Below are 134,604 nucleotides of genomic sequence, written 5' to 3'. Positions count from 1 at the left end.
ATGATCTCAGTATATATACACCTGGCCCCAGAGTCTGCAACACCACCAAGCAAGCGGCACCATGAAGATGAAGGAGCCCGCCAAACAGGTCAGAGACAATGCTGTGGAGAAGAACAGATCAGGGTTGGGTTATAAAACAATATCCGAAACTTTGAACATCCCACGGAGCACCATTAAATCCATTATTAGAAAATGGAAAGAACATGGCACCGCAACAAACCTGCCAAGAGAGGGCCACCCACCAAAACTCACGGACCAGGCAAGGAGGGCATTAATCAAAGATGCAACAAAGAGACCAAAGATAACCCTGAAGGAGCTGCAAAGCTCCACAGTGGAGATTGGAGTATCTGTCCATAGGACATCTTTAAGCTGTACCCTCCACAGAGCTGGGCACTAAGAGAGTGGCCAGAAAAAAGCCATTGCTTAAAGTAAAAATAAGCAAACACGTTTGCTGTTCAACAAAAGGCATGTGGGAGACTCCCCAAACATATGGAAGAAGGTACTCTGGTGATCTTTTTGGCCATGAAGGAAAATGCTATGTCTGGCGCAAACCCAACACCTCTCATCCCCACAGTGAAGCATGGTGGTGTTCGCATAATGCTGTGGGAATGTTTTTCATCGGCAGGGACTGGGAAACTGGTCAGAATTTAAGGAATGATGGATGGCACTAAATACAGGGAAATCTGTTTGTCTTCCAGAGATCTGAGACTGGGACGGAGGTTTACCTTCCAGCAGGACAATGACCCTAAGCATACTGCTAAAGCAACACTGCAGTGGTTTAAGGGGAAACATTTAAATGTCTTGGAATGGCCTAGTCAAATTGAAAATCTGTGGTATGACTTGAAGATTGCTGTACACCTGTGGAACCCATCCAACTTGAAGGAGCTGGAGCAGTTTTGCCTTGAAGAATGGACAAAAATCCCAGTGGCTAGATGCACCAAGCTTATAGAGATGTACCCCAAGAGACTTGCAGCTGTAATTGCTGCAAAAGGTGGCTCTACAAAGTATTGACTTTGGGGGGGGTGAACAGTTATGCATGCTCAAGTTTTATTTTCTTTTTTCTTCTTGTTTCACAATAAAAAATATTTTGCATCTTCAAAGTGGTAGGCATGTTGTGTAAATCAAATGATACAAACCCCCAAAAAAATCAATTTTAATTTCAATTTTAAGGCAACAAAATAGGAAAAATGCCAAGGGGGTGAATATTTTCGCAAGGCACTGTAAGCTGGCCAATGGCACTAATGGCCCTTAAAGTATTTATAATGACTTAAAAATAACTTCTGGAGCACCTGCAAGAACAGAATTTGAGATGCCATTGCTAGGTATAGATAGACATGCATGTTCCGTGATGAATGCTGGATGCATGCCATGCCTCCTGTAGGTATTTTGTACACTTCCTCTACAAGTTATGTTTTTACTTGGGTCACTTGATCTCATGGTCAGGTGGCCCCTATCTCTGTATTCCACATAAGAGTATCTTTTGTTGCCTCTTTAGCACATGGTGGAGGTATAACTTTCACTTTGTGGGAAACCGCTTTTTTTTTTTTTTTTTTTTCTTCAGCCAATATCCTTGTGCCTTCCCTTGCCTTTGTCACGCAAACAATGGCTTCTTTAGAAGGCTTTGTGTATTGTTCACGTCATCATAAAGGAGGATTAAACCTATTATGTTATTGAACACCCTCTTTCGCAACACTTGGGGGGATACCCCTTTAATTAAATGACACACTTGCTTCCTGATCACTTTTTTCAAGGCCCAATTGGCACTGATACAGCTGAAGATATAAGCACTGATACTCTGGTTTAAATTAGTTCATTCACTGCAACATCTTCACTAGGATGAAAACACTTAGAATGGCTTTTTGCCCTTTTGCAATAAACAAATGAATCACTTGCAGATAGTCAATACTTATGTCTCCAGTCTTATAAAATCCTTTCCCATTCAATTTGGGATTGGGTGAAAGGCAAAATTATTTTGGCAATGATATAGGCAGAGAAAGTGCATGTTGTTGGAAGATCACTCGGACTGCTTCTTCCTTGATTTTGGATTCTTTGGGGTTTTACCTAGCAGGCCGTGTTCATTGTGCTGCAAAACGTAGCCTTTCATGAGCGCTGATTGCTTGAATGCAGGGATATCTGTAGCCATAAAGGAAACACCTGCTTCTGCAAACAGACTTAGCACCTTCTCTAATACCTCCTCTCATTGGCCACTCCATTGTCCAATCAGACACAGACACTGTCCAGATCAGTTGTCGCAGTCATTTTCCATTCACAAAAGATTTACCACACAAAAAAGGAAAGAAAAAAGCGACCATCCTCCATCTGTTCCTAGTCATGAATTCTATTTTAACACCTATTCTTTCTGAGATATTTATAACATATTCTGCAAACTGGAACCAATTACATGAGTAGTACTGATCCTTTCTAAAAGAGCCTTCATTCAAGTCTGTGTTCAAATGTACTATAATTATAAACAGCTGTAATTTTGTTAACCTCTAATCTAGCAATGTATCATAGTCTGGATTTATTTAAAACCCTTTTGTTAATAACAAGGGCCACAGAGGGGGTAATTGCTATCTTATCTCTGTTATGTTGTTGTTTTTTTATTATATATATATATATATATATATATATATATATATATATATATATATATATATATATATATATATGCTTCCTGAATGCGTTGCAGGAGGAGTTCAGCTGTTTAACGGTAAAATGTGTTTTAATGGGGATGCTTGTTTCAGCAAGGAAGACTGACATTAATGATGTCATATATAGTAGTGATTTAGGCTTCTGCTATGGAATTCAACATAAAACAAATAATAAGAGAGAGTCAGGGTTAATGCAACAGGTTTATTATAATAAGATACATTTAATATATATATATATATATATATATATTAGATGTTTTTCAGGTCAAGAGTGGGCCTTTTATCTTTATGTTTGGAAATATAGCCTATATAATATACAGTACATACAGTTAGGTCCATAAATATTTGGACAGTGACACAATTGTCATAATTTTGGCTCTGTACGCTATCACAATGGATCTGAAAGGACACAATCAAGATGTGCCCAAGAACAAGCAGGAACTAAAGACAGCTGCAGTGCAGGCCTGGCAGAGCATCACCAGGGAAGAAACCCAGCATCTGGTGATGTCTATGGGTTCCAGACTTCAGACAGTCATTGACTGCAAAGGATTTGCAACCAAGTATTGAAACCTAAAATTGGGGGGACCACATATAAAAATGATGACAATTGTGTCACTGTCCAAGTATTTATGGACCTTACTGTATATACATAAATACAGGCACACGTATCTATATATTTACGAGTATTATATGAGTATATATGTATCTCCGTATTTATACATTGCACGTTTGGAATAACAAAGAATTTAAAAAAGGATCCAAGAACATACAAAGATGTGTGTCATCCCTGAAAGAGACAAGGAGCCGGATTAAATCAAAACTTTCACCCACCCGATAATAGCAAACTACAAACCTATACATCATAGCAGTTACATTCATGATTAGAAGAAAGTGGCATCTTACTAAAAATGAAGCCGCAACTGAGTACAGTTCTGTAGTTTTCTATTTGTGGTGGGTCAAAGTTTAGATTTAATCCAGCCCAAGATATTGAAATGGCAATGGGCCCGACACATCACCAGAGGAACAGATCAGAAATGGACGAAGAAGACCACAAAGAAGATGAGGGAATGAGATCAGCAATGATGCTGGATTGCAGAAGCTGTATATCAAGCTATGGGGATCTTGGGGAGGTCGTCATCAAATAGTGGATTGACAAACCCACTATTTATATATATATATATATATACACTCACCTAAAGGATTATTAGGAACACCTGTTCAATTTCTCATTAATGCAATTATCTAACCAACCAATCACATGGCAGTTGCTTCAATGCATTTAGGGGTGTGGTCCTGGTCAAGACAATCTCCTGAACTCCAAACTGAATGTCTGAATGGGAAAGAAAGGTGATTTAAGCAATTTTGAGCGTGGCATGGTTGTTGGTGCCAGACGGGCCGGTCTGAGTATTTCACAATCTGCTCAGTTACTGGGATTTTCACGCACAACCATTTCTAGGGTTTACAAAGAATGGTGTGAAAAGGGAAAAACATCCAGTATGCGGCAGTCCTGTGGGCCAAAATGCCTTGTTGATGCTAGAGGTCAGAGGAGAATGGGCCGACTGATTCAAGCTGATAGAAGAGCAACTTTGACTGAAATAACCACTCGTTACAACAGAGGTATGCAGCAAAGCATTTGTGAAGCCACAACACGTACAACCTTGAGGCGGATGGGCTACAACAGCAGAAGACCCCACCGGGTACCACTCATCTCCACTACAAATAGGAAAAAGAGGCTACAATTTGCACAAGCTCACCAAAATTGGACAGTTGAAGACTGGAAAAATGTTGCCTGGTCTGATGAGTCTCGATTTCTGTTGAGACATTCAGATGGTAGAGTCAGAATTTGGCGTAAACAGAATGAGAACATGGATCCATCATGCCTTGTTACCACTGTGCAGGCTGGTGGTGGTGGTGTAATGGTGTGGGGGATGTTTTCTTGGCACACTTTAGGCCCCTTAGTGCCAATTGGGCATCGTTTAAATGCCACGGCCTACCTGAGCATTGTTTCTGACCATGTCCATCCCTTTATGACCACCATGTACCCATCCTCTGATGGCTACTTCCAGCAGGATAATGCACCATGTCACAAAGGTCGAATCATTTCAAATTGGTTTCTTGAACATGACAATGAGTTCACTGTACTAAACTGGCCCCCACAGTCACCAGATCTCAACCCAATAGAGCATCTTTGGGATGTGGTGGAACGGGAGCTTCGTGCCCTGGATGTGCATCCCACAAATCTCCATCAACTGCAAGATGCTATCCTATCAATATGGGCCAACATTTCTAAAGAATGCTTTCAGCACCTTGTTGAATCAATGCCACGTAGAATTAAGGCAGTTCTGAAGGCGAAAGGGGGTCTAACACAGTATTAGTATGGTGTTCCTAATAATCCTTTAGGTGAGTGTATATAGGGAGAGAGAGAAATATTTAAAATAATATAACTATGTATATATGTAGATGTATGTGTGTGCATATAGTATAAGGTACACTAAACAATGTAGAAGCCTGGCTGCTTGATTCACAATCTACATTTAATTTGGCACCCAGCCAGGTCCCAAAGTACATCCAAGAGCTTAGAATGAATGGCCCCTGGTTATCTGAGAGTGAGCAACTCAATTGACCTGCTTCATAACGTAACGCCATTACCTTAGCCTGCCTCGCATTCAATAGCATGTCAGGTTCATTAAGATAGCATTGTGCCTGGCTGAATGGCTTTTGTAAATGCCATCTGGGGAGTTCCGTGCAGAAACAGATGAGATGCTATCATATGGGGAGTCTGGGTGGCTGTGCCACTGATTTCATAAACTGTCATTTGTGCCGCTGCTGAACAAAAACTCCCCACCTTACGAATTTGGCAACAGTTTGTAGCGGAATCTACAAACTGATTGGAATATATTTCCATAAAGAATGCATACTATTGTTTTGGGGATTTGGGGTCCCAGTTTGGTCTGCTATGCCTCCATCGTCACCTTCACAACGTCTAATGATTTTGGTCATTAGGCATTTTGTGTATGTAGTCTGCAGTCGTACTCAGATGATCAATCTCCTGCCACCACTGGAGTCTGTTGAAGGTGCCTTTGTTTGGATAACTGGTGATATTTTTAAACCTTGTTCAATGCCATTAACCCCTTGGGTTTGTGCATGGCATTATTCAGTACAGATAAAGCACAGTTCTCCATTTCCTTTGCAGACTTATTAACATTTGCAGGACTTCGGCATCAGTATCTTCAGAATCTCTCTGACACCTGTGTGATAGTTTTACCCATAAATCACTTTCCTCAGCTTGAGAATAATATGAGGATATGTGACACAGGGTAGCACAACAACACACTTTCTTTTTCCACTCGAGACTTATCGCCTTTAAATGAAGCAACAATGTACTAAAGTCTTACATTCTCAAAGACCAGACACCTGGAGGAAAACAGGTTTTGAAGGAGCAGCTGTTTATTCTGGAGCGATGTGCAGTTCTGGGAAACTCTGTGTAGGGTTTGTCCTTTGTGTTTTACCCCCATTGAATAATTATGGGCTACCCTACTAAAGTCTCCCAGTGTCCCAGAAATGTCTCCAAAAACCTGTGAAAGCATGATACCACCTACTGGCTCCTCAGAGTATATTCACCATAAACATACTTCCCAGTCCTGTGTTTGATTTTGGAGATAAATATGACTACTAGTAGTAGTAGCAGTAGTTAAAAATATGATCATTAGTAAAAGCAAAAATAACTTCAGGATAACCACATGGAGCTCACTGAAAAGTGATTAGCAGCATGTATAATTACCAGGGTAATATGCTTTTACAGAGGCGGGGAATCGGAATAATAATAAAGGGTAATACGCCTGGCTTTGTTGCAAATGTGACTGTGGTGAGTTACAATTACCCTCCCAGGCACAAGCACTGTCAATCCAGTTATCAGCAGGTTCCTTTATGGGAAGGGCAGTATGGGTCACTGTGCTTGTGTGAGACACAGGCTGTGTCTGAGAACAAGGCAGGTGTTACCTGTGGGAAGAAGCGGCTCAGAGAAGGTTATCCTGTCCTGAGGGCTGAGTTCAGTAAGTGTGTCCTTGAGCTTAATCCAGATTTTCCCCTATCAGCAAAATGCTCCTAAACCTATAAGCAGTGCCAGGCTGCTAATTGAGCTTCTGTAGTTTATACGGTCATCAGTGCACTGTTCTCTGTGGTCAGTGGTTATACAGTTAACTGTCTGAGATGAATGGATTGATCTTAGTGTGCTATAAATCTGCTTGATGTGCTTCCCCCCCTAAACCTCATGGCTTAAGTTATTTATTATGTATGGCCTATATACTCAAATGTATTTGCCATCTCCACACTGTCACCGGCATCTCTACTGCAGTGCATTGTGGTAACCTTAATGGTTGAATGGACCTGTTGACCTCAAACAAGAAACAAACAAACTAAAACACTCCACTTTGCACTAACTGAGCTGAAACCCCAGAAAAAGAGTCCAGCATCAATTCAATAACAAGAAAGAGGTCACTTTGGACGCAAGAGTGGCATCCACTAGCTTTCTCCAGGATAAGAGCTAACTGAGTGTCAGAGGGGCACGACTATGTTAGTAGAATACAGTCTAAGAGTTAAGCACACAAGCTAGGCTCAATCAAATGTCAGACAGGGAGAGGAGAAAATGAAACCATAATACACACAAGTGATTATTGTGAGAAAGAGATACACCGAATAAACAGCTAGTACACATTTGTGAAAAGCTTTTCCCAAGTGAATCCCCTACTGCAGAACAGTCCAGAATTCAGACTTGTGGGTTTCAGACAGTCTAATTTGAACGGAAGTAGGCCTAGCATTTACAACATGGTGTCTCTGAAGTCTGTTTGAAAAGTGGCTCCCGTTTTATTTTAAGGGCCACAGTTTTACACATATGCACACAATGAGGAAATAATTAAATTTGTTTTTGTGGATGCAGGGCAAAGCGAGAGAGGTGAAATATGTATACTGGGGGGTGTATGTAGGCTATGGGAAGCCGTGTGTGTGTGCGTGTGCGTGTGCGTGTGTGCGTGTGCTTGTGTGTGTATTCGAGTGTGGGGCTGTACAGAGCAGGAGTACAGAGCTGATTGTTACCAGACGTGGATATGTTATGTGTCTGCCTGGCGCCTAAGCCAGACCTTATATATGGAAACTGTTAAGTTTGTTACGTCAGTACCATGTTCCACACTTTTCCAAGGGCTGGAGCGAGTGACTAACTCTGCCTCAAAACTAAACAGGATTTCTTGCCTTTTTTCCATTAAGTCCCAATGTCCTTACATAACCCTGGCCCCATGCCTCAGCCCCACTTCCCCCACCACTGGGAAACACAGGGAAAGGTACCGAGCCAGGTGGCCTGTATGTGAGGTTTGTGGAAGCTGTAGCTTTTACAGCAGCACTAGTACTGAGCAAACGCTGTTAACCCTTTAACTGCTGGTCCTCTAGCAAGTCAGGAAACAGGAATAAACCACTTAGGGCGTGTTGGGAAGTGTATTGAGAGCCCAGCCCAGAGTGTGTACCTTGCCAGACATTAGTGGTGCATAGTATTAAAGGATAGCTACAGTGGCTACAGCTTACAATTCACTGAGGTGTGAGTAGGACTGTTGTATTTTGTATTTCTGGTTAATTGCTGATGAGTGTTGGTGGTACATACATGTGCAGTGTGTGTGTTCTGCTCCTAGGTCTGAAACTGGTGCTTATTTCATTGCCTTGGAGGTAATAGGGTTGTTGTTTTTTTAAATATTGTGTTGAAAAGGAAGATTTAGATTTTTTTTGTGTTGCACAGAAATCACTTCAATTATGAACAGTTCATTATTAAGCAATGCCAGTGTAGCACAAAGTGAATGAAGGATGACATAAGTGGATTTACAATATATTCCCAGTCTGCAATGTGGGGTTTTCCTCTATAAAATTATGTTGGAAGGGTGATGTAGTTGATAAATGATGCATACTATACTTAAAAGCATAATTCGTCAAATACTATTGCTACTTAGTGCCATTCAAATAACTATGGCAGCAAATACAATGACTACTATTGTTACTTATAGCTACCCCTCGTTCTGCTGCTGCAACACATCGACACGACTGTTGGAATACACGCAAATTGACTTCACTGCCATGTACCCTTGCAAGAACTTCATTCCTAACCTCAAACTGTGGAAACAAAGTAAAGTAAATGAATGCTGCCACCTACTGCTAACCTTCAGAACTGTCACTAAAATTAAACCTATTAGTACAGGTGCACACCACTTATAATGTGCAACAAGGTACCACAGAAATCAGAATCATAGAAACCAAGTACTTTGTAATTATCATAATAATGAAAACCCAGCCAACATAATTACTTAAAACATAATAAAACCAGGAAGCTTAACTGCCACACAACAGCCTACATGCCATTATTTTGGTTAAATTCATAAGGTACAGTATACATCAAAAACACAGTAAAGTTTTTTCACATATATATATTAATTTAATATTTTGCTCAATGCTGAGCGCTTTTCGGTTTTGATGTCATTCCTGTACTACAGTAGACTAATTGGCGGCTCTGATGACTTCACTGGCGCCAAACACCCGCACTCTTGATTGATTGATTAATTTATTTACTGTCCCAGATGCATGTTTTATCCAGAACATATTAAAACAATATACAGCACACTATAAACAAGTCTGTTTCAGTTATTCTCCATTGAAATCCATGATATTTAGTGATATTTACTTTTCTAACAGGATGAGCTGTTATAAATGTAATGCACCTCTGTGCCTCCAGATTATTCTCTCTACAGCTATAGACCAGTGGCAATGCTGTGTTTTTTATTTTCTTATAATCTACTATTACATTGAACAAGAAGGTTGCAAATTGCTTTAATCCAAAGAAAAAGTTATTAAAAAACAACAACAACACGTTGTGGTCTTCATCGGGCAAATGAGAAGAAGAAAAAACAGAAACAGCAGGAAGGACAAAATGCTGACAAGCGCGGTGACTTGCTGACGCCTGGTTCACTAACATCAGACTGTTGACCAGACGCGCAGATTGCATGACCTCAGTGAGATGTCTATTAGTCCATATCCAATAACCTCCCATCTGCAAGATCCGGTGCAGTAATGGCACATTTCGAGTAAAGCCAGAGTCGACTGCAATTGCGTAATGTCCCCCATGACCTCTGGGGTCCTTTCTCCTTTTTCTGCATATTGGCAGTGAGCCATCTTCAGGTAAAACTGCACACGTATAATGTTCACTGCACCTTCACAGTCAGTGCCTCACAGTGGCGGACAGCATGGACAGTGAGGCACTGACTGTGAATGTGCAGTGAACATTATACATGTGCAGTACTGCCCACACCTTGCTCCAGGTGGTCTTACAGCATCCCATGGAGAAATGAAGTGAAGAGCAACTTCAGGCCTTAAAACCTGAAGAGATTCAAATTGATCAGTCTTAATTGATTGAGTCTTAAAAAACGAAGGGATTGTGAATACTGAAAGGGCAATAATTGACCTGCAGGTGTTTGTTTTCGCAGAGAAGGCCATCACCCTTTGCGTTAAATTATATTTTAAAACCTCAGATCTCATCTTGAACCCCATACATTATGTAAATGACAATGTTGTAGTCAACAAGCAAACAGTAGGCTTACCAACATCACAAAAATGGAACATAAAATAAAAAAGCATTCCAAAGAACTCTTCACTGGGTAAATGCACTATTACTTCAGCCTGCACACTGGAGATCACGTTGCTTTCATCCGTAACTTGCCTTTGTTTGTGGTAAATGTTTTGAGATTATTTTGGAAGCATGACATTTGAATTCATTGTCTTATTTGTAACAGTGTTGGCCGCCAGGGAGGGGAAAACATCAAACAAGTTTTCATCATAGTTATGTCTTTTTCATGTATTATTCATGCATGAGTAATGAGAGACGTCTCCATGTTAATGTCTTCTAATGGTTTTATGAATAACAACCCATTCGGATATGAATAAATGATGTGAGTTATGCTTAGACTTATTCGTCATACTATCTACCTCCGCTGCCATGAGCTGTAGATGTGCAGGTGCAGGAGGGAGCAGTTTACTGGAGCACACAGCAAAGAGTGCATTGATGCTCTGCAGAAGATGCAGGCCCAGACCTTTGACTGATATTCACTTGATGGAGAGTTCTGGAAAGACAAAGGCTGCTTCATAGTTGAGAAAATTGTGGTATTCAGTAGGATTGGGGATGAACTGTGAGATACTATCCCTCTGTTGGCTTATCAAAAAGCAACTAAATCTGTAATAAAATCAGAGTTGGGGACCAGTATTGTGAATGGGTCCAGAACTCTGTGGAAACCGAGCCCCTCAGACCTGAGCTCATCCATTCAATTTAGCCAAGCTGCCTCAGAGTGCTGCAGTTGCGGATGTGCCGCTATCGATTGGAGGTTGTGTATCAATAGCCAGGCCGGGTTTCAGGAAACGACCTTGTCTGGTCCAGTTAAAAATCCGCGTCAATGGTGTGTTAGGCCCGCTGTCTCTGCGGTCGTCGCGGAGGCACCAGTGCTCCTGTTTGAATTGATCCTCACAGGAACACTATAAAAAGCTTACTTCTATCATTCTCTTTTATTTGCTTTTATTTATTTATTTATGTATGTATTTCTTTCATTTGATATTGAGTGGAGGACATTTCATTGTGGCATGAACGCAACACAAGCAAGACCAGCAACAGAGAATGGTTGCATGATACAAATCAAATCGATTTCTGAAGTTAAGATGGTGAATCCAACATTGGAGCTCACCCACTTCACTGAATTTGTTCAGTTACAGAAAATGTCCTCTATGTCCTCTAGACTTTCCTGATATATACGACAGATCCCTGGTGTAATGATGCTTTATGTATGCATCATGTTCAGATTCTTATTTAATTTAAAACATATGAAGACAAACAAAACTGAAATAAACAAACAGAAACATCCTCATTGTTGAAAGATTTTCCTTTTTCTGAGTAGTTCACATGAACTGATGTGTAAATCCCTGCCTGCATAATGCTCAGTAATCAAAACGATTAATACAACCTCTGAGAACAGCTTGACATGGTATGTGACATCATGTACAGTATCCCTAAATGAGAATCATACTTTGAAGATGTCAGTGAGAAGCAGTTGTATCCAACAATAGGAAGCATATGTGACTTTCCGGTGGTCTCCTGGACTAACCAGAAGCATTCTCACAAGCTGCGTTTCAAATTAAGTAACAACATCTGTATGGTATTGATCCAATATGTGTCAGAAACCACACAGCGCTGAGGAAGTGTGATGATTCATCTCCTTCTGTGTTTGAGGGAACATGGATTGGGTTCATAAAAAGTGTTAATTGCGCCTCACAAATCAGTTCCCTTGTACTATTTGGTGTTCCACTCTGTGATCTTTGAAGATTCCTTCTAATTAATTAAGCAGCAACAACACAGGACTTAATAATAATGGACATTATGCAAATCATCTAATATGCTGTCATACTAGTATTTATGTATTGTATTTTTTATTTTCAGAAATTGTCCTTGAGCAACAGGTGTTAGACAATGGGAAAGATGAACTAACTCAGTTAACAATTGGGGAAAACGTTTCCCAACCTTTGGGCTACAGCTACATCTAGTGGAATAGAAGGTGAATGGGAGGTTTTATATGCAGTGTTCTTTGGTTAATTGCTGGAATTAATAAAAGCTTCACCCACCTGCCATCACCTCCCTTGCTGTTTGTAATGTATAACCTTAGGAATCATGTTTCAATGATTATATCCACCCTTGGGAATTAGTGTTCATGACTATTGACTTTAAAGGGGAGTTGTTATTTTGTATTACTAATTTAAATAAAACTTTGTATCTATCTATCTATCTATCTATCTAATTAGTCTTTCTATCTAATTAAGCCTGGGGTTACAGAGAGCTGTCCATTCTGTTCCCTGAGAGAATCAGTTTTTCATTGCTTTCTGTACTGTACAAGACTGAGGCCACTGTTTGCTTTGATGATAACTCTGATTGAGGGTCTGGAGTAATAAGGCCAGTTTTATTTTTGGTTTTAAACACAGAAAGATGAAGTGAAATACTATTCAGCTGACCAATTTTATTTTTGGACAGACCAAGCTTGCAATAAAAAAAAAAAAAAAAAACAGGAGGAATAAGATCAATGGTTTTGTGACTCACGATCTTGTGCAGATTTTTACAATGCTAGAATATACCTTAAATTCTGCAGAGGAATGCAAGATATGCAGGTTTGAGCTCATGTGGTGTTTTAATTATATATTGTGTGAGTAGAGAGGTGTGAATTAGTGATGTTTACATGATGTATCTATGATGTATGTTCCTTTTTTAATTTTCTTTGTAAATAGTATGCAGCATGTGGTTGAAATGTTTAATTGTTAGCATTTATTATTTTAAACCCTAAACCTATCTATCTATCTATCTATCTATCTATCTATCTATCTAATGTAATAATATGTACCTGAAAACAGCACCATGGTTAAAATACATTTCTCCATTAGACCACAAGATGGCAGACATGTATCATGCATCATTTGGAAGTCGACAACCCTGGAAACTTTTTGTTGTCCTTGTTCCTGTCCATCCTTTTTAACATTTTGAACACCTGGCTGCAAACTCATCTGTGTCCTTCCAGGATAATATAATTCACTTCTTAAACTATCTCTATACAGCACAGCATGTTTCATGGTGGCTCTTCTCAGTGATCAGACCAGAACATACTTTTCTAGGCAGAGTTTTGGGAACCGTCTTTATAAAGGTGCTCATACATTATCTATATTGTGTTCTTCTTGATGAGGAAATGAAAATTGTATATTTGACTTAGGCGTATAAAGTTTGTTTTTGCTTTGACCAAAAGTAGATTACTGAAAAAGGGGGGGTAACTTTAATTTAGTCAACTAAATTTGAACTGACAGCACATTTTGCCATGTAAGGAATTAATGACCAATTTAACAGCAGTTTACCAATGAAAACTGATTAAGACATGTAAGAAGATTTAGTGGTAAAAGCTTAAATGTGTAAGCTGTAGTGGGAGTAGGACAGACTTGGTAATCCTGTATTCGTTATGCTCCTTTGTATGCGTTCAGACACTATTCCTGCCGCATTCATTGAATGACTGCTGACATAGAGACGCACAGAGCTTGGAACTCTGCTGCCAGCTGTGGATGTTTGGCAGGCAGATGTTTTCAGCACAAAAGCAGAAATGGACCCTCGGTGGGAAATTCCTTTATTTTTCGAAACAAGTAAGAAACATTCTGTCATTCAATGAAATGTGCAATGTGCAGCAGGAATAGTGTCAGAATGCTGCAAAGCACATTGAACCGAAGGGGCTCTTACAGTTCTTCTCATTGAAAGCTGCCCCCTTGCCCAGCTGATTGCATGGTAGGCTCGTAGTTCAGTCTGCAAGAGAAATGAGGAGCTCTGAGATACTTACAACGTCTGTCCCTGACTTTCTCTCTGTGTTGGAGTGTTATTTATAGACGGTGCTGGGAGGGTAGCACACCACTAATACTGCGGTTTCAGTCACTCCCTTTCAGAAAGACTTTCTTCTTAGATGAGACTGGAAAGGAGAAAAACTGAGCGTCCTTTTTAAAAGTGTCATGTTCAACAACGAACTAAGTATTCGGCTGTCCGAAATCCGAATTCAAGGTAGAAAAAGAACCAAGACACACTGAAACGCTCAGATGCTATTTGAAACTATTTCAGCTAAGTCTACAACCCAAGATTTAAAGAAATATCTAAGGCAGTATCCAAACTCCAACACCCTAAGACATTTCACTGAATTACAGTGGAACAGAGTAGATGCATTTGGTGACTGACAGCACCTAAGTCTGTGATATGTGTAGCTAAAACTGCATACCAGGAAACATCCTGTATTTATAGGGCCCATACAGTTGTGCCACATATAGCTCAAAGTGAGACTGACCATTGCAATTGAGTCTCTCCTCTGTAGTGTGTTTGACAATGTGGCATAATGCAAATTAATGGTTGTAATAAAAAATGGTTATCAATCAACTTGCAAATTAGGCACAGTGCCACGTCACAGTTTTCCCTTTGAAATACAACTGCCATAAACAGAAATAGCCTATTATATAAATATCACCCATAAGCCAGTCAATATCCCTGGAAGCTTTGCAGGTGGAGAATGATGGAACACAATGGAGGGAGGGAAGGGGGTCTGCAGCTTCTGTATTGCTTTTATACCCCATACACTTAATAATTCTTAAATTCAAAGAATAAAACATATATATTTATAGTTCATACATGTGAAAACTGAAATTCACTACTCAGATACAGGGAAGGTGTTTGAGTTTCTGTTTGCAGTGTTTGTAATTTGTAGTCTGTTTTTGCTTATTATTACTTGAAAACCACAGAATGCAGTATACTGATCAGCCATAACATTATGACCACCTGCCTAATATTGTGTAGGTCCCAAAACAGCCCTGACCTGTCGAGGCATGGACTCCACTAGACCTCTGAAGGTGTGCTGTGGTATCTGGCACCAAGACGTTAGCAGCAGATCCTTTAAGTCCTGTAAGTTGTGAGGTGGGGCTCCATGGATCGGACTTGTTTGTCCAGCACATCCCACAGATGCTCGATTGGATTGAGTTCTGGGGAATTTGGAGGCCAAGTCAACACCCTGAACTCATGATTCATCAGACCAGGCCACCTTCTTCCATTGCTCTGTGGTCCAGTTCTGATGCTCACGTGCCCATCGTAGGCACTTTCGGCAGTGGACAGGGGTCAGCATGGGCACCCTGACTGGTCTGCGGCTACGCAGCCCCATACGCAACAAACTGCGATGCACTGTGTGTTCTGACACCTTTCTATCAGAACCAGCATTAACTTTTTCAACACAGTAACTCGTCTGTTGGATCGGACCACACGGGCCAGCCTTCACTCCCCACGTGCATCAATGAGCCTTGGCCGCCCATGACCCTGTTGCTGGTTCACCGCTTTTCCTTCCTTGGACCACTTTTGATAGGTACTGACCACTGCAGACCGGGAACACCCCACAAGAGCTGCAGTTTTGGAGATGCTCTGACCCAGTCATCTATCGATCACAGTTTGGCCCTTGTCAGAGTCGCTCAGATCCTTACGCTTGCCCATTTTTCCTGCTTCTAACACATCAACTTTGAGGACAAAATGTTCACTTGCTGCCTAATATATCCCACCCACTGACAGGTGCCATGATAACGAGATGATCAGTGTTATTCACTTAATGTCATAATGTTCTGGCTGATTGGTGTATAGAGTGCTTTTATTTTAATTCAATTCAGTAAGAGGAGACAAAGGTACTGTTTTCATTTAGGGCTAACTTAGTTTAAGCAGCTGGTTAATAATAATAATAATAATAATAATAATAATAATAATAATAATAATATAGGCCCAGTTAAAAAAAATAGAAATATACCTTTAGGATGTGATGTGGTGGAATTGCACTGAAATATTTAAAATATATTTAACAATATTACATTCATTGTCATGTAAGCTATTCCAAACCAGAGGAGACTTCTATGAGCCATTGCTTGGCAAGAATGAACATCTCAACTAGCCCGTTCTCATCAAGACTACAATTCCCACGATGCCTTGCGCCGCAGATCGTCTTTACTCCGGACGGAAGACATCCCGGGCGACGAGGGAGGGGAGGTGGAGGTGGATCTGTGTTTACTTCCGGATTTCCTGTATGTGGCAGAAGCCTGATCGCAACAGCGGCAGCAGGAGAGGAAGATCCGAGCCCAGGGGTTCATGACCGAGGACAGATTAGGGGTACCCCAGGACCCGAACCCGTTAGTCCCGCAAGCTGCAGAAAGGGACCCAGCTGTCCTGCACAGCAAGACCACTACGGGGATAATTGAGGCACTTACTGGCTCTCCACCGTCCTCACCTCCAAAGTCAATGCGGAGCTGCTGTCGCCGGTCCCGCTGTCACGATTCATGCCCTTGTTAATATCTGCGGAGCCCAGCTTCGGACCCGGGAGCCCCAGGAGCAGCTGACGGTGCCCGAGAGAGAAGAGGAGGCAGTGAGATACTCAAGGGGGTTGGGTTGGGGGGGGGGGACCCGTATAACGCAGGGGGCGCCTCCAGCTTTCAGTGGATTTATTCTTCCAACCGTCATGGATTGGTTAATGGGGTAAGTGCAGCGTTTGCTTGCGGGTGCACACCTGACAGAGTTGATTTTGTTTTTTGTGTTTGTTAAAATGGTCAAGAAACCGAGCCTGCAACCCGGATCGATGATACTAGTGCTGAGTCTCAGGAGCTCCTGAGAGTCAGTTTGCACTTGCTCTCTCTCTCTCCCCCCAATCCAAATCCCACGTTATTTTTTTTTGTATTTTTTAAAATAATCGCTAATGTATGTGACCATACTCTGGCCTGTTGCATGTACACGGGCTCTTGTCCGAATGAATACACTTGCATTTGGACACTATAAATGTATTGAAATGATTGGCGTTGGGTGTCGCGCACTTTCCCTGCGCTCCGAGCTGCTGTTCGCGCGGCCCGGGCCCGCCGCCGTGCTGCCCCACAAGGATCGATGAATGCGTTCAAACATGGACGTGACGGGGCTGATGTAAGAGGATTTCGCCTGCCTCGCACAGTGTAATAATGCACACAATGAAGTGACAACAATGAGAGCATGAACCCTGATCGCAGGGCTGGTCTCTGTAATGATGTGCAGCTTGGGAGTGTGACAGTGTGACGACTTTATTTCTGGTCTTGCTCGTCTTATTATGGCGCTATACTGAAATAGAATTGGACAGTCGCCGGACGCAGACTGCTTAGCTGGATATCTATCTGTATCACTTCACCGGGCTGGTGTGTATTTGGACTTAAATCTATCGGCACCTGTGTGTGCACCTGCTTTATGCATGTTTGATGCATAAATGTACAGCACTACCTGGGACTGGTGATCACCACTGGCACAGGCATCCTCAGATATTGTCAACTCCCTTGTTTGCTTTTATATTGCACTGCTCTGCTCTGTCCTACTTAGGGAACAGTTGATAAATAGACCTGTTTTGAACTGGTTTTCGATTTGTCCAGGTTTATAAAAAGTGACATTACATGAAGCCACTTGGAGAGTACTACAGAACAAAGTGTATTATACTTAGGCCCTATATCTGTCCTATTAATACCACTGCTACATATCTGATCATTGTTGTGAGTACAAGTTATGCCACTGTATATATATATATATATATATATATATATATATATATATATATATAATATAAATATAAAATCAGGCACCTGAAATTACAGTTTAAGAGGCTCATGATGATGCCAGAAATTATGCAATACAAGCTTATCTGGGTCAATTTGAGATTTTGCCTTTTTGGAAATGTCAGTCTGTACTAACTTGTGTTTCCTTAACAAATGTTTTATATGATGCAGGTCATCATGTAGAATTTCACACAAGATAAGATTAAAAAACAAAACAATGTATGAACGCAGTTGATAAGATCATTGTCGATAAGCGTTTACTCAGCTGCTATGAAATACAAAAACGTATTTATTTTGCACAATGACCTCATGCCTGTCAAACAAAACCAATTGTCAGTGTGCAGTATGGGTGTGAGCATGTTCAAAAGTATTTCTTCAATACCTGACACAGCTAATACAAAATCTGAAGTAAATTTCTCTCTTGTATTCATAAAACTACAATACAGTGACTGTCAAGGAGTTGTTGGCAGAGACTTTAGTTGGTTGTTGGTTGAGAGATTAAAGGAATACCTCATAGCAGCTGCCCTCTCTTGTTTTTTTCTATCTAGTTTTTCTTTCTTCTAAATTGTAATTCCCAAAACTAACTACTGAAAAGACATGCACAAGTGTATGGGTGTAGTGTGGGACTCAAGATAATCAAGCGAAGCAGGGTGGCACCACATTTAGGGTTGCACCAATTCAAAACTACCCACGAATCGCAAAGTACAAATCTATTGTGGTCTGATAGATTCCTAGAAGCAATGTTATACTAATTATAAATCAAAACACGATCGGGTACGACTTAGTAATTTGTGATTCACGTGTAGGTTAAAGTTTTAGATTTGGTCTAGCCCTTAGTGCCCAGTAGGCAGTTAGGTTATACTGCATTTCTGCCTATTTAACAACCCTATTAAATGTTTTCCTTGTGACCTGAGAGGCTGTAGCTGTGAAGATCCCGTTTTCCTCTCCAGGCAAGACACTCTGAGTGACTATCCTAATATTGTCTTTAAGTAATACACTGGCCTCTCACCTGCACTTGAACCATAGTTGCTGCACATCTAAGCTCGTCTTTGGGTGGTCCTCATTGTTTGTAATCTAATATAAAGACCACAAGTGAACTTCTTCAGTTGTCCTCACTAGACCTTTTCATGTTACCTTTGTTGACAGTACGCCGAGAACAACATTTTTTCAGAAACTCTTTTGAGTAAATATTTACTTAGCCTATCAGAGTCTGGTGCTTGAATGTAGGAGACTAAGCAGAAACCATAACAGAAAATCACTTGGAAAAGAATATGGCACATAAAGTAGTACGTAAGGCATGAACTGGTTGGCAACTGTAGCTCTTGAATTTGGTACCAACATTAAAGGAAGAAGCCTATTTAAGGGCAATTGAGGGGGCCTGAATGGCAGACCTACCTCTTACAGTGGTACTTTTTGGTTGTCTCTAAGACATTAAAAGCCTGTTTCCTGTAGACCTCAGTTGAAAGACTCAACTTTTCCTTGTTCATCTATTTGTAGTTTGTTCTTTACTTTCAGGCGTGCTGTTGACCTTTGTGAGTGTATACTGAATAATATGAATCCATAGGCATTTCCTGAAGACTTCCTATATTCACAAAAATGTCATTCTTCCTTCCATATAGCAACTGCACAGCAGCCAGCAGATTTTGTCTATAAGATTAATTAATAACCACTCAAAAAACTTCACATTGTTATGTAACATCCATGCAGAGGAGGTGAGGGTAGCATCTTATTTGGACATCAAATTTTGTCAGCTTGCATTAATCCTAAATTTCTATATGGCGTTTCCTGAAAATTGACTTTTGGAAAATTCTGAACCATTGGTAACATGACTTTTGATATTGGATTTATGCTAGCCTAATTGTTTTCTGCACATGACCAGAATTTTCGTGCTCAGGTAAACACATTGGCTTAGACAGAACAGAAGTGACATCATCAAGATGGATCTCCTAAAAGAGTTGGAAAAAGTTCTTGGTACAAATGGAGAAGCTTTAAAGTAAATAGGTCAACTTTTTTTTACAGTACTCAATCTAAGTTTTCAGATAACTTAGACAATATATAAACATTAAATTGGAGGAGTCTATAAGCTGCATGTTTTGGTAAGCATGATTTTAAGTAATGATAAGCTCTCTACATGATTTGCAGTAAACATCGGGGAGCAGGATTTGGATGTACCTCCTTTGAGCATGAAGTTGAAATTGAATCGTTTAGATGCAGTAGCAGATGGAAACATAGCACTAAATGTCTTGTAAATTGAATTCAAATATCTATCGCTCTGCAGAATCCTTCCCATTTGCATGGACTGCAGAGTCATTGCCTTCCCTTGACTGTAATTGAACTGGGTCCTAGCTGTGGTTGGGCCAGTCTCAAGTCTCAAATATAAGTCAAAGGTTGTTGCTCTCTGATCTCGTCGGTGCAGGATGTGAATTGTGTGATACTGCTTTTCACATGGACATTCCTTTATATGTTCTACAAGCTATAAAGGTTTGAAGACTGATATTAGAGTTGTGCCTGTCCTTGGTTTAAATCAGAAGGTTCAGTAGGTGTACACTTCCAAAGAAACTCGGTTGGAAACAAAAAAGGTATATTATCTAGGTTATAGTTTATGTTAATTGATGAAAAGACTCTCTTTAGTGACAGTACGCATGTCTCATTAAATCATTTGAAAGTATGTCGTGATCATCAAGGGATGTGTTTTTGTGTTTTGTTTTTAGAAGGGTGGTATCGCCAAAACTAAATCTGTGTTTTCTGAGGACACCCTTCGAGGGCCTCGGCGCTCTCTGATGCCTGGTTTTAGAGTCGGCACCGTCACATACTGTTAATTTGAGAGGTAGAGAGAGAGAGAGATGGAGCGAGAGGAGAGGAGAGGAGAGGAGAGGAACGGAACAGTGCTCTGTCCGTAGCTCGCCGTGATTGGAGTGGTTTGAAAGAACATGTTATATTTATTCCTGCAGTATTTTGGTCTTGTTTACAATGTAAAGTATCGTCTCGCACGGCTGCGTTTTATACTGTTACAGACTGTGTCATATTATGTGCTTTATTTTTATTTTGGTGTGCATACAGATATAAGCATGCAACCCTGTATTCCTCATATTTATATACTTATATTTTTATATGCTATTTATCGCACGGACGCCTCGCTCCCGTGGCAGCCCCAGATCTCTACCTCTTAAATTTAAAAATAAATATTTTTCCCCACTCACAGCACTGTACTTCAGCATATGTTTCCCATGAGTTTAGTTTAATGTGTTTGCTTCCAAGAGATGACCACAACTTTAAAATGGCTTGATTCCCACAGTTGCCAAAAGAGACGTATGGCTACCTGCTGGAACAATGACCGAAACTGGTGATTGCATCACTGATGGCATACATTAGTCCAAATTTGTCTTTTTCATCTGTTGAAAGCGAAACAGGCTTTTGTGACAGATGCTTAATCCCCACCGCTGAACGATGGATCAGGCACGTTTAAAAAATAATAATATGCGGATTGGCCTCTGCATTTCAATAAGCATTCCAGTGACTGTGTTCTCAAGTTAATGGGGCAAATACCCCAATGAGACAAGGATCACTGTGTGTTTTACAGAGAACCTAATTAGAACTCCCATTGTGTAACTCTTTCACCCACTTTTCCTCTTTTGTTCCACCATTTTTAAGATGAACGCATGCTCCTATGTAAGCCAACCCAGGTGTGGGATATTTTAAGCTTGCTACATGTGTTTCCATACATTTGCAGGGGTGTGTTTGGAGTTACAATTATGTTCAGTTTGTAATAAACAATGTCATGTTCGTACAGGCTTCTCCGTTTTGTGACACAACTTTACATTTATTGAGGTGTTATGTGCACTGACTTGCCTAACTCTCATCTCCTGACCTTTCACGTTCTGCCCCAAGCTTTGAGGTGTCTGTTCATTTAGAATTTAATTGGATTTCAACATCCTTGTGCTTTATGGGTGGATGTGAAGTGAATAAATTATGCAAACTTTCAGGAAGTGTTTGAAGGAGATACTCAGGACTGAATGGTTGTACAGTTTGCCCTTTTTTCTGTCAAATTTTCAAGTCTGCATTAATTAGAAAAATGGATGGAATATAAGCAAGCTAGAATGTAAACAAACCCTGTCTTTTAAAGAGAATGATGAGACCGGAAACGCCAAACCCCCAGTAGGGTGAAACATCAGGAATGAAAAGGTATGTCATATAAGGACAAAAACAACACAGAAAATGGACAGGAATCACTCCAGCCAGTGAATAGGATACATTTTGGGGGAAATTTGTTTGAGGTATTCAAAGTACTGAAATATATTTGCAATGACAACCCAAACAAGTGCTTCAAAGTAAACACATCAGACAGGACAGGGGATGCAAATAAATTGTAAGCATATGGATGAGTGAGGACAGGAGGCACTTTATTTTACAAGAGCTGTGTGTGTATAGACTCTTTCTGTCACATCATTCAGGGAATGTCTTGAGGAGGTCCTTGGGTCAGTATGAGCTACTGCAAGAGGCTGACTTGAATGGAGTCCTTTCATTTGCTACCAATCTTAGGGATATAGGATTTATCTTTTATAAAACCATTTGACAGGGGCAAGTGAGTTATTTGTATTAGGGTAAATCAATTCTCTTAATGAATACATTTAAATGAGAGCGTGAGATATCCTGAATCGATTACATAACAAAAATTACAATATTACAGTTTATATTGATTCATATTGCAATATTTTGTATATTATTAGTATTTTATTTTTCTCTCTAATTATGTCCCTTATTATCTGCTCATTTGTAATTTTATGTCAGTACATTTTTCCTGTAAATGCACTGCTGATCACCAAAACCCCAAAGTAAGATTGCTACTGATCAACCAGCAATGGAAATGAAAAAATACCATTCAGATTGTTATTGCTGAGAATAGCAAAATGTATTTTCCTTGCCCCGAATTATGAAACAAGTGTATGAAGCTATAAATGTATAGATGTATAAATGCAGTATGCATCTATAAAGTAATCTTAATTCAGTAATCACTATATTGCACAGTTAATATTCAACCTGGCAGTAGTTGTTTCTCAAGTTATGGGAATTGCAAGAAGGTGGGAAAACAGAAGTCTCAATCAGAGTTTACATTGCGTTAAACCCTATCACACAAACCACGCAAAAGCTTAAACTGCCCTACCCTGCCAGTATTGAGCATGCATCAAGTTGAAATTGACTCTAATCTGCATTTAGTTTAAGTACTTAAACACCTTCCTGCCAGACTTTCTTTAGAGCAGAATTGTCCTATTTTCTCTAAAGACGATAGTGCCAGTTTCAGATGTCTAGATGAACACACCGATAGCATTGGCCATTGGGAACTTTATAAGTCTGATGTTGGCATTTGATGCAGCATGCCTATGATCAGGAACGGGTTATATTATATCAGCTTCCAGATCCTACATGTCGGAGGTGCCAGTTCGACCCTCCTGAAGGGGAAAGGATGCCCAGATTTGAAGTCAATGTTTCTGCATATCTCGCAGGCTTGACACCAAGCAGAATGGATTTTATTACCCCTCTGAAACACCATCTGCACATTTACAGTCGACGAGGCAGTGGCTTCATTTGTGCATGCCAGTATGAGATTACATTCAAACCCAGGAGGCATTTCAGGTTGATGTTTTTATTTATTTATAGTCTTTTTTTTAAAGTGTAATGTTAAATACATTATGAATAGAACTTAAGAGATGGGTAGGCTTACACGATTTCCACATTTTAACCACTGTACGGGAAGCAAATGTTCATTTACAGGAAGTGGTCTGTAGTCCAGTCAGTGTTTGTTTTAGTTGAGCCACTGTCCCTCCTCAAGTCCACAGACATGCCACCTTTCTTCAGATGGAGAACCTAATTTGATCTGAACATACAATAATAACTTGAAGTGCTTTTAGTTGACCTAACTAAGTTTACTGAAACATCATCCTTGGACATAATCCAGGCTACAATGTCTGAGCAGTTTGAAAGACCAGACAGCAAAAATTACTCCCTTAGACCCACACAATAAGATGTATACAACTCAACAACTTTTTCATAGTCTTGTAAAATGCGATTCATATCGAGCAAAAGCAGTCAGCGTTCTCCAGCCTTGGTTGTAGAGAGCCCTATACCTGGAGAGACCGTGGAGATCCAGGGACAAGACCGTTTCTGAGGTATTTAGTAGTAGTTAGCCAATGACCTGTGGGGGCCTTTGCAGTTTCTACTTTGAGAAAGAAAAGAAAATATCTTGCCTTACCAAAATTGTTTGTTTTCACAACATTATTGGGTGTTATTTGTTTATTATTATTATTATTTGTTAGCACCTCAAGGGTCATGTTTTCCACCTTGGTATGCTGTAGCATGGAGGTATTGTTTTTTGTTTTTGATTTTTTTTTTGGTTGGCTTATGTTGTTGTGTTGTTATTGTTTCCTCCAAAGCCAACAACTGCCATCTGCATTGAAACAATTATCGACCCTAGCAATGTGCATGTCTCCTCTGAGCTCAGACCTTGACAAACCAACATCAAATGCATAGTTTCCTGCCAGCACCCATATTATAGTAATTCATTGTTTGATACAAAACTTTGGGCTTCCCGTTTATTGCAGAGGGGTTGCTTTGTATGACATCCAGAGAGAGAGAGAGCTGCTCTTTGAACAGGGTCAGAAAAGGTCACCGTTCTCTCACCAATGGCTGGCTAACCATGGTGTTTCTCTTGCGGCAGATTAATGTTTTTGACAAGTGGACCTGCCTGTGGTTTAAGAAAAAAAAAAAAAAAAGCTACTTGTTACATATGGAAGAATCTGTGTGCGTGTGTGTTTTTGTTTCTTGGGGGGGGCGTTGTTTAGTTTACACACACATTGAAGCCCACATTCCATAAAGCATGTACCAGTGTGATTTGTGTCACACATTTAAGCCTTTGTAAATCCCCAGCTGTGTCTCTCTTCCCATGTATTTATTTTACTCCACAGGGAAAGACAAATATCTGTAGAAACCAGACCCGAGCACTGCAAAGAACACTGAAGAGGATGTGGGGGAAATGAGAGGAAATAAACGGGGAACAAGATGGTTATAAACTGATCCTTTAAGGTTTTAAAGTGTATGCTTTTGAAAGAGTTTTGGTAGTAATTGACAAATGCATTGTTAAATACATGGCTGAGATTTATTGTACTTCAGCACAGATTGTGGTTCTCCTGAACTTTATTTCAAGGGACAGTCGCAAGACATCCGCTTGTGGGAACAATGGTCAAATGTCTTAAACCTGTTCGGGGTAGTTACATCTTAAAAGCAGATGGTAATTATATAGCAGTTGTGGAGCCTTAAGAGGGATTAAAGGAGCTGGCCAGCAGATCTCGAATGCCAGTGGTTAGTGAACGATGGAACGTACACCACAGCATTAACTGTTCAATAAAATTTTCAAAGGTGGAAGTTAAATGGTTCTGCGTGGAAAATATTATATTTTAGTGGATAACACATTGTGGGTCTTTTTACTTTAAACAAAAGAATAAGAAAAAGAAAAGAAAAAAATATTTGTACTCTTATGTGGTACTGTATGGTAGGAGAAGAAAAAATCCTAACTGACAACTTATTTCAGTTTTTTAAATAAAATGTTTTTTTAAAAGTTATGCTGTATTCTGCATTATGTATTTTCTTAGTTATAATCTAGGCTAACTATTTTGTAAGCTCTGAAATAATTTTCTGTCTAGCTTTGAATTGTGGGGAAACTCCTTTAAACAACAATGAATGTATCTTGGGATGTACCTTTTCCCTTATAAGCAAATAATACCACTAGAGTGCTATACTTTCTGTGTCTTTCTTGTCATTTTGTTATTTCTTTCCACGGAAACAACCCCTGTTAGAATGGGAGATGACATGAAGGTGGCTCATTGTACTTTATTAAGACCAGGCTGTAATGGAGGCCTTATATTTTGGGAGTGCTTTGTCTTTCTGGGGGCAGGCACTGTCTCGTTGTGAGCTATTAGTGGTTCTTTGATCAGTGCTTATAGCAGACCTGCCAAACCCCTTCTTTAAGAGACAGAGCTCAAAACAGACCACAAAAATACAGGAGTTAAACCAGGGGGACAGAAGACTTGCTTTCTGAATTTGAAAGAAGCCCAGGTATGTAACGCTGACTAAGTGCGCAGTTGAATGACTCTAAGGCTCAGAATGGAAGTACAATAATAACCTGCTTATACTCTCCAGCTGGTAAGCACACATTTTTGTCTTCTTCTCCCCCCCCACCATGCTAATAAAAGGCAGTAGATGTGTGGGTGCAAAGTCTCCTGCTTAGGCACCGGTTTTAATTTAGCCTTGCCTTTGCTTAATTTTAGTCATAGTCTTTTTCAAGTTCATAAGGGCCTTGTGGTATTTTGAGCCGCCTCCAAGTCTGTGCATCTAATGGAGTCATTCTCACCAAACAGTCATCCGAAATGGTCAGACGTTGAAGTCCGGGATCAGTCTGAGGAAATGGTTTTGGCTATGGTTTTAGTTTTAGGACTAGGCCAGATCGAAACTTTGCCCCACCCGCGAATCACAAAATACAAACCAGTAAGATGTTGTGGTTTCATTTATCTTCAGAACCCAGTTTTTTACTACTTATAATTTGAAAAGAAAGTAGTACTATTAATAGAGTTTGTAATTTGTGAATTCCGGGCTAATCCAAGGTTTGGCTTGGTCTAGGCCTTCTTTTAGTTGCCTGAGAATTTTGTCTCCTGTCATTTTCTTGATGTTGTTGACATAGGTGTTATCATTAACAAAGACAGAAGCAACATTTTGATCAACATGTTTAATTAACATCGCTTGCCACAAACCCACTTTAGGTAAGGTCTGTGCTCAACCCGTAAGGCCCATATCGTCTCTTCACAACTTGCTGTTTCAAAACAGACCATTATACATTTGAACCCAAGCCCTGTAGTTTTCTTCTGCTAGAGATTTTTTAAATACCCAGAATCCCTCAGCACCCCATCATGTTGTCAATGCCTTTAAGCCAGTTCACCATTCAAAGTTGGATTGATGAGTTATGACAAAAGGCCGAATGAATTGTCACCTGAATAGATAAATAACTGAAAATAACAAGCAAAAACAAAAGCAACAGCCACAGGGCTAAGCTTAGAATAAACACAACCCCCAAATGACTCAGTTGAAACAAGGTTACTGGACTGGACTGAAGTACATTTGTGTCTGTGCAAAATTGGAAGGAACCTGGAAAATGGAAAAAGTAAAGGGACATTTCTTTCAAATACATTGTTATTTAAATACATGAATTACACATAGTTTTGGAATGATTTTGAATATACTGTAGATCCATCTCTAGGCTGTGCCAGTGTTGTATGCTCTTTATTTTGAATTGATTGAATCTTGGGAGACCGAGAGTGACCAAGGCAGCCTGAGAGACAGATCAGTTTGGCTGTTTCACATATAACTACCAGTTCAATTTAAAACTAGAAAGAATAAAATACTGGGAACAGGAATACTGCTGACGGATTCTGGGTATGGAAAAATGCTCCAGCAATAGAAAACCATGGGGCCTGGTTCAAATCCATAATGGTCTCTTTTGAGGTGACTAGTTGTAAAGAGAGGATAGTACCCCAGAGACAAATACTGGGGTGTTTTATGTTTTGATGTGGATATTATTTATGTTTTTCTTTATTTTAGAAAACAATGCAGTTTAGAATATGACTGACTGGTTGGAGTTGAAGAGATTAAAAACTAGATCCATTTATCACCAGAAGATTTTCAGAAAGATTGAAACATGTTGGTGGTGTAGTAGGCATGTATTTAATAAATACAAACTGTTCTTTAAAGTAATGTATGTTCTCTGCATTTTTTCATTGTCATAGGAATGGTAGTCTGTATTCCTAAAAAACTAAAAAAAAAAAAAGTTATATGAACTGTAGACCAAAAACATGCCAACTCTACTCAAATGATAAGGTCATTTCCAACATCTCTAACCAGTTAGGCCAGATTATTACTCTTACAAAACAACTGGAGCTGCAGAATCAGTTTCTGCTCTTTGCATGTGGATCATTAAATAGATAAATCTAGTCACCATCATAAAGGTTTTTAGCCCTTCTCCATTTTCTTTTCTAAAAAATGATTGTATTATGTTGCCCTTCTGTTACACAGACACAGCTTTCTGAAGAGCTCCATTGTAGTTATTTTATCTTCCATGAAGCTCAGGTGAATAAAGTATGTATGTGGATATAATTCCCTTAGAAAAGATTGACTGACCTCTCCCAGGCTAATGTCAAATTGAATTGCCCCATTGCTACAGTAGTTTTCAAAGCGTTAACACAAGTCTGAAAGGGAAACAATATCAACTGGCTGTCTCTTTTAATTATGATTCATTGACCAGTAACTGTATGTATCTGTTTCAACGAATTGTTAACAGACATTGCATTTTTATCAGTTCTTGAAAACATGTCCTCTTTTTATGTTGAAGGAACCTGTCCACTTCTCCTTCTGCTTTCCACAAAGAAAAACACGATGTGTGACAGTGAGCCACACCTGGTCCACATGGCTTGGAGTCATATTGGATTTCTTGACCATCTGATTAAAATAATAATAAAACCAAGAGAGGGTGGAATTGGTAACATTCTCCTAAATAAGTGACCTGTGACAAGTGTAAACCCTCTCAGATATTGTGTTCTGATCTTTTCCTCTCCCTTTCTGCTTATAGCAGACTGGATCTCTAATTTTCCCATTTAGCTCTAAGCAAATGTCATTATACACTCACCTAAAGGATTATTAGGAACACCTGTTCAATTTCTCATTAATGCAATTATCTAATCAACCAATCACATGGCAGTTGCTTCAATGCATTTAGGGGTGTGGTCCTGGTCAAGACAATCTCCTGAACTCCAAACTGAATGTCTGAATGGGAAAGAAAGGTGATTTAAGCAATTTTGAGCGTGGCATGGTTGTTGGTGCCAGACGGGCCGGTCTGAGTATTTCACAATCTGCTCAGTTACTGGGATTTTCACACACAACCATTTCTAGGGTTTACAAAGAATGGTGTGAAAAGGGAAAAACATCCAGTAGGCTGCAAAGGATTTGTTCGTCTGTGTGTGAGGAAAACTGTGCTCTGGACGAGATGTCTTTGCGGTAAAGTTTGCCTGTTCTCTTAACTCAAGCCGGGAGGCCCACTGACTGCCCAAGACTTGACTTAGCCAGCACCGTTTATCTTTGCCTTTTCACTGCTTCAGAATGCCTTCAAAATGTGTAGCTTCCCCGGAGGCTGAACCGTTGATGGGAATTACTCATAGCGTACCTCCTGTCTACAAAGACAAAAAACACGATCTGCTTTTTTGTTTTCTCCACATTTTGTAAAACATGGTAGAAGCAAAGACCTGGGCTCTCAGTGGGTCTCCTGAGCAGTGAAACCCTTGTTCTGAAAGGAGAATGCTGGCCGTTTTCCAGAATGCCCAGTTCAATTCCATACATGTGGTTTTGTTTTGAATTATCTTGGAAGCCCTGCTTTCCTCGCATAAAAACAAAACAAAAAAAGTGCACTCTGGAAATGTAAAAGCCTTACTGGAGAATTATTTATTTGTTTATTTCTCTAACTCAGGCTATACTTCATCCATTGCTTCTTCACCAAGGTTATTTCAGCTGAAATGTTTACACTGAGAATCTGTCTTGCAGTATGTAGTGAAATCTATTCAGGTAGCGAACCAGGTCACTTAAGCATTCTGCAACTTAGTCTTCATCATTTATGTTTGCGTACCGAGCCGGAAAACAAGTCTTCTATACAGTGCACTTTGAAGGCACAGATTCGGAACACTTTTGCCAGTCCAGATGTTTAGTGCAGTTAATGTTTAGTTAGTAAATAAAATATAGACATTTCACATACACAATCAGGATAAAATTAAAAACAATTTTTGACAATTAAGATAAGCACAGTTCTTAGAATAGGACTCAGATAGTGAATTTATTAAAAAGTGTGGCTCACTATTCAGGAGAAAGATCTTGTGGTGAACTATTGGTAACAAAGCATACAGACATGCCCAAAAGAGAAATAAATAAGAAATACAAGGCAAATTCTTATTTAATAAAAATAATAAAACAAACAATCAATATTAAATAAAGACTGCAGTGTCCCCAGTGGCATTTGTGGTAAAAGCCTCTTTTCTTTCCTATAGTCACAGGCTGCTGATTTGAGCCAAGCTTGTGGCCACTATCTTCCAGACGTCAGCCCACAAATGGCCAAGTGCTGCTGGGATTTGTCAGAGAGCAGTAAGCCTTCGGGATCTCTTGTCTTGTCACACATCACTTGTCATGTGTTTTTGGCTTTGAGTTAAGGATTGTGTGAGACCCCTATTCTCAAACATGATTGTGTCCGGTGTGGCATGTGCTCTCAGCACTGCAAGCAGTGAATATGGTGTGCAGTGTGTAAAAACCTTGAAGCAGGGCCTCCTGAGTGGCTCAGTCGGTATAAGCGCAGACTGAGCCCCATGAGCTGAGGTTTGCCGGTTTAAATCTAACTCGTGTCATTAGCTGATTGTGACCGGGAGAGTTCAGTGCACAGTTGGCTCAGCGCCACCTGTGTTGGGTTGTGTGAAATCAGCAGGGTTTTCTCTCGGCTTGTTGTGAGTGTCTCTTGACGGTTTCCTGGGTGCATGCAGGCTTGCAGTACCTATCCTCAAATCGACACTGATCCCTCCCGTGCGGTTGTGAGGCCTGCAAGGTGAGAAGAGACGGACAGCTTGAGGACGGGCAGGATTGGAGGAGCCTGGTTGCTCTTCCTTACCCTCCACTATGTGACGGTGGTGGGATTCATAGTGACAAGCCCAGATGCATTAGCACATATTGGCGTTTCCTAAAATTAGGGGGAGAAAACTAAAAATTAATGGCGATTCCAAAATAAAAATAAAAAATAAATCCTCAAAGTACACTTCTGTTCAAAACAAATGTAATGAGGAGGGGGTGAGGGCAGTATAATGGCTTTGGCTACTCCAAGTATAATGTGTATGTGGGTGGACAAGATCAGAGACTCTTGCAATCTGAAAGATTAACTAGTAGGGTTGGGCCAGGAGGGAAGTTTCGGGAGCTGCACTGGTCAAGGCCTGAAGTACAGGGAATTAATGCCTATGCAGATGGGAGTGTCAGATACTATCATAAGTTGAAGAAGAAGGGAAAATAAATTGGATTCTTTAAATATACATATGTTAGTCCAAAGCAGGTTTGGCAGTTTCTGGTTGTGTTGTAATCAGTTGCCTATAGACTGATGTTTGCAATGATACAAACCAGGTTGTCTACAAATGGGGCAGCCAGCCTCCAGGTACCCTGAGGGCTCTGTTAAACACAGTGCAAATGCAGCAGTGTGTAATACATGGGCTACACAGTGAGGGCTTTCATGACATTTATTTATATAATAATTATTATTGTTATGATTTTATATTTTTATTTTTTTGTAGATTCATAGTGAATATAGAGTTGTTTTGCTCCAATTGCATGGACCAGATATGACACTGAATAAATAAGGGGAGTCTGATGTAAAATCCAGGCAAATCATGTAATATAATGGCATCATTTAAACTGTGGTTAAAGAAAACTACACATTGTTATAATTGTCATCATGGTGTTTCCAGATGTAATGCGCTTGGTGTCAAAAAGTGTAGGAACCCAGAACTCCTCCTGTTTAGTTTTGTACACCATCTCAAAGCATGTTACGAACGAGTCAAATTACAATTTGGCTGTCCCACAATTGCATTAGGTGGGTAACAATGAGTACATGTACATGGCTCGACTATTCAGAATATTCTATCTTCAGAATAGAAGACATTGGAATATATTCGACAGGCTCTGCTTACATTAATTGGAATTCTCTATTCCCTGTTTACATGCCAAGAGGAATATTAATTTCCTGTGAGCAGTGAAAGTATGTTTAAAGTTTACTTGTTAATTTGTTGACAGCTAGTGTTCTTGTAGCGTAATATTTCAGAATAGATTGACTTATTTTGTTTTGTTAGATATGGAATTGTATTTTGAGGTATTTGTAGGTCTTAATTCAGTGCAATGCATTGAACAGTTCAATACAGCTGTGTTTCAAAATTCATTGAAAATTCAGCACACAACGAAAAGTACCTGCTTTTTTTTCTGTTTTTGTGGGTTCATCCTGATTTTTGGAATATGCTGTTTCTTATTCTGAATATGCTGTTTAAATGGTGGAATATATAGGCTAATATTTGGAATATTCAGTATTTCCAATACTAGTGAAATATTAGTGGCCATGAAAACACAGTGAATAAAGAACTCTCCTGTACAGTCATGTTACATTACAGAGGAGAAATATCTAAGTGGTCGACACATTTCAAAACCACATTACATGAAACTGTCATTTCTCTTTTATCTTTCAAAGTACTTTCATTTTAAACATTAACAGGAACAAGATGATCACTTCCAAGCAGTTGTTTTTTCAGCAATTTTACAACAACAACAAAAGCTCAAAACTGAGGGCTTGCTAAGTCAAGAAATCTGCCCTAATTTCAAAGAAGTAGTTCTGTCACAAAAATCAGACTATGTGTTTTACAGTGATTTGATAAGCTCCACACAGTGCTTTTATGTTCCTGATTCATGTGTGCAGGCATATTGGTTCCAGATACAGTCTACACTAACCGATTCTGTTGCTTAACAAAATTTGTATTGAAGCCTGTGTATGATCTAGCCTGTGCAGTTTACAATGCAGGTTTGCAAGCTGCTGGAGAGAGACTGTAAGAAACTGAATTTGTCTGCTTTTGTTCCTTGTTCTGTCATGGAAAACAAAGTTATGTTATAGGTGCTCAGTTTAGAGCCTGATTCACAGCCTAGAATGACAGAGAATTCTCAGACAGCAAGGTGACATTTTTAAAACGTTGTCTTCTATTTCTAGTAGGCATGACATTAACTCCATAAGGACCTTTAAAGCAGCTATAAAATAAAGGATCGAATGACAGTAGCCCTCGGAAGATAGTGGAATACCCATGGTAAAGGTGAGCGAAGAAAAAACAATGCCAAAGCCTTTAAAACAAACTTATGAATCCCAGTGGACAAAGAAATCTATATTTTCCATTCAGGGAATACAGTAAATGCACTGTATCCAAGACGTTGGTAATTGTTCCATCCCACGATTGCTTATTGCATGTTGAATGTGGCTGGGTTGATCAGCAGTGCGCTGCAGTGTGAGTTCGGGAGAAGTAACCGAGAAGCTTGGTGTGTGAAGGGGGAAGGATGGGTAGGAACACTGCAACTTAACACCAGGGTCTGGATGGCATACAGCAGCGTGCCTCCCACATTCGATAACGGAAGGTCAGCCCCTGTGGCTCGGAGCTTCAGGATCCAGCGGTGTAACTGGCCACTTCTTGCAACTTGACATTAATTAGGCCTCATGCCCCTACCCCCCTCACAGGGATGGAAACCGACAGCTGGAGCAGAACCTGCAGGGACAGAGAGTTGAGTACTTGCTCAGGATGCCTCATTCAGCAAAAACGGCCCCAGTGCAGTCTGAACCCAACACACTTCTGCTTCAGCTGTAAGAGTTAAGGGTAATTGTGACTTTGCTGGGAAAGAGTTGAAAGCCATTCATGGGACGTGTAGCAGTTAATGCAAATGGCTCCTGAGCTTCAGTTTCCTTGTGGACAGCTCTGACCTTGACCTTGGTGAATACCTTGGGTGGCTACGAGAGAATTTCAGCCATAATTGCGCCTCATGCTGCCTGAGTCACTGAAAAACCAGCAGGGGAAATAGCCAGGAGAATGTGACCTGCTTCTGTAATCGGGCTGCCGAGGGCTTTAGAGAAAAATGTTTATGACAGCAGTAAAAGCAACGATAATCTTGTTCATTCCCCGTTTCCCACTTCACTTTATTATTTTCTTATGATCGCTGTGTCATTGGTTTAGTTTCTGCAGGTTTTGTTTCTCCTCTTTGATCTGGATAGGTTGACACTGGAGAGTAAGCATTTCATGTTCAGTCTCACCCCCCAGCTCAAGCAGTGCCAGTCCCCCAACTCTGCAGTCAGTTCCCCTGGTGTATGTTTTGTGTTTGTGTGTTAGCTGTCGTGTGTACTGTACTGCGCTCCATACAGCTTCCTTTCCAATTAACGGCTGTTGAAAGGCATGCCAAATCCCTTTCTCCATGGTACAAGAAAACCCCATGTTGAGTTCCAGTGGGTTTAAACAACCCCCCTAGATGCCTGTTATGGTTTTATCAGGGTCGACACACAGAGCCATTTGACATAACAAACCAGATTTAATATATAGGCCTATCGTTTAAGGTATCTTGTGGCAGATACTGTTTACCAGGAAGTGTCCGAGGCAACGCATTAACATTGCATCTCATGTTAACGAGCATGTTTCCTCAATTGGCTGTTAAATATTTACACAATTGTTTTTATTTTTTTTTTCCCCTTGGATCAATTTTTATTTTCTTTGACACCATCTGGCACAAATCAACACTGATGGTGTGAGAGAGAGTGTATATATTTATAACCTGCTGCATTCATTTAATCGATTTTATGCATTCTGGTCTTTGGCTAATGGAAATCTGCTGCTTTTTTGGAAAAAGAAATGTGTAATTATATAATTGTTAAAGAGTTAGTATTGCCCCCTCCTACTGACAGATTCCTTCTATCTGAACCCCAGTACTGTATTTGCAGTAAATTAATGGGCTGTGTACTACATCTCCTATGTATCTTTGAATTATCAACAATTATCTCTCTTGCAGGATATGCAGACTCCCAGTGCACTGCAGGCTTTAGGTTTTACAAGCTATGGTACAGACTGTCTTGAAGAAGCAGAAAAAACAATATCTCTAACTCCACTTATATGTGTATGCAACTCTACTCTGAAATACCCGGCATCTGGTTTTGGGTTGTATAAGAGCTTGATCCATGGATTGGATCAAACTTCTCTGCCATGGGAGTTATTTTTTCCTCCTGCTATCTGGCCATTGTAGCTTCTGTAAATACATAATTTTATGAAGGTAAAATATAAAGTTACCAGATGAATTCTGTTCCCTTTTTACTGTCCTAATTTTAACACCCAACAATGTTTTGTTCCTCAGGCAGCACTGTAGCTGTAATGTCTGAGTCAGCTGTTGTCCGTGACATACACAGGACTGTTTAACTGGCTACAGGCAGGGTAGATGTTGTTTCCGTGCTGTACCCGGTGTTTATCGTGGTATAATGCAGTTGGAATGTGCAAACCCTGCCTGCGCAGCTCTCCTGGATGCATGTTGTTACATAGCTGCATGCTGTATATGTGTTTGAATACTGCGGTCAAGAAAGCGCAGATTACAAGACTGTAGATGCAAGGTTTTTTTTATTTCTAATGACAGCAATGTGCTTGAGAAGTGTCACATAACTCTTTTCACCTGCCAATGTAAGAGTCTTTCTTGGCAATGTGGTTTCTTTTTGAGATGGCAGTATGATCCAGAATCTATTTATTTTTTTCCTTCATTCAAGACCATTGGACTTTACGAGTATGGCTCTCTGTCTTGTTTTCAATTCAAGAAAAAAGAAGACCTTTTTCATGTTGTCATTTTATTTAACAAGCAACAAAAGTCTTCAATATTATGATTTGCTGTAAAACTCATTTCCAGCCAGGTTTGGCCTTTGAAGCTTTATAGAGCGATACATTTACCTTCACATCATCAAACTGGCAAGGTCATTGACTCAGAATATGTATTTGTGCTCGTCATTAGTTGTGTATCCCCATACAGCTCCAGTAGCTGTAAGGTGTGTGCTGTTGAGTGGCCTGAGCCCAGGAGAAAGACTGCTTGAGGGACAGAGCAGGAGTGAGCAGGGCCCCTGTGTTTCAGAAGCCTGCTGTGTGGCTGTGGCAGTGCGTTTGCCCCTGTAGGGAGAAGGATGGCTCTTTAATTGGATTACCTTGCGTTATATCAGGCTGGGTATGCAGGCTTCCCTAAATCGCTACAATCAGGGCAGAGCCGTAATGTACATTCCAGCGATGTCTTGCAAACAAGGGGCCTAGTCTTCTGAAGCTGGCCCTCCAACCCCCATCGGCACAGGGCAGCCCTAGCTGCTGCCCACGGTCGTTTGTCTGCATTGTACAATGCCTTGTACTTCTCTGTATTTTTGCACTTATGTTGTAAGTCGCCCTGGATAAGGGCGTCTGCCAAGAAATAAAAATAATAATAATAATTGTACACCACCCACCGCCAGCCGCTGCTGCCCCGACTCTCCCGCGGCCTGTTGTCTTCTCGAAGGCAGCTTTAAAAAAGATTATTGTCCCTCTGCATGCCCCTGCTGTGAGGGAGCTGCAGGGAGGAGAAGGGGGGGAGGGTGACCTGTAAAACCACTATGCGGAGATCCTAGTTCACACTGTCTGCCTGGCTGGTGTGGCTTCCTGTGTGACAGGAAGTGCAGGTGTAGTGGGGATGGGCCACCTTACTTTTCGGTAAAGCTGCACAGTGACTACAACTCTCTCCCGCACTCTCTTAACCTCTCAAGGTCGTCGCTTTTCTTTTCATCAACTCTTCAAGGTGAGCCCAGAAAGGGGACCTGACTGCAATGCTAGACAATTGCCCAGTAGCCTAGTTAGTGGCCCACCTTGCTAAAATACAATGTTAAAGACACTGAGGAGGAATAAAGATTAGGTGAATTGAATGGTGTTTCAAAAAGCTTCAACGCGTTATTCCACACGAGTGAAATCCAAAACAGGAGGGCTACAGTAATCATGTAACCTTGAGTGCTTGATTGACAGCTTGTCTTTATTTCATGGGATGAAACTCTGTGAAGTTGCCTACAGATTCAGTCCATAAGAGGAGCAGAGCCTTTGCCTGTGTTTGCATCCAAATTGAATGTTAATCAGTTGCTCTCTGGTCTGTCAAGGTTGGCTCAAGAGTCAAAAGTCTGAATTCCATAATAAAATCTTAAAATGGACAATATGAACATAAGAGCTTTTAAAATGGATATCTGTTTAATTTAAGCAGCTTTTTATTCTTCAGTACACCAGAACTCAGCTCATAAATAATGAGCAGCAACAACCCTCGTCTTGTTTCAAAGATTGTGGCACGCTTTCCGCCTCTGCCCTCCAGTTTGAATTTTCTCGTGGCTCTGTTCCGCTCTCTCTCTCTCTCTCTCCCTGCTAGTAAACTGCTCTCTGACGCACTTGCATTCAATTAACTTCCCATCTCGTCGGGTCTGGTCACACTTGTTTGCTTTGAACAGATGTCTGCAACAATAAGATTTAATGATCTGCACACCACAGCTCCGCGGTAAACAGGTGGGTGTGCCAATCTGACCTGATCCAATTTCACCTTTGACATGCTAAAACTCACCATCCCTCCCTGCGTTGTGGCGACTACTGCTATTGCTGTTCTTAGGGGAGCAGTATTTTTAGAGGAAATCACTGGTGCTGAATAATGCATTGGAGCTTTATTTGGCCAAAGTACCCGCTAACTGGCAGCATGACGCAAAGCCCGTATACAGCAGCATGAAAAATGCATGACTTATCAATGCAGTGTCATTTAGCATCGTTGGAGGCAGCTGGGACCCATTTGTGAGTTTGAGGGCCGTTTGTTTTTTGTAGCTCTTGGGTTCAATTTTGACTGCATGGTCAATTGTCTCTTGCCTTTTCAAGTGGTTAATGTCAAGGTTATTGTTGAAAGTGGAAGAAACAAGAAGATGCGCAGGAGAAGGAGAGTGAGGATCCCAGTGAAAATTACTACACCCCCTTCCTGTCCGTTGAATGAATCTCTAATGCAGTCCTGTGTGTGGTAAAAGATGCACTTGTCATCACTCTGTACACTAAACATCTGTGGGCAACTAAGGGCATGTTTTAGGTGAAAATAATAACTACAAACATACAAAAAGTGCAGTCTAGCACTGACAATCCTGTTATTGAATGAAGCATTTCATGTCTTGCGGTTTTTCTATGCAATGCTTTCCCCATTCTCCCAGGTGTGCTCAGTTTGGGAATACAGTGGAAACTGAAAGCATAAAAGACACATTCCAGAGGAAGCTCTTTTTCAGCCCCTTGTTGATTTTTGTTTCTTGCCAGGGAATGCACTTGCCATATATTATTGGCCTTTTACAGGATCAATGCAACATGGGTATAAGATTATAGAAAGAGTAATTAAACCTCAAATATCAAACTCCGTATATCTCCAGCAATTACTGCATTACAATCCGCTGTCACCAATATAATGCCTAGTAAAGCTCTGTACAAGAGCGTTGAATCAGGATATATGTAATGTTGTTTTGAAGGCCCCCGTGAAAAGTCTGTTTCACACGGTTATGTCATCAGCTGACAGATTTTTCATTTCACCCTTAAATGGGTTTTTCCTTGAACCCAGATCATAGTGTTGAAATCCAGACAACTAGGAGAGGTGTCTGCAGATGTCTGTGACATAAGAAAGGACAACATGGGAACAGGGCCGGAAACGTGTCGTTTGCTCAATTCAATGCGCGCTGTATGAGAAAGTGTTAACGGCTTGGTTTTTACAGCTGTGGGATTTGTGTCTATTTCGTGTTGCAAAAGGGTGCAATCACAGTTTCGGCTAACTCGTTGTCCAGATGATTATGATCTGTGAACAGGCACCCTGGGTTTGTGTCGAAATGAGGTCCACAAACGGCAGTCATAACTTTTGGAAATGAATGAATGGCTGAAATAATGCAATCTGAAGAAACTTCTACAACTGCCTTTTCTAGTAGCCAACGTGCGTGTCTGCGAAGTCCTGGGCTTCAATCCCAGTCTGCACTGGAAATCCCTGGAGCTGGTGGGTGTCCAAAGACCGCCTCGTTATCGTTCCCTCAGTGCGGAGATAAACATGGGAATGTGGAGGAGAGCGTTGAAGTTGAATGAGGAGGTGAAAGCTCTGGGTGCGATTCTCCTAATTTGTGACTTGCTTTTGTGAATTCAGATGCAGTATTGTGCTTGTCACCCCTCTCAATCAGGATGTTCGGACGACTATACTTAGAAGCAGTTGGTAAAGACATGCTTGAGGTCATTTGAAAGATGGACCAATTTATAGAGCGCGTGTTCTTTCTATTCTTAGATCGTAGTTACAGACTTTGATAGCATTCTCGGAACTGTGAGGGGCAGTGCCGATTGGAGGGCTCAGGTTTGAGCACATCCTTTCCTATAGTCACTGAATAGTCAATTGTCCTTGCAAGTGTTCACATTTCACTGCCATTTCTATTGGTGACATTTGTAAAGCAGTAATGCTGGCTATGAGCTCAATTAACATAAGTTTACATATGATCCACTGAAAGGCTTAACTTAACTCCAGGCCATTTTCTTATTTATTTCATTAAATTTGCCATGTGCATTTTTGTCTCCCAGACCGGTCAAACTTCCCAGACATGCAGTGGGTCAGACTTTGTCTCTAGAGGGACCCTCAAATATCGTGACCATTTTTTCCTGTGACGTGCCTCTGAAATAACTTGGCTCCCAGCATCTTTCCCACACTTTTAATCCAATTGAGAGATTCTGTGGGGAGCGTATTGTCGTTTAATTTCCTGGGGTCGGTTTAATGTATTTTCTTCAAACTTGGACGGTTTGCTTTTCACGAGACGTCCCCCAAAGGCAGAATTCCCCATTGTTGAGCGAGTCATCCTGGCTGCTCAATAAGTCTCCATAGAGAGAGCTTGGCTTCCCATTTGCCCACAAAGTGTTGTTTAAAAATAAAAAAAGGGATTTACAAAGATTCTCTGTTGCACATTCAGTGTCTTCCCCTGAACCCCTTTGCTCTGGGATCTTTCTGCCTTTTGCTGACTGCTGCTCCCAGAATCCCTGGTTATACAAAACCCAGCAAAACTGGACTTTGCATAATTGAATAACTGAAGGTCTTTACTGGACACTTGGTTTTAGGGATAAGGGTAGTATCTACGTGGACTAGTTTGGTGCTGAATTGTGATTGGGAAAATCCATGTGAAGGAGGAACCAGTAATAGGCTACCTCCATAATCTCCTCCACTTGAACCTCCTTCACACATCTCTTTCTGTATTGACTCTGGTGCTACCTTACTGTGATGTTTTATTGAAGAAAGCTGACAACTTTGAGTCAGTTAACTATTTGTAAACCAATTGTGTACTCACAGGCACACTTTGAAAGACATAAACGGATCATCTAAATCTATAGGAATCTGCAGCAGTTATGCAACTGCTGTTAGCAATTTTTCATTTCAGATTGAGAGGCAGGTCAGTCAGAGAACTCAGAAGAGAAATACTGTGACTGCAAAGAAAGGATTGGTCTAAGCATGTTGTTTCCTCATTTGCTCAATTGGAAACCTGTATTAAGATTTTGCAACTTACAAGTAGTCCCTGGAACACAATGTTGTAAGCATATTCCAAACAACTGCACAATGTTTCTTTGGCACTGTTATTCCTTATTAGCAATAAAACCGGATTAAAGTAGCGAGTAATCACTTTGGTTTTGTTGACACTGCACAAACCTCAATGTTTGAATTCCTTTTCTTGGAGTGTATAAAGGAAGAAGAAAATGGAAGGTACATTTAACAATTAGAACCACAGTGTTGTTATGGATAAGATAAGAGCAATGAGATTTCCTACTTTAGTATAGTATTAATAATCAGCATTTTCATTTAACCTAATTACGCTTGAAGTGTCAGGAGTGGGGCTGTTTTTCCTGCGCCTTTATTCATGTGTGTCGGCCTGTCACATGGCCACAGCTGATGTGCTCACATCTCGTAACAACATTTTCTGAATGTTTACAGACTGTGTTGTAGGTTTTTGTTCTTTGTGTTTTGGCAGTGTGTTAGAGCAGTTTGTGACTGATTATGGAGAGCAAGGGACAGAGAACTTGCTTTTTTAGGACTGAGGCCCCCCTCCCCAAAAGAAAACAAAAGAAAGTCGGCCTTGTTTACATTCCTGTACTGTTAGCATGGGGACGCAGGCTCGGAACTGACAGACTTGTACAGAGAGCTCACGCGCTCGCTGTGGCACACACATTACAGCCCCATTACATAATCCCATGACCTCGGGGAGGAGGTGACCTTTCTGGTTTCAGTGCACTTGCATTTAAATAAATAAAGGCAGCGCAAAGGCTGGGGAAAGGAGCATGTCTGCCTCATCTCCATTATGGACTAGAGGCTTCTGGGAACAACTGATAATTCCAACACTGCGGCATTGATCTGAGACTAAATGGCCTGATCCCTTTCTAAACTTCAGCCAGGATGTCTGACTCCGACCACAAGATGATATGGGGATTGTCTGTGATCTAGAAATGATGAGGGGCATTTACATTTAAATACAGAAGCGACCCTGTACAGCTTGATCCCCTGTCTCCCTTATTCTTTCTTCCCTTCTTTTTCAATTTCTACAAGGGGATGAGCTGACAACCTGTCCGTCCGTAAAATTGGTCAGATGACATAGTCTGTATTTCTTTCTTCAAGGAATAGTGTGTCAGCCCTAGATGATTGTGGGATAGCAGAGGAAAAACAAACTGTGTCTTTTTCTTAAGCTGGTCAACGCCTGTGTGTTGTAAATATAACATTTCCTTATCCATCTCAGTTCAGGACTATTGACTTTTATTGACATGGATCTGGATTGCTGCAGATCATCCCGTTTGGTGAAAGGGTTAAGGAGGCACAATTTCCCTCATGGAGAACAAAAGCCCCTAATTGCCCTGCAGATCAGTTAGATTAACCAGCGTGAATCAAATTTGACGTGTCTGCCGCCTGTCACCTGTCCCCCTCAGGTGTAGAGACAGGAAAAAGCGGGCTGTCATAAATAATCGAAGCGCAGCAAGCTGCCTTTGTGTGGCGATCAAGGCATCGCGGCTGGGGAGAGCTGGCGGGGCGCCGGCAGTGAGGAGCGTGCCGGGATGTGCTGCTGCAGAGCTTCCTTTTCCTGACTTTGCAGAGTCATCCAGTCTGGAGCAAAACAATAAGGTATCGCAAACTTCTGCCCCCCCACCTCCTCTACTCCAACATTACATTTACTCTTCCTTATCCTCTGGAAGCTCTTCTATCAGGGCCCTGGGTTTGGACTGGTGAAGACAGGGGTCAAAGCATTTGTGATCCCTTACCACAGCACTTTCATCTATTTGGGTTGTTTTACGAGCTACGGGCTCTTCTACACCTTGGACTTGCAAAAACAAGGCATGTCAGTGTGTCCATGTGTTATTTTAACTCCATTCGTCTGCTTCTGCAACTGTTTTCATTTGTAAGCTAACAAACAAGAAATATCCAGGTGTTTGTACTCCTGGTGTTGGAAGCCTGTAGTGGCTTCAACTCCTATGCAGACTTGTTCTAGGTCTTGCATAAGACACGCTGATGCACAAATCATGTTCTGGGAGTCTGGAGTGTCTGGTGCATAGACGAGAGAACACATTTACTATGTATGTATAGGGGAAATCCTTTATAGGATTATTATTATTTTTTATGCCTTTTGTTCTGGTGCCTGTAGTTTTCACATTACCAAGGTTACAGAGGCCTATGAAGGCAATATGGACAAATGCCCATGACTGAAGACCTGTCTGCACTGTGAATGTAATCCCTAACTGCAGATTTCCCAAAACACAGGGGTCTTAACCTCAGTGCCAAAACCAAACCCAAAATGCCCATTCTTCAATCCAGCCTATAGGCTATAAAGCACCCATATCTGATTCCTCTCAGTGCTGTGGCCACATAGGAAGCCTCAATTCATCCTGCCTTGTCAGAGGCCACTTCACCCACTGCCCGTGTTTCAAATGTAGGCATCTCTAGCCCTTTCTGGCTTCTGTTCACTGAAGGCTGCGTCCACCTGTGTTTTTGTTTTCCTCAGGTAAACTCCCCAGCATGTACAGGCTTGTTGAATATGAGTTTGTGTGGCATCAAAGCTTAGGGAAGCTTTAGTTTTATTTTGCCTCCAACAAGGCATGCTACTGTTGGAAATGCTTTTTATTATTTAGATGCCTTAAAAGCTGTCAGGGGCTGAAATATCATATAGTGAAGTCTGTTTTTTTTTTTTTATATCTGAGATACTTACTGCAGTCTCTCACGAGCCTGTCGGTTAAGTGTGTGTTTAAGTTTATTTCCTCTCTGGGCCGGACTCTGCAAATGCCCTTATAAGTTTATTAATAACTTTTTGTGACTTTACGATTTCAAGTATTGCCGATTGTCCTGGTATTGCTCCTGTGCTTTTACATTAATCTCTTACACTTTCTTTCATGTTAATTATTGGTAATAAGCAAAAACTGATCACTTTCACTCCTTAGATGAACCAAAGATGTATACTACAGCTGTATACAATTTTGCTTTCAACTGAAACTGCCAAGTGCTTTTTGAGTGTAACTTGAAGGGACTGCAGATCTTTCTGGTCTGATAGTGGACTAGAATAACAGGAATTTAAAATATTGCTGTTCTGAAGGTGTGTAAGTGTGACTGTGGTTGCAGTTGATCTCTCTTCACCTGAGTCAGCGCTCTCGCTGTGGTCGGCTCTCTGTCTCAGTCTCGCACACAGTTCAGCAGAGCTGTTGCACATCAGAGAAGCTCATAGACCCACTTCCTGCCTCACTCCTGTACGTGTGTGTGTACGTGCATGTCCATGTGTGTGCATATTTGTACGTGTGCGATTGGGGCTTTGCCTGTGTTTTATGTGCTTGTGCTCTTTTGGAAAAGGATGATGATATCGAGTGGCCCTGTGTGTTTTAACTCTTACCCACCCGTTGTACCCAGGAGATTTTCTCATGGCGAATGTTTTTTATGGAAGAGAGACTTCTTGCTTCCTGACTCGTAACAGGCCCAAATCCCAACAGCAAGCCAAGCTAGAAAACCAAACAATAAACAAACAAACCAAAATACTTTTGTAATTGTTTTGCCAATGTATTAATTTTCTGTTATCTACCTTTAATATGTTTTATATGAACATGGCCCACCAAGAAGTAATGTGCCTTTTCGACACTGTCCTACTTTCTGGGAGGAGTTTCATTTATGAAATCCTATGCGAATTATACACTCGCACATCCCTTTCTTCACATATTTTACATTCTCATGGCTTTTGGGGGGGAACGATCCCCCCCAGTCTCACTCTTTCAGGACATCTCATTGATTTTGATATGGGGATGTTCTCTGGGGGTGACCTTCAACCCATCCAGAAGAATATTTGCATATGCTATAGTTTTAAATGGAGAAAATAGAGCCAAACCAATAGCATTTAAAAAAAAAATATATATTTTTTTTTTAATAAAAGAGCCTTAACCTTGACAGATTGAATTGATTGGAGAGGGTGTAGTACCTCAGATTCTGAAGTCGTGTATAAACAGGTAAAATGACAAGCAGGTTTGGGGGTAGAGCATCAGATTTCAAAAACAGGGATTCACCAGAAGATCCCATTTAGTCCCTATTGTGGTTTGTTTAAAAAAAATATACATACCCAAGGTATCACTCATAGATTGGCTTGATGTTAATTTGAATGAGGTTTGAGTTATCTGTTCAAATTGTGTAACCAGGACAAGAAAAAGCTTCTTAAAATAAGAATAGGTAACACCTGGCTTGAATGAGCACACAGGATAATTCTCTCATCCAAGGCCAGGTTAAATGTCACTTCAGCGACAGTCCCTGTATCAGCCAGCTCATCCTCTGCCCCCTCGTCAGAGTTGAGTTTCTCAGATTGCAAGTCGTACCTGTGCTGATCTGGCAGGACTCCAGCCGCAGTTCCCTCTCTGTATTAATGAAAGAAAGGGCCGCAACATGATAGGCCTGACTACATGAAATACCTGCTTTTTATTCTTTTTTTAGCCATTGCTTGAAGTCACAGCAGGCGTCATGTCTTTCCCCTCCTACTCCACATTTTGTGATGACAGCAATGGAAACCCTACGATTTTTAAATTATTTATTGTGATGTAATATCCTGTCCATTGTAGAACTTGGTTTGGGTTTGGCTGTTTTCAGTCTTTGTTTTTTTCCATTATTTTATTACTATTTTTGGTTTGATTTTGTTTTAGAATCTAGGCTTGTTTTCTATTTTGTACCTCAAATACAGTTCATATCTCTTGTCTACCTTCTAAAAAATGTAAAAAATAACAAAATCTGTGAGTTGCTAAAACACAGTGGCTGAAATGCAAAGTCAGCTCCTTGGCAGCCCCTTAGTGTGGCCTTCAGTGTTGGCCGCGCTATTATTTCCTACTCCCGAGTCCGGGAAAGGGAGTGACTGGGGAGAAGAGTTTGTGGAAGTGCCACCGTGCCCTTGGCCTAGCTGTGGCCTCCCAGACTCTTCCTGGTGGCTGTTATCTTGCTGCCCTAACTGGAGCACAGTGGTCAAAAGTACATCACACCCAGAATCCCTCTAGCACTGCGTAGGCTCAGTGTGGCCTTAAACAGGACCTGGCCTACAGGCGTCTGACAAAAGACCAGCAGCACTGGAGCATTTATTGAGATTAATATAGGCCAAAGTCAGCTTTGCTTTTTTCCTTTTCCTTTTTTCTTTTCATGAAATGATTTGACACTGAGGAATGCAGCCCTGGAATGGAGGAAGAGACAGCCTTCCTCCCCTGTTTGCACAGTGTGGCGCTCTGAGATAAAGATCGCTGATAACCAGGGTATCTTTTGTTCGCTTTGAAAGCAGACATGTTTTGCAGTCACAGTGTCTCCTTGAATGCTCTGACACTGGCCGGGTTAGCCAGTCATGTTCAGGCCCAGGGTAGGCCCCACTCGGCCCAGGTGTGCTGAGTAGAAACTTCCCAAGCAGTGCTGGGATCTTTCAGTATTTGGTTTCCACACATCACTTCACAAAGAGCAGGATGTATTGCACATGTTTCATATTGATGGCTGAGTGTCTCATATGTATTGGTACTTCTAGTACCTATCTGCACACCCATGCAGTTCACCTTGAAAACAATACATTTAAAGGTAGGGTATGCAATCTTTTCCAGAAACATTTTTTGTTATACTGTTTATTAGGTTTAGTATTTTTACATTTCTTAAAATAGAACAATTTCAATTTTAATACTTATGATTAAAATCGTTTAAAATATCAGTTCTTAAAATCACTTAAAATTTTTAAAATCTTGTGATTTTTTTAACAAAACTAAAACAATAAACTTTAAAATAAACGTGCTCAAATCAAATAAACAAAACGTGATAAAAGCAAAAACTGCACACCAACAAAAAAGTCAAATACATTGAAGATAACAGAAAATGCAATAGACAAAATAAAGAAACAATTAAAAAGTAAAAATAAAAAACAAACAAAAAAGTCTAATGCATTTTAAATTAAACCCAAAACGGTCAATGTATTTGACAAAAAAATATAACAAAACTATACCAGAAACCCTAAACAATTGTGATTTAAAAACAATTAAGATTTGTTATTTAAAATCTTCTTTTAAAAACAATCATTCATAAAATCTTTAATAGATCTTTAAAAGATCTTGGACTCGGGCTCCAGCAGGGGGAACTAACCGTCCCCGGAGGTGGGTCCCATCATGGGATCCTGAGCTCCCCCAGATCTTGTATACGCCAGTTCTTAAAGGCTTCCTCCTTGCCCCTCTGATGGACCTCCAGATTGACGTAGTCTTTTACAAACACCATGCCCCTCCGCGCGATGACGATCGGGTCCAGCTCCTGCTTATTAAACAAACAGATGTTCCGTCCCTCCCACAGTGCCTGCTTCACTGCGCAGACGACACGCCACCAGCACCTCAGGGTTGATGTTGAAATTCCCCTTGCCGGACCGTATAGGATCTGCTGGGCGGTCGCCCGCGCAGGAACGGCGAACCTGTGGAGGAACGGAGAAAACAGGAGCCAGACCCTGTGGGCGGAGGGGCACTCACTAAAAATGTGAGCCTCCGTCTCCTTCCCCAAGCAACCCTTATAGGGGCAGGTGTCATAAGGAGCTATGCCCCTTCTGTGCATAAACACTCGGGTGGGGAGACACCGACTCACAGCCATCCAGGAGACATCTTTCTGCGTGTTCGTGAGGCAAACGTGCGTAGCGTTAGCCCAGATAAACCGGCAGGTTTCGGGAGGGAAATCTTCTATCCGGCTGGTCTCCTGGGCAGATCTCATCTGACTACAGATGGTCTTATAATCCCAGGAGGCCAGCACGACTTTATGGAGGCCTACTTCGAGCGCAAAGGCTCGGAGCGCCCTGTAGAACGGCGGGGGATCCCACGAGTGCGGCCTGGTGTTGTCCATGGCGCAGAGGCCGAATGGTCTCAGGCTGCTGGCAAAATAAAAGCGGTTCATGAAACTCACTTTCTTGCCAGCAGCCTGGATGTTCTTGACCACATAGGCCAGCCCCTGCGCCTTTATCAGCCGCACAACGTCCGGGACCCCCCTGCCTCCATCCAGGGTACCCTTCACCATCTGCACTCTTTTCAGCCTCTCCATTTTGCTCCCCCAGACAAACCGAAATATAATTCGGGTCACTAGTTTTGCGATACCCTTGTCTGGGGGGAAGATCATTCCTACGTAGAGGAGTATCGGGAAGAGGATGGCCTTTACGACCAGCACCTTACCAGCCATCGTCAAGGTCCTTGTGCTCCAGCCGTGGATCTTCCTTTGGACCTTTGCTATGGCCTCCTCCCAGCTCCGGGTGCCCGTGTTGGTCCCGTCGATCGTGATCCCCAGAACCTTGATAAACGGCTTCACAGGGAACACGGTCGGCGGGCCCCGGCCGACAGGCCATGCCCTGGAGAGGTAGACCTCGCTCTTGGCCTTATTCACAGCGGCCCCCGTCGCCCTGCAGAAGCCGTCCAGCAGTTCCTCGACCCTGGCCACGGACGGAGCGTCCGTGCAGACCACGGCCACGTCGTCCATATAGGCCAGGGCCTTCAGTTGCTCTCCGCCGGAACCCGGGAGATGGAAACCTGTCACCCGGACGTCCCGGCGGATCGCCTGCATGAACGGCTCCAAGCAGAGGACGTACAGCAGGGCCGACAGGGGACAACCCTGCCGGACCCCCGACCTGACCGGAAATGGTTCGGTCAGGTGGCGGTTCACAAGGACCCTGCTGCTTAGGCCGCTGTAGATGATCTTGACCCACCTCCTCAGGCCAAGAGCGAGACCCATCCTCTCCATAACAAGCTGCAGGTATTCGTGGCCCACTCTGTCGAAGGCTTTCTCCTGGTCCAAGCTGATTAGGACCAGGGGAAGCCTTCTCTCGTTCGAGTAGGCCACGACATCCCTGAGCAGCATGGCGTTGTCGGCCGCCGATCTCCCCCGGGCACCACAGACCTGGTCGGGACCCACGACTTGAGGGAGTGGCCGCTGCAGCCGGAGCGTCAGTGCTTTGGCCAGTATCTTGTAGTCGGTGCACAGGAGGCTGACTGGCCGTACTGGTTGAAAGTCTCTTCACATCCTGATAGCAATCAATAATTTAAGTGGTCTAAATGTAAATATATATATATATATCTTCTGTGGAAGGGACAGGACTTAAAAAGGATCGACCAATCATTGCATTTGGTGCGAATGTAATGATAGGATGTCCTTCCTGTCTGTCAATCTATATTTGCATACCGCCGCGCAACTTGTTCATCAGCGCGGGAACCTTGACGCTGTGCAGAGCGAGCGCGGGAATGCAAGGCGAACCGCAGCTGCTATTTTTATAAACATAATAACTGTAAATAAGTTTTTTACGTTCGTTATTATTGTAATGTCTAACCTGTGAATGAGACCTGAGGTCATCTGAATCTGTTGCGATCGATCCCACCCGCACGTCTCTCCTCCCGGCGCTGAGACTCTGCTCTGTGTGTGTGCGCATGTGTGATAGAGGGGGCGTGGCTTTGGACACGCCTCTGAAGCGAGGGCGGCTCTATGCTTTCAAAACAAGCTGCAAACTGCTGGCCTCTCAGGATTGCACACCCTAGCTTTAAGTTTAAAAAACCATAATAATCACAATAAAATTCCTAGCAGGTATGGCCGGCACAGGAATCACACTGACAAGATTCCTTCCCAATGCTGTCCTCTAGTGGGGAGTTGGGAGAAGTGCCATGGATGACTGTGAGTGACAGGAAGGTATCCAGCCTGCTTTGAAAGGTGGCCATCAAAAACAAAATGCATAAATACAAGTCATTTGCTCTGTTGATCTGTGGCAGTAGAGGGCTAAGCAGAGGTGCAGGCCAGAGCTGAACACAGTCTGCACACTATAGGGTTTCAACCCCGCCTCCCCTGTGCTGTACTTTTGAGAATGTGGTTATGTAAGGTTTGGCAGGGGCTGCGATGCCGTTGTTAATGCTGCCTGTTCTTCTGCGATGACCTACATCTGATATTAATAGGCCATCTACTGTACCAGCCGAGTCTAAGCTGGGGGAGAGCGTGCTGCTGCCTGGAGAGAGGGGTGTGCTTGCCAGAGAAGACGCAACAAAATATCGCAATTGGGGGGTGAGGGGGTGGATGGGGCAGTTGCTTCCCTGCAAGGTCAATAGTCTTCATGATGCTATCAGCGAGGGGAACTCTCAGGAAGTAAAGAGCAAAATGTTTAGCTTGAGCTCAGCAAAGGCATAAATAAATCAGTCCGTGGGCGTGCACTGGAGAACCCCCTCCAACACACGAAAGCATGCACGCACGCACAAACAAACAAACAAATGCACACAAATCACTGACTATTCACAAAGCATTGGAAACACAGTATTTGGTTTGCTTTGTAATCTGCATATTGTTGCTTCAGGAATTTGAGTCTTATCAGTAATAATATTAATTCATTTATGAGGAGTTTTGCTTGTTTTGATGTTTTGGTTTTATCGTAGTTACTGGACAAGCTAGGAAATTGACATTGAAAGTGTAAGTGATGTCTTTGTTTGTTTTTTTGTCTTTTTTTGGGGGGTGGCGTTGACTGCTCGTTTAAGGCTAATATTCTTACTTATTGACAGATGCTTGCACATCATTGTATTTATTCTTGTGAAGCCGGGCTACTTCTGTTTCCTTTGTCCTGTTCTAGGCAACAGCGTTCCCTTTGCTTTGGACACATTGTTCAAAGGTGCTGTTACACTTATCTGAGGCTTTCATTTTCAGCACGATGGAGGTTTGTCGGCCCACAAATTCCCTGCGTTGTGGGGTTGTTCGTTTTGACTTGCTAACCTCAACACTTATTTGTAAAAACCTGTCGGAGCAAAATCTCACTTCCTTCCTGAAGAACAGCTTCTAATTGACTCCAGAAAACACCAGGAAGCGTGCTGTTTGTTAATTACCAGAAGTCAACGGCAACTTCTTAGAAAGAATGTTACCGGGCCAGTTGTGATATTTGAGACATAACCCAGTGAAAATGTTTTTAGTTTTTTTAAAATAGTTAATCTGTTGGAGGTGGGGATTTGAACTCGTTTGCCTCTTAACTGTACTCGGGCCTATTTAAAATCCACAATTTCACCCACATACCAAATGTAAGATCCTAGCATCCACTGGAGCATGAGATTTTGCAGGAGGTTTGCAGTTTTCAAATGGGCTCTTGTGGACTTACTCAAGTCTTTTTCGGTGATCTGCCTCACACTTCCCTCCTTGACACACCGACTGTTCAAAGACAGTTTTCTCTCGTTCCCTCCAAGTACCTGATGTGACTTGACACAGAAAATCTCACAACCTTCGTACAGTCAAAGAGTACCCAATATGAGGCCTTTGCCTAGATTTACTTGATTTTTCAGCAGTCGTCCTTCAAAACAGATGACTCTCCCCAGAAGCCGTTTGTATAACCCCCGAATGTGCTTCTGAGTTTAGCGGTTTTGTGTATGCACAAGTGAAGTGTATGAATTTGAGCCGAGACAGCTGCACAATCCAGTGGCATTTGGCCACTTATTTTAATGCAGTCAGTAATCCGTCGCTCCAAAAGGCCAGAAAAAAAAAAAAAAAAGGGTTCATTTCAGGGTTTAGGGAGGCATCCCAGAGCTGCTGAGGATTAGCAAATGAACACTCAGCGAGCGCTGCCTGGAGACGAATCGAGCAGTTAAAAAACACAGGAGAATGTTTCCCGGACAATTTCAACCAAATGGGATCTCCATTTACTTGGTTTTCTTAGCCGATTTTGCTTGTTTGCCACTTCAAGTTCAGGAACCCTCAAATCACAGCTGCTCTGTCCCCGTTCACAACCCCAGCCCCTTTCAAAGGAACAGTTTACCACTTATCTGATATCCTGGCGTTTGTTTTGTTGTTTTCTGCTTAAGTGATCTGCTGAGACCGAAAAGGATTTGGATGAGGAACGGCCTAAATCCTGGGCCTGAAACCATGAAACTTTGTTAGTGTATAAGGCTAATATACGACTGAGGTTGCCTTGATTTGTTTTTTAGCAATCCTAGAAGAAACACATTATAGTGAAGAAAATATTAAGTAGGTTAAGAAACCAGAAGTCATACACTAGTAATACAAACCTAAGCTAAACTGATTGCCCTAGATTAGCTGTCTTTGACCTTTAAGCTCAGTCAGGATCAGTTTTATTTTTTGTAGTACCTTTGATGAAAGTGTTCTTTACATATTCTTTACATTTACTGTTTTGGAAGAATATGTGACAAAAAGTAAGGAGGAGTAATTGTATTGAAGTGAACATGAAGGCGCTGTTGAAGTGCAATTTTCGACTCTGACCACAAGAGGGCAGGTGTTTTTCAGGTTCAGTTGCCTTGACTTTGAAAACCTTGACAATGCCCTTGTTCCCCCACTGTCACTCTCATCCGTTTCATCTTAAGCATGTAGTTGAGGATTGTATTTTTAACATTGTAATGTACAAGTGTTATGTCTGGTAAAATAATAACATACATATTTTTAAGGTCTTATCCTCTGCTATAATCAGCTGGTTTATAACATATCACCTGTATTTACTCAGCACAGCAAAATACATCGATCAAACTCTTGAGCAGAAGGAAAAATCCCAGTTCACCCTGATCTTTTGTTATCAGACCGGACAGCGCTCATAAAGTGCCCCTGTTCGCAGGATGATATAGTCAGAGCTGGGCTGTGGATCACTGTTGTGATTCGTGCTCTTGATCTCACGTAGGTAGTTATTGTAATGTGGGAGCAGAGGCACAGAGGACGTTTGGCAAATTGAATCCCAGAGGGGTCGGCGTTTGAACTGACAGTTGATGCTCAGAGGATCCCGCAGTCCAAACCGCTCTTGTTAAAATGAGAAGAGCTCATTGGGAGCCAAATCGAATTGTCACGTTATGTAAGGGGGCTCTTCAGGGCTTTTTCATCCTCCTTCGCTTTTTGTAGGGAAGAGATTTACATTTTATATAGGTCTATGTGTGTGTGTATGTGTGTATGTGTCTATGTGTGTGTGTGTGTGTGTGTGTGTGTGTGTGTGTGTAAATATACAGTGAGGGAAAAAAGTATTTGATCCCCTGCTGATTTTGTACGTTTGCCCACTGACAAAGAAATGTTCAGTCTATAATTTTAATGGTAGATGTATTTTAACAGTGAGAGACAGAATGACAACAAAAAAATCCAGAAAAACGCATTTCAAAAAAGTTATAAATTGATTTGCATGTTAATGAGGGAAATAAGTATTTGATCCCCTATCAATCAAGATTTCTGGCTCCCAGGTGTCTTTTATACAGGTAACGAGCTGAGATTTAGGAGCACTCTCTTAAAGGGAGTGCTCCTAATCTCAGCTCGTTACCTGTATAAAAGACACCTGTCCACAGAAGGAATCAATCAATCAGATTCCAAACTCTCCACCATGGCCAAGACCAAAGAGCTGTCCAAGGATGTCAGGGACAAGATTGTAGACCTACACAAGGCTGGAATGGGCTACAAGACCATCGCCAAGCAGCTTGGTGAGAAGGTGACAACAGTTGGTGCGATTATTCGCAAATGGAAGAAACACAAAATAACTGTCAGTCTCCCTCAATCTGGGGCTCCATGCAAGATCTCACCTCGTGGAGTTTCAATGATCATGAGAACGGTGAGGAATCAGCCCAGAACTACACGGGAGGATCTTGTTAATGATCCCAAGGCAGCTGGGACCATAAAACCAAGAAAACAATTGGTAACACACTACGCCGTGAAGGACTGAAATCCTGCAGCGCCCACAAGGTCCCCCTGCTCAAGAAAGCACATGTACAGGCCCGTCTGAAGTTTGCCAATGAACATCTGAATGATTCAGAGGAGAACTGGGTGAAAGTGTTGTGGTCAGATGAGACCAAAATCGAGCTCTTTGGCATCAACTCAACTCGCTGTGTTTGGAGGAGGAGGAATGACCCCAAGAACACCATCCCCACCGTCAAACATGGAGGTGGAAACATTATGCTTTGGGGGTGTTTTTCTGCTAAGGGGACAGGACAACTGCACTGCATCAAAGGGACGATGGACGGGGCCATGTACTGTCAAATCTTGGGTGAGAACCTCCTTCCCTCAGCCAGGGCATTGAAAATGGGTCGTGGATGGGTATTCCAGCATGACAATGACCCAAAACACACAGCCAAGGCAACAAAGGAGTGGCTCAAGAAGAAGCACATTAAGGTCCTGGAGTGGCCTAGCCAGTCTCCAGACCTTAATCCCATAGAAAATCTGTGGAGGGAGCTGAAGGTTCGAGTTGCCAAACATCAGCATCGAAACCTTAATGACTTGGAGAGGATCTGCAAAGAGGAGTGGGACAAAATCCCTCCTGAGATGTGTGCAAACCTGGTGGCCAACTACAAGAAACGTCTGACCTCTGTGATTGCAAACAAGGGTTTTGCCACCAAGTACTAAGTCGAAGGGGTCAAATACTTATTTCCCTCATTAACATGCAAATCAATTTATAACTTTTTTGAAATGTGTTTTTCTGGATTTTTTTGTTGTTATTCTGTCTCTCACTGTTAAAATACACCTACCATTAAAATGATAGACTGATCATTTCTTTGTCAGTGGGCAAACGTACAAAATCAGCAGGGGATCAAATACTTTTTTCCCTCACTGTAATATATATATATATATATATATATATATATATAGTTGCTTTGGGGAATTTAAAGCTGTCAGATGCATATAATTCAGCCCTTTGCTGGAATATCTGCCTGTGAAAAGTAAAAAATAAAATAAAAAATGTATATAGTAGTATTCATCAGGCTTTCTGTCTGAATTTTAAATGTTATTATCACTGGTTATAGTTCTTTGGCCAGCAGTGGCATTACATTTCTGATCTGGATTAGTGTCTGTGGATGGGAGTAAAGTGCCCTAGCCCTGACGTGGGCAGTGCCGCATTGAGGAGGGCCAGGCTGAGATCCTGAGGGACGGCAATGTTGTGTCCTGTGGATGGCACTCTGGCCCTATAGAGGAGACTGCGTCAGGATTTCTTCTTGCATTATCAGCAGAATAACCTGCACAGTATTGAAAAACTGTCTCCACTGGACTCTTGTTCTCAGCTGTATGTAAGTGGGAGCCAGTTGTGCAGTACTGTGCCCTTGGCATGGCACCAGGGCCCGGAGAGCTGCTGGGTACTCTAGACCCAACACAATCGGACCCATACTTCAGACCCACCAAAATTACATTAATATGACTTCTAGCTGTCTACTGCTTGACTTTTGATCTCTTCCTTTAAAACCTGTAGGGCTGTGTGTCTCCAGGACCAGTACTGTAGACCCCTTCTTTCAGGGTGAATTTTTCGAAGATCGAACATCCATTTCTTGTGTGTGTCAAAGTGACAACAGTGATATAACGTGTTATAAAAACACAAAAAGTTTGAAAATGTTAATCCTTCCTTGTCACTGTGCTGTTTTGGTAGTAAGGAAATACAAACCAGAGAATGATGTTTACAGTTCCCCATAAATTGGAAAGAGTGATCCAGTAGTGCCTGCAGGATTTGTTCTCATTGTGGGTGTTGTTCTGTCTGTAGCCACAAGATGGCACCACATCTCTGCAGTTTCCTCTTTGAACTATTGCCGGAGTTCCACAGAACTGAGCTTTCTAAACAGGCCGTGCTGCATAGAGGTACTTTAATTGAGGTCCATATTAAAACTCAAAATGCTGGGGATCATGACTTAACACTTATTTTACACTAGTACTAGCGACAGTCAAGCCAAGCTTTCTGCTGGGTAAGGCTATTGATTTACCGAGACTAACATCAAGGAGCATTTGTAATAATCCTCGTACATTTCCCTGTGACCTCAGGTTTTGTGGCAAAACTGGATTGTTTTTATCTTCAAACACCTTTTACTGTTCCTTCCAGCTGGGAGTGCAGAGTTGCTAAAAGCTCTGAAAGTTTAGCCAGAACTGCAGAAGCTATAACGTCAGGCACACCAAGCAATTCCCAACACAGGGGCTCTGTTTCTGGTTTGATTTTTATTTTTAGCACTTGGGTGGAAAAAAGTGAACCAGCATCCTGACTTTCTCCTTTCTGCTCTACTGATCTTGGCTGACACACATAAACACTGCAGAAGCACAGCCTGAAAACAGACTGAGCTCATGGCAGCAGCCAGCCATTCAGTTTTACTCAGGTGTTGCTCTTCCCACTAATTTAATATCACAATGGATTGTTTTCAGTGTAAACTTCCAGAAACCCCTGTAACGCAACACTAACCTGCACAATGGAAGTATTGCTCTGAATATGTTCATTTTGCCTCTTCCAACAAATTGAATTGTATCTTATTAAACAATAAACATATTATCTGCCTTGCAGCTTGACCAGACCAAGAATAAAGTTGACTCAACAACAAAACCAAAAATGTTAAAAGGAGAGCATTCTGTTCTGGTAATCTTTGCACTCCTAAAAACAAGAATATCTATTTATGACACACACCCCTGGCATGAAATGAACTGCTCCTTTTTATAATTTTTTTTTGTACGGTCTCTAGATTTTCTGAAGCATATTGGTAGCCTGTATGTTTAAGTCATTTGCATAGGGTGCCCTGGAGTTGGGGGTTCTGGTTGTTGTTCCTAAGGAGAGTGCATCAAATCAAGTTAAAATAATCATTGTATTCTATCATTTTATTTTTTATAAAGTTCAAATTAGACTAGTTCAACTCCTTGGTTCAGGATGAAAAATGTAAAGCATTTCCTTTATTCATGATCGGCATCTAGACAAAGCAGCAGAGCAGTGAAGACTTCATATAGTTTGGGCAATTAGTTGGGTTATTAGGAGGCTGTAAGTGGTTTCTGGAATGTCTTTTTAACTCCCTGCCTTGACCTGGTAACATTTGTGACAGTTGAAATATTTACTCAAATAATTATTTTATTTAAGGAGGCCTGCACAGTTTGGCAAGCTGGTATCAAGAGCATTAAGATTATAGACATATTTTAAAGTTTTATCTCCTTATTTGTAGGGAATGAATGCCAATTTGCTGTTTAGTTTTTTTCCCCCGTTATTATTTTGCATGTTTGTAGAGAACATTCTGTTTCCTCGTACGAGATGTCTCTGTTTGCGGACTTGGCTCTGGCTTTTTGGACACTCTTTTCTGGAAGTGCAAGCCTGTGTTATTTCAGCATCCATGCAAAGGTCAGTAATTTCAGTAGGACATGACAGCCATTAAAAAGTCAGAGTGTTGGTACATCACAGTGAGTTCTCTGTGAAGTGTTGGAAAGATATCATTTTATATCTTAAAAAATAAATAAATGGAAGGCCACGTGCTGAAAAACACTCACAAGGTGATCTGAAACCCCAGCTAAATAGTACTTAGTACTATTTGTACTAAATAGTCCTCAAATGAATATTGTTAACTTGTTTATACTGAAAATGAAGTTCCTTTGTCTCCCTTTTGGAAGAACACACTGAGCTTATAACACTGTATTTGTTAGAAATGTTCACAAAACTCCCTATTTCTGTAGTTTAATTGCTTTTGTTAAGCTGAGTGCTGAAAGGAGGTAGTGACAAATCAGGCCATGGGGAACAACAGTCGAATTTGGCCTTTGCTTAAGAGAAAGAGAGGTGTCTGAAAATCCCCTTTTATGTCTAAACTATAAATTTCATATCCTGACAGAATGACTGGGCGATTAGTTTATCCTTTTGTGGGATTTTAAGACCTTTGAAGTGCACTCACTAGTATGGCCCTGAGGTAAACAGGTGCGACTCTTTCTCGTAATCAGCACGTTACCCTGATACATTAAAGTAAACCCCAAAGGAGACCAAAGGGAAAGCAAAAATGGCAATGTGAAAAAAGAAACGAACAATGAAACCTTCATGTACGTTGCATTTGTGTAAATGTGAGAGTTTCAGTGGCGAGTCAGCTCTGGATCTGGGCTACAGGTCTACCTGTAAAACCCTCCTATCTCAGTTCCCACGCTGTCTAGAGACCTGTGAAGAAGGCAGGACACTTCTCTGGAGCCACTCATTTCACCATGTTAGGCAGAGAGGCCCTCTGAGCCCTGCGTCACCCCGGGCCGGCAGATATGGGAGGAATTCACTGGGGCAGCTGAGTGATTTGATAGCGCTGACACTTACCCGCGGCAGTTGCGCAGGAAGAGACGTACTGTCTGATTATTGCAGGAACAGGGTCTATGATTAAACTAATGTGTTTAGAAACTGGCTGACATGAACTATGTAGAAAGAAATAGCTGATCCCCAGTTCAGGGAATGGGAGATGGGTGATACAAATGGGGCATCAGCTCAAAGTAGCCTTATGCTGAATTGTCCAACCTGTAATGGGCAATGTGGATATTTTGTGGGGCTCCAAGTCTTTATTTAAATTTACATGTAACTGAAAGACACAGGTGTAGAAACCTATGCAGTGTGCAGCACCTGTAGCTAACTATAACTCCTGCATAAACCATTCTGTACCTTACCTATCCACAGATAGGGCAAAATCTGTTTAAAATGCCCGTCGGGGGTGTTGGTGTTATTTGTGACGAGATCGGCCTTCATGTTCATCCTGTCGTTGTGCTTTCTTAGTGTGTTGCTCAAGCTCGTTCCCACTGGAAATTCATAACTTTTGTTGTGGGTGTTGTACAGGTTGCTTTGGCAATTCATGCTGAACCCCCCACAGGAACTGTGAATCCTTTGTGAGGCCAGAGATGTTGTATTAAGAGAAATATATTGTTCTGTGATCTATTGTATTCTTATGTAAGTGAGTCTTGTTGTTTGCAAAAGTTGAGTGCTATTTGGTAATCAGTCAGCTGGCATTTTACTGGTCTGTTTAAGGTTTTTCACCTAGATTAAGGTAGTGGTTACTATCAATCGAGGAGATTATGCTCTCTAAACCATAAACGGGTGTTGTTGGGAAAAAAAGTTTCTGTACAGTACAGTATTACACAAAGCACAGAATTCAAATACTGCCAGGGAATCTGTGTGTGTGTGTGTGTGTGTGTGTGTGTGTGCAATTGCTCTCGGTATGGTCCTTTAAAATAAATGTTAATGTATCTGTTGTTAAAGGAAATCTGTTTTCAGAGGGAAATATGATAAGAGTTCCTGTCTGTAACTGACGGTGTTATTTTTGAAGTCGTGCCGATTTAATCTCAAACTTTTCCATCTTCTGGAAAACAAACAAAGCAGAAACTGAAAAAAACTTGAAAAACTAAAGGAAAAAAAGTTCTGGGACTGCAATACTGACCAAGCTGTGTCTATTTGAATTGCACAAAACTACGCAATTGCTTCTACCGAGAGCCGTGTTCCCCTGGGATCCGAGGTCCTTCAGTTTTGTGCCGATCTCAGAAAGGGGGAAGGCATATGTTCTCACGGCAACCCTGCTGATGAAGTGTAACTGTGATGTCAGCGGCGAGGGTGGGCGGCTGCTTGTGTCCAGCTCTAAAAATACCCTGGGCTGACTTTTCTGTGGTATCCATGGTAACTTTGAAGTGCAACAGGAAAAGCCTGTCTTGTTAAAGAGATTTTCATTTGTCATTATCACTTAGCAGGGGCTTTTTTTGTTTTTTTTCTCTCCCTTGTTGTCTAAAGCCCCGTCCTCAGGTCTAGTCCAGTAAGTGCACACAGACTTCCTGCAGGTCAGAGCTGGGCGTGAGCGGACTACCCTGCCTCACAACAGTTGGAGACGAGAAGTGGCCGAGATGAGGAGGGAGGAGAGGGGCCGCAGCTGAGCTAGAACGCAGATGTGTGTCTTTCTGGAGCGCAGGCCCATGTGGAGAAACTGCCATGGCTTGCCTTTGCAATGACAGCCAGTCTTCTGGTTACCTTGCACTCTGTACTGTTAATTTGTAAGCTGACCGTCTACTTCCAAACACTGCGTTGGTGAAACCCTGGTGGAATTTAAACTCTTATGGAGCACAAGACCTTCTCAAACATCTACCCACGAATCCCTCCACAGCACATTAGCCAGGAAGCTGTACACAACTCAGTATGTGGTTTAATTTGCCTTGGGGACAGATGTGCTTGAGCTTCTTAAGTGTACAGTCAAACCGTGGATAGCTTATTGTGACCTCCCTATAATATATCTCACTCTGGCACTGATGATGAAAGTAAAGCAACATGCCTCAGTGCAGATAATTTTCTATTCAAAACTAATCTGTATGATGTTCTGTGTTTGAATCTCCAGTGTAAGACAGTACTTCTTTACTTTCAGCAAGACTCAAGACCGCATGCTTGTATCCCCTCTGCATTTAATGTCGCCCCACATTGGTTTTTAACACTGTTGTTCTCGAGAGATCATTAAACACCACTCTGATAACTGATAATGAACCCCAAGCCATCTGTAGCTATAGATTTCTATGAATTATTGATTAACAATAAAGACAACAACAAAAAAATAATTATCTTGCAGCCAGAGCATACAATATGTTTGTTTGCTCTGGGCGTTTGTAGTGTAAATGGGCCTTCTCTCATGACTAAAGCTGCAAGAGCCTATTTGGTATCTTTGCCAACCTCCTGTGTCGTGACAGTAGGAGAGAATAATAGAGCGCTGTGCTTTTGAAGTCTGAAGAGATTCTCATTAGCTGTCTCTTGCCATCCTGCTATTACTCACCCATAGCAAGGAGGGCCCACAGACTTTCTCAGGGCCGAAGGGTGACGTCATTCTAGCAATTGGTGCCTGGGGCTTTTCTTAATGAAACCATAAGCATGTGCTTTTACACGAGAGGTAATCATATTCATACCTTACACCTAACATTTACTTCCCCATCTATTTGCAGCTTTGTTTTTATCCATACTTCACACGGTATGGAAAACCGAGTGGCAGTGCAGATTTTGTTTTTCATAGGTAATAGAAGAGGCAGGCCCATCACCTGCTGCCAGATTCTTACGTTATGTTTGAAATCCAGTGCTTGAAGCAATCTCATAGCTGAGGCCGTAAGACTACAAGAGAACAGCAGAGAGCAGATGTTGAAATTAGAAGAGCGGCAAAGTCTGGCCCCCAGCTAAAGCCTTGCATTACCAGTGTGGAGCAGTTTGCTGTTGCTCGGTAGCCCAAGCCGCCATGCAGAATGGGTGTGGGTAGTTGGTTAGGATGATCTTTCCTCTTGCCATTACTCAGATGCTCCTTGGGGTGAATGATTGGTGGCCATCCAAAAAACTAATTATTTGCATTATTTATGTTAGAATTACAGCTGTATCTTTTAAGTATTCTGCACAAACAAATAATATAGCCTACTGAAGTGTTGCCAGCAATGATTGCTACTGTTGGTACTGTAATCAAATTCTGGCATTAAAAAAAGTTTTCAAATTCTTTTTTTTTTTTGTTTACACACAGATGAAGGGAGAGGTTTGAAAGTCAACATATTATTAATATTATTATTATTATTATTATTATTATTATTATTATTATTATTATTATTATTTTATTTCTGTTCTCCCAGTGTAGTCTGGCAGTATGAAGAAGCTGATAAAATTACAGAGAGGAAGAGAGAGAGAGAGAGCAGACATCTTGAGTTATATAATTGCCTGCTTTTTGGAGCGCGGTAGCCATTGCATTCTTTCCCACTGCTACTAATTCATGGAGACGGGGTGGCAGGGTAATTTTATTAAAGGAACAGAGACCAAAAAACCTTTCAGGACGGTGACTTGAAGGGAACCAAAAACAACCAAAAAAGGCATTTTCTTCCTAAAACTGGTCTTCCTTACATGGTTTAGTATAGCCTCTGTGTTCAGAGGCTGTTGACTGAAGTACACATCCCACAGAGCAGGCTTTGGCTTACTAGCTTAGGTTGGCAAACGCCAGCCTGGCCGACTTCTATGATCTGTCTGACCACTATGCATTAAAATAATTGAATAAATGCGCCGAACATTATATAAGTCATTACATGTATTTTTAGCTTATGACTGCACTCACAAATATTGACTGCAACACAAATTTCTACACTAGAGTTAAAAAAATAAATACAAATGTAGTCCTGCTTACTTCAGCCTCAGAGGTATACGTTTTGGCTTGCTGCATGGGTACCCGAGTCATGGCCTACGTGCATGCTCCCTTTTGTGGATTGTGTCGCATCGTCAATATTGTCCCTATCAATGCCACTAGCTTCAATGTGGCAGGGCTCTGCTCACCATGCTCAACTTGAGATAATACCCCTCAATTTGAAATCACATATGTTGGTTACTATTATTTATACATCACATTACATTTTCCAATGGTTTGCAGTGGTTAATTTTGGTCTGTGCAAAGGACAGCAGCACTCCTCCTGGTGAGCAGCAGGCGGGGATCAGATATGGGAGCATAAGCCAAGAAGCCTGCTCCCTCACTGGGCAGCACTTACAGTTATTGGTTCTTTACTAAAAGCAGCCAAATAACAGTTTGTGTATTTTACGCTTTCTTTATTAAGAGAAAAGAGCCTGTAAATCCTCCATCCCCCTCCTTCTCAAGGGCTTGCATGTCTGAGAAGCAGCCATTGGAAGAAAGATAACATCAGACTGCTTCCTCTGATCGCTCACTGTCCAGACTGCAGTTAAATATTGTATTTAGATTTTTTCATACATTTCTTTGTGTGCACTGCATGACTACATTTCAGTGTCTGGTAGGAGAAACAGGAAAACTCATTATTGTAGGTTTTCTACCCCTACTTTAATCGTAAAGCCACATCCTTGGGCATTGACAAACTTGGTTATATTTGTTTAGTTGTTTATTTTGTTTATGTATTAATTAATTCATAATGAATGTATTTATTCATGCATTAATTTATCATTCATTCATTCCTAATGCATTCATGCATTTAGTATTCATTCATTCATTAATTTATCATACATTCATGCATTTGGTATTCATTTTCATTTATCATTCATTCATTCTTTCATGTAGTATTAATTCATTATTAATGCATTAATTCATTCAAGCCAAGCACTTGATAAACTTTTGATCTTCCATTTTTCCCCGTTTAGAAATGATCCCTTTTGGGTGGACAGCCACTCTGGGGAGGAGTATCAGTGCCCATTCCAATTCCATCCGCTTTGCTTTGCCTGGTCAGGTCTGTCCGGCTGTCTAAATGTCCCTAGCGTGGGCGGATTGCGTAATCCAGGAGGTGGCAGAGCACAGGGCCACCGCAGCTGGAGGAATTGATCGGGCTGCGTGATGCTAGCTTGCAACAACAACAATAATTATAATAAATAAATAAATAAATAAATAAATAAAAAGGGACACTGCTTATTCAGCCAAGGAGTCTGACTCAGGCAAACTGACTGAACTGGGTAATTTATCTTCCCTGGGCCTCCTAACAGTCTGACATCTCTCCCAGCACACGGCATACGTGCTTGGAAGGAGGAGAGGTCTACCAGTGAGCACTGCAACGATTAAATGATGACCAAGGTAGATCTTTGAAAATATCTAGCGTTTCCCCAGAACAACGCTGAGTTAAAACTGAAAAAGGGCAGATTTTCCCCTCAGTTTTATCAAGGGACAGAAAGCACATGGCAAACAGAGATTGAGTTTCACATGGAAGTGGGAAGTATTTAGGCATGATTGTATTTATTTTTTTATGTATTCATTTATTCCTTTATGTTATTCTGAATATAGTATAGCAACAGTGTTGGAGGTCTGGAGCAAAGCAGTCACTCAATCCTGAAATTGATTATCATCCAAACATTTGAATGCAGATGATGTGATCTTCAGTCAAATGCACTGATTTACAGTTGGCTGACATAAGACTCATCTCAAATAGTACTCTTGGGATTGGTAAATGGAAATCAGAAAATAAAAGAAATGAAAAGCCTAGAAATGAAAAGGGGGGGAATCTTTCACTTTCCTTGTCTTTGGTTGTGTTGTTTTTTTACTTCAGTTAATTAAAAGCAATGCGTAAAAGGCACTGTCTTACCTAGAAGTGCTTTGCAGACCGTTGAGTTTCCAGACAGCTGCCAGGGCACATTGTAGAAAGCAGTGTTTGAGCCGCACTGCAAGTGAAAACTGGTTAAACCTATCAACACAATATTAAATGTACTCCTGAGTTTGTAAATCTTAGTATTTAGAACAACTGTTTAGAGACTCTCTCCATTTTTTGGGAATGCTACGTACAGTTTAGTTTTTTTTGTGATCAACTCATTATGATGTTTTCTTTCTCAGACTGGATTCCCTGAACCCATACAAGATAAAATGTGTTTCTCTATTTGTGAATATCTATCTAAAAGCCTGATGAAGCTTGTGAAATAATCGATTATTAAGAAGATGAGAAATAGGCCATTTAAAAAGAAATCCATAGGAATGAATGTATTCTATGTCAGTTTTTTGGGGGGCAAAACAATCAAAACAAACAGTTTTATATTATTTTTTAATTGTAACATTGAATTTCAGTTGTTATGGGGGGCTGGCAGTGGAGAAATATGCTTGGAAAAGAGTGGTGAAATGGAATGAAAATAAAATGTCTAATATTAACAAAGCAAAGATAACATGACATGCAATGCCTGTCCTGTGACCAAGCACAAGACTCTCGCTCTCTGTCTGCTGCTCTTCCCCTGTAGTGGCAGCTCACAGTCTCTGGCACTCAGTAATCGCTTCTAAAATTTACTGCACTTGCTTTTATACCAATCCTGGGATGGGTGGAGCTCACTGGCAACTTCAGCCCATCAGCTCTCCCCCACACCTCTGGAAAAGGGACGTCCTCCCGGCCTCCAGGTTCACTAAGCATAGGAGACGCAGAACCCGTGCTCACAACAGCACAAACATTCTTTCACTGGCAGCACAGGGGAACCCAATAACTACAGCTAGTCTATTGTAATACTGACTACTTTTTTATTTTTAAAGGTCACAGGAATTGTGCAAATCTCAGCTACTGCTTCGGGGGGCAATGAAAGCAGTAGCATTTTAGTAATAAAATGTGTGTATATCTAAATAGATATACATACTTTTCTATACCTTTTGTGGTTTAACCTGTGCTGTATTCGGCCTAATGCAGTTTGGTAACCAAACTGTTTCTTTTTCACAAATAAGTTTCTACTTCTCCAGAAGGAATTGACTAGTTGTTAGCGAACTGCTTATTCTTTGAATGTGATTGTATAACCCACCCCAGATGACTTCACACTTCTCCTCACTTCCGAGCCCTTTTTTGATCCTTAGGTCTGCTTTTAATGTTGGTTTTGTGGTTAACCCACATCCAAGCTTTCTTATTGTGTAATTTCCTTTCATGTCAATATAGAACTCTGGTTAGTTGATGTTTGCAAGGCCACCCCACTCTGGAGGAGTACAATCCCTGTTGTGCAGTTCGTGGTTGTATGTATTGAAATTAGCCATAATGAAAACATTGACTTTGACTTAGAATCCAGTGCCCAAACAGTGGGGGAACAAGGGTGGTAGTAAGAACAGAGAAATCACCCATTCTCTGCTCTGGGTAAGGAATGGTTTAGATTGAATGAATGAGTAACAAGTTTCTCTGCTGGGCATTGCCTTATATGGTATGTTTTGGTATGTTATATGCCAGACTGTTTTGTCAAAAGTTAGTGTAGTCCCGGAGACCTCATAATCTGAGATCATCAGCCAGATAAGTGAGAATAAGCGGTTTAATTCAGGTATACACCTGCAGTGTGTACAATACAGGTATAGTTCACTTCTGACTCGTCTTTAATGAGCCTATATGTTAAACAGTGCAATAGGACATTCTGGGAAGTAAAACGATGCAAGTGTCTTCTATTGTTTTAGTGAATGTGAAGTTGTAAGAGCTGCAATTCAGATAGCCATTCTAGTTTTAAAAATCATAATTTTAGCATGTGATCTCATGTGATTGCTGTAATCTAGCAACACCCTTTTAAATGTTGCTTTAGAAGAGCTGATGGATCTGTAAACCAAAATCTAGGGTTTCATTACAAAAGATGACATCCTGTCTGCGCTGTCCATTAATATTAGAATTAATTATGTTGTTTAATTATATTTAGCTACCATTGATATTGGTTCTTGTAGGAAAATACACAATTTTGTATGTAGATACCTCGCCCATTACAATGGCGGGGTTGAGATGCTGTAATAAAATGAAGGGGTGCGGCAGGTGTGCGGAAAATGTATAGCCCCATCCCCATTGATTTCCATAGCAATACAGCGGTTTCTGTCAGTCACACCCTCCTGCAAAGTGCTCTATAGTCATGAATAAATCCAGTGTAACCAGTTTTTTTCCAACCCAATCAGTCAAATGAACCATAGGAATGGAATAACTCCTTACAATATTACCGACACCCTTGACATCTGTAGGGTGCCACGTTATAGTTATTAATACATTTACAGTTAAACTGGTGTTCTTCTTCAAGCAGTCCTGCAATGAAAGGGTAAACACTTGCCACATTTCCCAACCTGTCAGATGTTGTTTTGCATCTCTGCTCTTTTCCCCCCAGAGAGGTGTGTTTCATCACCGGGTTAACATCACCTGACACCGTTATTCCCAGGCGTATTCCTTAATGGTACAGTTATTAAAAAAATCTCCAGGAGTTGCCACGCCTGACCCAGTTGGTTAAAGGAATCGGCACACTTTGGGATTTCTGGAAAACCCAGGAGAACAGAAGTAAACATATTTTGTTAGTTGTAATACACACACGCCTGACTTAATTTTTGAAAATATATATTAAAAAAGATAGGTGTGTGTGTATTACTCTTATTTTTTGTACATACCCATTAGATCATGTAATCCCTAAAGACTGTTGGGTGTAGTTTATGATGCTACTGTTCATGTAGTTAATGGATGCTCTCGCCCAGCGTGCATTAGAAGCCATTCCCATCCCGCCCCCAGGCCCCGAGGCGCGCAGTGAGAGTGCAGCGAAGGGTTAAGCAGAGACATGGACCTATTCTTAGACTGGACCTATTTAACATCTGCCAAGTGAAAATAGATGGGGGGCCTCACTTCATCTGCCACGTTAAGGGGCGAAAAATCCACAATGCAAGACAAACTTGAGAAGAGAGCTGGTTTCGGTTGTTTACGCAAACAGGTGGACGCGGGGGGGAATCCACGCATTGGACTTCGTGTGGGAGTTTCTCTGCGTTCACGTTGAAAAGGCACACGTCCTAGCCGGGGTTTCGGCTGTTTCAGAGCAGGAATAGCGCCATTTGAATCCGGATCTGTGCGCACAGCCCTCGCCTCCTCCTGGGTCTGCGTGGAAGCGGGATGCGGAGCTACAGGAAAAGACACGGAGCTGCCTGATCAGAGACAGGGTGTTGCTGTGATTTAGCAGGGCGAGCTGCCCAGCACAGGAAAGGGGGAAAAAAACTCAACAACGTGTCTGGCTCTCACACACTGACTCTTCATTCACCAGCAGGACTGTTTCCTTTCGTGTATACAGAGTAGAAAACCAGCGCTTTTCTATCCCTTTGTTGCCTTTTTCACAGCACCGCGAAGAAAGGGAGAATCAACCCCGCTAGGTGATTTTTCCCCGGCGTTGTTCAGTGCCAACTTGTTCAACAAAGCGGAAGGGGGAAAAAACAGTCGCTTTATTGAAAAACCCGAGGGCAGTTATTTTTGCATACAGAAACACGGGACCGTTTACATTACATCCCAGTCCCTTGCATCGGAGACAGCAGAGAATAAAGGCTTGCCTGCCTGCTCGTTGCTGCAGGTGTGTTTACCTACATCCAGATTTCCTTGGACACCCCTGGGAAGGGGGCGATTTCCAAATCCCGCTATCTGGCACCTATTGCCCCCCTCCTGGCCGTTAACCCTGCCCTGCCCTGCCCTGCCCTGCGTTTATCCGGCAGTGTTGGTGAAGGACTGTGCAGAAGAAGACTCCCGCATTCACAGTCTTTCCGTTTGATTTTTTTAATTAAAAAAAACAAAACCATTTTTTAACACCTTCAAACCTTCAAAAGATTCTTTTGTTTGAAGACGAACCATATTTAATACTGGATTACTTTATCCGCTTCCTATCTGCCGGAATGAGGTTAAAGAGGAATGGCTCCTATACGCTAAATAGGTAAGGGGTTTATTTTTTGTCTTTGGACACTTTTCCCAGTGGGTGTGCATTGTAGTGCGATTGGATACTGGACGTGCCATAATGTTGCAAAAATGATTAAACCGTGTTGCTTTCTTGTTGGCTATTGTCCATTGTAGCAGAACTTGCCTGCTGTACTGTAGCCGATCTTTAAATAAATGAAAAAGTACTCCTTGTATTTGCGCAGAATAAGGTGAGAGCAGATGTTTTTTTTGCATCTACATTTTATTTACCTTATAGCATAAGCATAAGGTGCAGAAAAGGACTAATGACTAACTTACACGGTTTTTTGTTGCTGGTGTTGTAATGTATTTATTATTGTAACAAAGTAACGGAAGATGCTGTAGCATATCATGGAAGTGTTAGGGGGGTTACATCATTTGAACAATTTCATATGATAGTATTATTAAAGCTATTTCAGTATTTTATAAACTAATTCAACATTTTGAATGTTTGAGAAAATATTAAACGTATTTCTCGTTTGTTTTCCTCTGTGTTTTAACACAGGCCGGTACCTTTCTGACTGCACTGGAGAGCACTATTCACGATCATAACCCAAGCCTCATAACTTTTCAAGTGCATTAGCCTTTCAGATTAAGACTCTTGTATGCAATGTTGTACATACAAAACAACTTTGACTTGTCATGCATTTTGTTACCATATTGTTTTATGATAATCTTTTTCTGTTTTTCTACTATTAATAATATCCACAAAAAATTAGCAATGTGAAGGGTTAAGATGACCTTTCCTAGTTTAGGGTATGTGCTTACTGTGCAAGAAAATAGTGCCCCCAGAGATGTAAACTGAGTGGACTGCAGATGGGTAGACTGGTTGTTGGGATGAGCGTCTCCTTTCACTCTTAGAGCTGTCATTTAAGATGGTGAACCCATAATTCTTTGACTTTCTCTCTCTCCTTGCAATGTTGTTGTCAACGGTTTAGCTCATTGGTTCTGTTCTCCAGTGTAGGCTGTAATTCCCCTGATAATATAGAAATGACAAAGAGCTTTTTTTAGAAATAGACTTAGACAGTTTGCGATCATTACTTTTTATTTTTCAATCTACTAAATCTAATCCTGATGCCTGTTCTTTGTATTCTACCTTTATGAGGAAGGGGGAAGGGTTGGGAAAAAGTCCCTTTTTCCCTATTGAAGTCAAGTAAAGCTTCCTGACCATTGAGAACCAGCAGAGACATAACATGTCCCATCCTCTAAGCATACAGATGAGTGGAAAAAAGTGATTCCCTTTGCTGCGCTGTGATCACTTAGCAAATCTGACCAATGAATGTGTAATGTCTTGTTCCCATCTATGAAGAGAATGCCTGAAGACATTACATCAAATGCATTAAGGCAGTCATGAGCTTCTTCTCCAGCCTACAATTCAATGACCCATTCTTTGCAAAGGTTTAATTTTGGAGCCAAATGTTAGACTGCTTTTTTGGAGGTAATACTCCCCTCAATGACATAAGTATGCATCAGTGTTGCTTAACATTTGCTTAACATGCTTTGGATCTTCATTGTTCACATGACCATCCTAATCATGGAAAGCCAGCTTCTCTGAGAGGAACAGGCAGCAAGAAGTAGACTCAGTGTATGGGTGTTTCCCGTATTATGCTCCCGTATTAGGTGTCATAGGTGTGAATGCAGTGTGCATGGCTGATTTTGATGGTGCAGTATTTAAATCTCTTTCACAGCCGCTGTTGTAATATTTGCTTATATATGTCAGTCCCTAAATGCATCTTCCACGTTTCTTGGCTGAAATATGGCTTTTTATTAAAATGAGTTCAATTGAAAACATGGCTTGGTTGTCACCCAATAGCCTTTATTTCGTCATATATAGCACTACAACGACAGTTTGTCAATAACCAGTCATATTAAATCTGCCTTTGATTGTGTTTAAAAACAATAGATTCAAAGTTTTTATTTTCTTCAGGCTTACTGTGAATAAGTATTTGAAAGCTGTGAATGTTATAGGTTTGTGATTGCTGTAATGTCTGTCCTTTCTTTTCCTTGTCTGCTTTTGTTTCTCCAGCTCTTATCAGCAGCTGAGCTTTTTGATTGCTCCTTGTATCTGGGCTACAGTATTCTTGTGCAAATAATAATCATTTAAAAAAAAAAAGGTCTACCTCTCGCTCTGGGCACAAGCCTACTAATTAGAAAGCAGAATGGGAGGATATCTTATCTTCCCTCTCACCGCCCTGGCTTAGGAAGAGGGGTTAATGAGGGAAGGGCTGGATATATACACCTATACTCTGTTGGAGTTTATTGGCAATCGAAATGAACGACATCTCTATAGAGAACAAGAACATGAACTACCGGTGTTTCCTTGTGTCGGAAAGAACCTGGTTTGTATAAACACTGTGAAATAATAGTTGGTGTCTGAATAGCACTTGAATTCATTTGTCTTGTATCCCCTGATGCATGCATGAAATAAGCAAGCTGTTTTGTGGCAGCACTAGCATTGATTTGTTTACTGTCCTTTGGAAAGCCGTGGGAATTCCAGGTGCTTGTTTGCAAGGTGAGAATTATAACACTCCCCAAAACCAGCACATGGTTTTGTGTTGGTAAGCAGTTTCTGAACCCGTTATTTATTTTATAGTGGGGGTTTTGTGTTACAGAACAGACAACAAAACATTGTGTAGTTGTAAGCTACCGATGAGAATCTGAATTTCAACTGGAACATTCAGTGAATGGTTCAGTTATAGTGTACTTATTTTGAAGTATATAAGTTATGCTCAAATGGCATTAGCACCTCACATAATTACTTTTCAAATATATTAAACCTTAACCTTTCTCTTAGTTACATATTTAAAAGTCATTTTTTTGGAGAGTGTTTTTTTATGACTTATTGATTATAAAGACATTCCTTATCAATATCTTTGATAACTCAAATAGTTTTTTTCCTGGGTTGGGGTCTGGGGGGGTCAGATCAGAACTGATCTCGATGATTGTCGTTTTGCAGGAGTTCTCAATAAGCTGTGAACATATCAAGCAATTTAAGTTTGATGCTTCTGCTTTGGGCAGTTGCCCTTAAGGGAGATCAAGTGAAAAGGATCATAATTTCATATGGCAGCAGATAAGCACTTCATTAAGAAGCTTGCATTTTCAACAGTCGTATTTTCTCGCATATCTCTTGTCCCGATGTATGATGTCCACCTTTTCTGTGTAGATTTGGTTGACTGACTCTCCCAGAAACTCTCCCGAATGGCAGAACTGATGAGGGAGAGATAATTAGTTTTGTACAAAACTCTGTAAACCATGGGTGAGGTGTCTGAAGCCAGTGCTCCATTCATAGACATTTGCAGTCATTTTATTTTTACCTCCTTTCCTCTCAAACACTCATAAGATTGTCTGTGCAAAATATGTTTTGCTGGGAAGTTCACATCCTGCCTTACTAGCTACTGTCAGAAAGCAAAAGGGCACAAGCATTTGCAATATCATTATAGTCTAATTGGCTCCTCTTCCACTAGAAGCTAAGTATTTTGGTTTGGCTCTTGTTGGAAAGTAGGCTTTCTTGGTTCCTTTCAACAGGGGGTGCCAGTGATGTAAATTGAAGCAGCTGGTGTATAGTAATGGGGGATCCCAGGCTTGGTCCTGCAGTACTCTGGTGTTGTGACTGAAGCAATTCCACAATTCTACTCAGTTGCAACAGTATTATAAAGAGAGCACTCTTGTACGAACGCTCACTCCGCAGTATGGCTCAGCAGTTAGCCAGTGGCCCCATGTGCTCTCCTGGTTCTGCGTCCCCGTGGACATAAAAGGTGAAGCGGTATCTTTGCAATGAAAACATTCCAACACGTGGTCTCACCCAATGGAATCAAATCGGAGTCCAAAGTTAGCCTGGATCTATCACTGTGCCACAGCTTTCCGTTGCATGCCGCTCGTATTGGTCGGTATTTATGATCCTCTGACACAAGGTTTCTCGCTATGCACCTGTAAATGTTAACCCTTTAAATTGAATCCTGCAAGAACTGTTGCATGATTAAACTACAGTGGAGGCACTACAGGGAGGGTGGAATTGGCTTTAATTTAACCTTCCTTTCTTTAGCAGATCGTGATATTCCATGCCAGGAAATTTACTTCCCCTTTTCTCACCAAGATTGCAAGCATAAGATTTCCCACATATCTCTCATGCGGATTACAAGTGCTTTGATTTGCCAACACTACACTTGTCGCTACTGGCTTTCTTAAGTAGGGCTATGGTGTGCATAGTGCACTTTTAATTCAAGGTTATTGTGGAGTCAACTGACAGACACATTTCCTTAACCAAGTTGAGGCATGAGATGCTTGAGGGTTTTCCAGGAAAGAAAATTACAGTTTTTGGGGTTCTGAAATGTCTGTAATTCACCTCAGGTATTTATAGCTTCTAAATTTGAACTGGGAAGGATTCAAGAAAGTGGGCACAAAGTTTGGCAATTTGTGTAGAATAGCTGATGAGGAAAGACAGGGCTATTTGAATGCCTTTGACTCTAACTGGAATGCTCTGGTTTGTTTTGTGAAAGGATCTGTTATCTATGCACAACAGCAACAACAACAACAGCAACAGCAGGACTTTGATTGCCGCTAAGGAATTCCAAAGTTACATGTTTAATTAGGTTGATAAATTGAATGGTTATTGTTCAGTATCCAGTTTCCTTTACATAGCTCATTCGGATCCTCGGTGTAGTTTCAGTGCTAGCCTAATCAGATCGGATAGTTTCTTCTGCAGTTCAAAGGTGAAGAGCCCCTTTCCTGTTGGAAGAATATTGTCACTGTGTGTGCTGCTGTTTTGGTGTTGGGGGTGCTGGTGAATTCCTACAAGCAGCAGAACTGCTCTAATTGATAGGATAGGACATCTATAGATTGATAGAAGTGCTTTAGATTAGAAAGTGAAGGTTTCTTCTTTTTTTTCTCCTCTTCGTCCTCTCCCTTTTTTTCTGCAGTAGCTCCAGCCCTACAGTCAGCAGTTTATTTATGCAAGTCCTTTTGCCAACCTAATCTTCCCGCCTTTCAAGTTAGAGCCAACGGGAGGGAGAGAGAGAGAGGCAGAGACAGAGAGAGCGTGCGCACGACAGACAGAGAGAGAGGGAGGGAGAGGGAGAGGGTATGAGAGCAGGAGCAGGGAAGACTCGCACAGGCACTGAGTTATTGTGAAGTTGAGCAGCTCAGTGTGCTACCGCTGCCGTGCTTGGCCTCTGCTGACACCGCTGCCATTTCCCGCTTCTCCTCCGCCGGCCTGAGCTGAGAAATAGCCGGCGTTCCTCCTGCCACTCCGAGCCTCCTACGCTGGTGTGAGAGGGGGCTGTGAGGTGTCTGCAGTGGGGATGCAATTCTGGACCACCCGTCCTCCACAGCACTGTTCCAACACTAAAGATCACAGGACAAGCTCAGGAAGGGGGCGCAGAGAGGGGGGTTTACCAAGGACCTTACTCCTCCACCCCTTTGAATTCTGCATGGGCGTTCTGGTTTGTTGCGATTGCTTCTTCTATAGGTACCATGTTTTTATTTTTGTTTTTGATTTGGTTCCTCCCCCCTGTGCATTTCTGTCTTTAACTCGAGGTGTGTTCTTTCTGGATTCCTGTGTGACTCTTTCACTGGAGATGTTTCTTTCTTCTCCTCCCTTGTCCTTGTTGTTTTGTAGTGCTTAGTGGCTTTTGAAAAATATGCATATGAAGACAGTCTTCCATTATGGACTGTATGCATAGGGAATGTGGCCTGGTGGTTTAGGGTTGGTGGCGGTCAGCCAGGGCTAAGTATCAGGCAGAACCACTGGTATTTCATGGGTTTCTCAAATTTGTGTTTTGTTTGGATGCTACTTTTTAGCTTAGTAAAAATAAAACAGGGTATGATATTGGTTGTAATTGAGGCTGCTTGTAATAAGTGGGCATTAAATGCACATACTAATTACTGTTATTTATTTACTACAGAATGGGGTGCTGCTGTGCAACCTTTGATACTTTTTTTTTTTTTCTTCTTTTAAATTACTGGCTGGCTGGCTGAGTTTCTTTCTCGCAGGAAGAAAACAACAAACCGAGCACGTTGCCTTTTATCGGCAAATAAAATTGCTGACGGTAGACTGAAGTGTCGTGAGGGAGTGTTAACGGATTGATTTGCCTTTGCACTGTAAAGCCAAAACACAGAAGAAGGCTATGTAAGCACTTAATATACAGTACAGCAGGGCATTAAACTCCAGTTTGGTAAATGCTCAGGCCGGTTTGGACTTTCACAATGTGGGTTTTGGGTTCGCACTCACTGCTGAAAAATCCTTGCTTGGTTAAAAAAAGAAAAAAAAGAAAAAGAAAAGGCCTTGCAGCAGCTAAAACGTTATTACTGATGCTGGCCAAACTGCAGCACTCACAGCTGCATTGGATTAGGCAGAGCCTTGCGATTTGTGTTTTCCTTTTTTTTTTTTTTTTTCCTTTCCCCTCTTCATTTTAAAACCCTGAGAACAGTTGCCCCTTTGTCGCTTAGCTGTTTGTGTCTGTTTGCTGGTCTCAGAACTTGGAAGTGAGCTGCTTTCTCCCCCTCCCTGTTGTTTTTACAAATGTTTGGAAACAAAAAAACGAATGTCCTAGATAAACAAAGGCCAGTGTTGGCAGCCACAGTCGTCTTCTAGTGGGGGCAGGATATCTCATAGTCTCGTGCTTCTGCCCGCACCTGGGTAGAAAGAGAAGGGAGGGTGGAGGGTGATTGTAACCGTACAAAGGGAACTGTACATCTCTGCACTCAAACTTTCTCTTCTTTCGTCTCTGCTCTGTGTGGATTAGCCTCATCCTTCCGTGGTAGATGGGCACTTTTTGGTTCGCCGGTCAGGAGGACCTGGAGGAAGGCCGAGCAGCAAGGTATGGTGTTGCATCTGCCCTCAGAGGAACTTCAGGGGTAACCGGAACAAAAATAGCTTGCTTATTATAAACAGACCCGTATCAGCAGTGCAGGCTGCTAATCCGCTATAAGAAGAGGTGACCTGATGCCTGACTGTGCGGTTCAGGGCAGAATACACGCGGTCCCCTGCTGGGATTCCCTGCTTAAGCCTCATTCAGTGAGGTAGTCAGGTAGTTGCTCTGAATAGTGTGGTAGAATGGCTATTCCTTGCTCATTTCCTTGACTGACTTCTTATTTTTCTCCAATTTATGGTCTGAAGTTACAGATGGGTGGGTTGTCTGGCTCCTGCTTAGCATCAGCCCATTGTGTCGGTTTGTTTTTATATGTGTCTGTGTACTCTTAGAAAAGGAATAGACTTTGACATAACGAATTAAAATGGAGCAAAACATCTGCACAGCCGATCAATTTGGTGCATGCGAGGAAATAATAGAGCCATGGAAAGACGATTCCCGTCACGTGGTTTATTGCAAATCTGTTGTCTTTGCCTTTCCTTTCAGATAAGCTTTGCAATATATATCCTAGCCTACTGTGTGGGAGTAATACTTTTTTCCCTTCTTCCTTGTAAAGATTTTAATAGAGCTTCAGCAAATAGTAAAGGTGTCTTTCAGTTTTAATTGATGTAGGACAAACGCAGGTGCACAGCTCGTTTACACCTCACAGTCTGTGTTCTTGGTAAACCCCAGAGACTGTAGTGTGACATTCCTCACTTTGACGGGGGGTCAGGAGGTCAGTGGCTTCCGAGGATGTGCTTTACGATTTGGTTACGGCAAAGGCAGGAGTTCAGCCATTGGAGAAGTGGATAAGCGGCAAAATGCTCATTGCTGGTTTAATTTAGGGGTGTGCATAAACTGTCAACCTACACAGGAAACAACTGCCTTCATCTGGTTTACCGCTGAGGTTGTTTTGATTTAAATCTGGGAAATGGTCACAATCCAGTTCTGTAGTTCCAGATGTCTCTCGTTAGGCAGTACTAGTTGCTTCAATTCTGTAGTATAGAGTCCTGAAGAAGTTTTTTTTTTTTTTTTTCCCCCTTTGAGCTGGACTTTGCTCCAGCTTTCAATTACATTCAAATTTGAAAATAATTTGTATTACAAGGATATGGAAGCTGTGTGCCAGATTTGATAACTCCGCCTTCCAAACACTATGGAAACGGTCAATCTGAAAAGTTGGTGACATTGTGAGAGGTACAGTAGCTCCAGCTTATGATTTGTGTACTTCCTCTTCTGCGATGGTTAAGTCTGGTCCAGATAAGCGCCCGCTATGGTTTCCTGCACTTGCCGAAGAACATGGCCAATTTCAGACCTCCAACTAGAGGAGGTCTTTTATCAGATGAGCAGGCGTGCAGAAAGCGGAACCCCGTTATAAACACTGAGCCGCCCATCCCAAGGGAGCAGGGTCTCTATGAATGTGGCTCTGTACGGCTTTTAGGGAATGCTGTCAGTCATTGTGCACTTGAGACGGTGCAGATTGGAATCTCTGCACCAAGTGGAACACAGATACTATGTGGAAATTGTTCCTTGTTGTCATCTTCCTTGACCTCTTGTTAAATTTGTGGTCCCTTTAGCTCTCCGGACTATTCAAGGCATTATGCATCACAGTCTGTTTTCTTTCAAGTGTAGTGGTTGAAAGAGGGTAGGATTTCTCTTAACAGGTATAACTGGTACTAAAACGAGTTTTGGCCTGTGGAGCTGCCTTTGGATTCCTCGGATCCAATAAAGGTTTCTGGAAGTTGAGAGTGTGGGACCAATGTCTGTTTGGTTGGTGATCCTACACTAATTGGTTTGCTGGTTGAACCATGCATTAAGTGTTTTGCTACCCAGATGGATCACATCTTACTTCTGTAAGGCTCCTAAATATCAAAGTGGATGGGTTTCATAAAATAACAAAATGGGTGATCAGGTCAGCTTCATTTTTAACCTAATAGTCCTTGTAACTTGGGACCCCCCTTTTTTCCACTGAGTCTACAGACAAGATCGCAATGATAGCTTGTTTTCAGTGTGGCTGGGAGGGACACATTGCCACTGCTGGGTTGGCAATCGCAGCAACTCTTTTATCGGCACCAATGTCATGTTTTCAAATGACATTGCAAAGTATATTAAATAATGAGAGATTGCTGAAACCAGTGATTTATAAGCTACATATGATTATTTTTAAGGCATTGGCAAGGCTCTTTCAAAACAGCGGAGCAATTGCCTTGCAAATGCTATCCACTGCTGGCAGCTGCTTCAGGTAATTTGTTTCAATTATCTGGGGCCAGGCACATTTCAGTTTGAGGTTCCAGAGGAAAGGAAAGTCTCGGTCTGGAAATTAGACCCTCTGGAGCATTACCTTCAGCCTTTCTCTGCGGCATCCTGCAGTCAGTCTATTCAGTTTTTCACTGCAAGAGTGACGGGCAACTGGCACTGGGTTTCTACATAACTGCACAGCAACTGAGTTAACAAGCAGTATGGTGCAAAGCCATGACGGCAAAATCTCCAGCTTTTGGGAAGCAAAAAACCCCAAAACAAACCCAGCTGTACATCGAAAGGGGACTGTATGTGAGACCAACCAGTGGAGGTTGGATCTGGCATTAACAATAGAGGGAATTGTTGATGACTTTCTGAGAGATCTCAAACATAAGGAGGCAAAATCCCAAGCTTTTTTCTTTTTTAATTAATGCACCTTTATCATCTATGCATTGCTTACTCATATGTTTTAAATAGCTAGTTTTATACCGTTCTGGTTGGCAGGCATAGTGAAGTAGCAAAACTCCACTGAAAAAGAGGGACAGAGAGGGGGATAATATACCCCAAGTGTGTTGCTCTCTTCACTGTGTGCTCTGCCTTGCAAAGCCTGCCATTGGCTTCTCCTGCTACTTACCCCTATTTCAAAACCTTTAATTCACCCGCAAGTTCAGAATTGTTCGCATATATTGATTTCTCTCTCTCAATTTAATTTTATTGTTCATGCCTTCGCCCACTCTTTCATTGAGAAAACCGCTGCCAGGCCAAGCTCAGTTCAGTCGATAGTGTCTCCCGTGGGATCTCAGTGTGGAAATTTTGTTGGCTGGCTTCGAACAATGCCTTGTGTGCCTGCAGGCCTTCCCCACCACATGAATTCACCTAAAAAGGCTTTTTCTGGTGCAGCCATGTCCTTTGGTTTTCCTGCAAATCGGGATCATTTTATTTTCATGCTGCAGAGAAAGTTGCCAACATAGTCGCCCTGGATAAAGGCGTCTGCCAAGAAATAAAAATAATAATAATAATAGTACAGCACTGAATAACATAGAAACAGCCAGGATCTGTAATATATACTTTTTTTTTTTTTTTTTTTAACTAAGACACTTGGGTGTAGATGGCTGAATAGACTCCTAGTTTAACAATATAAAAAAGTGTTTACCTGGACTTGCTCTAAGCCTTTCAAATATTAAAAATATTACCCATTACAACTTGTATTTTTCCCAAGAAGAATACATCTGCTATGGACAAGAATATCTTGGTGCACCTTTTATTAAGATTGCTGTGTGTGTCATATCGGAAGCATTATGAGCTAAAGATTGAGCTGGGCTGTGGTCTTCCCCTCATGTACTTTGATTGGACTGACAGTTGCTGATGGAGACCTGAATGGTTAGGGAGGTTATTTCCTGGCACAACCCAGTGTCTCGCTTGCTGGAGTGTGGAGAAATTTATCCCATGATGTTCAGTATCCATTTCCCACTTTTGCCTTCTTCTATACCTGTTTGACACAGTAAGCTGATTATAATTGAAAGGCAATATTTCCTTGAGCTATTCCTAGAAAGATTCCTCTCTTGCTTGACAGGTTTTCCAGCTTCACTGAGGCAGGTTTGTAGTGTCTCTGAGCCTGAAACCTGCTGACCAGCCAGCCATGTCTTAAGACCACAATCTGGCGGGTTTGTTTATTCCTCTCGTCAGCAGCTTCTGAAGTCGCCTGGATATCAGTTCCTCCAATGTGTACAATCTCACCTTTACCTACACGGTTATTCAGATCCCACGTTGTGGATTCCTACTAGCAAATTCTGCCAGGACCTACTTTTAATGTAGTGGGTGGATACTACAATGACAATAGCTGATGTTTTTTCCCCACCAGAGTGGAATCTCTCCAGGTTTTTATGAGGTTATTTGAGTAGTTTTATGAACATATAGTTAAACTGTTGGCAGGCCAAAAAGACGATGCGTTTCTGACAGGAGTTTGGTTTTGTGTGCCTGTGAAATCATGCTCTATCCATAGTAATTCCAGCAGGGCAGGGCTAGTTGAAATGTATGGCCTGGACAGTGGGCATCTGAAGTGAAATCTGGAGAGCGGGTGTTGAACTGATGACCACCATCTCTGTCCGCCTTTGAGCTGTAGCGAAAAGTTAAAGGATGCAGGAAGGACTTGCACTGACCCCGTGTGGCAGTGTAGAGACTGTGAGTCAAGTCTTTTCTAAGAGAGAGAACAACTTGATGCTGTTTGTAGGAGCTCCCCATCAGCAGCACACTTGCTCCATGTCTCTGATGTTACCAGAGCAGGATTCTGGGAATTAATTAAACTAGTGCAGTACAAGGACATTTCCAGCAGTGGCAAATAAGCTTCTCTGTTAAACAACACTGACGTCCGAGCCCCGAGCGCCTCACAGAGACATTTTGTTCCTGGACTTGGTGTGGCCAGCTTTCGTCATAAACCTAAAGCTAGAGGTGTTGTTAATTTGTGTGTTCATGGAGCGCAGCAGCCAGGACTGTTCCTTATCAAAGGGGCGCATTAACACAGGAAAACGATTTGCGTATATGAAAATAATTAGCGGAGGAAATGGGCCTCCTAAATGGGCACAAAGCAGAAGCAGGTCTTGGTGGATCCTTTGGCAGCAGGAAACAGTGAATATGTTTCTCTGCCAAGTCTGATATTTAACCCATGCCAGAGCACAATTCAGGATTATCTGACCTTGTAGCTCTGAATCCTTGAGGTCTTGAGGACTTAAAATCAGTATCTGAAGTGAAAAATAATGCAACAAAATAATACATATGTATTATGGGCAGTAATGTTGGTTTACACATGTAGACATATTAGACATACACACCCAATGAGCAGGATACATACAGCTCTGGAAACCAGTGCAAATTTTTCTTAAATCAGCATCTCTACATGTATGGCAGTCATTCCATTCCATTCATATTTTTATTTGGAATTTGGGCGCAATGTTGTCAGTAGTTTATAGAATAAAACAAAAATGTTCATTTTACCCAAACGCATACCTATAAATAGTAAAACCAGAGAAACTGATCATTTTGCAGCAGTGGTCTCTTAATTTTATTGTAGCAATCAGAAGCTATTTTTGTAATGTTGATGAAAGATTTCTCCAGTTGGGAGAATCTAATTAAACTCTTATAGTGTAAAACCTAAAAGCTGTGTCAATAGCTCCTGTGCTAAGTCCCCTGGGTGTCCATGAATTTCTGTGAGCAGATCTCCACACCCGCCCTGAAGCACTTCACCCCCACATGCCTGCCCTGCTAATGGGCCCCTAGTCCTCGTGAACTGTCCCAGCAGCCCCTCTGGCCTGTACCTAGAGCAGGGGGCAGCAGCAGGGGTTTGTAGTGTCGAGTGATGCTGATGTAGCATGGGAACAAACAGAGCTATTTATAAATCCTGCCTACTAACCCCAGCACTCCACAGCTATTGTCAGACCATTGGAGTGTAGTAGGTGGGCCTGTTTAAAATAAATACATGAATAGGTTATTGAGTTCCGTGACGTGTGGGAGTTTGGTATTTTCCTTTTTTTTTCCTTTCCTCACTTGGAAAATGGCAAAGATATTATCACTCTTGTTCCTGATAACTGTTTTTATTTATTTTAATGGCTGTTATTTCTTCTCTTCTCCCAGGCTTACAAAAGCTTACTGTCTTCACGAGGAGTTTTCGAAGGCCGAGTTAGAAGGGCTTTCTTGTGTTCTTTATGTGAGGCCTTAGGCTACATTACCGGTTTCAAGGTGACGAAGACATTTAAAAAAACACCATGAACTACAGCAGGAAAGTCTTACAAATCATCTTTTTTTTCTTATTGAATTTCCTGTGTCACCTTGGTGCCCACTTTGTTTTGTTCAAGGATTCTCATTATTGAGGTTAGTGTCACTGAAAGGGGATCTCCTGACACCAGATTGACAGTCTGTGTGCAATATTAGTGGGAAAGAATCGTCTCTATGTTTAAGATGTGAAGTGTCCTCTCTTGGTATTCATGAGTGTAGTAGTGCTTGACACTGACTTAAAAATAGCAATACTTATTATATATTAATTCACAGATATGGTAACTATTCCAGATCTTCCCTGTGTATTATACACAGGTCTGTTTTGATGGCCTAGGTGTGTGTGTGTGATAAATGAGAATTAAATATTTAGCTGCATTAAACTAAATGGGCCCCCATCTCTCTCTCCTTATTGGTTGTGCCAAGCTATGCAACCTATTCCACATCAATTGTATCTTTAGTATCTGCTCAGAAACCAAGACAAATAAAATTAACTTAACGAACGTTAGTAATTAATTAATGTTAGTAATTAACTTAAGATTATATATATATATATATATATATATATATATATATATATTACACACACACACACACGTGCTCAAATTTGTTGGTACCCTTACAGCTCATTGAAATAATGCTTCATTCCTCCTGACAAGTGATACAATTAAAAGCTATTGCATCATGTATACTTGCATGCCTTTGGAATGTCATAGAATAAAGCAAAGAAGCTGTGAAAAGAGATTAATTAGTGCTAATGTTTGTCCATGCCATTTTCATTTGTTTTATTATTTATAATATGTTGAAAAACAAAATCAAAAGCAAAGTCTGATTTCTATTAAATATGGAATAAACAATGGTGGATGCCAATTACTTTTGTCAGTTTCAAGTTATTTCAGAGGAAATTGAGCATTCTTCATTTTTTGTGGAGGGGTACCAACACGAGCACGTCTGTGTGTATATATATATATATATATATATATATAAAGTACTGAGTATGAGTATTTTGAGTATGCATAACCAGGGCTGTCCGCTAGTTCCCAGTGCTAGGAAGGGGAGACTCTATATGATTCTCTAGAAGACCACAGATGAGTTGTTATGGAAACAGACTGCTAGGCATATTCCCAATTCCCAAAATCCACAAGTTACCTATAGCTTCTGCAAAGACGGCTTAAGCTTGACACCCCGCAGAAAGTCCCTTAACTGTCATTCTTCACAGCTCTGCAAAGTTAGCAGGCAAACTAGGTCTAAGCCGCCTAATCACTAGTTCTCTGCTCCTCCTCTCCCCTTATCAGGAGCTGCAGATTGTTGTGTACTTGACACATGCACGCGCACACACACACACACACACGCACACACACACGCACACACACAAAATAAAAAAAACTCTATTAGTATTTTACTTGCCAGGGGCGGAATATATAGGATATTGTCTGGGTGGACACCCTTCTCCAGTTCACTGTGGCTGGAGTCAAAGGATCGCCATTTCCCATGTGTCTAGAAGATCGTGATGTGGCTTTAGTGTAGGATGGAGGAAACTGATAAACCCACCGCAGACCAGCCAAAAACATCCTCTTCCCCCGACCCACCACGCACGTTACTGATGACCCTCTTCACCAGGTAACGCACAGCGCTCCTCTGCTCTGGCAGCTTCAGGTTTGCTTTTGTTTGAGTAAGAAAATGTACAGCTCTTTTCATGTGTCCTTTTCTTGGTGTACAAATTCAGTACTAGTGGATGTGTCTTTTAGGCAGAATGCAAGTCAGGCTTTAATGTCATTATATGATCCAAATAATTGTCTGTTATCCACTTTTATATGGTAAGATGCATTTTAAGCTGGTCAGTAAACTAAACTGATAATATAAACTGATAATCCATGATACATAAATGAATAAAATAATGTTTATGTGAAGTACAGCAAAGAGTTGTTCTTTGCTATACTTAACATACACATTGTTTTATAAGACAGGGTTAAATTGAAAGGGCACAATAATGTTAGTTAGAAAATGGTGTTTTATCAATGATCAATTTGAATGCTATTTTCTTGCTCATGTTGATTTTCTTCACTATGGGTGTGAATATTATTTAAGGCAAATTCAAAGTTTTTCAAAAAAAGTGAGAAACTCCCCCTTTCCCATTTTAGGCCAAACAGCTTCTGAAGCCAACAGACAACCCAAAAATTAAATAAGGTGAAGAAAAATAATTAAGCATCTACTTTGTAGCAAAAATGCAAACACTTGACTTACATTTAAAATAGCCTGTATGCTGCGTTGTCTCTCAGCAGGGGCATTCTTCAGCACAAGAAAGCTGTCAACGCCACTGTTTATCTTTCCCTCTGAGTGACTCGTTAACAGCTGGAGAGACTTAGTGAAATAAAGAACAATTTTGGTATTCCTGCCCCTTTTTGCGAGTTAGGACAATGATTGCTGTGATATGTGCCTCCTTTCGGTGTTGGTTACAGAAAAGGCAGATAAATGGTACTGAGCTTTGACAGGTGCTGTAATATAATAGGTGCAAGAAATATTGTGTGAGTTCCTATTACAGCAGATGGCTGTTAGTTAAAGTATTGCAAGTGACTGGGGGAGAAGAGCCACAGTCTAGTGCTTTTCATTTACAAAAGCTGTCCTGAGACCTTTTATTGATGTATTTATGTATTTTATTATTCATGATCTGGTAAAAGCTTTGTCTAGTGTGCTTTTGGCTAGTAAGTACTGTTAAACATAATTTACACTAATTTCTAAATTCCAATTCAAAAATATTCTTCCTGCACCCTTTGACTGTTGTTTCTACAGAGCTCTGCAGTTTTGAGTTCTAATGAAAACATGCTTTTGTTTAATTTTTTTATTACCCACCTCCCAGGAAAATTTGTAATATTATTATAATTGTTTTTAATCCTGTCTCTTTTAGTCATAAAAACAATTGGCAGTCAATGAGATTGTTAATGATGGGTCTTCTAGATAAACCAGAGAGCTTTTAACTCTGTGGAGGGGTGTTGGATGTCAGTCTAGATTTATTACTAAAACAGAAGCAAAGCTTGGTTCTGATCATCTTCATCTATTAGAAAAGTCTTACTGCCAAGTGAAGCAGCTTCAGCCAACAGTGAGTCATGCAGTTATGGCCCAGTTTGTTTTCTGTGTTCATTCCAGCCAGCCTGTCTTTTTGAAGGGAGATGCTGACAGGGTGTCCTTACTGTTGTTTCAGCTCGGAATCCCTCTCGCCAGAAAACACGACATCCTTTGTATTGTCTCAAATAAGATCCTGAATCATCCTCTTCATCCTTCCAGTTTTACTTCAGAAGGGAATATATATATATATATATATATACACATATATATATATATATACATATATATATATATACACATATATATATACACATATATATATATATACACATATATATATACACATATATATATATATATGTTTAGTCTGTGGTGATTGAACGGTATCTAACTTCCATTTAATGAGTTACCACTTAGCTATAAATGTGTCAAATTGTTTGCACCCAACAGCTTAAACTGATGAACAAGAGTCTTACCTTACCCAGTCTCCCTTTCAAGTGCAAAGGACTTGACATACTTTTGCTTGGGTTTATAGCCTTAATGTGGCCTGAAAGCCTCACTCTGCTCAGATGCAACCCTTCCCCGAGCACTCTCCTTCTGCCCCCCCGCTCATGCAGGTGTATTGCAGTGCCCCACCAGCACTGAAGAAGATGAACGATACGTTTCCAGGAAACTCATTTGTAGCCGGATCTGTGGTGGCTGTGTTGCAGCTTGTTAGGCTGTGGGACACAATCACTGCATACACAGAGGGGGGTTCAGGGTCAGGAGATTAAATTAAAGACAGTGAGTGTTGAGACAGAGGTCTAGGGTACCAATGAAAGAAAAGTTAAGAATAGGATCATCAAGAGATTTTAACTATATTTTAAAACTGTACCCCAATACAGGAAACGCAAGAAAACCTGATTTGGTGAGGCCTTGCTCAGGGTATTGACTATCATGTCAGTTGCAGAAAGATTAATGGACAAATAAAATCCTGTGCAGTTCTGAGTTTCTCAGCCTCACAGAGAGGAATAAAAACTTAACATATGAAGACGTTTGTCCCCAGATTTTGGCAACTGTTGGAAGTTCACAAGAACTGTCTTTTAAAAAGTGGACGAGTTATTTACATTTAATCCTCTAAGGAAAGGCTACAGAGCCTATAGAGTGAGTGCATTTATTTCCATGTCGATAAGGCATAGTCCAGCAAAATAGGCAAATGAACCGTGTTCTTTGAACCCCCGCAAGTGTTGCTTTTCACTGCTGTGAAACTAAACTAAATCCCTGATGGCCAATTGATTAGCCTGCGCAGGCATACAGATGATGTCACCATGTAGGTCTTGTGCGTCACACATTCCAGTCCCCATTAGACCCAGGCACCAGGACCCACTCCAGACAGGTTTATTAAAGAAAGTAACGAGGCTGTGAGGCTGCTGGAGAACAGAGCAGGGCTTTGTGTGCCGGGTCGGGGGTGTGGTGGTTGGCCTTCGGGCTTTATTGCGAGCCGGAGGGGAGATGGACGCTGCCGTCTAAAAGCAGGCCTCTTCTGCCCTGCACCAATGGCCTGCTCTGACATCATAGCCACATGGGTTTGTTTTTCTACCTGGAACGGCCATGAAAAGCCCCCTCTGTTCTCTGCCTGCCAGGCCGCCCAGCCACTCTCAGAAAGTGCTGACCTCACTTCCTGTGTACATAGACCGGCCGGTGCCAGTGGCAGCCCTGCCCACTCCACACAAAGTCCCTCTTTTTCTCTCCCTGGCTGCTCTGGAGAACACTTTGCACCTCTGTCACCCCCACCAACCCAATCCTCCTGAACGCACACCTTCCTAATTATATTCACAGCACTCCTAATGTGCCCTGCAGCTCAGTAATCTGAGTTAATCCAGAAAGACAAGGGCTGGGGAGGGTAGGGGGTCTTACTACTTGGAAGCCCACCTGTTGCCTGTGTCAAAAATAGATGTGGTCTTAAAAAAGAAAAAGAGAAAAAAAACACTTCAAATAAGCAGTTGTTCCTCTTTTTCAGCTCTTGCCAGTTGAGGGGTTGTTCACATAGATCTGGCATTGCTGAACAGTGTATCAAACAGCAGTGCCATTGCATTGGTCTGAAAGCAGCATTGGTAAATTATTGTTCCGTTTGCGTAGAAAATATTTGACTGTCTTATGGCACTTTGCATTTAGACTGTTTGCTCACAAGCCTTGATGACAACTACAACGACTGCCGGTCCTGGATTCTTTTGGTGGGGGGATGTAGCAACACTATTGATATCAGCTTCTGAAGCTATTTTACAGACCCCACCGATTTACAGCTGTCTTTGCTCATAATCATGAGACAGGCCAAAATGCAAATTAACATGATCAGCACTCTGAAGAAACAGGTTTGGAATATTCCATTTGCTTCGTGTTCACGTCGACAGAAAAAAAAAAAAGGAAACTGTGCTTTGTAACTTGAAGCTCTGTATGAAAGTAACAAAGGCCAGCACTGTAAAACATTGTAAAGCTTTCTCTTTACACCTTTACACACAGTAGTTCAAACAAAAGATCTTCTTACTGATCGTATGGTCAATAGCATCTAATTACATAGGATTTGGCAGGAAGGTAATGCATACATGCCCTGAAGGGGTGGTCTGGTCTCAGGTGTTTTGGTATCATTCCTTACCGGTTGGTGGTGCTGCTAGTCAGTGTTGCACGTGCTTCATGGAAATAATAGAACTTATTATTATTATTATTTTAATCTGTCTTGATACCTAAATTGATCTTTTAAATAAATATAAATGTTTTTTTATTTTTTTATTTCAACACCTGCTATTATTCCTCTGAATGACTCTTTTGTTTATACAACAATGATACAATGATATTAACATTCGTACAATTTGATGGATATCAAAGAATCATCCCTTAGGTTTAGGCCTTTAGGTAACTGAGGGGTCCACTGTGAGCACGCGGAAGCTATGCCTGGATGTTGAGGCAGCCCTCCTGTTGAATTTCAAAGGGAGTCAGCTTTGTCTATAAGCCTTCCTGGAGGTCTATGGCTCATGCTTGTCAGTCCGGAGGTTCCCCTTTTTTTTTTTTTCTGAAGATCGCCTTGATGTTTTGGTTTTGTTATGCAAAGCTTCTGTGCTCTGATATGCAGAGTCTCTTCATTTGAGTGCCAAATCAATTTATAAGCCCAGCTGGCTCTATGGCCTGCCTGCCTGCCTCCATCACAGACTGTAAAAGCCCAGTGTCACTGTGTCCGCAGAGCTTGGGCCAATTCAGTTCATCAACAGTTCTGCATCGCCATTCATCTCGAGGTTTAAAGTCTCTGTTTCAGAGTGCCGGATTGGAGTGAATGCTGGCGTGTTGCTCATTCAGAGAGCAGGGGTCTGAAGAAGCTGTACTGCACCGAAACATCAAGCCACTTTAGAACAATCGAGAGCCGTGACTCATTTCACTCTCTGATTCACAGAAATGTATGGAGACAGACGGTATGGGGTTTATCATGTGGAAGAGGTGTTCGATAATCTAATAGAGGGACGGAAAGACTTGCAGCAGAGTGGTAACAGACAGGACTGTGCCTTGTACTTTTTACGGACAACGCATTAACCTTTTTTTTTTTTTCTTCAGTGCACAACCTGCCTTTCACAATCAGTCTGGAGGTGATAACTCCTGTTTTTAATCAGATATCCTCTCTTAGTCGAAATTAACCTTTACAATCTGTGTATCTTAGAAATACATCCCATATATATCTTCCTTAATGTTGACTGATACCATCTAGCCTAAACCCACTTTGTTCTGTAGCTCGGTCTTAACCATCTTCTCTTATACAGCACCATCAAACTCAGACAAGATTTTAAAAGTTTCTAGAACAATTGGCAGTGTCTGTGTAATTTCTTGCTGATAATGGTTGCTGGTGTCAAATGAATAGTCGGATCTTTTCGATGGCAGGAGGAGTACAGTGACATTAATAGCCCCGGCTGCTCTGTTTACCTGCTGAACTGCAAAGCACCAGCAATACAGGCTCTGAAGCAGGCCTGCAGCCTCAGTCTTACTTTGGGTACATCAACACTGCCGTCCCTTGGGAGTCTGCAGCAAGGACTCAGGAGACCAAGAACAACAAAAACAGGCCCTGCTCTTCTGTAGCACTGTGCTGTTAGTGTATGTTCTTTTCTTCTGTTCATTTCTCAAGAAAGCATCCCATCCCCCCTCCCGAAAGGAAAATGTCCGTGCCTGCAAGGACTTAATTTCTTTCACCTTCTCTCACATTTCTGAGTCCTGCTATTACTGCACCAAACTGGGCTTGATTTTTTGGTTCTTTGCACCACATTCCAAACCCAGACCAGCCCCCCTGCACCCTCCCACCTCTCAATTTTTCACTCCTGCATGATTTAAGCAGTCTGGCTCGCCTTGGCTTGGCCCAAAGGGGAGAGGGGGGCAGGTGTTAACTGCTTAGAAAGCAGATACCATTATTACATCATTCAGTCTGGAAGAGATTTATAATGGTGTGATTTGGCCACTTACAGAGGTGAGTGTTACCTTTGGCTAATGTTGCCTCTAATGCTTGGAGTGGGTTTATTTTTTCTCTGGTGAGTTTTCTGTGTTTTCCCCATGTTCTTGCAGTGTGAGGCTTCCCCTGACAATAATACATGGTTACATGTCAAATTGAAATAGGCAACCACCAACATCAAGACATTTCAGTGTGTTTGAACCCCACTGGAGGGTTTGCAAGGTGAAATGCCAAACTGAATGAGATCACGTTCTCTCCCTTGCCTCCCCCGAGTCTTGCCAGTGTGCTTCTGCTAAGAAGCCCATGCAGAGGTTATCTTCCTCTTTCCTTCAGTAAGTTCAAGCTCCCACTCACCCCCCTGTAGCACCGCGCCCTGCCGCAGGAATGCTGGGATTGTGTGAGTGTGGCCTAGGGCTCTGCCTGCATGTCCAGACAGCTCTTGTTTAAACCTCCTCCTAGATATTCTACCTTGAGGGCCTGAAATGAAAACTTCACCAACAAAGATTGTTTTATATACTGTTTTATCCCCCATCAGATCTGATCCTGTGCCCTTGTTGCTATCAACCATTTATGCCTGGTTAACTTAAATACAATTGCCTTGGGTTGTCCTTGTTTTTTTTTCTGTCTTTGTTTTTCAAGGTGCTTGTTTTTGTTTTTAATCCCCTTATTGTTGAGCATGTCTGTTTGCCATTTTATAGCTTTCTATTATTATTATTATTATTATTATTATTATCATGGTTACACATGTGTTAGCATTGTGGGTAGCTGTGGTGCATCAAGATACTGCAAGCATTTCTGCCATATAAAAACACCTTGAGGAAGTTTGAGCAGGATTCCAACCCGTCTTTGTTCCATATATAGAGAATACGCTTACAGCCCCCTCCCTAGTTTGGCACCTCCATGTACTGTACTGAAGCATTTAAACAGACGAATGGGGCTTAAATACTAAATTTAGACGGCTGCTCTCCTTTGCATCCCATGCAAATTAACTCCAACATTTGAGACCTGTTGCAAAACTGGGCTGCCTTGATTTATTTGCGATTAACAATATTCAGACTCTGGTGTGTCAGGAGCTTGTCTTGGCTTGCACGTCTGAATAGGAATTCAGAATGGTGAGAGTCCTTATCTCCAGCCTGCTTACAGGAAGACCGTGTAAAGTTCCTCGCAGAAGTCTCCTTCCTATACCCTGTAAAGATGCATAGGGCTGACAGTTGAAAAACAAACAGGGCAGTACAGTCTGTTTACAATAACCTGCTTAAATAACCACACAGGCTACAGTCTAATTGCATAGGAATGCAAGTTGAGAAAACTGAACAGCCCGTTCTTCATGGTTTTGTACCCTAGTGTTTTTTGCTATAGCAAGGTTAAATGAAGTGGCCCCTAAGTTGTTCCAGTGGAGGGTAATTAATGGAAGCAAGCAGTAAGAAATGCTTTTGAGACTTAGAGGCATACGCTACATTTAAGGTAATTTCTGTTCTTTCAAGTTTAGTAGAATAATTGTTATAGAATGCTGGGAACTCGTTTCAAGCAGACATTTCTAGAATATTTTGAGATCCACTTATGAAGTGGGGAAACCACTAGACAAGCCAAGTAACTACAACAATAAGTAGCCCTCAAAAGACAACATTGGCAGAATTTAAAATCTCATAAAACAAAGTGAAATATGCCTACATAGCCTACACTGCATACAAAGCTAGTGTGGCAGTGATGTGCTAATACAAAGCTAGTAAGGCAGTTTCTGAAGTTACAGGTAAAACGCAAATTACAAGATTGCATCTGAGTTCTTAAAATCCCCAAATTTTGATTGTCTACAAAATGCAGGTTGAAAAAAAACAAAACAAAAAAAAAGACAGTTTGGGGGTATCTATCTGAAAGGAGCCCCTGGTGTTCTTGCAGCTTCCATTCCTGGCCCCTGATCTGCTATTCGGAGATACTCCACAACAAAGCAGCTTGCCCACTGTTTACCTAGTGTTGGGCTTAACCACGGGTGCAGTCTTGCTGTTCAAGCATATTGTCCAACCGTATAACCCCTCACACCTCCAACTCTTGACAATGGAAGGCTCCTTCAATGACAATAGCTTGGTCCCTGGGGTCCTAATCCCTGATGCAATCCTCTGCAGGCTGTGCAAAGTCCTGTCTGAGCTGGGGCAGGGAGATAGGTTGTCATTTCCGGAGAGCTTTGACCTTAAGATTTTTCATATCCTTCAAGGGAGGGAAACAAGCTCTGTAATACTGCTATTCAATGTTCAGTAACACAGTTGTTTATCTGTTGGGGAGTGTGATGTGATTCAGGAGGCCAGATTTCTATATCGTTTCACATGAGTAATTTTTGCAATGAAGTCATAACAAACTTTTATACACACACACTGTGAGTCAATAAGGGATGTGCTCTAGTCTTAGAATTCACTACCAGAGTCCCAGGTCCAAAGTGCCCAATAAATGTGCAGACAATATCATATAGGCCTAACAGTGGTCTATATTGACTGAACAATGCATAGTTAGAGCTAGCTTGGGGACAATCTGCCACACATGGAGAAATAGGGGAATTAACTCAGGGGTGCGTGCTGGGGTAGGACAGATGCTCAGTGGTGCGTTACTGAAGCAGGTCACTTTGCTGCCTGCTGTGCTTAATTATACTGTACCTGGTGGTTGAAAACAAAGGTCTTGGGTTTTACAATAGTTTATAGCATATGGTCTCAGATTTTTGGAGATATATATATATTCATTTATTTTTAATTGGCTGAAATGTCACTTTCACAACACACAACAACATCCATCGCAAACCTGAAGGCAGCGGGCCCTGAAGCACATGTCGGCTCACTCTGTCATCTAAGGACATTTGACCACAATGCGAGTCATTGAAAAAATTTGGCATTTTAGATTCTCCGTGTACTAAAGCCTGAAAACCAACAACTTTCACAAGCAATCCATTAAGCTACCCTGTACATAGTCTCGAAATAACAAACCCAGCTGAACTGTGCTTGTAAAGACTTGTTCCCAGCTAGAGTCAGTCTTATTTAATTGTTCCTTTATGATACATTTTTTTTGTTTGTTTGTTTTGTTTTTGAGAGGAGCACATGAATTCCTTGAAGCAACGGTAGCCATATGGCCTCAGTAGTCAATGAATAAAATCTTGAATTTGTTCAGTCACCGGGCTCTCATTGTGTCAGTTTTTTTTCTTTTTGTCCCTTCGCCTTAATAAATTAGTTAATCTAAAACAAAGCAGTTCAAGATTGTTATATGTTTCCATTTTTTGTGTGGGCCTGGAATGCTGCAATAAATAAGTATAATTATTCCTATCGTCACAGAGGAGTCACAAGTCATCCGCATCAGGGCTGTTTAAGGAAGTTTTCCGGGCATCTTTTTTCCATCAGTAGTGTCTTTCTTTTGGAAACCAGTAGCTTCCAGCCAACTTTCATGTCTGGGAGTTTTTGAGACAAGCAGATTTTTATCTCCCTTATCAGACGGTTTCTGTAGATAATTTGTTGCTGAAATTTAATATCCTACATTTTTCCTTCTCCTAAACTTTTGTACGTTTGAATGTATGTCAAAAAATAATTAAAAAAAGGAAATCATGTAGAAAAAACAAAGGCCATTCTGTCCTTTGAGGCAATCTTGGTATTAAATTATATCTTTGCTCTGTACTTTGTCATAAATTCAGTCAGTGTCTCTTGCTGTGGCTCTATGGCAGAAGCAAATTTAAATGTGAGTGCAAAAATAAAAGATTTTGCAGTTCCCAGAACATACTGGTTAGTTTGAGTGAAGGCATGATATACTTTTGAATTAGTGTAGTTTATTATCCTCTTGCATGCACTTGTTGATCTAAGCGTTCCCCCTCTTCAAAACATAATGGGGGTGGCAAGTAATCTGAGTTGCAAACTTGAATCTTGAATCTTGAACACATTATGCTTTTTATGGTCAGATCACAAAGATTATGTAGCACATGCCATATGTTTATTGTAAATAATTTTTTTCTTGCAAGTTAAGAAATTCTGAAGGAGCTGAATATCCATCATTCAGACATAGCGTTAGGTACATGGATCACGTGTGAAAGCCACTCAGACCGTTTAAGAGAACCAGGTGGCTAACCTAGACTCATTTCACATTAAGCCACGTCTGGAATGAAAAAGCATGTGGTGACTTCACCCACAGACGAACACTGACACGACTCTTCTGATGTGTGAGTGTACAGAGTGACCTGGAATGAATGCTTTTATGTTTTAAAAGACATCACACCCCTCCACCCCCCTCTCCTCCTTTAAAGAGTAAACTGCCCTTCAGCATTTTTTTAAAGGTGTCTGTTGTGGAAGCTTCAGCTACTTTAACGCTGTGTAACTTTCACGTGCATTTACCAAAGGCATCACAGGACTATTCTTGAGTAGTGTGTGTCCATGCCTGGGATACTGTCAGCTTTTCACTGCATTTACACATACTTTGAGATCTCTCAAATTAACAAATGTAGAATATAGCACCAATTTTGCTATGCATTTCATGCTCCCTGGAAAATACCAGCTTTTAACGTACAGGGGAAAATCAGTTGAAGCAATTGTATAACTTACCTACCAAAATATACATACAATTGCATTTGATCAAGTTCAAGAATTTGCAATGCTAAATATTGGACCAAATCGGCCTATTCATTTTCCATCTTCATCTGCAGTGAACACCATTTCTGTTTGAGACTGTGAAACAAAACTAAAATTAATTCCTCTCATTCTGACCCTTGCAAGAATCACCAGCTCTGGACTAAACCCTGGGGTCTTCGGTTCTCTTACAGGCAGGATTTCATTAACCCGAAACAGATCAGGATGGCGTGCCTCAACTATATTAAGTTAAATCCCCTCTTAATTTTAATATGTGTCAAGTGAGTCCGTGAAATCGGTGAAGTCATCTTTGTTAAGACCAGTGATGGAGTTCAAAGACATCAGAAACTGAGCAGTGCCAAACAGTCATCCCTTTAAGAGCTTTTGACTGACTGTGCTGTAACATAGTCCCTTTTTCTTATGCCCTGCCCTGCCCTGCCCCTCTGAGACCGGTTACCACAGTTTAAAAGGAGCTTTGAAAACAGATCAGCAGCTCCCCCCATTTACTGTCATCTGCATCTTAGCAGCCAATCAGGAAGAGCAAGTAGGCCAGCCCCCACCACCCACCGTCCCACCCCCTTTCCACATCCAAATGAGGCAGTCAGCTGGAGCAAGATGGCATGAGGACCCTGAGCCAATTGTCTTTCTCCGTTTGCTGCCGCTCAGAGCGACACGGCTCCAGGCTGGCAGGCAGGCTGAGAGGGGAGCAGGGGCCTGTGCTCTGGTGCGGGGGAATGAGCCTGTTGAGTACAGCTCCTCAAAGGACGTCAGACCTGGCTCACAAGCCCTGTTTCAAAGAGGCTGTTCTGAAGCAAATTAGCTGGCCTTTGTTGAAGGGAATACCATCATCCTCCTGTGGTATTTCTTACGTCTGTAGTATCTCTCTCAGCAACACCGTACGGCTTCAAGTACGGCACATGCAACTAAACTGGCTTCAGGACAGATGCTTATAAAACCTTCATGTTTCTTAACATATAGGGTGTGGGGTTATGTGCAGGTCAAATAAGGTACATCAGTGCTAAGCAGAGCTCATAAGGACATTTTATGGTGGTGCCTTTGAGTTCACAATTTGTTTTTAATAAAGGTAGCTTAATGGTCTACATATTGCTGGATTTTGCATATTGTTGCTTTTGATTTTTAATTGCTTTTCTTATGCATTTTTTGTAATGTTTTAAAGGGTATACTTAACGTTTTATTTTTATACAAAAAGCAGAGGTGATAAATGTAAAACCACTTACTATCAGAAACTGGTACAAATTAACTAAGAACTATTTGACTTATGAAAAATAAAAAGTTATGCTTACGTACATATAATTTAAACTCTTTGGCATCAAACTGGGTAAGCTCTTGCACACCTGTATTAGGAAGAGGTGGAGTGATTTAATTAATGATTTGTTCACTTCTCTGAAACTGGAATACATCAGTTAACAATTTTTACCTTGAGGGCCCATGTTGTGGATTGGCTCTTGTGTCATCATGGAATGGCACTTACCTGGAAAAGGCAAGCTATGGCTTGACTATCGAGCTCACAAAGCAATGTTAACACTTCATCTGACACCTAAGCAGAAGACAAAAATAACATTTTCAAATAGTAGCCCATACAATTAATAGAAAGTCACTTAACAAATTGTATGTTTACAACAACTTTCACATTTTCACTTGCAGATCCTTGTGTGGAATTTGGACCTTGGGGCCAATAATTAATAAATGAAATATGGCAACATCCCACTATACTAAAATAAGGTAGTGGGGGAGCTTAGGGAATTTCAAACTTGTTAACAGTTCCTAAGCCAGCTTGAAACAAAACATTTTGAGTTCAGCAAGAGAAAGGAGGTTAGTTCAAAAACGTACAATGGGAATGTGGACACTAGCTCAAGATATGTTTTTCTCACTTGAATGGTGTTTGCGAGGATGCAAGGTCTTTGCAACCGGTACTTCAGGTAATCAGGTTCCCGGGAGGGGGAGCTATGTCAGTTGCCTTGGAAGCAACCGTTTGGGATATTGGTAATCCATTTTTTGTGACTGGCCAGTTCACTTGCATTAGAAAATAAGCTTAACTATAATGTGCTTTAATTGTTCTGCACAGATCACCTTTAAAGAAGTACACAGTGGCCACCAACCAGGTTCTCAGTAGACCTTCAGGTTATTTTCTGTTTTATTTGAGCAGGAAATGGCCCATCTAGTTGTATAGGGAGGAACAAACTAGTTGCTAATACAGCTCTAGCCCCTTAATCCCCTAGAAATTCATTCTGGCCCAGTTGTACCCACTTTTATAACTCTGGGGTGCTCTAGCTGCATTAGGGAGACAATTCCATAAGAAGCACCTGTTCAGCCATTCTAGACCACAACACAGCTCCTGCCCCTTTACAATAGACTAAAACTATTATCCTTTTTTTTTGGTGTTTTGTGTATTGAAATTTGTTATACTAAGAATTCTGGCTTAATTATCTGGTGCTTCTGATATTCTACGTTTTGTGATTTGTGGATTTAATAGTCCCGATGTGTACACGTTTCTTTTAAAATAGATGATATATTGGTTGTAACGTTTTTTTCTTGTTTGTGGTGGTTTGCTTATTTAGAGGCCTTCTGCATGGTGTGCTTTTATAATATTTAATTGATTAATTCAGTGGGCACACAGGGCTTAAACTGAGTTATATAGAATAGTGTTTTCTTGACGCCGATCTTTCTGCACCCTTTATTTGACTATAAACACCGGTTTCATTATTTGTTTTAATTCGTAGTGGTCTTTGTAAATGCAGTGGCAGGAGTGCAAACACGAAAAAGTGAAAACCCCTTGGGTGCTCCAAACAGATCTTGACAAACGCGCACCATCACAACATTACAGGAGAAATCCCCGAGGTTAAGGCATTGGGAAATAGACTATCAGCGAGCCCATTCACTGGAGCAGACGGACATCCATCAGTGTCATTTCCCCGGTGGTCTGCCACGGTGGGCTTTTCGTTATCTCCAACAGCTGAGGACACAGATAATGAGTCTGTCTGGGGCATCGCAGATCTGGCACCAGTGCGCCAGTGTCCAAGCGCACTCTCCACACACCAGCCACGGTAGTTCACATCAAATTACGCCAAGTACCATTGGTTTTTAACTAGCCTGCACTATATAAGTCTGTATTAATAGCTTTATTAAAATATAGTTTATGAGATAGTGATACAAACACATTTCTACGCCTGATCGGGCACTGTGCGCAGTTTTTAATTATGCAGCAGTTTGCAACCATACTTTCAAGTAGTGAAAGTCGCATGAAACTGGCTTTATTTATTTTTACAGCTTTTGAATCAAATTCCAACCAGAAGATAAATCTCTCAAGAAAGTGATGCAATTCCCTGTACTATTGTTGTGTGATGTGCTCATGACTTTTGAGTTTGAATTTCCTCAATCAGAACATGCTGCGGTTCATTTAGTAATTGGAAGTCAACATATTGCGCCTGTTCCTGATCAGATTTGAAAGAGAAAGCGGTGAAATAAATGCCATCGATGCGAAAGAAAGCCATGCGGTGGTGTTTTTTTGTTTGGCGTTAGGGTCGAGTGTTGTCTGGGACAATAGAAAACATCCGATTATTAGCAAATGTTTAAAAATGCATTAGTGTGCGGGCCTCAACTTGGACAGGTTTGCAGCAAGGAGGGAAAGCTTTCCTTTTTTACATGTTGTTCACAAGTAGCTCCGCCCGTCCCTTCTGTTGATAGGCTGCAAGTTTGGGGGAGGAAAAACTGCAGAAAGAATCTGGCTTCACCAGTTAGCAAAGAAAGGCCGATTTGATAGTGAAACTGGGCTCCGGCAGCGGGGAGGCTTTCTGCTCGGCTCTCGCCACCATGGTCGGAGATCACTGTGCGCATTCGGGAGACAGTACAGCTCTGCACTCTCAGAGGAGTCCCAAAAGCGGATTAAGCTGCAAAATGGTCCTTCAAGCTGTGGGGAAAGTGTTGAGGTACGAGAAAAGGACTTTGAGTTTGCTTTTTATGTTTTTGTGTATTTATTGATGTTTTTAAAAATTAGAAGATCATGCTTTGACTTGGCCATGATTGCTGTACAGCCGCGCGTCACGGAACATGGACACTTGCGTTTGGAGGTTTTGGAAAGATGTGGCAGTGTGTGACCTGGCAATGTAGACACATAATCAGTTTCTTTTCTTTCACCTTAATTTTGCATTTTATCTTTACACCTTCCTCTTATTACAGTACACATTTTCGGAACGTGTGTGATCCTAAATCAAGGACATTTGATAAGCTTTGATCAAATTGAGAGCTCTTGAAAAACGACATGTAATATATTTCCCATCTATAGAAATCGCAGTTTTTGTGGGGTTATTTCATATGTTTGTCTCAAGTTACAGTTCGTATTCTTAAGCCTTGTTGCTTTTAAAGTCGTTGCAGCTGTTGGTGTTTAATTTTTACAGTACGTCCGCGAAAATATCCTATTTACGCCGTCTTCACTTCACCCATAACCCTTTATTAAAATTAAGTAAATTTCACTTTCCACATATGCTTTCAATACCTTTAAAAGCTAATGGAAATAAACAATCCATCCCAGGTGTATAGTTACTGTATCGCTATTGTATGAATATGAAAAAGATTCCCCCACTTGCTATCATAACTGGATCATCACAAATCTACTTCAGGTGGCGGTTCAGTCGTTTCTGGTTTGTTTATGGACTGTTTTAAGTTCGCAAGTTTTTGCTTCTGGGTATTTGTGTAATCGTGCTGCTGAGGAAGCCCTAGGCTGTTTGAAACGGGAGTACATGGGATCTGTTTTCTGTGCTGTTAAATCATTAAATTCCAGTGTCTAGGTATGTATTATAAAATAAAGTACAGAATGCCTTCTGGAGACTTGTATTGTGAGAATATAACATTTGCTTGTTTCAAATTTGTAGTTTCAACACAGGGCTTAGCCTAGCAGTTAATGTAATAAAGTACCTTTACTGTCTTTTGTGATGGTGCACTCTTGTAGAAAAAGCTCCTTTGTTCTGTCTGTGGGTTCTTTTTTTTTTTTTTGGTTCTTCATACTGTATGTTAACAAATCGAAGGACTTATTGTGGTTGCCTGTGCACAAAAAGTGAAGCCTACAGCCCTGGATATTTTCTGAGGGACTGTAACAGTGTCTGTAAGCTCATTAAAGTTGTCAAACCAAAATTGAGAATGTAGCTGAGACAATGCAGAAACAAAACAGGTGCATACTTTCACACACAAATGCCTTTGTTTATCTTTTGCCCTTCCTACCATGATGATGTCAAAAGCTGGAATATTTTAAGAATTACTGTCTGGTAAAAACTTTTATTTTTTAACTAAAACAAAAAACAATTACAAAACACCCCAAAAAACTGGGAATTAATGTGTGTGGAACGGCACTGTCCTCAGCATTGAAAGGCACATTAGTGATTCATTAAAACCCTTTCTGTTCATTGTAATGAAGATGTTTGTTTCCTGTTTGAAAATGTGTAATCTGTGGAACAAATCCCAACATGCTATTCTGATCAGTTTGTTTTTGTCTGAAGATCCTGTTTAAGAAAAAAAAAAAGTACTCTGAGTGATGCACACATTTCCAGACAGATTAATCTGTCTCCTTGAAGTGTTTGCCTTTACACTTAAGCTCATTTTTCACCTTTTCGAAGGGTAAGTTATCCTGGCACTGTAAACTCAGCGGCAGCTTCTATTCCAGCTGCTTTTCCTTGCCCCCACTTCCTTGGCAGTAAATGAATCGGAGAGGTATGAGCAGTTATGGGTTCTTGTTGCAGTATTATTGTAATACTGCAATTAAGGCAAATAAAATATCCCTGCAAGAAAAAGAAAGGTATAAAGTTATGGTTTATGGTCTGAAAGCCATTTCCAATGTGCCTTTGTGGACTCTGAATTTAGAGACTGGAGGATTTCAGTGGGTGGAGAATTCAAAGTAACGGATTCCCATAGAGCCTTTGGTGTTAAATGTAGTCAAGGTGTTTAACTGCACTTATGCTGATGAAATGGAAGGGTATTGTTTTCTGAACCTTGTAAGAATGACAGGTCTCCTGTTTATGTCTTCCTGTTAAACCTGACTAATTTCATGTACCAGCAACTGTGCTATTGGTGAGCAGCTTTGGAATGTGTGGGTGTCATTCTTTTTACCCCTAAACCATTCAGCTGAAAAGGGAAAGTTTGAGGGCCTTATGTGGGCGACTTCCTGTTCCCAATCTCAGCTCAGAGGGATAGAATCACTCTTGAGTCACAGAAGAGGTGTACAATCTGACTTGAAACTGAAATGGTTTCTGTGCTAAAGGTGTGAGCATCAGGGTACGGCATCAATTTAAACTAAATAACCAACTCGCCTAACTGTTGGGCTATATATATGCACCGATCAGCCATAACATCATGACCACCTGCCTAATATTGTGTAGGTCCCCCTTTTGCGGCCAAAACAGCCCCGACCCATCGAGGCATGGACTCCACTAGACCTCTGTAAGTGTGCTGTGGTATCTGGCACCAAGACGTTAGCAGCAGATCCTTTAAGTCCTGTAAGTTGCGAGGTGGGGCCTCCATGGACCTGACTTGTTTGTCCAGCACATCCCACAGATGCTCGATGGGATTGAGATCTGTGGAAGTTGGAGGCCAAGTCAACACCTTGAACTCGTGATTCATCAGACCAGGCCACCTTCTTCCATTGCTCCGTGGTCCAGTTCTGATGCTCACGTGCCCATTGTAGGTGCTTTCGGCAGTGGACAGGGGTCAGCATGGGCACCCTGACTGGTCTGCGGCTACGCAGCCCCATACGCAACAAACTGTGATGCACTGTGTGTTCTGACACCTTTATATCAGAACCAGCATGAACTTTTTCAGCAATTTGAGCTACAGTAGCTCGTCTGTTGGATCGGACCACACAGGCCAGCCTTCACTTCCCACATGCATCAATGAGCCTTGGCCGCCCATGACCCTGTCACTGGTTCACCGCTTTTCCTTCCTTGGACCACTTTTGATAGATACTGACCACTGCAGACCGGGAACACCCCACAAGAGCTGCAGTTTTGGAGATGCTCTGACCCAGTCGTCTAGCCATCACAATTTGGCCCTTGTCAAAGTCGCTCAGATCCTTACGCTTGCCCATTTTTCCTGCTTCTAACACATCATCTTTGAGGACAAAATGTTCACTTGCTGCCTAATATATCCCACCCACTGGCAGGTGCCATGATAACGAGATTATCAGTGTTATTCACTTCACCTGTCAGTGGTCATAATGCTATGGCTGATCGGTGTATGTGTGTGTACAAACCATACTCTTACACACTATGCAGTGTGAAACCATGCTCTCAGGCCTGACAAATAAGTGAAGCAATGGCAAATTTACAATAAATGTTTTATGCATATGTACAGGATTGGCCAAGCTTTCTGGTACCATTGCAGTATATCCTTGCCTGAGGAAAACCTTGGTGTCCATGCTGTTACTCTTGCTCGAGCATAACATGATATTTTAGGAAAGTAACCATGAGGAGCCTGTTGTATAAATAGACCCCAAGGAGAGTTTGCTATTCTGTGTGCTTTTCTACAAGAATCTTTGGAGATTGTCCATCCCATTTTTAGCTGCGTAATAGTAGCCTTCACTTTACTGTGGCTGCTGTTCGGCAGTCTGTGGCTTTTGGGGGAAAGTCTCATTCAGGATGTTTCTATAATGAGTACCTAGACAGCAATTACAGAGGCCCAGTACACAGGGCTGGAGTGAGCCATGCTCTCAGCACCAGCATCTATTTCACCAAGCCATGCCCCTATTGAAGGCAGTGTACTTGGGAATTGTTGGGAAAAGCAGCTGTGGACTGATTGAGAACCTTAAACCAAAGACGGTCTAAAGTAAAGGGTTTTAACTGGTAGAAAAAAAAACATCTCTTGTGAAATTGTCGATTGCAAGACTTGCGACTGGAAAACACTATTAAATGAGAGAGGGGGCCATGTGTTCTAATTATGAAGACAAAATGTACCAATTTTAAGCACAGTTTTAAACCAATTTTGCATGTTTAGAATTGGCACCTCTTGTCAGATCAGGATAACTTTAGCTCTGATCACTTGGTTTTCATTAGTTGTGAAGCAATATTTGTTTTATTGTTGAAAGTCAATCATTGTATCAGCACACGGCTGTTCCATTTGGGTTCTTTACATTTCCGATTGCAGACCTAAAATATACCTTGACAAAAAGGTTCTTACACCTGAATGGAAACTCACATGTCCACATGAAATAGTTTGAACATCAGATTAGGGCAGCTATTTTTGCGGTTTTTTTTTGTTGCTATAAAATAAAAATGTGAATAGATTTTTGATTAGATTCCAGGATTTTATTACAAAGTACTGTTGCCTCTAGTTTTGGCATCAAAGGAGAGCAGTCACTAATTTAGGGCATGTGGCAGAAAAAGTATATTGGCAGGACTGAAAAAGAAATCCTACATTCACATACTCGATTTGGATTAACTATACTGAACACACTCTCTCTGAGCTGGCTCCCCTGTTCTGTCAGATTGTACAGTAGCAGTAGCCTGGAAAGTGAGCAGAGTTCATTTTTGGGAAATCCAGACAGTTCTGAAGTGGGGCTGCTCTCTGTGAATTATTGGATGAGAACCTTCGGGCTGCAGAATTAATTAATTGTGTCCATATGCTAATGGTCAAGTTCTTTCTTAATCTGCGTTCTGCTTTAAGTTATGGTTTTGCAATAGGCAGGGTTGGCGGGCGCCACAGCTGGAAAAAAAATGTAATGAAAAAACAAAAAATGGGCCAATGCATTGGATTGCATAATGCAGTACTTAACCAAGGAATTCGGGTTATTTTGTTAGCTGACATTTTAGGCAATGATGTATATTTACAGTCTGCTGTGTTGCCTCAAAATCCTTTTTTATGTAATTAGTGTATATAGACCTATGTATAGTGTTGGAAGGAACGGCGCTATCATTGATGCTTAAGCATTTTTAAAAATGAAATTTGTTCATTCTCTGGTAACATTTACTACAAGGACATGGTCTGTGATAAGGACCACAGTTTGGAAAACCTGAGAAAACAGTCACACTGCTGGCCAGGTATTTACTGTACCTGTTAGTGTCTGCCTTGTTTTTTGACCTATATTTAACTTTGAGTCATTGGCAATTATGAAAATAGGTCGTTTACACTAATCAGAGCCAAGTCTAGCAAATATGGTCTTGTTATTATTCCTCCTACTCTGTTTTGGGAGAACGGGGGGTGGAGCTGGAAGAGGGGGGTAAGTTTCTCTCTTAGACTTTGTGGTCAAAGTACGAGATCTGGTTTCAGCCATGCATCTGCCTGTTTTGCCTACAGCTACCTTGGAACGCCACCAGTAGCCTTGAATGCAGTGCAGGTGATTTTAACACAAATATGCCCCAAACATGTACAGACAGGCAGGGAGGCTCATGGGCATCTTACTATCTGCCATCTCACAGATATTGGCCTTGCACAAGGGGTGTGTCTGCCATTCCTGTTTCCTTTTCTTGTTTTGATATGGTTTTACATTTTACCAGGGGCGTGACCAAATATCCCTAACCAGCCTTCAATATCCAGATGTATTTTGCTGCAAATCCTTCCTCCTTCCTTTTGTTCTTAAAGGTGGTCCTGCTGTCTTCCACTGCAAGTCCGTGCTTCACTAGGCCGTGCATAATCTGTGGAGTGGGCCTCAACCCCATTCCCCCGTTCACCAACACCCATGGTCTAAATTACTTATTAAAAATAGAGGAAAGTGTAGATCTCTGTGTCCGATTTCATAACGCTTCATCCCTTACCTGAAAGGGAAGATGCCAGTTCTGAGGGTCCCCTTTTCCACAGTCCTCAGCCAGCACAACTGTTTCGGGAAAGGTCATGCAGGGAGCCAGTACCCGTTTGAACGCATGTGTCCCTGTGCTTCGCAGGCTGAGGCCCCTTGGCCGCAGTGCTGAGCAGGGCCCAGGAGATGCTGCTTTTGGCTGGTGAAGTGTTGAAAGGGATCTGAAGCACTAAAGCACCCTGTTCCCTCCATTAGCATCTTAAGTTGTACACCAGCCATTACTTTTAGTGTAGCGTTAGCTTTTTTTCTTTTTGTTTTCTTGGTAAATCTTGAAACTAGCCACTCACCGTAAATTATAACCCAGCTTCTTCACCAGAGGCTCGTTTCTCCTACCTAGTGGAGATATTGTCATTGAGTGCTGGATCCGTAAATTAAGGTTTGGCTGGTGGATTAGTGTGTTGATGTAGCCCAGGCCTTTGCTTACAAAGTTGTTCTTTACTCAGCTCCCATGACTTCCCCAGGCAAATCCAACCCCAGACCTGGGGACAATTTGATGCCAAGAAGATTAAAACAATAAAATCATATTTTTCTCTTCAGGCCTTCAAGGACCAGAGCACTTAAGTTAAAGGCCTTAAAATGGTTTCCTCTCTCTAGAAAATCCTGCACTTCCCTATGACTCCCATGCTGGTTGCAGGATTTTTCAAAGGTCTCTATCAAAAATAGGCCCTCTTGACAAAAGGTATTTTCATTGCCTTTTTAAAATTAAGAAGTCTTGTTTTTTTACAAGGAAGCAATTTCCCATTCCTTTCTCTTTTCCAAGCAGCATGTCCTTTACCAGTGGTGCAGTATGAGGTACATTCTCTTTCTATGAGTTTATTTTAGGAAAACGAAAACTTGCACCCTGCCAAAAGTCCCTCTACCCCCCCCCCCCCCTTGCATACACACACACACCGCCTGCTCTTGGTAGATTCTCTCACAGAGAAATCTTTGCCATAAAAGGCATTGTATGCTTCTAAACCAGGACGGACTGCTGCGAACCAGAGGCCGGAGCCTGCGCAGCCATGGGCGAGGCTTTGGAAGGAGGTGGGAGCCTGTGGAAGCCAGTATCAAGCAGGGTGCTGTGTTAAGAATGAACACTTCACACGTAGCCTGGGACAGCCTATTACCATTTTACTCTCAACCCACTTTCTATGATCTGTGGACTGGACAGGCAGGTTGGCCATTGTAAGCTGGAGTCCCATACACACCACATTTGTTTTACCTACAAATATCAGAAGTGGATTGTGTTAAAGTGCTGGGTGGTATTAGAGTTCGCTTACCTGCATTCCTCCCCCTTCCTGCTGCATCTATGTGTTGATGTTAGAACTGGAACTTTTCAAAACCTTGGAAATGAAAGTGGGTCTTAACAATCTCCAGTAACATTTGCATTCCATTTAAGAGCTTTTAGCTTTTAAGGAATTCTCTGGCCCATACACACATACATACTCACAAAGGATATTACTATAGAAAATGTGTTTGACTTTTGAAACATTTGAGGAAAGATAAAGTGAATTAGTGTTTATTTGTGCTGTAGAGCAATGCTGCACAGAGAAATTCTCCCTGGAGATGAATGGATTTCTACAGCAGTAGATGTTCTTTCACCTGCCCTGACAATTCTGCCAAAAACAGATGTTCTTCCATTTTTCTTAGGCTATCCATAACTTCATGAACAGTCCTTTAAAGCAAAGCCTTAATTACAATACCAGCTACCACTGGTGGACTCTAAAGAAGGAAAGCCTAGCATCTTCTGCTTAGGAAACATAAGAAGTCAGACAATACAATTAATGCACAATTGACACTGAGATGACTGCAGGTGAGCAAGGCACAGTTATCCTGTTGCCGTACTGCTCGTCAAGCTCGTGGCCTTTTACACAAATGGGTGGAGAGTACAGGATGAATTCCAGAACCCTTGGCGTAAGAAATAGACAGGATGCAGCACGCAGAGAAAATCTGCCCTAATCCCAATGCAATGCAAGCAACTTCTGCGTGTGTGCATACATGCGTGTTGTGTGTGTTAAAATGTACTTGGGCATATGTTGCAGAAGTAGAACCCCTGAACTCACTGATCATCATATAGATGCTGGAGTATTTTTAGTGTTTGGCGGTAATGAAAAGGTCAGTCTTGAACATACAGTCCACATTCTAGAGAGTAAATGCATTGATGCTGATTGATCAGGAATGGCTTCAACATTGGTGGTCTGTCAAAAGTAAAGTGGCAGGTGCTCTTATTACGAGAGTATGACTTTGGAGAAAAACATCATGGCATGATAACATGAACGGAGTATCGAATTCCCGTTTCCACTGCAAATAGTGGTTTAGTGCAAATGTTTCTGTTGAGATGTTACTTTAAGCCATATTTTAGCCTGTAGCATACACTGTTCTACATCTGTACACAGGACTGACGTCAGCTTTGAAACCAGTCCATTATGTTGACAAAGTGTGATTAATCCCTTGCCAATTAAAATAAGCTCAGTGGTGCTGATAGTGTTATACCTTGACCTTTAGACATCCTACAGTCTTCTGCCTCAGGAAGTGTTGTTGTCCATCAGGTGGGCATCCAGTCACACCAGTCAGGGCTCCTTCATATAGTGAGGCATTCATTCACCCCAGAGTCACTTATCAAATTGAAATTGCTAACACACAATGCAAAATACAAAATGTTCTTAGTTGAAATTCCATGCCATTGTTCCAGCACTGCCTGTTGGTGCTGTGGTGTGCAACTGGGAAGAGATGAAGCTGCTGTCACAAGGAGCTGGAGTGGATCTTAGCTAGCAGGTTCTGTCTACTGAAAGCTCTCGGCTGTGCTGCTCAGTCAGGGATGCTAGCTTACACTTAAGGACTGTGGGAGCCAGTCCAGGGCTGCACCCCCATAGCACAGAGACTCGAGACCCAGTGATCCACTTGGCACCAGTGATTGCTCCCCTCTGTGATCGTTTTACCAGCTGGGTGTGACAGCTTCTCAGGTGTCTGTATCAGCAGCAGAAGTGCTCCCTGAGTGACCTAGAGATTCACATCTGACCAGTTCCATTACCAAGGCAACCTGAGTTCAAACCAGTCGCTGTTGATCTACACCATACCTCTTGCACCAGAGGAGTCGCACATGATGTGATCATACAAACTCGGCATTGTATTTCAGGCAAAACATTTCAAGGTTGGGCACATACCACATAATGACATTGCCCAATAATTTGGCATACTTTGCCAGATGCAGCCTTGGAATAAGTATACATTTCAAATCCCCCCTCGGTCACATACAGCCCCCGCAAGCCTTTTATTGATCTGCTTTCTTTGCCAAATATCTCTTCTTCCTCTTTTTTTTCTGGTTTGTTTCATTGTTTTAATTTTACTTTTTAAAACTCTGGCAAAGATTTCCTGAAAACGGGCGGCCCAGTTTGCTACAAGAAAAGGCTCAAATGTTTGATTTACTGTGGCAGAAGAATGAGGACTGTTCCTGCTTTCAGACCCTCAGTCTTCCAGGAATTGGGCATGTTTATGTGAACAAGGAGGGAAGGAAAAGGCTAAAAACACACAGCTAGGGAATTAATCTGTTTTGATAGAGGGTGTGGAAACAGAGTCCGGAAATCAGGGTCAACAAAGTGTTATAAAAGTATTCTGAAGGGGGAAGTGTGCTGTCCTAAAACAACCCGTATTGAAGGAAAGAGGAGGAGGAGGCTGATTCAAAGCACAATGGTTGATGGGGACTTTAGGATATTTACTGATTTCTTTGTCTCCAATGAGTGTAATGGACTCGAACTGTACATCCCATAGTTGTCCAGAATTATCCTATCCAAGGGTCGCATGAAAGACCATCTCTGTGCTTCCAGGCTAGAAAGAAACAAATTTGAAGAGGTCCGCTTGTATTGGTTTTGTTGAACCATTACTGCTATACAGATAACTTTGGTATCCTCAAGTTCCCCTTTTTTAGCATATGCAATTCTTCAAAAAAAATATGCCTTTAGGAGCAGTGAGCTGTTAGTTCTAACTCTTGATTTGACATTTCCCTCCAGAGATTTTGTTTTTTAGTATTAAGGTTTGTTGGCCCAGTCTCATACAAAGACACAAACACACACATACACACACAAAAGTGATCCTAACTGAAAGAAACATAAATTCACAAGATTAACCGCCAACAACCAGTTCAGCAGGTGGGATGAGGCAAAGTGGTTTCTCCATTTCAGTGCAGTTTTAATTTTGGAGCACCTGCTACTAGCCAACACAGTGCCAAATCTCTGTTCCAGTTGTTGAAATATAATACTGTAATAGTTCAAACAGGTTGGTCATTGTTTTCTTTTCTTTTTTTTTTTTTCCCCTCCACCTCCTTGTGATCTGTAGCTCACATGTATGAACGGTGCACATATATCAGAATGTCTCATGCCTTAACATAAACAAACTAAACTAAGGCAATAGCCAATTCTTTAACCAAGATTCTTATTTATTTATAGGCTGCATGCCTTTATGTTGGAAAGCTTATCCAACAACATACTCAACATGCAGAGCACACATACGGAATCAAAATCACATGGTGAAGTTGTGATTGAATGGTGGAATGAATGATTTACTTAAATCACTGTAAGGCCGTATTAATTCTACACTTAACTAATGTTGGCGATTTGAGTATTGTCTTGTTCTGACTGGAGCATGAAAAATCAACCTAAACCTACCTAAACTGCTGTTAAATTACGGTCCTTCAAGCCTCCACAGGATAGATAGCATTTTCTTTGCTATCTTCATACGTTGCATGTGTATGGTTATGCAGGCTTTTGTATTTTAGTTTATATTTCTTCCCCCTCAGCACATCCACCCCCCCTGCCAGTAAATCTTATTCTTCCCGAATCATGGGTGTGTATTCCAACTGTCAGCAGCTGTTATACTGACAAGTCATAAAAGACTAATTGAGCCCAACCAGCAGAGAACAAAAGCAAGCAGGATTCCCGTCAGACAGCACAAGCAACATTAGTAACGAGCAAACACAAGTAGCGACAAGTCTCGCTCATCTCGGTGAGAGCTCATGGACGTGGGTTGGTGGGTGGGGGTTTGGTGTAATTATACTGTGACACGAGATAACGTTCAGGCCTTGTATTGAGGAGAGGGGGGGGTGAGGAATACTTAAAATAACCCAAACTCGCCCAAATGGTAAGCAATGAAGGAGGCAATAAGGACGAAGTTGTACTTTTTTCAGTTATGCAGGAAGAATGGGCCTGCAGTGTAGCTTGGAGGCCCTTAATGGATTTAGAAATGGTCTGTGAAGCACTCTTGTTGACTGTGGGTCAGTGTGTTTTGAAGAGGCTGCGCCCTGGCAGTGTGTACACAGCAGCCAGCCCCATAGCACAAGGCCTGGCTCTGTGTGGAGAGAGCAGGCCAGCCTCAGTCCTGCCGCTAGAATAACACAAGCCAGCTGTTTCAAGGCCAAGGGCAGCCCGTCTGTCTGCAGGCCTCACAGACTCCACTTTATACTGCGCTGCGCACGGCGGAGGCGAAAGAGAACACCTCTTCTGTTATCCTTGGGCGAGATGCTACCCAAATTGTGGTCTCTGCAAGCCACTGGACGCAAGCACTGGCACTCTTTTACAACAGAGGATGGCGTTGATGCCTGTTAACATGGGCTCTGTTGTTGAGACGGGCATCACCTGACCCCAACATACAGTGGTTCTTAAGAACTGTGATGGATGGCTCCTAGGGCCTCAGGGTGCCTACAGTTGAATTCAGGCATAACTGACCATTTAGCATAGAGCGTAGCTTCTCATATTGTTAAATGGGCAAGATAGGATGCCTTGAAAGCAACAGACAGAACTGTTCAAAAGCATGAGTATTTGTATAAATTAATCTTTTGATTCAGGGGTTTAAACGAGTTTCTGGTAATGGCAAGCTTTAAACAGTTTGGGATTTTCAGAGATTAGTACTCATGGGGAAGATGGAGTATATAATGTAACCATACTTATTTATTTATTTTCCTAATTCTGTCTCAGTACACTGTTCTTTTTAGGTACGTCTGAGTATACAGTCAGGTAAAACATCAAGTAAAAAATATGCACTAGTATTCTGCAAACTAGTTTCAGTTTTTTTAATGGTGAGTGTCAAACTAAGAAATGGCAAATCAGTACCTCGCAGTTCTATGGTCTACTGGCTCAGGATGACTGATGCCTTCTACCCCAGAGTTGGCCAGACTTGTTTACACATCTTATGGTGACACAAGCACATTTGTTTGTAATCTTGTCTGTATGTCACATCTCAATATCTACAGTCACGCAGAACCCAAAGACGTCGTTCTTCCCCACTACTCTCTGCCGATTCCAAAGTGGTTTTGCAAAGAGGAAGCTGAATTTAATTTGGCTTCCATCTAAAGTCACTTGACTCTTGCCATTGCAGTCAGTTTCCACATTGTGGTTTACTCCTTCCTCATTTGCCACTCTGCCTTTCACCCAGCGCCCCTTGGTCGTCTGGGGCAGTGGGTATGTGTTGGAGAATGTCACGTTTGAGTGCTAAAAATAGCACTGGAAGTAAAAGCAGCAGCAGTGGTGGTGTTTGTGTACCTGCTGTTAAGGGCAGGCTAAGGTTCAGCACACAAGCCCTGTACAAAAACAATGAGTCTTTTTTTTTTTTTTTTTTTTTTTTCCCTTGTGTTCCTTCACCACATTGGGACCACATGATGCGCCGAGACCAGAGACCGGACAAAAGACCATACAAAATAACGCCCCCACACTTTTAATAGCATCTGTAGGCCGTATGTACTGTGCCTGGCCCAAAACATAGCTATGTGCTAAGGAAACCCACAGGCACTGGTAAATGTGAAAAGCAGGGTTGACGGACACGTTTTTTGTTTTTTGTTAAATGTGTTATGTCAAGACTGAGAAAATATTCTGGAATGAAACTAAGTGTGACACGTTTTTTTTCAAGTTGCCAAAGTCTGTGCGATCTGCTTGAAGTTCATCCTGTGGGTTTTCAATAAGGGAACAAATCTGTTGTATTTGTGTTCTAGTTCTTTTCGTCTGCAGTTTTACATTGTGTTTCATGTTTTAGCATTGATGGTTATTTCTTCTGAGTTTGAGGTATTGGATGAGGCTGGGATAGAGTAAAACACTGTAGATCAGAAAATGGAAAAAAAAGCGTTAGACTATTTTGTTTCAAAGAGTGTCTAGCAGGGTAGCCATCAATACCACAACCCACACTAAAAGGAAATTAAATTCCAGTTACAAGCAGCAGAGCTAGCTTGGTATCTGCTACGGAAAAGAACATGCTGTCAATGTTGGTTAATGGTGTCTTTAATTAAACGCTGCCCACACAACTACAGTAGCTAGAGCTAATTTCAGTAAGTATTCAAAGTGAACTATAGCTTCTGTATTGAAGTAACTCACATGGACAACGGGAGAGAAGCAAGCACTCTTGATTGGAGTGGCACTGACTGGTTGGCTTGCTGTCACATCTCTCGCAATCCTTGCAAACCCCCCACCCCCCAAAAAAACAATTCCATTCCTTGCAATAGTCCTCCAATGTGTGCTGACCTTCCCTCTCTCCCCTTCTGTTCAGGAAGTCTAAGACGAAGCCCAATGGTAAGAAGCCGCCCACAGAGGAGAAGAAACAGTACCTTGAGTCTGAGTACACCAAAGTCCGGGTCGTCGACTTCGACCTCAAAGAGCTGGTCGTGTTACCCAGAGAAATCGATCTCAACGAATGGCTAGCCAGCAACAGTAAGAACCAATTTTTTTTCCTGCTCCAAGCTTTTATAGCAGCAGTACTCAGCTGTGGTCTCTCAGAGTGCTTTCTTGGTAACCCAATACATTATTTTTACCTTTAGTTTATTTTTCTCTTACACCTCCCATATGAAAATGCCCGGAATACTATATTTCCATACAAAGTGCAGCACAAATCTAGAGATGCAGAAAACAAGAAAAAATATCTTAAAACCATTATTACTGTAGGACCTCCAAACACGGTTGTGAATGCGGCAAACAATTGTGTTCAAATTACAGCCGAGTCTGACACTGGGGCCCATGTCCTCCTGAGCCCGCTAGAAGTTTTGCCTCTTTGTCAGAGTCATATTTCAGCGCTGTGAAGGGAAAATCTGATAAACTCCATCAATGGGTTGGTTGTCCGATGCTCAAACTATTAATAGACTCTCCGTAAAGATTTAACCTCAATAACAATTAAGCAAATTGCTTCTAAATGCCAAAACAAAATCATCCCAGATATAAACCATGTTTTAACTCGTATTCCCTTTTCTTCACCATAGAAAAGATCTGAGACCAAGATTACAAAAGAAAATGGATTTGCCAAGTGAAATGGCTGCTAGCCTTATTCCCATAGCCTGCAAATAGCTCAATTATGTTTTTGCTTATCATTAACTTTATACTTTTTATATTTTTTTTGTTTTGTTTTTGTGTTTTGATGATTTAAACAATGTATGTTCTTGCATTTTAAATAAAAGGCCTAGCCACCTGCTAGTATGCATCCTGCTTGTTGACTTCCCAGGGCAGGAATGTTTCTCAGTTGTATTACAGAGGCAGTCTGTTTATAGTAGCTGCTGTTAGGGATGCTTTAATAACAGGTTCATAATTAAGAGTTTCGTACACGGCACTTAATATCAGCCCTATTTTTTGTAGGAGGCTTTGTGTTAATTTGGTCTGCTACACCAGAATGTATTTTTTTCATTAATGGAGTCTTCCCACAGCTGTCTCACTCCAACTTTTCTGTCTTTTTGTGTCTCTCCACAGCAACAACCTTCTTCAATCTCATAAACCTGCAGTATAGCACAATCTCAGAGTTTTGTACTGGGGAGACCTGTCAAGCCATGACAGCCTGCAATACGTAAGTACACCCACCTCATTTTTACACTCGGCCCCAGAGTCAAGTTTCTTTTTCTTAAAAAGCATTAATCAGGAAGCCAACTTGCAGCACTGATGGACGTTAGTGTGGGTCATCTATCAGTCGCTGGTGCCGGGAATGCAAACTGCTTGGCTATGTTTTTGGGTTCAAGTTAAACTTGTTTTTGTTTTATATTTTTACGCCCTAGAGGTATTGCTTAGTACATATTTTCCAGCCTTTTTTCAGTTGCATTATGCAATATAGAGGTATTAAAGAACCTTTCAAGTTTTTCAGGGCAGCCAACTCAGGTAATCAAATTACTTTCGGATGTGCTGCTTGAGGCTCAGATCTGAAATAGTTTTTGTGTCATTTTGGGAAAGAATGAAAGCAGTCTGGCTCTTTTAGGCACTTAAGCTATTATAATATTATAAATGCATCACTGACATGAAAACAAATGAGGACATTTTTTTAATTTATTTTTTAATGTGTGGTACTTATCACCATCTTTTATCTATATATTATGCGGAAGATCTTTTTACCTGTCTTATGAATCACAGTATAGTGCAATGATTCATTACTGTACCCCTCGCTATCCCTCCTGCCTTTGATCTACAGAAAGGACCAATGCTGTTTAAAGTAGAGTCCTGACTGCCTCTACCCAGGTAGTTATAAAATATCGTATGTACACATGCGGCTGATGCTTTTATCCAAAGGGACTCGTGGTCAACAATGCAGTGGTAGTATAAATTGATAGGGAATTGTAAAAAGACAAAGTGTAGAGTGATCAACCAATGTAGCATGTGGCATAATGTCCTCTGTATATCATGAAGCAGCGCAAGATGGAGGAACTGCAGGCAATGGATTCCAGTACAGGAAACCTCATTAGAAAACGTGGAGGTGATAGAACCAAGAGTTAAACACAACGGCGCTTTGTTTTTTTTGTTTTTTTTTGGGTAAAACAAATGTCTGATTCCAGCTCCCTTTAGTTTAAGAACACTGAGGAAGGCAAGTTGCAACAGCTGTTATTAACCTGCTTCCTGACAAGCTTTCTACGGATTTGAGGTTTGGTTGTTTTTGAAGGTTGCGGATAAGCCTGGGGGGAACGAAGATTCCACACCAAGTAAAGCCATCAAACGTCTCCAGAGCTTGTTCTTGCAATTAAAGTTGCAGAGTGGAAACCACAGCAATGTCTTTTGTGAAGGAGCCAGGTACACACACTCCTCTGTTGTGCTGCCGACTCTTGAGTAGATGAAGCCTCTTGCAGCCTGCCTGCCTGCTGGGTCCAGGAAGGGTGTTTCGGGGAAAGCAAAAGGGTACTTCATCACAAGCTGCCATCAAAGGAACAAGACGCGCCTTTATAATCAAGCTGTCCCTTCCCTGTTTCTATAGACAAGGCCTCCAGGCAGAGCTCACTTGTGTCCCCCTGCCCCCGACTCCTTTCTCTGTGCTGTTTCCCTCCAGTGGGATTCAAAGGGAGATCTGGAAGCAAGACGTACAAAGTCAATAATGAATTCCAGAACTCCAATAATGGATGCTTCCAAATTACACGCAGAGTCTATATTGGATAATTATTTGGATTAATGTGTGATCGTTGTTGACTGATCTTACCCCCATGGCCATTGGAGGTGTACGCTTCTTCAGGAGGTGTTTTCATGATGAACAATTTTGCACTGGCTGTTATGCTCTAACCATTTCTGCAGCTGGTCTGTAACCTGCTGATCAGAACAGGTCTGGTTGGATTAAGCTTCCAAAGTGGAACTCCACCTCAGGTTAAATCCTGTTTTATTTGAAAGCATTCTGGCTGCTAGCCTGTGTGCGCTGGGTAGGATTCTTGTTTATTAGTAACCATACAAGAAGATAACTAGCGCAGGGACGATACACCTTTCCATGTTCCACAGATAACGCCACCAAAGATGTAAATTTGTACTTGAGCTCGGGACACACTAGGCCGTCGTAAGCCTCCCAGAGGCCACTGGATTTACAAGAAAGGGAAGAGGCAAACCAATACATGTCTTAGATTTTGTTGGAGGTCTAAAGGAGAAGATTCTCCATACTTGACAGGGGGATCTATATGATTAGAGTGATGTGTCAGGTTGTGAAGAAGAGAAAAGTGTTCTCAGGGCAGGTACATCTGTCAGTGCTGGCAAGAGGTGAGTCAGCCTGCAGTCTGCTATTATAAAAGGGATGACTGGGTTAATGTAGCATAAGCATTCCTGTACAGGGAGTTTGAATCGGTTTTGTAACTCCCTGTGGTTTCATCTCAGAGAGGAGCCCCGTGCACAAATTAGGTCAACGTTGTACCTTCGCAGCTGTTTTACATAAATTCCTCCAACAACGGCTGGGAGAAAATATTTACTTTAACTATTTACTGAGCAGGTTTGCCCTGTCAGAGTGGATAAACAGCCTGGCGTCTGAGAGCTGTTGTCTGTACACAGGTCCTCAGATTTCAGTCGTGGGTGTCCTGAAAAACTGGACAATCCACAGATTTTCACCATATCTTACTGTACATCGTCCAAACATAAAATAAACGGTTTCAAGAAAAAATAAGGAAAAGCACAACTCACATCCAATTAATTTTCTTTACAGGAAACAGGATTTAAGAATAATGTGTTTAAAGCCTAAAGATACAAGTTAGTTTCTAGAGAACACAAGTTGGTCAGAGAGGGGAAAATTGAAATCTTTAAATACATTAACTGTAAGAAGTTCTCTTTTCTAGATTATCTTTAACTTCCTGATTTGGAGTGTTTAATGGTCTCCAGTTACTGGGGGAAGTCATGTGCAAACCCAGATATTTTTCAGATGATCTCATTTAAAGGTAACACTTCACAATTATGGGCATCAGTAAATGTCTGAATCCCACTGGAATAACACATGAATGCCTCCTGCACCTCCACTGAGTTCTGCTGTTCTGCTGAGTTTATCGCATGTATGAGCGTTAGTGTGTTAACCCTTTCCCTAACCCAGACCCTCACCTTAACAGCAGAACCTGGATGATGTGCACGGGTGTTGTTCCTTTGGGAGTCATACATCCATTCACTAAGAATTGGTGCCCATTATTGTAAAGTGTGACCCTTCTAAGAGTTATAATCAAAATTAACTATAAATAGGAGGAAAAATATCAGAATATCACACCTTTTTTATTATATTTACTCATTGAACTAGCGTCCCTGCTGTGATTTATGATGTTGGCGTTCAGAGCACCTCCACATATTCTCACTGCAATGCTGCCATGAGCTGTTCCTGTGACGCGGTGACCCGGTAGTCCGGGCCATCTTATCCAGAGCAGCGTCATTTCCCAAAAAGAGTTTCTAGTGGGCCTTTGAAACCCGACTTGTCTGAGAATGTGACCCCTTGTCTGGGAATGCAGCAGCCACTGTACACAACCCTGGTGAGAATGTCCTTTTTCTTTCATGGCTGGGATTATGTGAAGCTTGCCAGAGATGTCTATCTCTCTGGGCATGTTGCGATACAGTCCCCAATTACAAACAGAGAACTTCTTGTTTCTTTGTTGTTTTTTCTTTTTACCTTCAAACCTATTTTGTTAACGGATATTCAAAACAACTGCCCCTATCTGGTCTCTATATTTGCCTGTGCTAGTTGGGCTTACTACAAAGAATAGAAAGGAACACGGACCGCCTACGTGGTTTCTCAGCCCTGCTGCAGACAGGTGTCTCCTCTCCAGCCCACTCATGCTCCCTGACAGGATGACACTAGGCTGTGTGAAAGGCCCTGATTGGTGTTTTGTTGTCAGTAGAACTGCGCATGCAATGAAGGAGCCCCTACTGTACAGGAGAACACGCAGGGATTGGGGGGGGGTTGCTTCCGCTCAGCTGTAGCACCTGGCTGATGAGCTCGCAGTTGGGTTTCTTGTTTTGTTTTTTGTCCTGCGGGATCAATGAAGGACCATCATGCCTTGTGTGTCCCATTGTCCCATAGTTATGCGTTGGTAGCTTCCCAAAAATTGGACAAGAATGTGTTACGTGATGCATAAAATAAAAATAAATAAAAAATGCACACCTATTGATTTAGTATTGTGTCATGAGGACATGAGAAGGGCCCTGACAATGATACCATATTGATCCAAGGGCCTTCTCGACCTGCTTCCTTCCTCAGTGGCTACCTTACCATTGACTTCCACAATGGCCACAGTGTTAGTCTTTTGAAGCTGCTGTGTTAGTGCTTTTGTCGCAGGCTGTTCACAGATGGCACCCAGAGACGAGGGAGTGAACCTGCCTGATGTTTGGAAAAGCAGTTTCTCCTCACTGAGAACCACCAGATTTAACGCATCCATATCATTCTCAAACTTGACATGATTTGGTAGTTGTCTTGTGTGCCCCTGGAGCAAAGAGTGTCAAAGAAAAATTAGAAAATGACTAACCATTGTTTCATGCATTTAATTGAACATGAAACAGCCTATTTTAAAGCTTTTCAGTAGCATAAAATGCACATGTTTTCGTGGCTGGGACTTTCCCCAATGTGGAAATAATAACCCTCCATTTAACGTATAATTTAAACCATACATGGGAAAGTAGGCGGTGTACATCTTTTTTTTTTTTTTTTTTTTTAACAAGGTAGCTGAATTAAGTTAATTTACTATACTTAAACTATGGCGGTCTGCTCATGCCGGACGACCTATAGAGGCAGGAGGAGCTACGCTGCCGGTGGTCTTCAGTGCAGGTATGAGCAGACTCCCTCTGGAGTTCAGTGAAATTATTCTTGGCAAACGAGAGGAGCTGTACAGTAGGATGCCATTAAATATAAGCGTGCAGCTGCAGATCTAACAAATACCGGGGGGGGGGGAGAAAACAGGACCTAATGCAAGATCCAGATAACATTATGCCAGTCCATTGTGCTGAGGAAAACAACAGCTTACATCTGTAACCTGACCATAAGTGTCTTTTAACGTCCAACCCCAGTGGCATGACATCCCACTGCAGGCTGTAACTTTCCATTCCTCTCTTTGGCACGTGTAATAGGCCTTGGTCAGATACAGGGCTATATAAACTTCTCAGTGTTTAGGTCTATTTAGGACCCCAGGGGATGTTGACAGACGCACTGCGAATATGCGGCACACAAACAAACACGCGGGCATCGCATTTGCCACTGGCAGAAGTCAACTTTCTCCCTCTGCCAAACCTGCATAGTGACCTCAATGAGAAGCAGGGCAGGATTAAAAACGCCTCTATAGTTCACGGGTTTTGAAAAGGCTCCATTACTGCCAAATTTGACTGTGAACATCTTAAGCCATAGAAATGGATTACTGTAACAGTGTGATCTACAGTGGCCCTGGAGAGCTGCACATTTATTTCAACAGCTTCTCATAAGAAGTCCTCATGACCTCACCTCACAGCTAATGGTTAATGAATTTAGCCATCGATGATATAGAGTAGTTTCTCCCAGTCCAGCCACTGCAATTGCACTCAATATTTTGACTGTTTGCAAGGTAAGCGCTAGCAGCTGGGTTATGCAAACTGCACTGTTTGACCTGCAGTGGCTGTGCTCCTGTTGAGTGCAGTGGAGGGATGGGATAGTATGCCCATGAATCACAAACTCTCTCTGTCTCTCTCTCTCATGCAGATAGGCTGGGTCTGAAGCCCTCCAGCGCTAGAAAAACACATTCCCACAGTGGCTGTTGCCATAACAAAATTCCCCACACAAACACTGCCTATATACACCCTGTCCAAACTCTCAAGCTCCCACTCAGCACCTCTGGCTGCCGGTCTACTGCCCGCTCTCTCCTCGCTGCAGGGCGCTATACCCAGCAGACACTGTGGCTCCACACCAGACCACTGTGTACTTTCAGATAGCGAGTCCAACACCACCAGCATGGCGCTTGTTGCCAGTCGGAGCTGTGGTTCAGTCTCTGTGGGGATTGAGATACAGGCATTTGTGTTTGTAAGATTAAAAACTGGTTGCATTTAAACACCATTCTTCCAGTATGTGTCGAAATTGGTGAGAGTTAATAATTTGGTAATAAAAAGTATCATATTCAGTTTAAGTTAAGGGATTGTAGTACAATGTTGTTGTTAATGGCAGAAGAAAAGGATCCATTTCTTCTGCAGCTCTCGTGCTGTATCTACGACTATCTTTGTTAATACCCACAGCATGACTTTGTTATATATTACAAACCCCTGCTAATCTTTGTGTAAAGTATAACATGCTTCTGTTGTGGGGTTTTCCACTGCTTTGCATCAACCTGTGCGTACAAGTCTGTCTCTCTGTTCTTGTGCTATATGAAGAGCAGAGCAGACTTGCGAGTCTGAAATATTCATTAACACAAATTGCTATTGTGGTCTCTCTCCCCTCCCCAACAGGCAATACTACTGGTATGATGAGAGGGGGAAGAAGACGAAGTGCACGGCTCCACAGTACGTGGACTTCGTCATGAGTCTGGTGCAGAAGCTGGTGACAGACGAAGACATCTTTCCCACAAAATATGGTGAGTGTGTCAGAAACGCCCCTGTGGGTCTGAGCAGTACAGTGTGGGAGAAATGAGCCAGAAATACAGACGGCACAGCAGAGTGGTAAAATGCAACAGTAATGGATAGTTTCGCCACGGTGGGAATACAATGGACTTTGAGCACTCAAGTCTTAATGAAAATATCATGTTAGTGTTTTTTTTTTTTCTCTTTTGGGGGTAGGGTCCAACTACAGTCTTTCAGGGTAACCTAGTTGTGTACAACCTTGCTAGTTTTTTTTTTTTTTTTTCAGTGGAAACTGTAAAGACAACCTTGGTATTTAGACTGACCTGCAAGACAATAGCGACCTCTAGTGCTTAAATGCAGAACTGCTTCACTTCAGGGCCTGTGAACCAGGAGGCTGTTTCCTGATCACAATAGTGAAGATCATTCTCACAATTTGCTGAAGCTGATTTTATGATTTTGATTTTATTCTCACACCAATAATGTAATACAACATGCCTATAAATGATGCAGTCAGTGTTTCAACAGTGCTTGTCTTTTAGCTGATTAGATGAATAAATGCAACTTCCAGATGAACACGGAAGTGTTTAGTGCTGCCCACATTTGGAGTCCTTGTATCTGTGTATCTGTGTATCCGTCTGTCTGCATGTGATCAGTCTCAGCTGGGGGTCTGCGTTTTCACCGCCTTGTCCACTGCAGCATTTTTAAGTCCTTCTCCCCCCCACCCTCCTCTCTTGCAGGCAAAGAGTTCCCTGCCGCGTTCGAGACTATCGTGAAGAAGATCTGCAAGTACCTCTTCCACGTTCTGGCGCACATCTACTGGGCACACTTTAAGGAGACTGTGGCTCTGGACCTGCAGGGACACTTAAACACTCTCTACGCACATTTCATTGTATTTATAAGGGAATTCAACTTGGTGGACCCCAAGGAGACCTCCATCATGGACGACCTATCGGAGGTCCTGTGTACGCCCATCGTCACGGCACAGAACCACGTCAAGGAGAGATGAGCCCCCCGCCGCCACCGCCGCAGCCTGGCCGGTGGGTGACCAGAGGAACGCGAAAACGGAGCGAGGAAAGGAAGCAGGACTATTAGACCTTCGAAATAACGAATATTACACAAACCATAAAGACTGAGCAAGCAGTGAACTTCCACACCTGCCGGAATTGGTGTGAGCTTTTCCCAAGCGACTCTGCCTGCCAGCCCTGCCCTTTATCTCTAGGAACGAACCACATCTTTTTTTTTTTTTTGGTCCATTTTATCTTTTTCAGGTTTTTTTTTTTTTTTTTTTCTCGGGACAGTGTTTCCGTTCACTCGTTTTCTTCCCTCTATTTTCTCTTACTCAGATTAGGTTGGTGGTGTTGGCCACTTTTAATGTATTATTGTATAATGGTATAAAAAAAAATAAAGTGACTTTTTAATTGTAGGTTTTTTTTGTTTTGTTTTTTTTGGGGCGTAACCCCATTTCTGGGAGGGTGTTTGCAGGGTGGTTGCTGTCCGCTCTCAAGCAAGTCTCCTGCCTCAAGTAAAATGTATTATTTTTGTTTGTTTTGTTATTTTTTTGTTTATTTTCTGTTTAAATTCAACTGTTTGTAAGAGGTCATCCCATTCAGGACCTGGGAGAAACATTCAATCCAGCAAAGCCAGAAAGATGGGTCAGGAGAGATATGATGATGATGATGATGATGATTGTTTTGGAGTCAAGCCATCTCTTTACCCCCTTTTTAATGCAAATGGTTGAGCACTGGTTTCAGAGCAGGAGTAGGAAGTACTGATTTGCTAAAGAAATAAGGTGGAAAAAGGAACTTGGGTTAAAAAGATAATATATATATATATATATGTATTTATATGAATATAAATCAAATAAAACGAGTCACAGTTTGGGAGGTTGGGGGGGGCGAAAGCATGAGTCGTCCCAGGGACCTGACGGCTACAGCGGCAGGCAAACACTCGGCTTCACGATCTCGGCACCGTAGCTCCAGTTTAGCAAAGACACATTCAAAAGGACAAAGACATTGCATTGTCTGCAGATCTGCTCACCTTCGCACAGCTGTGCTCCCATTGCGATAACTCGGCTCATAACAAGGCCTTTGATGATCCCACTGCGATTCGGCACGGGGGGGTTGGGTGGGTGACTGTGGGCGGGGCTCTGTTGTGAGTTTGAAAGCAGAAGCAGGAAGTCGGAGGGAAATTAGAGAATTAAACACAATCATGCAGTTTGTCCACAGTTTGATTCTAAAGACTGACCACCACCTTAAAATACCTTGTTTTTCTTTTTTATGTTTTTACTTTCAGATCCTTGGAAGGGGAAGAGTCTAGTTTAATAACTGAAACGTATACGTATACATATAAACTAATAATGGTATTTTCAATGAACATTTGGCCAGGCAATTGCAGAGGTTTGTGGCTTGGCTGCGGTCATCGCTGTAACATAAGAGAGACGTGGGTGCTGTTGGGATCGCCTCTGTTTCATAGAGGGTTGAATTTTTTTTTTTTTCTTTTTTTTCTTTTTTTTGACATTTGCAGGGTTCTTCAGTTCTGGCTTTCATTTTTATGTATTTTAATTATTATATAAGTTAAAAGCAATTTAATATTTTACGCTCTGCGAATTATAACCTAATAAAAGACAAAAATGCAGCCTTCTGTCTCCTCCCTCTTTCAATGACTGCCAGTGTACATGCCGCTCATTGCCCTTTGGTTTCAGTCCTACACTTACAGCTGGTGTCAAAACACCCAGGAGACATGGAAAATTTTTGTGTGTGTGTATTTACAAATATATACTCCCTACCTTTTAAAACTGATCATTAGATTACTTGTGCTTTGGGGCGTATCTTTGAATAAAACGGAGTCAAAATTGTACTGACATGTTCAGTTTGCTACTGTTCGTTTCAGCCCAGCGTGTTGTTGTCGGGTATGTTTGATTCTCCAAAGAACGGTAGCATTGATTTTCAAGGGAAATGTTTGGGTTACATTTTAATTGGTAAAACACAATTTCCTTAATGTAACTGAAGTATTCTTATAGACTTATTTTATTGTTTAAGAAGGTGAGCAAATATTTACTCATTGATTTCAATATGTATGGATCTGCATTTTTCTGCAAAAACCAGGGGCAATGCATAATTGTGCATTAAGACTTCAGCTTGGAGTTCTGGCTTTAATAGTTGTTTTCTCTGTATAATATTGAAAAATAATCTATTTCGTATGGAGTGATGCATGTACATCCTCTGGGGGTTTATAATAGATGAGCGCAATTACCTAGTATTAAACATTGGCACCGTTGTCTGCTGCAGGCTCTGCCACAAGTGCATGTCTGTAGTATCCTCTGCCACCACCCGAGGGCATTGCTCCCATGGTAGGTAACACCTGTGCGCAGGTAAGTCCAGCTGCTGACCTTCCCACCTCCACTGACCACCAAACACGTGTTTTGGACAAGATGGCGGGACATTTCATCTGTATGGTGTGTGTTCTTGGGATCTGCATTTGTTTTAGTATTTTTAGCTTTAAGTTGAGTTTTATCCTTATTTTGTACCAGAGACGCAATAGAATCAGCTCCGCTACCTTTGAAGGTACGGGAAGGAAACTTTTCTATTTTTATTTTTTTATATTATGCGTTATTCTTGTTGTAACAAATTTGATGTGTTTATCTTTGCTGAGAACCTGAAACATCTCATATCTCACTAATTTTCTTGAAAACGAAATGGTCCTGGACCAGTAAGCATTAATATATTAGTTGTAGTTTGAAATATAATGTACATTCCAGTTTCCACTGCAAATCTAGTTAGTTGTTAATAATGGAATAATGTGAATGTTTGTGGGAAAGGTGGCTTAGGGTTTTAGCTTTAGTGATTTTCATTTGTACTGGTTATCCCAGTCACTCTTTCAGTTTGAACTGTATATTTGTATTGATGATTACGTTGTCATTTGTTAAGACGTGTCTCCTGTAATAATAGAAACTCGAATGTCTCAATGTCAAATATGTCTTAAACTCTGCACCTTGATCAACCTGTACATGTATATGTGAATTAGATGGTTCGCAATGGAAAATGAAAAGCCTGGCTCTAAAACTCATGAAAACCGTACTCTGAACACGAACCACATCTAGAGTTGATTTTGGACATGGACATTTTAGAAGACCATGATTATTGCGTAAAATGGATTTAAATGTGCAAGAAAACACATTTCAGTTTTCTTTGTGTGGCAGGGCTGGTAGTGTAGTAGTCGTGCCCCCAGCACTTTAAAAATGAGCATGTCTGAGGAAATTGTCCAGCAAAAGGACACTGGTTCAGCCCTACCTTAATGAGTGTGTGTCCTGCTGCTCAAAGTTGAGTGGACCAGAAATCTTGTTGTAAATATTTGTTATATTATTATTTATATGATTATGAATGTGGTGCAACTGTTTGTTGGGGTGTGATTTTCTTTCACCAGTTCATTGATAACCCTTCTTTTATTCTTGTTTGAAGAAGTAAAGTTTAGTCACCATGTTTTTAATGTTGCTGTCCCTTTAGCAGAACCCTGTTCCTTTGCTCTCATTTGGGATCCCAATGTGCTATGATTAAATGAAACTACCAGCACCCCCAGCAATTTTTTGAGCTTTTATTAAAAGTAATTCTACCTCCAATCTACATTGCAACACTTAATTAAAATTGTCTTTGGTAGATCTATAATAAAAAGCAGAATTTTTACCTTAACTTCGTAACATTATAAATGTGTTCATTTTAATAATAATAATAAATGTATCCTAGTGATGATCACACATGAAACCTGTTCTAAAGCAAATGTATAGTTACAGTGTGTCTTGTCATTGAAAGGAAATACTCAGGATTCTGCACGACCCCTTGTGGCCATGTTAAAACATTGCAACTATATATATATACACCTCTCTGTATAAAACATTGCTGTTATACACTCACCTAAAGGATTATTAGGAACACCATACTAATACTGTGTTTGACCCCCTTTCGCCTTCAGAACTGCCTTAATTCTACGTGGCATTGATTCAACAAGGTGCTGAAAGCATTCTTTAGAAATGTTGGCCCATATTGATAGGATAGCATCTTGCAGTTGATGGAGATTTGTGGGATGCACATCCAGGGCACGAAACTCCCGTTCCACCACATCCCAAAGATGCTCTATTGGGTTGAGATCTGGTGACTGTGGGGGCCAGTTTAGTACAGTGAACTCATTGTCATGTTCAAGAAACCAATTTGAAATGATTTGACCTTTGTGACATGGTGCATTATCCTGCTGGAAGTAGCCATCAGAGGATGGGTACATGGTGGTCATAAAGGGATGGACATGGTCAGAAACAATGCTCAGGTAGGCCGTGGCATTTAAACGATTCCCAATTGGCACTAAGGGGCCTAAAGTGTGCCAAGAAAACATCCCCCACACCATTACACCACCACCACCAGCCTGCACAGTGGTAACAAGGCATGATGGATCCATGTTCTCATTCTGTTTACGCCAAATTCTGACTCTACCATCTGAATGTCTCAACAGAAATCGAGACTCATCAGACCAGGCAACATTTTTCCAGTCTTCAACTGTCCAATTTTGGTGAGCTTGTGCAAATTGTAGCCTCTTTTTCCTATTTGTAGTGGAGATGAGTGGTACCCGGTGGGGTCTTCTGCTGTTGTAGCCCATCCGCCTCAAGGTTGTACGTGTTGTGGCTTCACAAATGCTTTGCTGCATACCTCGGTTGTAACGAGTGGTTATTTCAGTCAAAGTTGCTCTTCTATCAGCTTGAATCAGTCGGCCCATTCTCCTCTGACCTCTAGCATCAACAAGGCATTTTCGCCCACAGGACTGCCGCATACTGGATGTTTTTCCCTTTTCACACCATTCTTTGTAAACCCTAGAAATGGTTGTGTGTGAAAATCCCAGTAACTGAGCAGATTGTGAAATACTCAGACCGGCCCGTCTGGCACCAACAACCATACCACGCTCAAAATTGCTTAAATCACCTTTCTTTCCCATTCAGACATTCAGTTTGGAGTTCAGGAGATTGTCTTGACCAGGACCACACCCCTAAATGCATTGAAGCAACTGCCATGTGATTGGTTGGTTAGATAATTGCATTAATGAGAAATTGAACAGGTGTTCCTAATAATCCTTTAGGTGAGTGTATACCCTCATTAATAGGTTGGATGTGGAATTCAGTGCTTAATCTTTCAGGCAATCTATACACCGAGATTTACTATTTGTTACTAGTGTTTTACCAACAACATTTGAACTACTAAGTCACTTGTTCATGTCAGCAACCCATGTCATATATACCAGTACAGAAAGCATTCATTTATTTGACCGTAATGGGATGACAAAATGGTTTAAAATGTGACCCTGATTAACACATGAAGCTCAGAGAAAAGCTGGGTCTGTTCACCCTCTGAAAGTGTTACTTCCTGCAATACTTTCCCCTGTGAAAGACCAGTAAGCACAACACTGATGGCTGTCGAAGAGGTTTATTTTTAGCATGATGTTTTAGAGGATGTCGGTCAATGCTGTTTCCTTAATCCTCAGCCTTTTTTCACCCATTATTCTGGATGACCGAAATGAGTGAATCAGACAGCTTCATAGTTTCAGAAGTGTAGCTTCCTAGTTAAAAACAAAACAACAACAAAAACCCTAATCCATTTTCCTGTTTAAATCCAGTGGGTTAAGAAAACAACAACAAAAAACATAGATTTCTGTTCCAGCTCTCCTCGTTGTGTGGACAGGTTTAGGTCAACTTTGTGACAATCTGTGTGGTAAGTATATTTAATGTAAAATAATAAGAATCTTAGCACTTATTTGATCATGTTACAATAGTCTTGCTTGTGAGACTCCTTAGTGATTGATTATCACCCAGTCTGCAGCCCTAGCTATTGCCAGTTTTACCCTGCATTTCCCAAGGGGCTTGAGTGCTGCAGAGGGTGGGGGTGTGCAGTAGCCACCTGGATAATCTTCCCCAGGTCAGCATGTACTGTGACGTCCCAGCCGCCTGCAGTTTGGAGGTCAGTGGTTCTTGTAAAGAGATTTGGGGGTGTCGGATTATGAATTATGTGGGGTTAACCATAGTAACAGAGATTAATCCAAATATTTGCATGTTGCAACACAGCGTTTGAAATAGCTAAGCTATAAATACTTTCTCCTCCAACCGCTGGACCCACAATTTATGTGGAAGGCTATAGCATACTGAATATAATATAGCCGACAATCTGAGTTTTGTAACCTTAGTCAATGTGAAAGACATAATTGTTCATTCCTGAAATGTGATTTTCTATACATCATTCATATATTATTATTATTATTATTATTATTATTATTATTATTATTTATTTTATTAGCAGATTCTCACCTATATATAGATATAGCTCTGGTCTGTCCTGATCGGCTCAGCAAGTTTCTAACTTTCCAGTGGAATTCAATCTCGAGAGATCGGGCGAACAGACTAGTCAGGAGAATCCAAAAGTCGGAGGTCAAAAAACAAATACAAGGGACTGTTACACAAGAAGGCTAAATACTGGAATACAAGGCTCAGAAATGGAGGAGGGAGTGTAATCCAATGGGAGTAAAGGGTTGATTGAAGAAGTACACATGGTGACGAGGAATGTTAATTGGATAATTGTATTTGGTGCTGTGGAATGTCAGAAGCTGGGGCTAGAATTCTGGGAATGATGACCTCTGGTGGTTGACTGGAGAAGTGTGGGGTGACTGCATCAGAACTTGTGCTATAGCCCTATTTTAACCCCGCACCCCGTCGTTGTCTCATGACTAATTCTTGTTCTTCTTCTTCTTATTCTTCATTTTATTATTATTATTACTAATAATATTATTTATTTATATATTTATTAATTTATTTATAAGCAGACACCCTTATCCAGGGTGACTTACAAAATAAGATTATTATTATTATTATTATTGATTAACTAAGCAGTTAAAATAAATGCAACATTTACAACAAAAAAACTTACACTGAATGACCACAAACAACAAATATTCACCAGGTGTTCTGCACATTAAGTTTACATGCTGGTTCAAATGTAAGTATTCCTCCCCGTATGTATTACTGGAATATTAGATCATGTAAATAGCTTCCTTCACACTGACTGCAGAAAGTCTGTGCGCCAACTGAGTGATGCATTAATCGATACAAATTTTAGAAATTAATTTTTAAAAACATTAGAACTAAGGCGTGGGTGAAATTAAATAGTTGAAAAACAGATTACAACTGCCGTAACCAGAGTTGTAACCAAGTCACTAAAACTGGGACTCAAGTCGAGTCGAGTCATTTAAGGGTACAGACTCGACTCGAGTCGAGTCACCTATCTGGCTCGAGTCACTTCTACCCCTTTTCCACTGGCACATCTGAGCCAACCCGGAACTAGGCTGGCACGGCTTGGCATGTTACCCACGGGCAATGTTGTTGCCCACAGTTGCACTGTGTGTTCTGACACCTTTCTATCAGAACCAGCATTAACTTTTCAGCAATTTGAGCTACAGTAGCTCGTCTGTTGGATCGGACCACACAGGCCAGCCTTCGCTCCCCACGTGCATCAATGAGCCTTGGCCGCCCATGACCCTGTCACTGGTTCACCGCTTTTCCTTCCTTGGACCACTTTTGATAGGTACTGACCACTGCAGACCGGGAACACCCCACAAGAGCTGCAGATTTGGAGATGCTCTGACCCAGTCATCTAGCCATCACAATTTGGCCCTTGTCAGAGTCGCTCAGATCCTTACGCTTGCCCATTTTTCCTGCTTCTAACACATCAACTTTGAGGACAAAATGTTCACTTGCTGCCAAATATATCCCACCCACTGACAGGTGCCATGATAACGAGATTATCAGTGTTATTCACTTCACCTGTCAGTGGTCATAATGCTATGGCTGATCGGTGTATGTTACGGTTTCAGGCAATAGCTCTTCATCTGTAAGTTAGGTCTTTATAACTTCAGATAACTTTTTAAAACTTGTTATCTCGCCTTGTATGACGTAAATAATTATAAGTTACAGCTTTTTAATTACAAATTGTGTTATGGTTAGGGTTAGGGTTATATGGATATAGTTAGAGTTATAGGGATTAGGGTTAGGGTTAATTTTATAAGGCTAGGGTTAGGGTTAAATGGCAAGGTTTAGACTTAGGGTTAGGGTTAGGGTTATGGTTATAGAGTTATAAGGCTATAGGAATAGGGATATAGGGATATAGGGTTAGGTTTATAGGGTTGTAGGGTTATAGGGCTTAGGGTTAGGGTTATACGGATTAGGGTAAGGGTTAGGGTTATAGGGTTATAAGGCTATAGGAATAGGGTTATAGGGATGTAGGGTTACGGTTATACGGATATAGGGTTAGGGTTGTAGGGTTATAGGGCTATAGGGCAAGGGATATAAGGATTAGGGTTATAGGGTTTTAGCGTTAAGGTTATGTTCATAGGGTTATAAGGCTATAGGGATAGGGTTAGAGGGATATAGGGTTTGGTTTATAGGTATTCAGGTTTAGGGTAAGAGTTATTGGGTTATAGGGTTAGAGAGCTATAGGGTTTGGGTTATATAGATTAGGGTTAGGGTTAGGATTAGGGTTATAGGGGTGTAAGGCTAAAGGGATAGGGTTGTAGGGTTATTGGGCTATAGGGTTAGGGTTATACGGATTAGGGTTAGGGTTATACAGTTATAGGGTTATAGGGTTAGGGTTAGGGTTAGAGGGTTATAAGGCTATAGGGATAGGGTTATAGGGATAAAGGGTTAGGTTTAAAGGTATTTAGGGTTATAAAGTTGTAGGGTTAGGGTTATACTGATTAGGGTTCGGGTTAATGTTAGGGTTAGGGTTAGGGTTAGAGGGTTATAAGGCTATAGGGATAGGGTTATATGTTTAAAGGGTTAGGTTTATAGGTATAAAGAGTTAGGGAACAGGTTATTGGGTTATAGGGTTAGAGAGCTATAGGGTTTGGGTTATATAGATTAGGGTTAGGGTTAGGATTAGGGTTATAGGGTTGTAAGGCTAATGGGATAGGGTTATAGGGACATAGGGTTAGGGTTATAGGGTTATGGGGTTAGGGTTAGGGTTTTGGTTATAGTGTTATAAGGCTATAGGGATAGGGATATAGGGTTATAGGGATATGGTTTTAGGGTTTTAGGGTTATAAGGTTGTAGGGCTGGGGTTATACTGATTAGGGTTAGGGTTAATGTTAGGGTTAGAGTTATAGGGTTTTAGGTTTAGGGTTTTGGTTATAGGGTTGTATGGCTATAGGGATAGGGTTATAGGGATATAGGGTTAAGGTTATAGGGATATAGGAATAGGGCTATTGGGTTGTAGGGTTATACAGTTGTTGGGTTAGGGTTATACGGGTTAGGGTTATACGGATATAGGGTTAGGGTTAGGGTTTTGGTTATAGGGTTATAAGGCTATAGGGATAGGGATATAGGGTTATAGGGTGAAGGTTATAGGGACTGCGCTGCCCGCCTGTGCCCACCTGATCAGTGGAGTTTTACAGCTGGACAATTGACTAAGTCGACTGTATACGAAAGAGTCAGTCATTTAAATAGCTATTTGAGTCTTAAGAAACTTGACCCTTGGAACAAACAGGGCCCTGCTTTCCTGAAAGACTTTGTCTTCAAGTAACTACGGTGGAACCCTGCTTACAAAGAAGATTTTGTGCACAACCTTGGAGCCTTCAAACCAGTGGAAAATCTGTTTGGAAAAGACTCTTCATTCACAAAACCCCAACTTCCAGGTGCATCGACTGAGTGGAAGTTCTTGGACAAAGCCGAACCGGACTGCCTTTGTTCCAAACCACACGGACCTTGTGCCGTGTGCTGTTATCTGAGCCCGAAGACAGAGAGGCCTCTCTGCGACGAAGTTCAGATAAGTTTAACAGTTTGGAGTTCATGATTCATGACATTTGAGAAATCAATTAGAAATGTTAATCTGTGATTCATAACTCTAGAATGTGTAATATCATTTAGTTTTCTTAAATATAAATGTGTGTTGCATTAAACTGTTTTGTTGATAATTTTAGAAATAAAATCTGTCAACGCCGAGAAATATCTTCTCATTCCTGTGTAACTGTTTAGTCTGAAATTGACACAAGTTAATAGACATTAGATTATTGGTGGCCCTGCCTATCCTTAATCATTGAATAATAATCAGTTAAGGGAAATTGTGGTAACAAGTAATGATAGGATCTTTCTCGGCACCTAAACGTAAATGAGACTGATATATATATATATAACGAGAAGTTACCAGACATAAATACTAACCTGTGTAGTTATTTAATGTCTGAATAATAATACTAACGAGAGACTCACCTTCGTCTTACTAACCGGTATTGTAGTCAATGTGTTTTTAACCTTTTTTGTTTAACGATTTATGTGATATCATATGCGATTCCATGGTCTTTGATTTGGTCACGGAAGTGATTTGTCTTTGATTTGTTGATCTAGAGTTGAATTTTAATTAGTTTTTCCCTTTTGTATAATTAGTGTAGTGCTACATTTAGTCTTTGTTTTGAATAAATTTGACAATTTATATCTTTGGAATTGGTGTCTGCGTCCAATTATTACGGAAATTTCTTCTACAAGATTCCAGGATTCGTGATAAGGTGATACTATACGTTCACTTCTTTAATAGAAATTTATAAGTGTACCATACGCTACAGGGCTATGGTTTTAGGGTTTTAGGGTCATAAAGTTGTAGGGTTAGGGTTATACTGATTAGGTTTAGGGTTAATGTTAGGGTTAGGGTTAGGGTTAGAGGGTTATAATTGTTATGTTTATAGGTATAAAGAGTTAGGGAACAGGTTATTGGGTTATAGGGTTAGAGAGCTATAGGGTTTGGGTTATATAGATTAGGGTTAGGGTTAGGATTAGGGTTATAGGTTGTAAGGCTAAAGGGATAGGGTTATAGGGACATAGGGTTAGGGTTGTAGGGTTATTGGGCTATAGGGTCAGGGTTATACGGATTAGGGTTAGGGTTAGGGTTTTGGTTATAGTGTTATAGGGTTATAGGGATAGGGATATAGGGTTATAGGGATATGGTTTTAGGGTTTTAGGGTTATAAGGTTGTAGGACTGGGGTTATACTGATTAGGGTTAGGGTTAATGTTAGGGTTAGAGTTATAGGGTTTTAGGTTTAGGGTTTTGGTTATAGGGTTGTATGGCTATAGGGATAGGGTTATAAGGATATAGGGTTAAGGTTATAGGGATATAGGGTTAGGGTTATTGGGTTGTAGGGTTATACAGTTGTTTGGTTAGGGTTATACGGATTAGGGTTAGGGTTAGGGTTATACGGATATAGGGTTTTAGCATTAAGTTTATGGTTATAGGATTATAAGGCTATTGGGATAGGGTTATAAGGATATAGGGTTAGGTTTAGAGGTTTATAGGTTTAGGGTAAGAGTTATTGGGTAATAGGGTTAGAGGGCTATATGGTTAGGGTTATAGAGATTAGGGTTAGTGTTAGTATTAGGGTTAGGGTTATGCGGTTATAGGGTTACGGTTATAGGGATATAGGGTTAGGGTTAGGGTTATATGGTTATAGGCTTTTAGGGTTAGGGTTATGGTTATAGGGTTATAAGGCTATAGGGATAGGGTTATACGGATTGGGGGTTAGGGTTAGGGTTAGGGTTAGGGTTAGTGCTATAGGGTTGTATGGCTATAGGGGTAGGGATATAGGGGTAGGGATATAGGGTTTTAGGGTTTTAGGGCTGTAGGGTTAGGGTTATTTGGATTAGGTTTAGAGTTATACGGTTATAGGGTTACGGTTATAGGGATATAGGGTTAGGGTTATATGGTTGTAGGGTTATAGGGCTATAGGGTTAGGGTTATACGGATTAGGGTTAGGGTTAGGGTCATACGGTTATAGGGTTATAGGGTTATACGGTTATAGGGTTTTAGGGTTAGGGTTATGGTTATAAGGTTAATAGGCTATAGGGATAGGGTTATAGGGATATAGGGTTAGGGTTATAGGTATTTAGGGTTAGGGTAAAGGTCATTGGGTAATAGGGTTATAGTGCTACAGATTAGGGTTAGGGTTAGGGTTAGGGTTAGGTTTAGGGTTATAGGGTTGTATGGCTATAGGGATAGGGTTATATGGATATAGGGTTAGGGTTATAGGGTTGTAGGGTTATACAGTTGTTGGGTTAGGGTTATACGGATTAGGGTTAGGGTTAGGGTTATACAGATATAGGGCTTTAGCATTAGGGTTCTGGTTATTAGATTTTAAGGCTTTTGGGATAGGGTTATAAGGATATAGGGTTATGTTTAAAGGTATATAGATTTAGTGTAAGGGTTATTGGGTTACAGGGTTATAAGTCTATAGGGTTAGGGTTATACAGATTAGGGTTAGGGTTAGGGATAGGGTTATAGGGTTGTTAGGCTATAGGGTTAGGGTTATAGGGATATAGGGTTAGGGTTATAGGGTTGTAGCGTTAGAGGGCTATAGAGTTAGGGTTATACGGATTTGGGTTAGGGTTATACAGTTATTGGGTTATAGGGATTAGGGTTAGGGTTAGGGTTAGTGTTATAAGGTTATAGGGTTACGGTTATAGGGAGATAGGGTTAGGGTTATAGGGTTGTAGGGTTAGAGGGCTATGGGGTTAGGGTGATACGGATTATGGTTAGGGTTATGGTTAGGGTTAGGATTAGTGTTATAGGGTTGTAAGGTTAGGGTTAGGGTTAGGGTTAGGGTTATGGTTAGGGTTAATCTTAGGGTTAGGGTAATAGGGTTTTAGGTTTAGGGTTTTGGTTATATGGTTGTATGGCTATAGGGATAGGGTTATAGGGATATAGGGTTAAGGATATAGGGTTAGGGTTATTGGGTTGTAGGGTTATACAGTTGTTGGGTTAGGGTTACACGGATTAGGGTTAGGGTTAATGTTAGGGTTTGGGTTAGGGTTAGGGTTAGAGGGTTATAAGGCTATAGGGATAGGGTTATAGGGATAAAGGGTTAGGTTTATAGGTATAAAGAGTTAGGGAACAGGTTATTGGGTAATAGGGTTAGAGGGCTATAGGGTTAGGGTTATAGAGATTAGGGTTAGGTTTAGGGTTAGGGTTAGGATTAGGGTTATAGGGTTGTAAGGCTAAAGGGATAGGGTTATAGGGACATAGGGTTAGGGTTATAGGTTTGTAGGGTTATTGGTCTATAGGGTTAGGGTTATACGTATTAGGGTTAGGGTTATACGGTTATAGGGTTAAAGGGTTAGGGTTAGGGTTTTGGTTATAGGGTTATAAGGCTATAGGGATAGGGATATAGGGTTATAGGGTGAAGGTTATAGGGATATAGAGTTAGGGTTATTGGGTTGTAGGGTTATACAGTGTTTGGGTTAGGGTTATGTTCATAGGGTTATAAGGCTATAGGGATAGGGTTATAGGGATATAGGGTTAGAATTAAAGGTATAAAGAGTTAGGGAACAGTTTATTGGGTTATAGGGTAAGAGAGCTATAGGGTTTGGGTTATATAGATTAGGGTTAGGGTTAGGACTAGGGTTATAGGGTTGTATGGCTATAGGGGTAGGGATATAGGGACATAGGGTTAGGGTAATAGGGTTGTAGGGTTATTGGGCTAAAGGGTTTGGGTTATACGGATTAGGGTTAGGGTTAGGGTTAGGGTTATATGGTTATAGGGTTACGGTTATAGGGTTAGGGTTAGGGTTAGGGTTAGGGTTAGGGTTATATGGTTATAGGGTTTTAGGATTAGGGGTATGGTTAGAGGGTTATAAGGCTATAGGGATAGGGTTATAGGGATAAAGAATTAGGTTTTAAGGTATTTAGGGTTATAAAGTTGTAGAGTTAGGGTTGTACTGATTAGGGTTAGTGTTAATGTTAGGGTTAGGGTTTTGGTTATAGGGTTATAAGGCTATAGGGATAGGGTTATAGGGATATAGGGTTAGAATTAAAGGTATAAAGAGTTAGGGAACAGTTTATTGGGTTATAGGGTAAGAGAGCTATAGGGATAGGGTTATAGGGACATAGGGTTAGGGTAATAGGGTTGTAGGGTTATTGGGCTAAAGGGTTTGGGTTATACGGATTAGGGTTAGGGTTAGGGTTAGGGTTATATGGTTATAGGGTTTTAGGATTAGGGGTATGGTTAGAGGGTTATAAGGCTATAGGGATAGGGTTATAGGGATAAAGGGTTAGGTTTCTAGGTATTTAGGGTTATAAAGTTGTAGGGTTAGGGTTATACTGATTAGGGTTAGGGCTAATGTTAGGGATAGGGTTTTGGTTATAGGGTTGTATGGCTATAGGGATAGGGTTATAGGATATAGGGTTAAGGTTATAGGGATATAGGGTTAGGATTATTGGGTTGTAGGGTTAGGGTTAGGGTTAGGGTTATATGGATATAGGGTTTTAGCATTTGGTGTATGGTTATAGGATTATAAGGCTATTGAGATAGGGTTATAAGGATATAGGGTTAGGTTTAAAGGTTTTTAGGTTTAGGGTAAGAGTTATTGGGTAATAGGGTTAGAGGTCTATATGGTTTGGGTTATAGAGATTAGGGTTAGTGTTAGTATTAGGGTTAGGGTTATGCAGTTATAGGGTTACTGTTATAGGGCTATAGGGTTAGGGTTATGGTTAGAGGGTTATAAGGCTATAGGGATAGGGTTATAGGGATAAAGGGTTAGGTTTAAAGGTATTTAGGGATAGTTTAAGCGTTATTGGGTTATAGGGTTAGAGAGCTATAGAGTTAGCGTTATACGGATTAGGGTTAGGGTTAGGGTTAATGTTATAGGGTTGGGGTTAGGGTTAGGGTTATAGAGCTATATGGCTATAGGGATAGGGTTATAGGGTTATAGGGATATGGTTTTATGGTTTTAGGGTTATAGGATTGTAGGGTTGGGGTTAGGGTTAGGGTAATAGGGTTGTAGGGTTATTGGGCTAAAGGGTTTGGGTTATACGGATTAGGGTTAGGGTTAGGGTTAGGGTTATATGGTTATAGGGTTTTAGGATTAGGGGTATGGTTAGAGGGTTATAAGGCTATAGGGATAGGGTTATAGGGATAAAGGGTTAGGTTTCTAGGTATTTAGGGTTATAAAGTTGTAGGGTTAGGGTTATACTGATTAGGGTTAGGGCTAATGTTAGGGATAGGGTTTTGGTTATAGGGTTGTATGGCTATAGGGATAGGGTTATAGGATATAGGGTTAAGGTTATAGGGATATAGGGTTAGGATTATTGGGTTGTAGGGTTAGGGTTAGGGTTAGGGTTATATGGATATAGGGTTTTAGCATTTGGTGTATGGTTATAGGATTATAATGCTATTGAGATAGGGTTATAAGGATATAGGGTTAGGTTTAAAGGTTTTTAGGTTTAGGGTAAGAGTTATTGGGTAATAGGGTTAGAGGTCTATATGGTTTGGGTTATAGAGATTAGGGTTAGTGTTAGTATTAGGGTTAGGGTTATGCAGTTATAGGGTTACTGTTATAGGGCTATAGGGTTAGGGTTATGGTTAGAGGGTTATAAGGCTATAGGGATAGGGTTATAGGGATAAAGGGTTAGGTTTAAAGGTATTTAGGGATAGTTTAAGCGTTATTGGGTTATAGGGTTAGAGAGCTATAGAGTTAGCGTTATACGGATTAGGGTTAGGGTTAGGGTTAATGTTATAGGGTTAGGGTTAGGGTTAGGGTTATAGAGCTATATGGCTATAGGGATAGGGTTATAGGGTTATAGGGATATGGTTTTATGGTTTTAGGGTTATAGGATTGTAGGGTTGGGGTTAGGGTTAGGGTTAATGTCAGGGTTATAGGGTTTTAGGTTTAGGGTTTTGGGTATAGGGTTATAAGGCTATAGGGATAGGGTTATAGGGTTATAGGGATATGGTTTTAGGGTTTTAGGGTTAGGGTTTTGGTTATAGGGTTGTATGGCTATAGGGATAGGGTTATAAGGATATAGGGTTAAGGTTATAGGGATAAAGGGTTAGGTTTAAAGGTATTTAGGGATAGTTTAAGCGTTATTGGGTTATAGGGTTAGAGAGCTATAGAGTTAGCGTTATACGGATTAGGGTTAGGGTTAGGGTTAATGTTATAGGGTTAGGGTTAGGGTTAGGGTTATAGAGCTATATGGCTATAGGGATAGGGTTATAGGGTTATAGGGATATGGTTTTATGGTTTTAGGGTTATAGGATTGTAGGGTTGGGGTTAGGGTTAGGGTTAATGTCAGGGTTATAGGGTTTTAGGTTTAGGGTTTTGGGTATAGGTTTATAAGGCTATAGGGATAGGGTTATAGGGTTATAGGGATATGGTTTTAGGGTTTTAGGGTTAGGGTTTTGGTTATAGGGTTGTATGGCTATAGGGATAGGGTTATAAGGATATAGGGTTAAGGTTATAGGGATATAGGGTTAGGGTTATTGGGTTGTAGGGTTATACAGTTGTTTGGTTAGGGTTATACGGATTAGGGTTAGGGTTAGGGTTATACGGATATAGGGTTTTAGCATTAAGTTTATGGTTATAGGATTATAAGGCTATTGGGATAGGGTTATAAGCATTTAGGGTTAGGTTTAGAGGTTTATAGGTTTAGGGTAAGAGTTATTGGGTAATAGGGTTAGAGGGCTATATGGTTAGGGTTATAGAGATTAGGGTTAGTGTTAGTATTAGGGTTAGGGTTATGCGGTTATAGGGTTACGGTTATAGGGATATAGGGTTAGGGTTAGGGTTATATGGTTATAGGCTTTTAGGGTTAGGGTTATGGTTATAGGGTTATAAGGCTATAGGGATAGGGTTATACGGATTGGGGGTTAGGGTTAGGGTTAGGGTTAGTGCTATAGGGTTGTATGGCTATAGGGGTAGGGATATAGGGGTAGG

At 41.4% G+C, this 134,604-nt stretch overlaps 1 protein-coding gene across 6 annotated transcripts; it reads left to right on the top strand.

Annotated features, from left to right (window-relative positions):
* Positions 1-16,693: 16,693 nt before the first annotated feature.
* Positions 16,694-119,473, top strand: mob2a (MOB kinase activator 2a). Of its 6 annotated transcripts, none has more exons than XM_066701108.1 (5): positions 16,694-16,776; positions 109,140-109,300; positions 110,324-110,417; positions 116,729-116,853; positions 117,577-119,473. In XM_066701108.1, the coding sequence occupies exons 1-5, from the start codon at positions 16,760-16,762 to the stop codon at positions 117,843-117,845; spliced, it is 666 nt and encodes a 221-aa protein (XP_066557205.1). In that variant the 5' UTR covers positions 16,694-16,759; the 3' UTR covers positions 117,846-119,473. The 6 variants fall into 6 exon arrangements, with proteins under 6 accessions (XP_066557205.1, XP_066557204.1, XP_066557200.1 ...); XM_066701107.1 differs by lacking the exon at positions 16,694-16,776 and adding an exon at positions 66,028-66,873; XM_066701103.1 differs by lacking the exon at positions 16,694-16,776 and adding an exon at positions 72,010-72,357.
* The last annotated feature ends 15,131 nt before the right edge of the window (positions 119,474-134,604 follow it).

Source organism: Amia ocellicauda, chromosome 4 (genome assembly GCF_036373705.1).
Source record: "Amia ocellicauda isolate fAmiCal2 chromosome 4, fAmiCal2.hap1, whole genome shotgun sequence".
In the NCBI taxonomy this organism is placed as follows: domain Eukaryota; kingdom Metazoa; phylum Chordata; class Actinopteri; order Amiiformes; family Amiidae; genus Amia; species Amia ocellicauda.
This window is presented reverse-complemented; position numbering and strand designations above follow the sequence as displayed.

Excerpts from the sequence above, each read along its gene's own strand:
- mob2a (XM_066701103.1), top strand. The coding sequence starts at position 72,191 with ATGCAATTCTGGACCACCCGTCCTCCACAGCACTGTTCCAACACTAAA. Across the intron at positions 72,358-109,139 it reads TGCGATTGCTTCTTCTATAG|GAAGTCTAAGACGAAGCCCA; the intron begins GTACCATGTTTT and ends CCTTCTGTTCAG. Across the intron at positions 110,418-116,728 it reads GCCATGACAGCCTGCAATAC|GCAATACTACTGGTATGATG; the intron begins GTAAGTACACCC and ends CCTCCCCAACAG.